The sequence below is a fragment of the Hippoglossus stenolepis genome, chromosome 2 (assembly GCF_022539355.2).
Source record: "Hippoglossus stenolepis isolate QCI-W04-F060 chromosome 2, HSTE1.2, whole genome shotgun sequence".
NCBI classification, from domain to species: Eukaryota; Metazoa; Chordata; class Actinopteri; order Pleuronectiformes; family Pleuronectidae; genus Hippoglossus; species Hippoglossus stenolepis.
This window is the reverse complement of record NC_061484.1, coordinates 21,473,374-21,617,552: the sequence shown is the minus strand read 5'-3', so window position 1 is coordinate 21,617,552 and position 144,179 is coordinate 21,473,374. Positions and strand designations below refer to the sequence as shown.

At 42.6% G+C, this 144,179-nt stretch overlaps 4 protein-coding genes and 1 long non-coding RNA gene across 10 annotated transcripts; 1 reads left to right on the top strand and 4 right to left on the bottom strand.

Moving 5' to 3' along the window:
* Positions 1-8,596: 8,596 nt before the first annotated feature.
* lsm6 (LSM6 homolog, U6 small nuclear RNA and mRNA degradation associated) lies at positions 8,597-11,591 on the bottom strand. 2 transcript variants are annotated; one of them, XM_035168773.2, is made up of 4 exons: positions 11,492-11,591; positions 10,981-11,087; positions 10,773-10,886; positions 8,597-8,787 (listed from the first exon to the last, which is right to left on the bottom strand). In XM_035168773.2, the coding sequence occupies exons 2-4, from the start codon at positions 11,072-11,074 to the stop codon at positions 8,753-8,755; spliced, it is 243 nt and encodes an 80-aa protein (XP_035024664.1). In that variant the 5' UTR covers positions 11,075-11,087; positions 11,492-11,591; the 3' UTR covers positions 8,597-8,752. The 2 variants fall into 2 exon arrangements, with proteins under 2 accessions (XP_035024664.1, XP_035024672.1); XM_035168781.2 differs by having other exon boundaries at positions 11,373-11,499.
* A 13,054-nt stretch (positions 11,592-24,645) lies between these two features.
* On the top strand, positions 24,646-91,513 carry znf827 (zinc finger protein 827). Of its 3 annotated transcripts, none has more exons than XM_047342237.1 (15): positions 24,646-25,121; positions 45,944-47,221; positions 49,647-49,819; positions 50,081-50,567; positions 57,838-58,116; positions 68,157-68,399; positions 72,073-72,127; positions 72,263-72,363; positions 77,125-77,262; positions 78,941-79,112; positions 80,141-80,307; positions 82,856-83,065; positions 83,761-83,938; positions 86,632-86,682; positions 87,039-87,181. In XM_047342237.1, the coding sequence occupies exons 1-14, from the start codon at positions 25,079-25,081 to the stop codon at positions 86,678-86,680; spliced, it is 3,573 nt and encodes a 1,190-aa protein (XP_047198193.1). In that variant the 5' UTR covers positions 24,646-25,078; the 3' UTR covers positions 86,681-86,682; positions 87,039-87,181. The 3 variants fall into 3 exon arrangements, with proteins under 3 accessions (XP_047198193.1, XP_047198191.1, XP_047198195.1); XM_047342235.1 differs by having other exon boundaries at positions 50,072-50,567; XM_047342239.1 differs by lacking the exons at positions 24,646-25,121; positions 86,632-86,682 and adding an exon at positions 40,527-41,206 and having other exon boundaries at positions 50,072-50,567; positions 87,039-91,513.
* On the bottom strand, positions 78,648-83,867 carry LOC118116862. The gene is made up of 3 exons (XR_004697699.2): positions 83,733-83,867; positions 82,834-83,056; positions 78,648-80,257 (listed from the first exon to the last, which is right to left on the bottom strand). It is a non-coding gene; the product is annotated as an uncharacterized LOC118116862 (long non-coding RNA).
* An 11,960-nt stretch (positions 91,514-103,473) lies between the features above and the next one.
* On the bottom strand, positions 103,474-111,762 carry mmaa (metabolism of cobalamin associated A). Of its 3 annotated transcripts, XM_035144753.2 has the most exons (8): positions 111,718-111,733; positions 111,326-111,398; positions 110,788-111,205; positions 110,204-110,326; positions 109,947-110,117; positions 108,603-108,688; positions 107,132-107,281; positions 103,474-105,128 (listed from the first exon to the last, which is right to left on the bottom strand). In XM_035144753.2, exons 3-8 carry the CDS (start codon positions 111,194-111,196, stop codon positions 104,832-104,834), a joined length of 1,236 nt encoding a protein of 411 aa, XP_035000644.1. In that variant the 5' UTR covers positions 111,197-111,205; positions 111,326-111,398; positions 111,718-111,733; the 3' UTR covers positions 103,474-104,831. The 3 variants fall into 3 exon arrangements, with proteins under 3 accessions (XP_035000644.1, XP_035000633.1, XP_035000654.1); XM_035144742.2 differs by lacking the exon at positions 111,326-111,398 and having other exon boundaries at positions 111,718-111,762; XM_035144763.2 differs by lacking the exons at positions 111,326-111,398; positions 111,718-111,733 and adding an exon at positions 111,534-111,696.
* Positions 111,763-113,144: 1,382 nt separating this feature from the next.
* Positions 113,145-130,014, bottom strand: smad1 (SMAD family member 1). Its single transcript, XM_035176165.2, has 7 exons — positions 129,949-130,014; positions 121,615-122,200; positions 118,756-119,019; positions 118,539-118,655; positions 115,791-116,012; positions 115,379-115,635; positions 113,145-114,730 (listed from the first exon to the last, which is right to left on the bottom strand). Exons 2-7 carry the CDS (start codon positions 122,012-122,014, stop codon positions 114,587-114,589), a joined length of 1,404 nt encoding a protein of 467 aa, XP_035032056.1. The 5' UTR covers positions 122,015-122,200; positions 129,949-130,014; the 3' UTR covers positions 113,145-114,586.
* Between the last annotated feature and the right edge of the window lie 14,165 nt (positions 130,015-144,179).

The window sequence follows — 144,179 nt, the reverse complement described above, 5'->3', positions numbered from 1 at the left end:
GGATGAATATTTTACCGTCTCTTTGCACAGAGAAATAAGGATACAAGACAAACTCATGTAGAGGAGCCACACAAATATATGCAAAAGTGTTTCTTCAATGGATGTACATCCAAATGTATTAAAATTCCCTTCTCCATTATCTGAAAATGCATATTTCTTAATTATTCATCGCGAGGCATTGAAGCACCCAGGTCTTTTAAATTTTTTATTTCTGCTCAGCTTCAAACAGTAGATCTTGTAAAGGGGACCCAGTTTTGGGGTGTGGGAATTGCTGCAGGGCGAAGCTGACAGGGTTTTTCAGTCTCGAGGCACCTCTCGCTTTTTCATTACAGCAAAGCAAAGGAACAAATCCAGGTCAATTAAAATAAGGAACAAGAGGGCTGAGTGGCTGGCTGAGAGTGGGATCAACCACCGATGTCTGCCACACGAGGGCGCAAGGGGCTAAGCTATATCTGCAAAAGACATGTCAGAGTCACACACTGCAGGGACTAGTGGTCTAGATAATTTGTAGATAACCAAAGCACAACTGCACACGTTTAATTTGAAGGTCATGCAAGCTTTTCCTGTTGACGATACAACATCAATATCGTCACAATACGATGACAAATAAATATGATGTAAGAATATCTCTCAAGTTGTAGTTTGTGGTCTTGTTAAAAGCAGTGACCCTTCACTTCACCTCGCTTCATTACACGTCTGTCAAATGCCTCCTACTCCACGTCTTCCTTTATATGAGGCTTCCTTATAAAAGTCTCTCCTCCATTTCTACAGGCGCCTTCTGCCAGAGGGTGTGTGTGTGTGTCTGCATGTGTGTGTGTGTGTGTGTGTTTGTGTGCCAGAGAGCATCTCCTCTCCACTTTCCATGACGGTCATTAAAAACTCTCACGTAAAAAGCATCGGTGGCGAACCTGCGGAGTGTCACATTGAATTTAATGGCTTCTTGTTGCTGCACTGTTCTGTGATGGAAATCATATCTTGATGTGAAAGGTGCTCTCCCTCGTCTGCCTCGTAATATGTTTGACGCAAATGTTCACGTACAGCCCCTCTCTCTCACACAGACACACACACACACAGACACACACACAATCAGAGGAGAGACTTAGCTCAGGCCCAAGACTGAAAGGCTGTAATTGTGTTTATGACAGAGCCCTGACTCTGATACTGGCCCTAGTCCAGTGTGTGTGTGTGTGTGTGTCTGTGTGTGTGTGTCTGTTTGTGATAGATTAGGTAGCTCACTCTGTGTTCCTGAGTGTTAGGTAAATGTGTGTGTGCGGTTGAGTCTGTAGCCTCCTTATGACCTCCCTGATGGCCAGAGATGGGCTCAAGTCATAACTCTTCTCTCTGGCTTTACCCTTGAGCAATATCACAGGCCCTCTAAGTGCAGTGAGTCAAACCACCGAGCCTCTCTCCATAACTGCGGACGCACAAACTGAAACAAACACACGCACACACACACACACTCAGTCAGACGCCCAGACTGTCTTCAACGCAACTTAGAGCAAAGAAGTTCCATTAGATCAAAATGCCAGTTTAGAGCCCCATGAGTATATGATTTTGTTTCCTCCTTCTTTTACCATTAATAGTTTTTGTTATAATACTATTGTACTCATCACAGTAATTGCTGAGATCAGGAAATGATGTACAATCAGTCTAGTAAAGATTTCAGTCAATCTCTAATAAAGTCGGTGGATAATTTGGAAGAGTTTAAGCTAAGCTGAAAATTAAGTGCACCCAAATTATCAGTAATAATTAATAATTCATCATTATACAGAAACACACACAATGTGTTGGATGTAACAGATGTTTTACTATTCAGCTCAGTCACTTTTATCCTCACCACCTGAAATAAGAGTCAAACTGACACAAACAAGATCCAAGTTATAACTCAGCAAAATGATTCTGTAAACCTGTGATGATTGGTGTGTCTCTGATTCCACCTGGCACTTTGCTGCATGACTCTCTCTCACCATTCACACTGGAATTCTGTCCCATCAATAAAGACCATAGTGCCCAAAAAGATATTTTAAAGAAAACCTAGAGGGATTTCCTTTTTTGTCCACTTGGGGGCAGAGGAAAGAAACTGTAAACACAGCACCGTTTATCTCTGACTGTTAAGTTAATGGAGCAAAGTTGAAGCAAACGGCCTCTTATTTACATGCAGCAGATCCAGAGCAAGTATATGGATCATTAGCTGCTAACTGTGTCAGTCGCTTGGTGTTGGGCAAAGTGTTAACCCCAAAAAGTCAAGTCTGAACTGAAACTCTCTGTAGAGCTGAGGAGAGCTTCACAATCGGAAGATGATTACTAATTATTACTGATATGACTAGAGTAGCACTCACACCTCCATCAACGCCCAACAGTCCCTTTAAGTTTCTGCACCCAATCTGATTTGTGTTTGCACATGGTTCAAAAGCTATTGACTATACCAATAAACATGTTGATTCTCCACTGAATCCACATTATCTCAGCTACAAACTGATAGTAGTTGCAGGTCTGTGCTTACAGGTATCTGTTACCGCACAGCAGCTGAAATACCTAACCTCCTATGAAACCAAACTTAAATCCACTAGATCCAGATTTCTATTTGGATCTCATAAATATCAGTCCCCTAAATATGCCTGTTTTGTTTCATCAACAACAAAAAAACACTCTATCTCATGTTATGATTTCTGTCCTGGTCCATGTGTCATCCTTCAACCAGCCTCTGTGGGAACCTGTTAAGTAGTTTTTGTGTAATCCTGCAGTCAAACCAACCAACAACCAACCAGCAAACAAATGGGCCTGGCTGAAAAGATAATCTCCTTGTCAGAGGTAAAAATATTGACGATATCAGCTTTAATCTTTTGTTTGCCTGTTAAAAACCTTTGAAAGGGGGTACTCATATTTCTCTTTGTGCTCACTCTTTACGAGTCATGTTACAGAACAAAGTTGGACCACTTCCTGAACAACTGCAGCCTAAAAGCCTCTGCACTGTAGCACTCGAGGGCAAAGGTTCATGTCTTGGCTGCTGACGGCCGTGCAAACATTTCCACTTCCTCTGCATCTCATCTAGTGACACACCAGCCGCCTGTGGCCGTTAGTCTGAGAGGAAACAACAACAAAAGGCTCTTGCAATACCATTATTACCATTTTGGGTGCTTGCCAGCAGCACGTGGGATTACCTTGCATGGCAGACAAATTGGCAATCGGAACGCCGGCGTAATGGAGGCTAATTGCCTGAGTGCAGGGCTAGTTTGTATTTCATGCAAATCTCATGTGCATAGTAGTGAGACTTGGCTGACAAATAGGACGAGCAATAGCCACTCTGAAGCACAAAGGCAACGGGGAAAGGCTCTTTGATGTCCTTCTCACTAAGTGTTACTCATAAGCACTGATGACCTCATTCATGTGCTCATCAATTGTTTGTCACAGGATTTTACTTGTGCGTTTCCCTGAAAAAAACAAATATTCTTCTCAGTAATCAAAGGTGGAAAGTTCAGATCAATTTATTTTGAAGTGAGGACAGTCGGACGTGACATTGTTCCCAAACATGTGCCACACTATTTGTAATAGCATGAGGTTTTTACGTCTATTGAAACACGTCCAGGACGAGTCTCAAGCAAACTGCGAATTCATTGCAAGACTTTTCTGTCTCTGAATACTGATTACTCAAATGACATTACTTTAAAAAATGTCCTTACAAAGCTGTATTAAGAGCTGCTTGTTGAGACATAGACATCTCAGTAAATAGGACTAATAAGTTACTATGAGATCCATGTGACTTGAAGGACAGCCCGGCTCTCAAATGCAAAGACTTGAGTTTATTTCCACTCGAGGTCAGTTTACTTGCTCCTCTGGAGGTTTTTACATGGATTCATTTCGTACACCGAGGAGGTTATGTTTTCACCCCTGTCTGTCAGTTTGTTTTTTCAGCAGTTTGTGGACCTTGATGAAAACAAGGCACATTTAGGGAACTGATATCTATGAGTGTGTGCATTTTTTTTGTAGATACAAATACATATTGGGATGTAATGGATTTAAATGTGGTTTAATAGGCTGGTAGGATTTCTCCAGCCACTGTATGTTAACAAACTGAGCTTTAAACCTGTAACTAGTTCCAATGTGTAGCTTAGAAACATAGTGTATAAGGCTTGTTTCAATTAAAGGGGATGTATGGATTCTGCTGCCATTCTAGTGTCACTTTCATTTATGAAAACAGTCTCACCTCAAGGTTAGTAGCTGTTAGTGCTTTGAATCATATCGCTTCTTGTTCTTCATCAAGTCAAAGTCTTTATTTTTTAAAAGTGAGTCTCAAACTCAAGTCTACTGCTCTGTTTTAGCTCATAAATATAATTTGTGTTATATATTACAACCTTTTCTAGCAGATGAAATATATGAAGCAAATTATCTTCAATATATTTTGACATTTTGGAAAACAGAAGCTGATTTGAAGATGCAACACTTTGTTAAGAAAGACAAGACGCTCTACTTTTGCTTTGACCAAAAGGAAAGGGATGATGTGCTTTGCATTCACGTCCATCCATCTTACTGTGGCAGAAGGGGGTCAGGTCAATAATACAATATGGTTACCGTGCAGTAAGATTTCAGGAGAACGTGTTTCTAAAATAGACCCTGCTGTTGTGTGACAGCTGGAGAGTCTTTGGGGTGTCAAGGTTCAAGGACTCACGTGGAGCATGTTACTGAACCATGCTAGAGTTCCTCCGCCTGGTGTCTGTGAGTCTGTCGCTGCTCAAAGTATCAGATCCTGTGCAACACACGCAAACACACACAGAAAATGCTCTGTGACTGCAACCGTGCAGCTCTCTGGCCTCTCTACCTAGTTGCGCTCCCCTAACCTTAGCATCTGCATCACGCTGCAATCCGGAGCCAAGATGAATCACGAAAAGCCCCTGTCCGTGCTGGGAATAGCTTCTTCCAGATAAGAGGGTCAGGGGTCACATTTCTGGCCAAGGTTGACTCTCCTCGAGGCTAAATAAAGAGCCTAGGGGTTGCACAGCGTCACGGACCAGCACAGGCCCTCACACTCAATTAGGATCAAAACAACCGTCAAACTTGAACTTGGATTTAGGTTACGGAAAGACGACAAAGTGGAGCAGGGAACCTTCTGGATCAAAATGTCAGCCATGCTCAGGAACACTCATTTCACCCCGATATATATTTTTAAGGGGACAGGCTATAACTGGGTGAATGGATTAATAGACAAACGAGGAGAGATTCGCTTCATTAATCAGTAGCAGCTGTCTTCGACATAAGCCCGCCATTGTTAAGCCGTTTCTGTGGTATTTGTTTATTCTGCGCTAACCTAACGGAACCTGTGACCCAGGCCGGTGGAATGCGAGAGCGTCGACGCAGTGTGGGAGGTCACGGTCGTCATTTACATCCTAAACACGTGACGGGCTGTCAGGCCGAGGTTCAAGCCGGTCAAGTTCACGCAGGACAGAGCGGATCCCGATACAGTGTGAGGAGGAAGGCCTCGCTTTACACGGGCAAAAGAAAAAACAACAAAACTGTTACTTAGAAGAAACAAGCACTTTGTTTAACTCTTAACCAAATGGTCATTTTTTAAGGATGTAGTTACCTCGGCCACGGAGGTTATGTTTTTTCACCCCTGTCCATTTTATTGTTGGTTTTGGGGGATGCAGTACGAGTCAGGGAAGAACTCATTAAGTTTTGGCGTGGATCTGGATCAAGGGGTCGGATCCAGGATTTTCTTTTTCACTTTCTTAAACACTTTTTTATTTTATTTTCCCAGGGAATAATTCATAGATCTGGATTTTTTTTTAAATCCAGCACACTTAGGGGACTGATAAGTGGGTGAAATTTGGTGCGGCTTGATTATGCACACGACTGAGTGCCATTCTAGATTGTGCTGCTTTAGTGATGCATTATACTGCAACATGCCTCACATGTCCGACCCTGTGTGTCGCGTCGATGATTCACTGATACCTCTGAACATGTACATGTGCTGCAACGAGAAGAAAAACCAACGAGGGAGGAAAAAATAAATAACTTGAATGTTCCCGATGTGTCGCGGACTCTTTGAACCCTGGTAAATACATTCATGTGAAAAGAGCCACGCTGAATAGATTTGCATGGAAGACAGAAATTTGTCCTCCAAATGAGAACATTGCACAGCCCAACACTGAAAAACACAGATTTTCAGGTTGTCCTTGTCATCTTTTGATCCCTTGTGAAAAGGCTAGACAGTCATGCTGCAGTGATCAGTCAGGGCCAAAGTCATACTCCCCTCCTCCTTCCCTCCCTCCTTCCCTCCCTTTCCTCCCGTGTCTCTACTGTAGTTTTGCCGCTCTGGCAGCTGGTGGTGCTGTAAGACTTGAGTCTCTCCCTTTTTCGCCTTTTCTCCCTCCATAACAAGGCTGTCACCTATTCTATCCTCCTTTGTCCTCTCCCCTCCATCACTCACCTCCATACGTCAACACCGAGCCACTGCAGCATCCTCCGCCAGCCCCTGAGCCCGTCTGGCTTTGACGGGGGTGAGTGGGGACCAGTGGCCTCCAGAGCCAGACAAGCGGAAAAAGGCTAAAACTATATGTGAAATGGACAGAAGTGGATTTTTCACATTAATGGAGCTCCTTACTTTAATGATCCAAAAGGGAAACAATGTGGCTCGGAACAGGGGGATGTGAGGCGAAGATCAATACTCACATGTTGACACGCACATGGACATGCAAAATGAGAACCATCAGTTCAGTGTTTTTGTAAAAAAAAAATCACATGGTTCAATACCACGATGTCTGCCACTAGGTCATTTGTGTGAATGGTATTAATTGGGTTCCCTGCGAGGCCACACAGCCGGCGGCTCGGTTATGATTCCAGTGGGTAAATATTTGCCTGTACTAACCCTCACTAGGTGCCATAATGATTCTTTGTGTGTTGCTCTGTGTACAATGCGTTTCTGTGTACACATCACTCAGTGGCCATGTCTGCCTGTGTGTGTGTGTGCGTGTCTGCGTTGCAGCTCAATCCCCCCCCCAACATTCCCTCTCTACAGCTGCAGCTCGGCAGAGTTTGATCAATAACGTGTCCTTCATTTTCAAGTCGGGCCTGACCTTGGCAGCCTTTTGTCTCTTTCCAGGGGCCAGAGTGCGCATGTACAGGTTGGAAAACAAGGCTCTAAAAAAAATCCACCCTTGGAAGGAAAAGAATTCCCCTCACTGCCTCCACACTACAGCATTCTCATTAAGAGCCTAATGAATCACATATTTATAGCGTTCTTATCTTAGCGTAATGAGGTGATGCCACTTTTGAACTCATTTGCTAAATTATCATAGGCCACGCCGAAATGGAATAAAGTTCCAATTCCTTGCATATGCAGCTGCGTTCAGTCTCGCAGGGTAAAAACGTCAAATGGAGATGGCCGAGCCCGGCTCAGGAACAAAGAGCATCTATGTGCAAGTCACAGATGACAAAAAAAAAGAAAAGGTAAGCTGTGTGATCTGAGATGTTCAAACGCACTAAAACACGGAGGAGTGCTGCACAGGGCAGTGGGAGTTCATGTGTTACATCCGTTTACGTGTTAATGCAGCCTGACAAAACCTGCAGGTGGCACCATTTATAGATTAGTCCTGCAGTCCCACTGCTTTTCTCATTCAGCAGTGGACATCTGAATGGCCTGCGAGTGAACAGTTTTCTTTGCAAAGGTACATATCTGAATGTGTCCACAATTGTAGCACTGTAGCAACAAGTTCTTTTGTATACACGGGTCGTATATCATGTTCAATGATTTATCTACTGGATACTGATTAAAGTTGGGATGCAGGTACATTACTGGATTGAAGCAAACGCCCATCATTACTAATCTGTCCAGTGGTGTCAGGGCGTTGTTGTAGGAATACTTACAGCAACATTACTCATCTTCAATTTGAAAACACGCTAAAAGCTAAGTAAAGATTAATAAGTGTTCATGTAGAAAGTTTTATGTTGAACTACAATTACACTCAGAATAGAGCATAACCCCGTCAAGGCTCCACCAGTCCCCTTATAAAACTACATTTAAATTGACTACATCCAGATTTATATTTGGATCATAAATCCTAAACACCAATTCAACATTTTTTCCATCAAGATCCATGAATTATTTTCTGAGAAACAGAAATGGTGAAAAATGTCTTTATCTTATAATGTTAAAGAAAAAATATTTCCGCCCACTGATCCGGATCCACACATTATTAATGAGATTATTATATGACTTGTAATGATGTGTACATTTGTGCAGGGGCTGTTCAGTCGTGGGTTTACTGCAGGCCACTTGTATCAAGATCAATTACAAAATGAGCACATTAGCACTAAAAAAATGACTATTAAGTTCTAATCCTTTTGAAGCCTCGTGGTAAAACAGTGGTAGATTTGGTCTTTGTCTGCTCCAGGGATAAACTATGAGGGATTTAGAGAAAGATGGATGGAGGAAAGAAAAGGACCTTTTCCCCTGCTACACTCCCACTGGCACTGGAGAAGCCTGATGGACGTTATTCTAGAATTAAATCACAAGATATTACAATATGAACTCATAATAGTCTTTAAAATTATGCTTGATGAAATGATATGTGTATATAATATTTGACAAATAAGACATAGATCAAAACTCAGGATTTATTAACTTCCACTTTTACAAAAACAAACATTCTTCAGGACTTCAGGCTTTACAGATCAAAAAATCATAAGAACTCCGGACACTCGTCCACTCATGCATCAAATACTGGGAAATAAAAATGAAGACACAAAATCGTCTTCACTACACTTTCCTCTTCTGGGTGCTGATGTACAGAACTGTGGAGAGAGGGAGAAAAGAGAAAGTTTAAAATTTGCAGTTTTATTGAACAACATAACATCTCAGAAGCCAATTTCCTGACATGTAATTCCGCGTTTTATTGTCATTTGATGAGATCATGCACCAAATGAAAAAGTCTGAGCTTTCTAGAGGCACAGAGTGATTTAATTTCAGTGACAAGTGGTTGAGAATATCAAGATCTAAAATTTAAATTGCAAAACCAGAAGGGAAAGTGGAAAAAAGCTGTAACATGTCAAAAACATTCAAACTACTTAGCCAAATTAACAACATCAATCGAATGTTGTCTGAACTAAATACAGTTGAATCCAGCCAAGAGTTTTAATTAGTTTTTATTATAAATAAATGAATTTATTGACTGAAAAGTCTGCTACAGCTGTGGATTCACATGGAAATGGTGGCTGGTTGTGAATGTTCTCTACAGCTGACGTTTGATGCTCGGTGCTGTTTGCAGTGACCCCACCCTCCACTTCCCATGGTTGACCACAGATTAATTATCTGTTGGAAACACTGACGCATTGGAGAAGATATCAATGTGCCAAAGGAAAGGAAAATTACATTTCTGTTTCTATAGATAAAATGTTGAATTTTTTGAACTAGTAAATTATTTTGGGATTATCTACAGAAGTATTAGACTGCAGACTTTACTAAGCTGCAGCTGGTTAGAGTTTTTCTTCTTATTTCAAATGTAATGCTAGGCTGCTGTTTATCACACTGAACACTCTGTTGACCAGTGTGACTCCCAGTCGAGGGGGATTCATACAATAGATCCAGTACATGGCTGTAGTCCGGATATCTGGACAGATGGATGAAGCTACAGACTTAAGTTAAAGACTAGTGCAATCATTCATAGTTCATTCATTCATAAGTAGCCAATGTTTAAAAAGGCACGAGAGCTTTCAATGTCTGTTGCTTTGAGTTTCCTCAAATTAAAAATATTCCAGCACATGGCTTGTGTCAGTGGATTTAGAGGAACAGTTCTTTTTTAAATTATTATTCAATGTACAAATGACAAAACAAGTTAAAGCACACACATCATAAAACCCCTTTAAATCATCAGGTCTTTCTGTGTCAGAACTATTTTGTTTATTTTCACCAGTCAATGTTTTTTGTGAACTGGATGTTTGATGTCAATGTAAAACACTTCCTGGGATATCTGTGCATAAAAATGTCCTCAAACAGAGAAGATATACAGTGTTTGGTTATCGATAACACGCTAAGTTAAATACATTCAAGAGTAGTACACTCGTTAAAAATCTTTTTAAATAAGTTTATTAATTGATAGAACCTCGACTGTGATTCTAACAATTTCACCTCAGCTGAAGTGTCAGGGGCCGAGTATTCTGCCTGCCAGCTCACGGTTATGTTTAACAGAGATATTTTAAAAATAATCGTACCCTCTGTAATGTTTGACATGGGAACTAGTAAGTACTTCTTTAAAAAGGGGAATTCACAGTAGTCAATCCTTTCAGATCAGATGGAAACATAACTTTCCAAATCTCTGAATCCTAAGACAATATTGTTTATGACGTGGATTCCACCCTTTTTTTCTTGTTGAGAACAAAATCCTACTTGTGTGTTTAATTTCCACTAAACCTCTATAGACCTCACATGGCAGGTTACTGCCCTCAATTACCTGATTCGTCTGAAACACATTTAAAGAAACATTTCATTATAGCAGAAACAGATTTGTTTTTTTTTGCTATTATCACTAATGACTAAGCTGCTCATATGAGGGAATATGTGAATAAGGTTCATGCCTGTTTGACACTTAGACAACACAAATCACTAAAGTCCTTATAAAATACTTTGAGATTTAAATATTAATGGCCAGACAGTAGTGTTTAACTGTGTGAGGACAAATGTGCATAGATGTCAAAGGAAGGAAAGTCATTATTTGCTGTTAAAGATGAACACCACTGTCACAAGTCTTGACAACAAAAACTTAAATATAAATAGAGCTTACCATTGTTTCCTCTTAGAAAAGCATCTCCATACTTGTTCTTGAGCTGCCCGTTGACATACTCCTCTGTCTGCTCGATGGCGATGTTCATGTAACCATCCAGACAGGCCAGCACACCTGCACGTGAAGGACAGACATGAATGTAAAAGGGTTTATATGAAGTGAACACAACATGAACAGTGTTGAGACTGAGACATGTCCGCTGCCTCACCTCTGTAATCCACCCCCGAGTTGAGCTTGACGACCACGGGTCTCCCGATGATCTGCTTCAGGAAGTCACTCGGGGTCTGTTTCCTCAGACTCATGTTGACGTTTGATCTGTGGGTTGACAAACAAAGGTTGATGCTTGCTGCTGCATTAGCAACACCAGCTAACTAACTAACCAGTGCTCGATAGCCTGCATTTGCTAAAACAAACTGTGTTTTATTAACGCTGAGCATCGAGTGTAGTAATGTTGATGTTTTACCAAACGCTATCATGGTAATAGATCATATTTAGCCCATGTGTAACGTTAGCCGCTAGCTAAAGACGTGTAGCTAACCCGCTAATTACCATCTATTTAATTGAAAATGCTAACGTGTAATGTTGTTAGAGAGCCCTCACACTTGTAGTAACTTTGTGCGTGTTTTCGTGGAATCGACGCGAACTTAAGTGAACACGTCGACGTGTGTTTTTATCAGAGTTGTTAGCGGTAGCATCGTGTTTAGCTTCGTCTCACTCACCCGGCGGACGTTATCCAAACGATTGTGTCTGCTGTGGGCCAATCAGAGGAGAGCACTGTACGGCAGCCGAGGAAGGACAAGGGTCTGAATAATACTGTGACATGACGTCAGAGGGAGAAGAGCAGACAGAGACAGTTGCACTGAAGGTTTGTTGAGGTTAAACATACTTTGATTAGTTTAAAACACATTCTCACTCTACATATTATAAACACAGGGTCTCTGTATTCATCTTTAAAGGTTTTTATAAAGTTGGGACTTATACAACAACCTAAAATTGAATATGAGAGGCTATGATTATATCAACTTGAATGTCTACTTCAAATGAACATTATTCATCTGGTGATTGTCTGTATTTTTCTGTCTGTCACCAGGTCTTTTGAAAAGGTAAGAAGATAATTCAAAGTCCTTTACATATACATAGATGACAAACGGTAAAAGCTACATAAGATCATACAAAACATTACTTGGTTATTAAGTTTATAAGGGATAACGTTAAAAATAACTAAATCCAGAATGAAAATATATATATAAAACAAGAAATAAAAGACTGTAAATAACGGTGCTGTGTTAGTAATTCGTTACTGTTTGATTTAATAGAAGACCATTTTAAAAAGCAAAGTCTGCAGCTCTCTTGGAGCTTCTTGCACATATGTGGAGCCTAAATGTTAAAAGAATTTATCCCACTACAAATCCTAATAGCTCATTCATCTATGTCATTGTTGTTCAAAAACTAAATGAAGAAAAATAGTCAGTGCACCACACGTTGTTCCCATGGGACAATAACACTCACTTAGATGTACATGGGCTTTGTAGTTTATTTTGAATCAACCCACACCCACTGTCCTGCTGCTTCAAAAACTCGCTACAGCATAAAATCTCTGCAGAGGCACTATTTACTCTCAATTACTATTTACTATAAAGTCTCGCTGTCTGAGAATGACATTTAACTTTTTTTGAGAGAGAAAAAAGCTTATACGTATAAATCTCATGGTTTTAAAGATTTACATAGTTAAAAAAAGGGACAAACAGGGTTCAGGCTTAAGGCCATAAACAAGCTTACTGCCTTGTCGTTATCAAAACAATTCCTGGAATGCACTGACTTTCACAGATCAACGTGTGTCACATAATCTCAGGGAGGATTTTGTCCCTGAGATTCTGTGCTATGCAGAGGTTTTACAGTCCAGCCTCCTTGGACCTGTGCGAACCTTCACAGTCGTGAACATAAGTCATGATGGAAGTTGGCTGCTATGCTGGACAGTAAACCTTTAGTCCAGCACCAGATCTCTGGGTCATGGTCTGATCTGCCAACAAGGAAGGAGAATAAGGTCTGGATCTTGATGCAGATTGTATAAATCCAGTAGAGCTGGAACTATAAGTCCATTCATCAATTAGTCAATTGGATGTTTTGATAAATAATTTCCCTGCTTTTTTTAAACAGAACTTCTAAATATTTGGTGATTCCGGTTTTCCAAATATGAGCCTTTGTCATATATCATAGTTAATTGGATATTTTGTGTTTTGGGACAGCTGGTTGGATAAAACAAGTGAATGAAAACATCACATCGGGTTGTGGGACTTATAACAAGCAATTAGACAAAATAAACTTAATTTAAGACAAAACAGTATCTTGTTCATAGACGGGGGAAAGGAAAGAAAGACATGAAGACAATATTGTATTTTGATTTCCCCAGATTTAATTGACAGTGACCTAATAATTCTTATATCTTGTATTCTAACTCTTACTACTCAAACATAAATTATATTATATATGAATTATAATGCTGCTATTGCAGTTTTCCACACACTTGTACTGTGTGTATCCCACCTGAAAATGAGTTTAGTGCCCTTATTAAACTTAAGTTGTATATTTTAGTCTCCCATGAAATGCACATCAGGGTATAATATTCTTAAAGGGGCATCGGCTCTTAAAATAATTTAGTTTCATGTTTAAAATCAGTCATAGTTTTTTCATGGGTCTTATTTTTTAGGAGTGTAACTAAAACTAAAGGTCCTAGAGGATTCAGATCTTTTCTTTATTTTATTCTGCTCCACCTCTGCTCTGTTGTGAAGGATAAGAGAAAGTCCACCATCTGACAAAACTCTGGTTGCTGGGTGCATGACCCAAACACTGCACAGCTTGGGAGGTACATGAAAAATGGTGTACGGGGGAAATCGGGATGAAATGGTGAGGTGAAAGATAGAAGAGGATCGGGGGAGGGAGAATGTGCCAGTACGTGTTAACAGAGACAGAGAGGTTGCGGGGAAGAGAGCGAGAGGGAGAGAGACGGCGAGAGAAAGAGGGATTGTGAGAGGTGGAATCATAAAGTACTTCTTGTGTGTCTAGACAGGTTGCTTGTTAGGAGGGCACGGCTAGCCCTGTGGAGGCTAGAGGTTAATTTAGTATCTGCTGCTGTGTTAAACTAAGGTCAGCACTACAAGTCCTTAAGTCATAAACAAGAGTGGTTAAGAGCCATGTATACACCTAGGCACCAGTTAATGAATATTCAATGAAGGTTTTTTTTCCCCCTTGTCCCCTGTTACCTTCGTTGTTGCTTGTTTTGAAAGAAATTTTGGAAATATAAAAATAATCCACAGTTTATTTCTGTGGTCTTCAAAAGTGACCTCTGCACACTTATGTTTCCTCGCCCTTTTTTTTTTATCATAGTCCACGGCCTCAGTCGTAACAGAAAGTGTCTTTTTGCTCTTCGAAATGGGGCACGCTAATTATGCAGCTCTGTCCCTGACTGCACCAAATGTAACCACTGATAATTTGATTACTTTATAAATAATAAAACTAATAATGTAATAACAATGTGATGATAAAGTTATAAAGTTTCCCCTTAAAATGAAATTTAAACTTACGACCAAGGTTATATCCTCACTGGCATTTGATGCAGATCTTTTATAATGTGGCTTGGTAGGAGGGCAGGCATTGAGAGAATATGTGTGTCAAACAAAAGTGCTTCCATGGTTTCCAAGGGAATAAGTATGTTTTGCTTGTAACCTGCAGAAAATCCACAGACGATAGATTACGATTCAGCTGGAATGGGGGTTAATTGTAAACATTGACACTGTGGCCTCAAATTATCAAGATCACATCCTATTTTACGACAGCCTCAGTGATGGCCACGCATTTTGCTGCCTTTACATTATGCGGAATTAAAGTGCAAAGGTGTGCATGTCACGTTCTCTGTAACAGGAACCACATACACCAACATCAGTATATTCTGCTTCCAGTCTCGCTCTTATCTTATTGACAGACATTTAAAACAATCATTTATTTTTTTTAACATTATGTGACAATGGACTGTAAAAATGTCACTCTTCATTTCATTTCCTTATTTCTGGTTATGTATATACTTGTATATCAGTTTATTTCCTCTGAACACCTCACTTTTTAAAAAGGTTTTTATTTATAACTAAGCAAATCGATGAGTCTGTGTGATGTGACTGACATTACTCTTATATTACTTTACTATATATAACTAAACAGAAGTTGAATTAAATAAGTGTTGTGGTTCTGCTTGTTTCCATAAGTGGCCAAAAAATGTCTTGCGGGTTTATTGTCTTTGGGTTATATCACTTTTCAAGTATTCAGTAATATTTTATAGTTTGTCTTATAACCAAATATATTTTAATAGCACTATTGTACATAGTGATAGGTTTTAGTAAATTGTACAAGCAATATTAATATTAACATTAACATACATTTTATTAGTAGTATCATTATAATAAGTAGTCATCCTTTATATTTTATGCACACACACTGCAATTATATTGTAATTATCAATATCAGCAATCAATTAAATTATTTGTAATTCCATTTCTCTTATTTCAGTCTGGCTCTTTGACACATTTAAAACAACAAAATAATCCAGACCGTCAACGTCTGGACAAACAGTGAGTGACTCTCTTTCCAAAATGTTCTGACCTTCCAGTACAAGAGTGGTCAGAAACAGTAGAGCTGTCAATTGAGAGACAAATCCTGTCTCCATCTTCTGACCCCTTAACCCCCAGGGGCGTGCTAGTGAAATAGACAGATTATGGTGACGAGAGATGCTATTGTTGGTGGGAAATGGGGAACTGGACCAAAAGAGGAAGGGGCTCAAGGTGAGAGGGAATAAGAAGGAGCGGGCGCATCCCTCTTGAATCCAAAAGCAATATGCAGGATGGGGGTGGAGGTGGGGGTCGGCGGTGCAGGATGAGGGGAGAGTCTAGACTGCATTGACCCTTCTGAAGCCAGGTTTTCTCTTCAGGTCAAGCTTGATATGGAGCAGATAATGGAAAAGCTTGGGGGAGTTTTCAAATAAAAAAAACAGATTGGTAGACAGAGTATCCCTGGTCTTGCTTCTATGTAATCCCTAACTGTATGGAGGTAATAGCTTGGAAGTGATGGGAAACCTTTCTCTCACCAAAAAGGGGCCAGGAGACCTCAGCTGCACGGCTTCATGCTTGGATCTGTGGCCTTTGTAGCAACAAGGGTTGTTTTAGATGGCTCACTTGTTCAAAGCTCTCGTGACTCTTTTCATCCCTGCCCTCTGCTCATGTCACTGTGCAGCAGATAAGGTGCTTTCCAAGACAGGTGGTGTGGTCTTCAAATCCACTCTATGTCCCATGTATGAGTTCTGAATTCCTTTGTCATAACCTGTAACTGCACATTAAAGAATGAAAATGTATAAGCTGTGGTGAATTACCCACACGGGGAGCGCAACAAGTGTCCCTGTGCTTTGGGTTCTGCTCCCTATTATTTCCGTGCCAATGACATCTTCCACTTAATGACTCAGTTGTGAGCGCTGACAGTTGACAGCGGTTGGCTGGCCTGGGGCCCCCATGCTGAGGGAAGGGGGTGGCGCGCGGCAGACGAGGTGGGATGTAATCACTCCCTGTAATTTGGAGGAAATCCACTGAGCTGCTCACAGTCAAGATGAAAGCCCCCCTCTTGTTCTGACTCTCCACAGCCACCGAGCTCCACTGCTCGCAAAAGCCTAAAAAAAAGAAAAAAAATTCTGCCTGGTTGGCGTCCCCCAGGGGTTAGTATTGGGACCATCTCAAATCAGCTACAGCCCTGGAGCCATGTTCTTTCCCCAAGGAGAGGCTCTGCCGACAGACAGACTGCCTGTCCTGTGCTGTGTGGCCCATGCACAGCCAGCCAGCGAGCACACAACTCTCCTGAGAACATCCTTAGTGGAAAGAGAGCTCACTGGAGCTTATGCTGAGGGCTCCGTCTGTCTGTCTGACACCCTCCCATGTCACCTTTTCCTTTTCCGCTTCCCTTTAATACCTCAATCTGAGGCAAGCAGAGGAAGCATTTTAAATCCAGTGTCCCTTTTCTCAAAATAAGGAAGACTACTTCCAATAAAAAATGTTTTACATTATGCCAAGCTCATGGCTTGTGTGGATAGATTTGTCCTTAGAAGCGCCCTGTCATTAGAATAATTATGTGCACAGTAACTAATAATTACACTTTGTTAACCTGAGCATACCTTTTTTGTCTAAATGTCAATTTCACAAGGAAATTTGGCTCAGGCCATGAGCAAATTACTCAGTTTTGTCACACAACACCATCGTACCAAGTTGTCAAAGAGACACTGTAGTGGTTTTGCTTGATAGATGGTGAATGGTGCTTATACAAGGAGCCACTCCAGTGCGCCCATAAATATGCATCGTGACATTTGGAACAAAGCCCCTCGTCCTCTCTTTCCTGATGAGCTCTGCCTGCATACTATAACATATTGCCATACTGTCACACCTTGTGTTTCATAGCCAATCTCTCTGTTCATCAACTTGGCAGATAACCTCTAGATGCTGACAGATGATATGGGGGGTGGCATTAGGCCTCTATTGTATGCAAAAGCAGGATGCAATTTTCCTTCAGTGATGCTCATACAAGTAATTAATATTAAGTCATTATTTTATGATGTATGGTTTTATGAGTGTTTTAAAAAGAAGGTTACACTTTGCATTTTAACAATCTGGGTTTTCACACAGTTTTAAGAAAAGTCAATCAGATTTCCCCTATTGTTTAACAACGGGTCAGGGTGAGGACATGTTCTCACTTTAACAGACCATAGTAAAGTAAGTGCAGAAGAATGCTCCCTGTTCTAACTGTAGCAACGAGAACATAGCTGGCCTCCTTCTCCAAACACCTCATTGCTTTAGAAAGGAATAAATATCCAAGACAGCCAGGAGCAGTTCCTTTCAAATCCCACACACACACGCATATCTCTCTCCCCCCTCTCTCTCCCCTCCACGTCTCACTCTCACTCTCTCTTTCTGTCATTTGACCAGCAGTGCTTCCTGCCACTGAGGACCTGTGACTCAACAGCCAGAATACAGCAGCGTTCTCTTGCCCACCCTCTTGAATATTCATAGAAATCAGAGGACCGAAGCTCAGACCCTTCCATCTTGTATCCGTCCACATTTATATAAAAAGTGCATGTGTGTGTCGAGGGGGGGGGGGTTGTAAGTGAGCACTAGATATCCAAACGGGTGCTGTGAGAGGGGGCGTGGGGGGCTGTTTTACACTAATTTCTTTATCCCTTTCACAGGAGTGCCATGTTACAAGAGAATTCCTGAGGCGAGCCAATGGCCCGATAAATCTGCCGGAGCCTCTCTCTCAATTTGTCTCCATGGAATGTCAGCTGGCAAGCGCCCAGACACTGAGAACCTCTTTTCACAATGCGCCAATCTAACAGACGAGATCCCATGTTGGAGCTACAGTACAAGGACTGGCATGGATAAATTGCCACGTGCCTTATCTAGGTCTCTTTATGTCTGACTGTCTGAGGTCTTGCTCCTCACACGGCCGCGAAGGCCACTTCCTCCCAGACCTGCCAGTTAACCTGAACGGCTGAGCGGGTGACATTGACAAAATGCAGGTGTCACCGAGGAGGAACCTGTGATATGACACAGACGCTGTGTCCACCCGTCTCACTCCACATGACCCACAGTGTGAACAGAAACTGTCCTGTTCTGGTGTCGTTCATCACTGCGCCGCGCAGCCTCCCAGAGAGTTCGGTCCAGGTGGTGGAAAGGCAGAGTGGGAGAACAGACCATGTTTGTGTGAAGATGCAACAACTATCTCTCTCTTTTTTTTTTCTCCCTTTCTCTCTCCCTCCCTCCCTCCCTCCCTCCCCCTTCTTCAAGCAGACTGCTGTAGCACTCTTTGTACTCTATTTAAAGGTTGTAGGTTAGAAAACAACAAGATTCCTTCCCACCTGTACCCCTAAATGAGTCATGAGCCATAAATGAATTTATCAGTTTATTTATGTACAGTGTTAGCAAGAAAACACAAACCTACAGATAAATAAGAGCGTGCAGTTGTTTTTCACCTATCGACATATCAAGTGTTAATTACTCATTTATAAATAATTTATCGTCTACCACAGTAATTAATTAATATTACTCAACGTCAGCTAACCGAACAATAGCACATTTAACCAGTGTATATGTTCATATTATATAATTCAGTAATGACCTATAAACATGCACACAGACACAGATAGAGCTGGTCCTCTAGTTACATTGCAGTACAATTAGATTATGACGTGGTATCACAATGTGGTAATCTGAGCATTTTAAAATATCTTTATTTTTCTAAAACAAAAACTCAAATCAAACGATGTAGGACAAAATTAAAACGCAAATAAATTCCACCCTTCCCTCCACAACGATTTCCACACAGCCAACCACACAAGCGTATTTAAGGGGTTCATGTTACTGCATGACAGTTGGCATGACTGTAAAAAAAAAAGGCATGTGCCAAGTGGAGCTGCCAGTTCTCAGCATGGCCGGTTTTAATATTTTAATGTGTTTCATTACAACAGTACGGGCCAGATAGCCTTTCTGACGTCCTGACAATTGTCTGCAAATGAACAAGATTACATGACAAGCCCTGAATGACAGAGATACCCGCTGCTGCCTACCCCAGCCACTTATCTGATGGTAGCCTAGCAACAGATCCCTGACCTGGCTTTGACCTCCACCCGATAAGGTCAACACCTGAAGGCTCTCCCATTGGAGGGCTGGCGGAGGGAGAGGTGGAGCTTGGGGATGTAGGGAGACAAAGGACTCACAGAGCAAGGGCAGCCTCCTCTGCATACAGTTCCCCCGCTGACAAAAAATGTTTGTACAAAAGCCTGCCAGACCTCTTCATGTGCATTCGTTATACCTGCGTGTGCGTGCGCCTCAGAGGCAAGCCAATCACATCAGACCGGTCAAAGAAAGACAGCATTTTGCCAGTGCAGGATCCCCTTAAAGGAATTCAGACAGCAGAGTCTTATTTTACACAGGGTCAAAAATCCTTTCCCCCCTCAACACGGAATCAATGCGTGGAAAAGCAGCTGCTGTAACTGCTCATAATGAAATCTATTGTGGTGACAAATAGAGGAGGTGCATTATGAAAGAGGTACTGCATGTGAAATTAATCGAGCAGAGCAGCCCACCCTGATAGACGTCCCCACTTCTCTGTCGTTTGTGTGCAAACACACATACAAAACCTCACTCGGTGTCGCAGCAGTGATATGGAAGTTAATCCAAATTGTGATAGTGGCGATATCCTATTAGACCATGGCAATAAAATCAAGCTGAGGCTGGTAGCACATTACAGATATCAGAACATGTTCAGCACGCTCCATTACAATATGAAGTGACATTAATCAGCAGGGGCCCTCTTACACACAGACACACACACACACACACACACACACACACACACACACACACACACACACTGAGGCATAAAACAAACATACAGACACACAGACAGACACACACAGGCTGAAAAGTGCAGCCCAAAAGCCAAACATATTCAAATGTTGAAGTGCTCTGTATAGATAGAATTTAAATGGTGGAAAAATGTAACTCTGGCCTTTTGCGAGTCAAACATATTGTAAAGAAAAAAAGATAGTCAAGCAGCCAAGGGCAGCGAGGTAGACAAATGAATAGCTGTCCATAACACTTATTGTAATTATTTTAGCTCACCCGCCTTCTGCAATAGAATTAGAGGCAGGTGATTGTGTTACTGTGGTGGCGCTCTGTGACATTGTGTGAAAAAAATTCTGTAGTTCAGTATGAAACCTGCTTGAAATGATAAAAGGGCACATTGTTTTTATTAGAGTGTTTGCAGAGGTAATGTCACCGATCGCTGCTTTTCAGTCTTTAGTCAGGTTTTAGTCAGACAGGGCTCAAGCTAAGTTTTACATTGTGCGTCTCTTTCAATCTGACGTGCAGCGTTGGCACTGCAGGGATGATCACTCAGCTTGTCAGGTTTGGCACTGCGAGCTAAAATAACTCTTGTCCCTGAGTCTCAGGACCTTCACTTCCCTCCAGGGCCTTTTGCAAGACCTCTGCCCCAGTTCACCCAGGGCAACCTAGGCTCCTCCTCTGTGTATGTGTGTGTGTGAGGCTTTGTGTGTGTTTGCACTGTCTCCTTACTGCGGGTAACTGTTGAAGGTCAGAGGGCAGGAAGTTGGCCACCTGCCTCTGTCACTAGTAAAAGTAGTCGAGCAGAGAGAGGAAGCAGAAGCAGGAGAGTAAGACATGTCGGACAGGAGGTATGAGTGAATACAGTAAGGCTGTGTTCATGCCTCTCTCTGACAGAATGTACAAGAGGGCCAGTCAAATCTTTAAACCAGTAAAAATCATTGTCATTTAACTCACATCCTCTAAACTCTCCTGCGCATGTTTTTTATTTAAGTTTGTGAAACTTAGTTGATCTGATCTGCAGACGTCATGTCTGGTTAAAGGAAATGACTTAAGGATTAAAGGAAATGACTGCTGTAAGCGTTCTGAGTTCCCTACGACCACCGCTGAATAACCTGGTGCAGGGATCTCTCCATTGGCGTTTGCTGTAGGCGACAACCCTTCTCGCTCCCTGCATAAATGTGCCAACCGGGGACGAGTGCATAGAAGGCCAGAGGGCAAAAGGGGAGTGAACCACCTGCTTCTGTCACACTGTCAGGATGAAGGCGGACGAGTGCAAACAGGGTGAAGTGTGTGTATGTCTAGGGATTGGGTTGGGGATATTGCATAGGAGTGGGGGGGGGGACAGGTGGCACGCCGGACAGCGCTGGCACAAGCCACCCCAGGATTTATCACTCAGCGACAGTCACGGCTGGGCAGAGGACAGATGTTTCTGTTTACCCCAGGGCAACATCTGACTGGCCGAGCCCAACGCTAGTCCAACCCGACTGTAGCCTGCACAGGACAGGGCCTGCGAGGATAGAGGAAGATGGAGAAAAAGAGACGGAGGAGGAAACTGGAGGATGTTCAGTTTGCCCCCAAGGCAGATAAGCAAGTTAGCTCATTTCTCTGCAGTCTGCTCCATTCTCCACTGAAGCACCTGAAACTCATTTAGCCCCCGCTAACAGTTGTGCCACTACGGGGAACCATTTTAATAAGTAGTAATAATGCCGACTGACAATATGAGCTGTTTTCCAAGCAGGGAAGCTGCACCAGTTATTGCGAAGTGAAACAAAACAATTCTAATTGATCTGAGTACGTTCTTGGCTTAGTTAAAAAAAGCACTTGCAGATGCACAGCAGTTATTGTGGCGTTATTCGTGGGCTATTCAGTGAAAGCCCTTCTGCATTAGTGTATGTTCCAGCTGGGAAATTTGAGAACTGTCACCGGTAATATAGCTGGAGCACTCATCCCTGGGGCAATGAGGAATGACCTTTAGGTTCGACCCTGAGTTAGGTCATGTCAGTGTTGCCATGGCGACTATCAGCAGACCTGTCCTGTTGCCAGCATTACCTCAGCTGCCTGGCATTGTCGGGGTCAGGGAACAGGCTGTGACCTCCCCGCGGTGATCAAACTCAACGGGGAACAAAAGCACCACCGAGAGAAACACCACTGGAGCTTATTTACTGTAAATGTTTCGTGAACGTCGTAGAAGTTTCTGATGATTTATGTCTGGATTAAGTTTGCCTGTTGAATTGAGTTTGATATTTTGCATGAAGTTTACTGTCACTAATTGCTGCTAATGTGGTGTAATAAGCAAAGAGTGGAAGATTTAGCGCTGACTAAATCGTCCAGCCTGACAAAAAAAACAATGAGGAGAATCTCAGCTGCACACTTGGGTTGTTAATTCAAAATGTGTAAGTACAACTATCTAACAAATCTGGAAACCCACAGAACAAATAAACTTATTTAGGATTTCATTAAGCTGTAACCAGACATGATGCATTAGTGAAAGTATAAAAGATTTGTTAGCACTGCATTGCATTTTATAGACATCATAACTGATATGAACCAGAAATATCTTTATTAAAATCACCTTTTTATGTTTCTTGTTTCTAGTTTTTCTGTCTCCGGGCACAGAATTACAAACATATATATGCTGGATATAACCTACTTTACTCTTATCTGTGCTCCTGTCAAAGCACCAGTCCATATGCAGGTGCAGGTGAGATACACAGCTGTCTACACATGAGCACACTCACACAAGTCTAGTAGACATTGCAATGTAAATCACCAGCCGACACTACCCTCTCCTCAACTGAAGGACCTAATGGGATGTCTTAATCATTTCATGCAGGAGATGCGATGATATATAACTCCTTTCTATTTGTGGAGCGTGTTTGTCCACTCTCCTCCTGATAGGCCCCATTTAATCATGTTGTTCTGTTTCCTAATTAGCAGAAATGCAAAGTGTCTTTGTCACCTGTGGACAGCCAAGAGCGCTAATTTGGGCTTTTCACTAATTGCCACGGTAACGAGCCTCCTGCGCCTCCGCTGGGGGTGGGTGGAAGGCATGGCAGGAGGAGGATGGAGGATGGAAGGATGGAGGGATGAAGACACAGCTCTCCTCACACACGGGCCGAGGTGTGAAAGAACGCGGCGGGCCAACAGAACGCAGCCTGGAGGAGTCCAACAGCAGGGAGTGGGGGACAGCCTGCGCTGTGAAAAAGCCCCAACACCCAGCTGAGAAGGAGGAGGATTCAGCTCCGGCCAGTTCTGCTCCTTCAACTTTGATGAGGAGATGACTACATTGGGTTGGATATAGTCTCTGGACACTTTTCTGACACTGACACCTGTTATTAGCCCCCACCTGACTAAAAATACTGGTTCCCACACATATTTTCTGCACCATTCTTTTAATAGACAAATAGGTATAACTCAGCAGGCAGTTTTTAAATTAGTGGCTTAACATGGATAAAGCCTGTGTGCTAGAAAGGAGGGGTGGGAGGAGATGGTGATGAATAAACCAAATGGAGACGTATAATAATGTATCAAACATATGTGATTCTCTTTTGTTGTTATTACTTGTGACTTCATTCAACTTTTGTATGGTTAATAAATCCTTATCAACTGGTATGTTGCAATAATTTAAGACTTTAAACCATCTATCTGTCTATCTATCTATCTATCTATCTATCTATCTCTTCATAAATATACAAAGGAATTGGATGTGCTATTATATTATTAAAACTAATATATGAATACTCCAATTCAAACTAAGTACTGATATTAAAATGAAGTAAAACAATTAATCTTATTCATCTTTCAACCTTGCATACAAACCTACCATCAATCCATCTATCTAATCAGAATCGGGTTTTATTGCCAAGCAGGTTTACACATACAAGGAATGCGCTGTGGTGTATTTGTGCAAGTATAAATATAACAAATGTAAAAATAGGAAACACAAATTAAACATAAAAAGATACTGTAAGCACCAGGGGTGGGATTGTGCAATATGTTGTAAGTAAATATGGGAGACTTGATTGTGCAAGGCATCTATCTATCTATCTATCTATCTATCTATCCATCCAGGTGAATATGTTGAATGTCTAACATTTCAGTACCAGTCAATAATAAATAATATTTTTTATTTTCCACCTTTTAATTTCCCCCACACTGCAGTTTTGGGATAATTAAACATTTTGAATGAAACCTAAACACAGGAGCTGAGCTGCTAAATACGTGATGTTTTTTGTGTTTATGGGCTAAATTCGCGTTGTGCATTCCTGTGCTTTGTGCGCGTGGTCACCGCTGAGACGTGCATCCCTCGCATAAATTACCCTCAGTGATGGGGAAGTTGAATTAAATCGCGTCGCTCGGCTCCATCAGTCCGGTCTCCGTGCGGAATTACACCCTCTTTACTAAATTCATTTTCTCTCCAGCAGAACACCCTGAAAGCTCGGGGGCACCTTGTCCGTGCGCTGCTCTCGGGGGCGAGCTCCTCGGTTGTGTGCGTGCACGCAATAGAGTGTGTGAGTGCGTGTGCGTGTGTGTGAGAAAGAGAGTGTGTGTGCGAATGTGTGCGTGTGAGTGAGCGCGCGTCAGAGAGTGTGTGTGTGTGTGTGCTCTGCTGTTGCTGCCCTTTGATCCCTGCATTAGTGTTAGTTAGGGGCTCGCAGACACACACTTGCACCGAGAGCAGCCATAGTCAAGACACGGCAACAACAACAGCGGCGCCTCCTCCGCCGCCCGTGTTCCCCCCCAACAATACACTTTAAACCGAGCAAAGCCAGGTGCACGACCGAGTCCCTGCCATCACTGGCGCCTCCGGTCTCAATGGGAAAAACCTTCTTTCTTCTTATCCCCACACAAGGACGAGAATGTGATTAAAAACGGGGGAAAATGCCAAGGAGGAAGCAGGAGCAACCCAAGCGCCTGCCTTCACGTAAGTCGCCCGCTCGTTCGGTGCCATTTTAACGGCTCCTCGCGTCTTTTGCGCAGTAGTTTAGGGTTAAAGAGGTGAAGCAGACAAAAGACTCGGCGGAGGTTATTTCTCCCCTTCTTTTTTTTTTTTTTAGGTCCGAAGCGAGGCAGCCATGTTGTTGGCGACGGGCAACGTTAGCTTGGGCAGTGCGGGGATAAACGATACGTGGCTTTATTAAAAAAAGGCCGAACCGGCGGAGGTCCGGTTCCGCTAAAAAAGGGGGAAAAAAGGTTGCGGTCAGTGGGCATATGTGTCGGTTGTGATGTGTGCGTGTGTGTGAGTGAGAGAGGGAGAACAGCGGTTGTCGGTTACGGGGGGTTCGCCTCCGCTAGGTCGCTTTTCGGTTAGAAAGGGGAGGATCTGGGAGTCTGGCCGCAATAAAACGAAGGGTCAGTCGGATCAGACGAGGCAGACTGCCCGTCACCCCCGGTGCTCCGAGTTAGCATCCAGCGCTACCTAGCTTAACTTCATTTCCTCCGTGTTTAACGTCCAACTTTCACCTCGCAGTTTTGTCCGCTGCCCCGGACCCGAATTGGTCCGCGCTCGTTTTTCGTCGTCGACTTTAAAAAAAGTGTGGAGATGGAAGTTGTTGTTTTTTATGCTGCCCTTCTCCCCTCGAAGCCCATGTATTTTTCTCCCTCTACCCCTCCCAGTCTGCACGCAGGCTGTGTGAGAGCCATGGCCGGTCACCTGAAGTTCAGGGTTTTTCCCCCCTTCCCTTTGCAGCCATTCATTGCAGACAGACTACGATCAATAACGCGGTTAGAAACGGGAAACGACACATGTGCGCCTCTTAAACACGGTGGTTCCTCCGCGGGAACCTGCTATAATGTGAATTTAGGCCGGAGGTCGCTGCACGTTTCCTTATTTTTGACCCTGCAGATCTTGGATGTTCGTATTTGTGCCTTTTATCAGTCCAGATCATGAAAAGCTGCAGTGACACACTGCCGCCGCTAGAGGATTGCCTCATTTGATAGTGGGCAATGACTTTGGTTATTAAAAGGATTTATCCAAGATTCACATGTTTCTTTTCTCGCTCTCGATCATCGCTGCTCTTAACATGCGTGAGCAAACATCTCAGTTACTCACTCTGCTATGCAAATGTAATGAATAATCAGGGTGATTCATCTTTTCAATCAACGGTGGCTTGATGCATTTATCTTGTGACACTTCTCCTCTCCGTTTCTTAAATGTCAGACCGTGCCAGCTGCTCAGTTATTTCAGAAGATGCTGCGACTTGTGTCTTTTTTTGCTCGGTCCACCGACGTCTAGTTTCATTCGGACGTCCGAGGGTTTTTAGGGGAATGGGTGAGCTCCGGGCACGTGTCACCAGTCTTTCAACATTTCTGACACAAATGTGCATCAGAGGAATTCCTGTAGCGCTGCAGAATATACACAAATGGCCTTTTTCACATTTTATATTTTTCCAGTTCTAATATTCTCTGATCAACTGATCAGGTGTTTGACCTAGGGTTGAACTTGGGAAATTGCAGCGGTTGGCTGGGAGGCATAGAGGTGGAGACTGGGTGACAGGAGGTGCAGTGAGTGACTGTATCTGTGTGTGTGTGTGTGTGTGTGAGAGAGAGAGAGAGAGAGACAGGGGCATGTTTGGACAGTGAGTCCTCACTGATATGCTGCATAAAGAATATGTAAGCCACATGGTTGGACTGCACAGAGCAGGGTCATGATAATATAACAGAGTATAACTCATTGCAGCCCTTTCACTTACACTCTACGTCTGTAGGACACTTGTACACGGAGTGTGTTTTCCTCATCATTTACCAAAATCTGTGTTAAATGGATTTAGTGTTGAGCGAAATCATGAAATTCTTGTATTTGCATTTTATGTCATTACTAGAAACAAGTTGCGTCCTCCTGAATTTCCTCTCTTTGTTAGTGAGGTTCAACCACTCTATTTGAGATACTCTTCAAAACTATTCCCAGCATCTTCTTTCTCTCGTGTAGAGTTAGATTGTAAATACAGTTCAGAGTACAATATTTCCTCTTTGATAAGTTGTCTACAATATGTCCAGTCAACCCAACCAGCAGTTTTTTTCTTTTTCTTTTTTGTGTAGCAGATATAAACATGTTTTAGCACCTACTTGCCTACCTAGGGAAATAACAATTGATTATCCATTACAACCTCCAACTGTACCCTGGAGATTAATTTCCACGACTAGGATTTTCTTTAAAAAACAAGCTCTGCATTATAATGGCTAAAATATTTAAGGGCACACTTGGATGATTTCCTTCCCATTATTATTATTATTATTATTAAAGTGGTGGACTAAAGAATTTTAAGATCTGACAATGAAAATGCACAAAGTTGTGTTTGCTAAGGCTTTCTGATTTTTGGATAACTTGTTTTTCAAAAGATCCACGGTTTAGGGGTGAAAGCTGTGTTTGGCATGGCATCATTATTATACAGTCGTGTAGTGTCTCACATGAAGTCCAATATTTTCCTTTCTTTTTGGACATGAAAATCAAAGTAAGCCTGTGTCAACCTTTCAATTAAGTCACTTCGTAAATGGTGTGCAACAAAAATACTCTTCACCCACGTATCTGAAATCATGCACTCTTGTGTAGGCACTGTACTGGAGCACTGCTGTGCCTGTGTTCCTGGGTTTAAATGAAAGCCTTTTCTGATTTAGGAGTTGTTTCCTCCTCAGTCAACAAACTGTCAAAAAAAAGTATGAATTTGTCAGAAGCTTTTTGCGCTTTGTTTTGGATCTTCCCACTCAAGAATGGAAGTGTCACCTCATGCCATTCTCTGTCAGTCTGTGTGTTTTCATTATTCAGCCAACAACACCCTGGTGGTGTGCCAGCCAACAAGCACAATATCGAGCTTCAAATCTCTTCATCTGTGGTGAAAAAGGCCAAGCTAATACACTGGCTTTAATACGGGAGGTGCTTTATCTTAGCACAGACCCAGATATATGGGTTGTGTAGTCCAGTGTGAACTGTCCTATTGTCTGTGGCACAGCTTGTGAGACGAGACTATTCTTTAAGTGTGTGTGCACGGCACGCACATGTGAAAGTGGACACGTAACCCTTTTGTGTGTGTGTTTACGTGTGTGTTTGTGTGTCTCTGGGTACATAAGGCGGCTATGGAGGTCACAGTACAGTATGGCGCCTTCACTTTGACAAGTAAACATGACCTTTGGTGCCACGATGAAAACTGCCATTCTTTATGACCTTGCAGTGAGTTATTGTTTGTGTAATTCAGCTTTCTTATTAAACACTATTAAAAGTTGGGGTTGGTTGAAGTACTTGTAAGTTCTAGTATTTGTATGTGACTTTGTATTTCAAAAATGACACTAGGTCAGGCTTGAATATTAAGTATATTTTTACCCAATTCTCAGCCAAAATGTACGTATTATAGATATCATTAGATCAAACAAGACCCCATAAAGTTTCTCTGCCAGGCATAATCTGTAAATCAATTCTTGTTAATGAAAGTGGATGAGTAACCTTACATTGAGTTTATGTTAAAAATAAAGACAGAGTGAGAGTCCATATCATAAAGAGCACAGACCATAAGTGTATTGGGAGGAGCACTTGTGTTCTGCTCCCTCCTCTTGTGGCATCATCTACATTTGAAATGGAGGGATCTGAAACATTTCTAGACAGAAATCTGCTCCTCTTCATCAGCCAATAGCTGACTGACTGGGTGGCTCGCTACCTTACTGTAATGGCGGGTCACTGGCTCTCTTCCACTTGCTATGATTATAATGACCTTGGTGGGGCTGGGGCTTGAAAACATTGGATGAAGGGGAAAGGAAAATGAGAGGAGGTTTCAATTTCGCTCTTGGCATTAAATTTGTGGGGAATTTCTGCCAAGAATCCCTCACCTCACCACCACGCCACGTCCCCCCTTCAAGTTGATGTGGCTTGGGTGCTCTGGCAGTGTCGGGCGAGTGGAGCTCAAGCGAATAATGATACACAGGCTTTAACTTAGAAATGAATTAAAGGGCAGGAGAAAGGTGGTGAATACCTCGCTTATAGTACACCGTCACGGAGAGCATGGATACCAGCTTCAAATGAACATTCATATTCAGTGGACAGACCGGACTCAGCCTTTTGTGTTTGACAGAAAAAAACTGAGACTGGTGTGAATAAACAGTGAGTTGGTCACAGAAGTAGCTATCCCTCGGGGTGTGGAAGAATACTTCCACACAAAAGTTAACTTTGTTAATACTTAATATGATTGGCAAGGCACACAGGCAGCATGGTGGTTTATTGTCATGGCAGTGATTTGTTTCTGGCCTTATACATTCACAAAGTAAATGAGGAGCGAAGAAGAGTCAGCTTGTTGTGGGTCTGTATGTTATCTAAGAATAACATGTTATGACAATAGGCGTAGGTCCAATATACAGAGATAAACAGCCATCTACGCTCACAGTCTCACCTACTGTCAATTTACAGTCTTCAATTAACCTAACCCCAGTTTTATTCTCTATCTTAACCTAACAGTCTTTGGATTTGAGGAGGTGCCAGCATACCCAACACAGGGAGAACATGCAAAGTCTAGACAGAAAGGCTGGGATTCAAACCAGCGGCCTTGATGCGATGACAGTGCTAACCACTGTATCATCCTGCCACCCATGTCAAATAAATATCTTCTCAAAATAACTTAATTCTAATGTCCATTGAATGAATTGATTTAAATTTGTGTACCTGTCTGTTCTACGCAGTATTTGAAATGCAAATGCATGAAATATGTAATTGACGAATACCAGTGCAGATGCTTTTATGTAAGAAAATGTCCCTATTTCACAATATCACATCCACCTTTGGCTAGTTTGGTCACATTTTTCAATTTGGACCTGTTGAACACAGCCACATCACTAGACACCTATTATTATGAAACTGTGGCTTGGTCAACACTCTATCCCGAATTTCACCGTCCATCCTGCAGTCCAGAGGCCTTCTAATTCCAAAGCATCCTCACAAGTCCATAAACTAACATCAGGAATATTTAACGTGGTAAATTCTCTTCACTGACAGTCTTGATGTTTCTTATTTGACAGATTTGCAATGTGAGATGCTTTCATAGGAAGTACAGTAGGTCGTTTTTGTCGGGTTAGTAATAGTACCTACTTGGCACATGCAAGACATTAATTCAAAAGTGCTAATTCCACAAGGGAAGTATTTTTATTGTGTTGATTGATGACTGTTAACTAAAGTATGCTTGTCAGTTTGGTAATTAGCTAGTTTAATCTTGAACACAAGGTTGCAGACCATCACTTATTATTAAAATCCCCTGTCTAGGTGCACTGTGAATTCATAGTAATTTAACCCTGGGCAACAAGTAGTGGATCAGACAAAACCTCTCTTACATTGTTGAACTCAAGTCAGTGAAAATGGTCTCATCAGATAGCTGTATCAAACCTACTAACTCGTCTGCGATTAACTGGTTTAAGTCTTTCTCCCTGTGGTGTTTAAGCCACCTCCTGCTGCACATTTGAGCATAGCCATAATAACAAATGTCAGCGTTTATTGGTACGAATATGGAACAATGATGAATTTTATTATTCTTTTTATTTACATTTGAGTGTTACTTCCCTGTTAAGGACCTTTTCATTTGATCCTGAATTGAAAAGTACTTTGTAAAGTATGTTTCAATATGATTTCTATAGATTTAACCACCTTCTGATGTTTAATGATGATTGAGATATTACTGGGGTGATAAATAGCTGTGTGTGATGGTTGCATATGAGTGTTTTATATCCATTCATGAATATAAAATTTAATGGATAATTGTGGGAGTGAGTGTAAAACTAGTACATATGCCCCTGTTTCTACAAGGATGTAGGTCCAGACCTTGGTGACCTCAACTGTGGGTTTTGGCCATGAATGAGCGGCACCTCATGTGAAGACTTAGGTTTTTGTTTTGTTTATGACTAATCTTGTCCAGCAATTCAACTTAATTACTCTTCCACATGCCTTCCAAAAATTCCACTTTGAAAGTAGAGGAGCCTTGATGTCAAGTAAAAAATGCATTTTATATGTTTTCTTATGTGCCTGCAAGAGACAAGTTTTGTGTCAGAAGTCTAAAGTAACTTACCCAACGTTTTTAAACCTTTAACTTTTTTTGTGGCAAAACAACAAAAATGTGACAAAGCGTCTTTGATGAAAGAATGTTATTCTTTAAGCTTAGACAACTTTAAATACAGTGTTTTGATTTTTATATGATACTATGGTGTATATAAGAATTATGAGCAGTGGGAGATGGACACTCACTTACCTAGGGCCAGGTAGATTCCAGGTGTAGTTTTACTACTTTTATTTAAAATACTCTGTTAAATGTATACTGTTTTAGGCAGGTATTTGTCTGTACCCAGTAATCATCTTTACTTTCCTCCAGCAGTTGCTATACAAGCAATAAATATCTAGCTACCAGTCATAGATTCCATCCTCACACTGCTGGCATGACCTGGGAGTTGAATCACTGATCCTCATATTAGTGGACAACCTGCTCTACCTCCTGTGCCACAGCCAACCTAATTCATCACAAGTACTTTCTGCAGAACATAAAAAAACTGTCTTTACAGTCTTTGATTTATTAGTTTTCCAGTGGGATCCTTTAAAAATACACTCTGATTCTCTACACTTCAGTTTAGATCAAATTGTGACTTAAAAAAACCTGAAAAGGTCACATTTTAAAATGTTAAGTCACAGAGGAAGACTTCTGATTCATTTTGTTCTGTGTCTGATTACAAATTGCTTAATTCAATATCAATATCTTCAGCTGAAATTCACTGCGAAACCGTGTTTTTTTCCTTTCTTTTAGATGTGTGTTTATCTAATGATTTCAAAGTGCCCTCCCTAAGCAGAGAATCCTCTGCAGCACAAAGTCAGCTAACAGCAGATACCTCCACCACAGTACAGTACCTGCCTGTCTGCCTGGTCTCAATCAGAACCCTCTCTGTGTGGAATGGAAGTGCCTCAGCCTTGGTAACGATTTTTCCCGTGTTGACAAGTCACAACATGGAGATCTACAGCTCGGAGAGCAGCCCTTTGGCTACACAGAGCCCTGCTTGCACTGAGTAATAGCAATCTCACAGGAGTAGCAGGCTTTCAGCTGGCAGCAGTTCATACGGAACAGCTCGCCGGTGCAGCTGGGAAAGACAGAGCAGAGTGGAGAGGGAGAGAGGAGCTGGTGGTGGTAGCAGTGGAGATGGAGGGAGGGAGGAAGTGGAGAGGAAGAGCTGTTAAGAGCTTTGGGCGGTTTCTCTGTTGTTGTACCATACAAGTGCATCCAGGCCCTGCAGGACAAGCCTTTAACAGGCATGAGGGATGGAGAGCATGAGAGGAGAGGAGGAGGAGGAGGCGGTGGCGGTGGAGGAGGTGGTGGTGGTCTGGGGAGCTGAAGCCGGCCAGTCGTGCCAGACGCCCGCTCTAAACAGGGATGTGATTTATTGCTGGACTCTATCTCACGTTTCACTCCTAGAAAGACACTAAAATTACATTGTAGAGAGATAAAGAACTTCCTCAATTGACTTAGAAGAAAGATGTTTGGCTGCGGGCTGTGAAGAAATTGGTGTGGTACATCTGTAACTGAAACTTGGAAGTTTTTTAGCATAAGGTGGCATCTAAATTTAATTTCTTTTGGCCATGGACTCTGCATTTTGACCATCCCTATAAACATCTTGTTTTAGGATGTTATACTGTAACATGAAACGCAGTAATTCAGACTAGGCCATCAGTGTAAGCATATTTAGCTAGAGGGCTTAAAATGGCTTCTGGCCAACACGTCGATCTTTGTCGCCCTCGCTGAATGCACTCTGCACAGCACAGTGCTATGAGATGACCTCACTTCCTATGTGGGTAGAGGAGGGCAGGAGGCCTCTTACACATGCTCACAGACTTCATCTCTCAAGCAAAGCCTTGCTCTAGTTAGCCTCAAAGCACTAGTCAGGCTAACCTCTCACTCCCTTTTGGTGCGGAAGTGTTTCCACATTGCACATTTAGGCGGTCAAGAGCAAGGGACCGGCTAATGTCTTTAACTAGCCAGGCCAACAGCTGTGTGTCTGCAGATTTCTGGGACGTCGGATCAGTTTTATAGGGAGATTAAAAGTAAAGAGAAGGAGGGGGGCTGTTACAGACAGAGGATAGTAGGACCATAAGGCAGTGACAGCTCTCTAGGGAAACAATATATCACCTCTAAAAGGCGAGTGGAAGTGTTTGGCTGCGGGACAAAAATCCGGAGAAGTTAAAATCATTGATGTGATGTCATCTCTGAGAAAGCCATTGTCAGTGAGGTGTGAGGTTATTTATGATTCTGATTGACTAATTCAGGAGGCCTCCCTATTTGTACAATGTGGTTGTAGCATTAAAAGAACAATATGACTCAGGTTTTCATCCTTTTAATGTTTACCAAGGGTAATTGGAAATGCGGTCACTTGATTTTGCCCTTGTGAGATTTGCTAATCACTGGATATTTTGTGTATGGATCCCTGTAGCTTATGTTACCTATAAGAACCACAACCATAAGTAGAAACGAATGAAGCTGGACAAATTAGCTCAGACTCAGCTGATTATTGCCTGCATGTTCCCACTCCCCGACAGTGTTTTGAATGGGGGCCATGTTGGTTCAGATTGCCATGTCATTAATCCCTCATACTCTATAGAGGAGTGGTCAGTGGCAGATGTATTTGCACTTCCTCCAGAAGGTTTTCTAGATTAGCACAAATCCTCCCAGAAAAAACGTTTAAAAACCTCATTTGGCACGCACAGCCAGACTTTGTGCTCATAGCTGGCCAAAGACAGACATCCCTCCCTCTACATCTCATTCTCTCTGACTCCCCTGATTTTTTTTTTTTTTTTCCATCCCCCACCTTTTGGTTCTCAGAGCTTTAGCCCCCATGTCGATTTGGACAGGGCAGTGTAATTGTTTGGAAACTCGGTTCTGTCATTTGCATGTTGCAAGCAGCCACTTTTCCAGTTTCAGTGGTTTGACCTTGTTATACCTGCCAGCCAGAAATGAGATCATCAGAAGAGTAGACGAGAAGCTGACATCTCTCCTCCACCTACCCATGGCTTTAAGTGATGGTTGTCATAGCAATCATTATGCCACAGAACAGACTCAGTGGGTGAGGGATGGCTTTGAATGCGGCAGCCTCAGGTCACAACCTGGTTATGACGGAACAAATAGACCTTTGAGGGTTGGTTGCAAACCACTGTATGCACAAAGTAAACAGTCACATACATCGCATATCTGGTTCATATAGATTTCAGGTTGAGATTGAAATTACTGAGGGAATGTCTCTTTTTAAATCTTGAAGAAAGCGAGGCAGGTATTGATATAGCAGAGAGGGAAAGAGCAGCATGGGGCGAACAATGCCTCTCCTTCCCATCAGCTGCCCTGGCCAGCATTTAACATGGAGATTGGAAACGGAATAAGCTCTCCCCCCATTCTCCCTGGACCTGCATGTAAATGAGGTTAGTGGTTAGCATTTCCTGCTGTGCCACAGCAATTCTTCTCCCTCTCTTGCTCCCTCTTTTTCCTTTTTTTTCAATAATGGCCTGAAAGTGCTCCCCCTTTCCTTGGGTAGAGACCGGGACCAATCCTGATTAGTGTCCCTGTCCTAAGTGACAGGCTAAAATCCAAGCAGGCACTGCCTTGGGCGCCTCTGCCAAACAGCCGTCAAACCAATACCACCATAAAAAAGGTAGCCCCCCCCACACACACACACACTCTCTCCATGCACCACCACCACCTCCTCTTCAATTCTCAAGATTCCCTCCCGCTTTCGTCTTCCTCGCGCCCCAGCTCATTCTCCCCTGCTGTCCTCTCCGAGTGTCTCGAACAGACACTGCCTCCATCGCTCGAACACACTGTCCCCTCACATACATGCATGCACATATAGAATTACCTCTCATTCTCTGCCCACCTCCCACTGGACCTTGCTTTGTGTCCCTGGGTGGACTGGCTGCTATAGAACCAAGTGCCGCTTTTGCCAGTAGGGTAATTTACAAACAATACATGGGCACTATACAGACACCCACCTTCCACCCTCCCACTCTCTCTCTCTCACTTCTCTTCCACAGCCACACAATCACCTCTGTGAGGAGCTTCTGTCTGCTAGAAAGCTACGCAGCAGGGTGATGGCCTGTTCTTTTTGCACTTGCTTCAAAGAATGTAGCCTGTCTTTTTGAGAATGTTAGTGCGACGTCCACGTCTCGGTTGAATGAGTTCACGTTGTCAGCTCGGGGAAAAAATTACCAGTGGCTTATGATTAGTAACTTTCAAAACCAAATGGTAATTAAGCTTTATTCAGGATATTTTTGCCTAATATTAAGCAAATTCTACAAAAAGGTACTTTTCTGTAACTTTTCCTTTTTTGACTACAAATGATGATTCAGGCTACAAATGATGATTCAGCTTATGTTACATATTATGTTGAGTAACATTTCAATTTTCAAACTTAAAGAAATTCTCAATTTTTAAGGTAACAGTCAGTTTCAGTTGGTTGCCTGGCAAAGACTTTATGCTCCTTTTACCCATTGTGTTAACTTTATAGTTACCTACCCTTGACTGACTTTTTATGCCACATTTTTACGATACAGTATTTAGATATTTGTTGTATTTGACCTGTGGCGTCCTCTATATAAGCTTTCTACTACTTGTTTAAATTCAGCCTCTTAAAAGCTGAGGGTTGTGAAAAGCCTCAGAAGCAGATAGAAACATGAAATAAAAACCAATTCAGAGCTTACACCTTTGACTTCTTATGTTAACATTTCCAGTTCGGTTGCATATTTTTGTTTGAGTTAAAAAAATAATGATAAAAAATATAGCATAGGTAGTGATTTACAAAAAAACCCAATTATCCTTTCAAGAAAAAAAGAAGGTGGCCACCCACACATGCCTATTATAAAACAGAATGGGCGAGGTCCTTATGGATATGACTAGCTCTTTTCACAGATTTGAAATTGGTCTGCAATGTCAAGTGACATTACGCTGGCAATCTGACCCATTTATCAATGAGCCTATGATTGATTTTTTTCTTTAACTGGATTTAACTAATTAACTGGACATTTACAAAAAACAATTATATTTTTCTCACATTACTCAGTTTCTCACATTCACTTCTTAAAGTGTTTGCTATTCGTGGATGTGCTGATAGATGCATCGTGTGCATCAGCTGCTGTATTTCGTAAGTCTACATTGTAAATCAGTTGTTCAAAAAACAATGTGAACATAAAGTATTACTTCAGTAATAATGTTAACATACCATCTCTACAGCATTCTCCTGACTACCCATCTGCTTTTTGCTAAAATGAAAGGATTGTGTTTTGGCTGGCTTCACACTGACTTGGCATCTGGCTTTTATCAACAATAATTGGAGACAATGTTTGTATTTACATTCAGCAATGAGTAACTGTTTTTAGATGGTAAAAAATGTGCCAGTCAATTTGTGGCATTGTTACAAAAAAATTGCCTCGTGACAATTTGTTCTGTTTTCCAATGAACACAGCACACCAAGTGCATTTTTAAATAAACGAAGAGCCTCGACTACGGCTCATCCAAAAAAACTTCAAAGAATTCACCTCTTGGAGTCCTCAGCAAAACACCCACCAAGTTTGAAGTCGATTTGTTAAACGGTTGTTGAGAAAATCAGAGAACATACAGAAAGACAGATAGTAGTTGTGCCTGTTCTAAATAGGCCTGTTTGTGCGTGGTATGGAGAAAAAAAAATTGCTGGGTTATTAAAATGGGTTTTTTAGTTCAAAACTCACAAAGCAACACTCTTTTGTTAACCCATCACCAAGTAATTATGTGATGTCACTGAAGATGGGGTTAGAGTCGAACACACTTCACAGTCGACACGGCCCTTCCTGGGGTTCTTAGAAATGCCACCACCAAATTTGAAGTCCATCAGAAGAGACGGAGAGAAAGAACATCAGATGGAGATTTCTCAATTTATAAATTCGATATTGTGTTGTATCTTCAGTTCACAAGCAATGGTACAATAAAGTAATTTAAGAGCGTAAAAAAGCCCGTATCACAGAACTTAAAAGGAGACTAAAGTAACGGAAATTAGGGTAGATAAAATCTAATGAAACTCATTGCATACCCATGTCACCAAATCTTTTGGCTGGTCAGCAATTTTAAATGCTGTGACGAGATTTATGCTGATGGAATAAAACCTCTTTCTAAAACCTTGCTTTTAAAGACCCCAACTTACTCATCTATCTGGGGTTATTTTCCTAAAACTCTTCAGTGTTTCACCTAGGATGGAGATTTAGCAGCGGCGTAATGCATGCAGGGGAAACACTGCTCTTTGAAAATGTCATCTTCAAATACATGTATGAGCATTGTGTAAAATTATCTCAGCCTGCACCTTTACCAACAGACCAATAAATGATGTCCAGTGAGTGGGAGACTTTCTTGCATTTGATCTTTTGACATTTCATTAAAAAAAAAAAAATCTTTGAATTTTAAAATGGTATAGCTATCGATTTTGTGGTATATGTAGTATGATGATTCATGGTTTCAGACTGGAATTTCAGTCAAATGATCTAGCAAGTTCTCTTATTTACTCAATGGAGGGCTCTGCACACAATTGCTTTCAGAGATAAGAGAAGGTGTTTACAACAGATCTTCTTTTCAAAGTGTCAAACGCTGATTGTTTACCAGCATTGTAAAGCAGATTTACAAAAACAAAAAAAACAAAGAAAAACAATTGACTCACCATTACGTAAAACACTGCAAGCAGTGAGTAAGTCTTTCATAATTAAATCTAACTTTTGGCAGATTGTGACAGCATATATTATTCAGTGGCCCAGGGCCAGTAAGCAGTTGACCCAGGCCAATTACTGTCCAAACCAGAGTGATAGGAAATACAAGTACGAGGGTTTTAGTATTTCTTATATTGTAATTTGCAAGTTCAGAGCTGGTCAGATATTAAGTGTCTCTGAGGTTGAAAGTCATTGCCTTCGTGTACGAGTGAGTGATAGCATGATGATTGTGGCCACTGTTGTAAACCAAAGAGCAACATCTATAGCAATATTGAATACACTGTGTCAATATGAAACCCAATATAAGAAATTTCAGGTATTGAATCACTGGATTAACCAAAAACTGGCATTCCTATATTATTTATGGATTAATATTTAGTTGATTGACTGATTACTGATGGCGAGTGACAGGTTTGATAACAGTTGGCTATGTTTGAGCTCATCATTATGAAGGTGATGTCCTTCATGTCACCAAACACAGCAGCTGCCCCAGTCACCGCTCTGATTGGCAGTCAGTGTTTGCATCTTCCATTCACAACTGAAATAAACTGCATAGACAGGACAAGAAAGAATTTCTGCACATTATTACACACATACTGATTGAGAACAGAAGACATGCAAGGTAAAAACACACTTCATCTATCAATTCTTACCTTATAGTTCACTTACCATAAATTCTCATACGATCAAAGATTGTGACGCCAAGGGTTGACAATCTGCCAACTCTTAATTGATACTGTAAATACAAAAAGACAGGCAGTCTCCATATTCATGGACTCTCCTATTTCCATCACATTTTACGGACACAATGACACCCCCACACACACACTCAAACTCATAGGCACAAAAAAGTGCTAGTCAGCATTTCTTTCATCTTACATTCATAACTGAGAGAAACTGCACAAACAGGACATAAATTAATTTAGGCATGCTCTAAGAGACTACCAAAGGTTAAAGCATGTACTTATTTGTAGCCCTTAGATCCGAGCACTGAAACAAAATTAAATTACAATTTTTTTTTATAAATCTGACCACAGGTGATCAGAATACATATTGAAGTCCTTTTTAAATTGGACAGATCATTGTCAATTCATAGTAGTTATAGTGAGTTTGTCTTTTGCACTTGGTTGGAATGTGGCAAAGTGGTGAAGTTGAGGATTGGTGGTAGCGGTTCTCTATTGCTACCTTTAAAGATCCCGTGTGTCTAATAAAGGATCAACCACTGGCAGAAAAACAATATCGTATTCATATAATATTAGATTATGTTTTCATCACTGTGTACTCACCTGACACTAAGAATTGTTGTTTCTGCTACCTTAGAAAGATTCCTTTTATATCTACATTAGTGCAGGTTATCCTCATGTAGCCCACCATGTGGCACCGCCATGTTTCTAGAGTAGTTCAGAATGGACAAACCCAAACACTGGCTCTAGAGAAGGCCTTTCATGTTTTTACATTACCTGAAGGCCATTCTATGATTGCCTACAAGCTTATAAAGGAATGGTGATGTATGAAAGGTCTGTATGATGGTGCATGAAAACACATTCTAGTGGACTTTTCATCATTCTGCTTGTGGCATTAGACCGATGCCACCGGGCTCTCCCAACAGCAGCCAGAGGCGAACCATTCACCTTTTAACCTCTTTTTATTTAAGTAACGGAGCAAACATAAATTCAAAACTCAACTTAAACTTTCCAGCAGTCTCTTCGCGGCTCAGCTCAGCTCCGTCCCTCAGCGTCTCTTTCTTCATGCGTCTCCCTCTTCACTGTGGCAGCCCTGTCACTGCTGTTTGAATCCAGTAAGAGTTAATTGGCCAACTAATCTTAGCTGTGCCAATCAACCCTCCCTGGTTCACCTGGAGGTGCTCCCTGAGCCTCCTCCCTCCCTGGTTCACCTGGAGGTGCTCCCTGAGCCTCCTCCCTCCCTGGTTCACCTGGAGGTGCTCCCTGAGCCTCCTCCACTCTGCTGTTCACTGGTTTTCTACTGTTCACTTCTGAAAAAGATAAATACCAAATACACAAACAGCCTTACTAGACTAGAAAGTGACCACTCTCTCCAAATGGACATTGTTGGACTGAGATGGTATTTGACAGTCTAATGTGAAACGGATGTTTGAAACAATCTGATCTAGGGACAGTGACAGAGAACATCGGCCAGTTGTTGCTCACCAGTCTGTGTCATTAGCGAGGAAATGCTGTTTAATTTCACACCTGAGCTGCAAATTATTCCTGGAATGATAATCTGAAACATTTAGTGTGATGATCTATGTGTATGTCTATGGATGAAAGTAGAGAAATGTAAAAGTTTAAAATGTTAATAGACATTATATTTTGTCTATTTTGAGCTGATGAGTTGCTCAGACAGTCTTTCCTGTAATGGTCTCACACCATATTCACGCATTTGCAGCATGATGTTGCCTACGCAGTACGCAGTTGAATTATCTGTTGAAAAATGTGGCAAAATCTCCAAATTAATCCCAACTGCAGGAACCACATTAACTGCACAGCTCACTGCGACTGAATTGAATTCATATACTGTTCTATTTGGCAACAGATATAACTTTTATGAAAACAAGTCTGTTGATTCAGTGACGTAAATTTGCATTTAAAATGAAGGATTATTATTTATTCACTTTGTATGTGTTTCTTCTACTTTATATGCCTCCATAACTGTATAACTCTGAAAATGCTGCATGCTTGCGGTTGAGATATCCTCGGCGTATTCCTGAGAATCAGCCGGCCCCAGGCAATTTTCACCGCTGTCCCAACTTTTACTCATTTTAAATACAGTATTATTTATAACACCCATGTTGAGCTGTCGCATACAGTGTGACCATACAGGCACAGAGTAAATTACTTTCAAATAATGGAATACCATAATACAAGCACATGCACTACATATTCAGAGACGTGAGTGGCACACTAACCTCAAGTCCAGGTTGATTTATGTCAGAGTAGGACAATAAAGTGACTGAAACTTCATTAAAATGTGTCAGTTTATGTAGTGAAGATGTAATAGACATACCTCGTCTCTCCCTCCTGTAGTTTAGGTCCATAGCTTTGATGACACATCTTAGGTTATGAGCGAGAATTTATTTATTTTTTAACATGAGATGCTAAAAATGGAAGAGAAAAATATACCAGGGGTAAAGTGCACTTCATCTGCAATGAGGAATTTCAGAGGTCTGGGGCTCTCAGTCGTCTCATTCTCTTCCAAGAACACTTCTCCTTCCTGTTTCACCTCTGGCATGCTGCCCAAAGTACCCACAAACCACGGAGGCCAAGGCCAAAAATACACAGATGGTAATTTGCACTACATTTCAATACGACTCAACCGCCATTATATATAGCCCTGCTGCCTGAACCCTGATCCCCACTGAGAGTATCGGCTCACCTCGGATTCCAACTAAAAGATGGGCTGTTTGTGTCTTTGTCACAGACTACAAGTTGGACAGGATAATAGAGATATCTAGAGTTGGAATACAGGGGTGGATTCGTAATGTTTCATTGTGTAAAATGAGCCTTCAATACATCAAGGATTTTTACTACCTCGGACCAACACATGGTTTCAACATATTTGATTTAATGATTTAGCTCACTCTTACATGAAAAAGAAAATAGATACCTAGAATAGTCAGTAATAGTATAGGCTTTTACAACCACTTTATAACTGAGTAAATACTATACAAGTATGCATATACTGTATATGGAAGTACTGATACTCAGAGTCCATCTTATCTGATGAACGCTTGAAATAACTGGGCTTATTTAATGGAAAGTGGTGTTTCTTCCCCGCATGTTACATGCTCCATTGTATGACATATTACCTCAGTGATCACATGTCTTGTCCATTACCTTGTTGGTTGTCGTGTTTCATCAACTTCCTAATGGAAATGTGATGGCTAAACTTTGGAGCTGTAATCATGTTGCTGCAGCAAAAAGAACAACAGCATTTAACAGATTGATGGCACATCATTTCATATGAAGGGGAGAAGTGTGTCTGCTGGCTCCCACACATCCAGCTGGATTTATTTAGAGCATCTGTCTTTTAATTATTTATTTATTTATGACATTTGTATGGGAGAAAGAGGGAACGACATGAAGGGAGACATGCTCAAGACGAAAAGAGAGCATGTTGGTGTGAAAGAGATCAAGCAAGTGCGAGATTATGGAAAAAGGAAGGGAGGCGACCCTGATCCAGTATGTCCCAATTAATGGAATTACCTTACTCCTCGGGAGGTTAGTCATTTGCAGAGACGTGAGCCCGCCAGTTCAGCGTCTCTCCCACCATATTGTCCAGCGAGTGCTAATAAGGCAGCCCTGACCGCCGGGCGTGCTCATTAGCATAGCCCGCGGCCGTGGCAACCTCCGCCAGGGCCCAGCCGGACACTTAATTACCGCCACGGTTCCTTCTTCACTACATCCATACTCACCGCCTTCCTTCCTATGTCCGCACCACAGCCCCACCCCCAAACACATACTGCCATCACTTACTCCCCAGCCGGAAAGGATGTAAGGCTAATTATTTTGGTGATGTAGATGTGATGGCTTTAGTCTTGGCATGTTCTGGCAATCTTTTATTTATGTTATCTCATTTTTTTTTATGGCTTTGTGGTCAGCAATCTTTGCGATTTTAGTGATTCCCTGACCCGCACTACCGCTCTCTGTTTCCTGCTCCCTCTCTTTCATTGCTATATTAGCTCATGGGCATGACTCTCCTTTTTGACATCGGCGCAGCATTGATGCACCCCCGGTCCAGCCTTAATCGGCTAATGGCTTCCTCTTCTTTCCTGCCGAGCCAAATCAACCCCTCCCTTCACCATCCCTCTATCTGTCCCTTGCTTCCTTCGCCCTGCCATCTCCTCTCCCCCTACCCTGTTCAGGCCTGGGGTCAGTGAGGCCAATTTTCATGCCTGGCTGTGTGTGTGTGTGTGTGTGTGTGTGTGTGTGTGTGTGTGTGTGTGTGTGTGTGTGTGTGTGTGTGTGTGTGTGTGTGTGTGTGTGTGTGTGTGTGTGTGTGTGTGTGTGTGTGTGTGTGTGTGTGTGTGTGTGTGTGTGTGTGTGTGTGTGTGAGAGAGAAAGAGAATTTGTTAGTCAGTAGCATCACACAAGTCATGTGGTGGGTGACCTCCTGACCTACCTTTACTTGCTCTTCTCTACTTTCTCTAACTCACACTATTCCCTTTACCAGCAATCATTCTGTGTGACAAGGTTAGTTGAAATATCACTGACTCCTGTAGTGAACTTGTATGTGCACACACACATACGCGCATGCATGCACCCCTCTCTGACCTAGAAAGGCTGTGTCCAAAATAATCCTGCCAAGTTCACAAATGGAGATTGTTGACAGCACTACATGGTGAAACAATGAACAAGTCCACTACCTGAAATCTCCCACTGTTTTTCGCTGTAGTTACAGGCTGTGAGCTGCCTGTCTATTTTTTGTGGCACGTTAACAAAACAAATAGATTTGCAAACACTGTAAGTTACAGGGGTGCTACATCAAAATATTTTCAGCCGGTCTGTTTACATGTCTGGTCAAGCTTAAGACAATGTTCTCTGGCATGTCTTGATGCCCTTTGGCCTCCTATCTATGCAGCCTCAGCCTACACTTTGACTTGTTATGGCTCCCTCTTTGTTTATAATTTGGTGGCACTATACATCTCTGTGGACCAGAGAGAAAATCCCCCGCCGCTGCACCACTGAATCACCCGTGTGTGAGTGATAACAGATCCAGACTGCTGAGCACCCTGCAGCTGTTTGTCTCAACATGCAAGTCATCCCCGCCATTACACCGCTAAATGGTTCCCTTTCAGTGGCAGACGCTTGCCGCCTCGGCCCGGATCTTCATGCCTCCATCACTCGGGGGTTGTGTGGGGGGGTTGCAGTTACTGTCGCTGAGCCAGCCACCGCACCGGAGGAAAAGCAGTTGAATGTGTGTCCGAAAAAAAATGCAGTGGGGGAGTACTTTAAATCACATTCTTGGCAGAGTATTTGCAGTATAAACATGTATGCACGTGCATATGTTTGTCCCCATGCGTGTAATGAGCATACAGCAGAAATCACAAGCACAGCTCTCAGACGAATCCCCCTTAGAGCTTGGGCCGGAGACCATGACCTTGGGAAATGTCATTCCGCCCACGGGGGTGGCTTGCCTGTGACACAAAAAGCCCTGATAGTGGAGTACAGCAGTCCACTGTACTGGTGTAGTGTAGCGTCCTGCTGCACCTAACCCTCAGGTTTAAGAGTGAACCTAGGAAGCAGGAGAATTCAGCCTCAAAGCCAAGACCTTGGGTCAGCAATCTAGTGTTTTCCCTCTAACCACATTACAGCCATTAATAGTTCTTGCTGCTTTTTGTATGTCACATGGAAATGGGTCAAGCCCTGCCCTGCATGACTCATTGGCGCTTTTTGCCTCTCCCTCTTTCATTCCTGTTAACCCTTCTCAGGTGGTAAAATGGCTGCAAGGAGCATGGAAATTGGGTTCACAATGTATGCATATTTTGACGTTTTCATCGCCTTTAGAAAATTATTGAAAATGAGAAGGGTAATGCATGCTGGGTATACTCATCTTGCTTTATGTGTCTATATAATATCTAGTAGACATGGATTAGACTGTTTTAAATGCCATAAGACCAATATTAGGACACAATCTGCTGCATTTTTTTTGGCATCTGACATTTTCTGTCAATGTTTGTTTAGTGTAAAATCTAAGATTTAAAAGTGTTTGTGTTGGGGATGAGAAGGTGTTGGGAAGTATGTGAACCTTGTTTGATATCTGTTGCTGCAGGAGAGTAGCGGTCATAGTGGGTTGTGATTGTGGTCACCTTTGTGGACTATGGTGAGCCACGTTGGCCAGATGTCAGCCAACTCTAATGATCCCAACAGGTTGCTGGGAAGGGTTGCCTGGCAACCGTTTTGACTTTTCCTGTAAACAGAGAGAAGACCCACTAGGCTTCTGTCAGGGTTGTGAGGGTGAAGACGTATGTTTGTGTGTGAGACATTTTAAATAATTCTTTCACAGCCTCATGTTTTTGCAACTGTGCGAGTGCTTAGTATTTTCAGAAGTCTCTGCCAGCTACTTTTTAACAGATGCTTTGTGAGGTTGTGTACAGTAACCCAAAGAGGAGAAAGGAAAAAAGTCAATTTTGACATTTTGTTTTGCCCAGGTTTAGTGCTTTTGACATGTTCTTATGGAGGTTTGTTAATATGTATCAGGAATATTCACTTTTCTTTGTTCGCCCTTGTCTGGCAAGCTGTAATGTTTTGCTTATGAATATTGATACATGAAGTGTATATTAATGACCCTCGGTGACCCTAACCCTATCCTTATTGGCTCCCCGGTGGTATCTGCAGGCTCATGAATATTAATCTAGTTCTGTAACCTCCATTACCCTAATCTTTGCTGTCTAGCCTCCCAGAAGGACCTGTTGTCATGGTAACCTCTTTACTAGACTCTTCCAGTCCAAGGGTGGGAAAAATATGGTTTAAAAAAGGACAGAAAATTCTAAATTACGCAAACATCCTGGATGAGCCTTGTGGAAAGCTGCCATTATATAAGAGAGAGGTTGAATTTGTGCTGGTTGTCGATTTAGTGGTCTCCTCGCATGAGTACTGAAGTGTGTATTTATACTTTAAATGGCTTTTGTATAACTTGGGTTGAGCAGGCAAATGTGCAATGAATGTTCAAAAAAGTAGCTCCAGTTAGGCTTCCACATGGAACAGATCACTAATTGCTCTGAAAGATCAGACAAGCAAGCATGGGAAATAATAAAAGTGAATTGTAAATAATAATTTTCAATGTTAAAAGCTGTTTACAGTTTGCCAGAGGCAATGACTGTGCCCTTTACTTAACTCTCTGTAATCAGTGTTTGATGTTTACAATTCTTATTCATAATATCTCAAGTTTTTGCTTAGCGAAAAGCTAATGCCTAGTCCAAATGCTCAAGGGGAACCATTGTGATATCTTTGTTTTAATACTTGCATATCTTTAATTTCTGTGCCTTTGTTCTAAATTGTATCTTTTCTTTCCTCTTCCAGATGTGGACAGCAATGATGAAGGAGGGCAAGATGGCAGTCCTGTGGAGGAGGAGGCCTGGTTTGGGAATGCTTCTGACACACGTTCAGAGTCGTCATCCTATGGAGACACCCAGGATGAGCTCCTCCCACCCAGGGGCTCTTCTCCTGATGAACGACCTGGAGTCAGCACTGGGTCTGGGGACCACGATACCTGCGGAGGCGAGAGCTCAGTGGGTTGTCCCACACCTGTCCATCGTGCCTCTTTGGAACTTCTTGGACTGGATGGAAGTGCGTTCTCGGCCCAGGACACGCTCTCCTCTGTGGTATCATCACTGTACGGTGAAGCAGCGTCTCGTGCCCTGGGAAAACCCCTCAGCAGTAACCTTCGTCGCCTCCTAGAGGCTGGGTCACTGAAACTTGACACTGGGGACCTCCTGGGTCGCTCATCCAGGGGAGGTGCTGGAGGGGAGTCTCCTCCAATTGGTCTAGCCCCACCATTGACCCTCTCCCCATCTTCCCACCATGCCCACCAGTTAAGTGCTCTTGCCCGAAAACTGGCCAATAACAATAACAACAGTGGCTCAGCCTCACCAGCCTCCTTGGCACCCTCAGTCACCAACATTAAGCAGGAGCCTCATGACCCCTTTAACTCTGTCACCCCTAGCAACGGCAGTGGCTTTGTATGGGCAGGTGTCGCAGATAAATGGCCGCCGGCCAGCTGCACCACACCGTGCAGCTCCAGCCTATCCCCGGACTCTGCTATCCAGAAGTTAAAAGCAGCCGCAAATGCTGTACTTCAAGACAAAAATGCCGTGGCCGCCTCGTCAACAACTTCCTCCTCCTCCTCCACCTCGGCCTCATCCGCAGTGCCAGCGCTCGGAGGGGGTGGTCGAGGAGACGATGTGGTGCGCTTTGATGCCTTTAACTCTCCGTTCAGCCCACAGTCAGCTAGCTCTACCCTCGCTGCACTTTCCAAGAAAGTCAGTGAGCGAAGCCAAGCCTCGTCGACGGCAAGTGCTGCTACTGACCACCAAGCCTCAGCAAGTTCCTTTCTCTCACTCGTGTCAATGACCTCCTCTGCTGCCTTGCTTAAAGAGGTGGCAGCCAGGGCAGCGGGAAACCTGCTGGCAGAGAAGAAGGAAGGTTCCCCTTTGGCGACATCTGGAGTCCTCCAAGAGGATGTGAAGCCCCTGCTGGACAAGAACCAGAAGGCCTCCACGCCATCTACACCTACTCAGAGCCTAGAGTTGCTGTTGCCTTCGACTCCAAAGGGCAGAGGAAAACCCAGCAGCCAAGCAGGTAATCTTAATGAACAATAAAGGAATAATATATATGCATATTTGCATACTATTATGTAACATTAATACACTAATCATAATAATACTCGGACTAGTACAGACAATTTGAGTCAAGCTCAGCTGATGTCCTCTATATTACATTTTTTTTCACCGATTAAAATGTTTCTTCTTGAGTGACGCACAGTTACAAAACACTTAAGCACAATAAATTGTTGCCTTGTGTTATACACTAAATCAGGCTGTAAGCTTGTGAAAAACAAAATGACCTTATGTTTGTATGTAAGAGAGAGATGATGACGTTTCAAGATCAATTCAGCTGCATTCATTGAAAGTTTCCATCCTCCTTGGTGTTGTCCTTTTCTTTTTAAAAATAATTGTACAAATTTACCCGAAGTTCAAGGAAACATATTTTTTATAATCATTATATATCTTTTTCATTTACCAAAGACATAATACCACCGATATCATGAAATATAATTCAATGCTGTTAATTCCAATACATTTTAACTAATCGTGCAATTGAAGCAACTCCAAATAGATGAGGTGTCTTTGCTGCCACAGTCTGGGAGAGCAGCAGGTTTACTTGTCACCAAAATGCTTTCACAGAGAGAACACTACCATGACATGTTTTCTCTAGTTTTGTAATAGTTTTGTTCTCACCTCACTGGCGCTGAAGTAGCGAGTAGTGTAACTTCAGCTTAACTGTCAGCCGAGCAGAGAGCCTAGCCGAAAGAAAACAGCCCTGGCTGGCCTTCTAGTCTGGGAAATGGTCTGTGGGCTCGACGGGGGGGTTCCGACTGAGACCTCACTGCCTTCCCATACCAGCTCGTTTGTGCTCGGATGTGCGTTCTGCCAAAAGGGGGCCGTCAGTGTGTGCTCGGCACAGTGGGGAGCCCTGGAGTCCATATCCATCTCGGCAGCCTCCTCCTGGCTTCAGCCCCCACTCACCATGGCCCTCTGCACCGATCAGCACAGCAGACTTAAGGCCAAACACATCATACTTTCCACTGACTGGATACAGATGTGTGCACACTCACACACACACACACGTTCTCTCTCTTTCTCTCTCCCTCTTATGCTCGCTCTCTCTCCATTACACACAAATGGTCATGCAGTATATTCTGTAAGTGTGTACGCAGATGCAGACATATAACCCAAACAAGGGCGCACACAAGTCTTGTACAGGGAGAGAGAAAGCTTCAAAGTGCAGGCTCTAACTAAGTAGCCTTTAGGGAGAACAGAATGTTTTCAGAGAGATGGATGGGCACTTTTGAGGGATTGTGTCGCAACCCTGCCAAATCTAAAATGGCTGGATCAAATTGACTTCAGACAGATGAGGTAGTTGATGTAATATTCTGTGATGTGCATGCTAAAAAGGGGGTCTGCTCTAACCCGTGAGCTGTCAAGGTCGGGCAGCGCTGTAAAAATGCAGGTAGTTGTTTGGTCGCCAGACTGAAAAATGTGACCTTGATTATTGACTGTCATGTCTTGTTTTATTGTTGTCCCTTGCCAATTCCACTATAAAACTGTGTTGCTCTGCTCTTTGCATATACAAGGAATGGCTTTGATTACATAGGAAACAGGCATTTTAAGTGCGAAGATAAAGGTTTCAAACACACATTTGCACTCCCCGGCTTTATTTCTGCTCCACATGCCTCGACTTAGTGTAAGCAGAAGTCATTTTTGCATTGTGATCTCTGCTGTGCTTGGAGAGGTTGGGCCGCAGATGGCAGTTTATTGTTGCAAATAGGCAGTCTCGAGGTTTTACACCTCAGGTCAATGAATGGCTGAGCACAGTAATTTCACCAAACACTGATTACCAGATGTTTTTCAAGGAACGGTGCTGGAATACTTATGAAGCCATCCTGACAGGCCCTTGTAGAATTTGTAATGCAATCATGCCTCTTTCTAATAAGACCAATTAAACAGTAATGGATGCCGGATATGAAGCCAACAACAATAATCGAGATACTAAAACATGCTTGAGTTTTTACTTCCATTGTTCTATTGCTTCCAGCTGGCATTTCCCCTGATAGTTTTCACCATTAGGTGTTGGGGAGTTGTCTCATCCACTTCTGTAAATACTAAAGTGATGTTTATTTCTTTTAGGTAAAGGAGGTATATTTCTGCAGCTTAATACATTTTACCATGCTCTGAAATCGCATCAAAGTCAATGCTTTTTATATAGCACATTTAAAACCACCACCATGTTCAACAGGCTTTAAATAAAAATGAATGTACATAAAACAAAGAGAATAAATAGAAAACACCGAAGCAATAAAACAAACATCATTAATAATTGAGAATTAAAATGTAGCACAATGACAAATGAAATCAAGGTCTCGAACTCAACTCAGAATTGAAAGCCACTGAAAAACCTTTGAGACTGTCTGTAAATAGTAACGTTGACCTGTGGTGCCTTCAAGGTTCTCCTGAGGATGGTGGCAAACCGTTCCAGTGTCCCGTGTGTGGCCTGGTCATCAAACGCAAGAGCTACTGGAAGAGACACATGGTCATCCACACAGGCTTAAAAAGCCACCAGTGTCCCCTGTGTCCCTTCCGCTGTGCTCGCAAAGACAATCTCAAGTCCCACATGAAGGTGAGATCATATTGATATTCTTCATTTATCACCATGCACCCCTTGTCATACCCACACACACCATCTTCAATCAGGGCTTATTATGACTCTTGAAATATAATTGCTAACATTAAAAGATATCCATGCTTTCGTTAAACTTTTAACATGTCCTCTCCACGGCATAATTAAACACTGGTGCATATTTGTTGTATAATCTCACTGATCGCACTGAGAGAGAAGAAGCGATTCTACACTTAAACCTGTTTTTTCCAGGTACATCAGCACCAGGATCGGGGTGAGACATTTCAGTGCGAACTTTGCCCCTTCACCTCCTCCCGTCACTTCAGCCTGAAGCTTCACATGCGCTGCCACCAGCACTTTCCCCGCACAGATGTCAAGGTGAAAGAGGAGCTCACCACCGACACGGAGGGCGAGGGCTCCCTGATGGGTGACAGCAGCTCGGCGGACCTGAGAGGGATGGAGGCATCCCCGCTGCACTCAGACTCTCAGCAGCAGACGTCCCCTCCGGCCGAGGTGTCCTCCAATCATGTCCACATCAAGGAGGAGCCACTGGAGAGAGACCTGTCCGTGCTCTCCCCCTTTAGCATCTGCAGGGAACGTCCCAGCAGTAGTGCCAACTCCCTGGACCTACCTGGAGTTGGGGTTGGAGTCGGGGTCAGATCCAGTCCCAGTGGTCCAACCACGGCCTCCCTCTTCAGCCCTGACATCTCTACCAAGACAGCAACTGACCTGCTTATGAAGCTATCAGGTTAGCATTCATTTTATAATACGTATTAGAATATTTATATTTAAATATTGTGAAATCCGATTCACTCTCAGTATTCAGCCTTTATTTTAATGATTGATTAATAATTATTTTTTAATTCTCATTAGTTTTTAATTATTTGTTAATCCTTTGGTTTATAGGATCAGCAAATAGCCCAAAAAAATTATGATTTGTGAAAAATTACTTATTTTTCTTACCACTAAGAAAGGCATGGATAAACCGCTTGCACAGACGCACTGATAGCTTGACTCTTCTAACCCATAATTGTTTTGTTTATTGTACCGTTTTCTCAACTTGACTTTGCAACTCCAGTCAGTGCAGTAGCGCTTTCATCATAAGTTTTTCACGTCTTCAAAACTTGTCTGTGAAGACATCTGTGCTGATCTGACGTTGTCTCGCCTTTGCCTTATGTTTTGTTTTGATTTTTTGTATCACTGTCACCAGAAATAACATTCGTAAGAAGTGTAAACAGTTTTATGTTTATCGTCTTGGGTCAAGGCTGAAGTTTGTCTCTATGAGGTGTTTTTAATGGTTTTTTAAAACAATTGGAGACTAAAATGTCTGGGAGTTGGCTCAAAACTGTAGTGAACAGACAGTTTAAGGTCCTGACAGTGGTTAATATATTAATATGTTTATACTTTTCATGGACATTAACATAAGAAAAAATGTATTGTTTAAACAGTGAATTGAATCAAAAGAAATTAAACAATATTTAGACTTTTTATATCTTTCTATTAAATCTAAAGCATGGAAGAACCCGATGTCTTGGTTACGACAATGCCCAGAGATTTTAAAACATGCACTTACAACAAGTTAATATGACTAAATGGATATGCTTTATTTATTTAGCCTGCAAGTATTCTTTAAAACAATAACATGGTATTTAGATGGATGGGTTTACAACAGCAGCATTGAAACTTTGCACAGACACGAAAGTTGCCCTTTATCAGTGTAACATATACAGTATATAAGAATATACTGTTCTTTTCTATTGTGTTGCTAGTGCCACCTACATAAGTACATACACAGCAGACAAAAGTTTTCGAACACCCTCATTTTTCATTTAAATTTAATCAGTTCAAGTGAACTGAATAACCTTGAATGGTACAAAGGTCAGAGTTAAACTGCCCAAGGTAAAAAAAAAAGTCAAGGTCAGCAAAAATGGAAAAATCATGTAAATTTCACACAAAAATAAAATGAAAGTTAATGCAAACAATTTCTGCATGTGCTTTAACTTTTGTCGTATATTTAAAAACCCTCTGTCTGTACAAAGGCAGTGAGGGAACAAATAGTTCACTACACCCTCTGATGCACTATACAGTACTGTTGGGCAGGACTTGTATTATATGTGCTGTCAGAATGATGAGCAAAAAGGCGAGAAACAATGAGGGACTGACTGGTTTGTCAGGAAGATACAGCAAGATAATAACCCTAAACATTAGAGAAGAACTAAATAGTATTCATCAGTTAAAGTGCACCAGATTCAGAAGCAGTGGGTCTGTGTTTGCACCAGCATGTGTGTGTGTGTGTGTGTCGCAGATAGCAAGGCTTTAATAATTTGAAATATTCCAGTAACATCCCCGAACAGAATCGACTAATTTATTGTCACCCGTCTTGTGACATGTCACTTTGTTGTTTGTGATTTTGGAATAAGCAACAAAGAGGAGACATTTTTAGCATAATAACAAATTCCAATCATACTATGAATGACTGAGAGGGCTTGGAATCTTCTGACCCTGAGTTCTTCTTCTGACTTATAAAAACTAAGGCTTCAGTGGCTTCATGCTTCCTAAACGTTGCTTTGCCAGTGGTCAACAGGGGATGATATTTTTTGGTATTCATCAGTTTAAGTGCACCTTAGGCTGAAACGGTGTATGAAAGCTTCCACCACCACGATTGACAGAGGCAGAATAGAAAATGCACATAAAAAAATCAACTCAAGTACCAATGAGCATTACCAAAGTCATGACCTAAAATGGAGCATTTACATAGTCACTATTGTTGTCAATAAATGCTCTGGTTTGAACTGTATATTTTATTTACTTACTTCAGGATACCTAATTAATATCAGATTTGTTGTCAAAGTACGGCTGTCTGCACCTCAATATGTGATGAGAAAAGTTGTCATATGACATGGATATTTTTTAGCTTTATAACATAATGATGCAGCATTTCTTTAACGAAAAACAAACATGACAAACATGCTGCTCCAAGGTTTTCTAGGTTCAAACTGTGTTTAGATGCATTCCACCATGTTGCAAAATATCAAAGTGTAAACCTGGAGAACGGCAAGATTGATGGAAAAAGGTTGACTGAGGTTCAGCGCCGGGGTCGAGGCTACGGCTGCCACTCTTCCACTTAATGCTGTGTAATTAGATTGAGATCTTGAGTGAGGATGGGAGGAAAAAACCCTGGGAACATTAGATTAATTAAAAATTTATGCATAATTCATAATTAAAAAGGAATTCATAATTTGAAATGATTAGCGCCCTCAGCGCCATCCTGTGACCCCGCCAGGATGCACAGGGATTGGGCCGGCTTAGTTAACTCCCCCTCGATCTTGCACGCCCCGGCGCCACATGGATGCCCCCTGGGTGCCAGTTGCACTTCACTCACAGACTGCAAAATCAAGACCGGGCAACTCCCAAAGGAGCCAAGATGGCTCCTCACAATGTCAGTCCAGTGTCAAGTGGCGGACATCTTAGTCAGGGCATCATTCAAGGACAATGAGGGAGGATATAAAAAGACAGGATGAGAGGATGTTGAACTTGAATGCACGATGATGGGTTTTAATGAATGCAGCTGCTTTGATCACAAAGTTTTCCCTTTGTTGGGTGGGGCGGAGTTAAAGACAGAGGGTTATGAAGCTGGTAAGAACTGGGCTCAGATCTTGGCGAGACTTACCCATGCCACAGAGCAGCCTGGGAGGGAGAGGTGAGGAAGTTCCTCCTGGGACCTCTAGACTCTATTTCTTTTGACCTCCCTGCCAACCCAGATTGAGTGTGTACACGAGCAGCTCATCCCTCCTGCTCTTACACTGCTGTCTCAGTGCCTCAATCCCACAAGGCCTATGAGGAGGAGAAGGAGAAGGGGGTTGTACAAAAAGCCAGGGAGGGAAAGATGAAAAAAAAAAACGATACAGATAATGTGACAGCAAGTGAGGGAGAGGGAAAAAGAGGTAAAGAGGGAGTTGCATGGAGATCCCCAGGCATAAAAAGCCACTGAACTCTTCCTGACCTCTGACATAATAAGCATATCATTTTTTGGGCTGCCCTGCTTTCCACTGTGTGTTATACTGATACCCTTTGATTTTTATCCTTGCACGCTGACACAACCGTTAGCTATCCAGTGTGATCCCCATTTTGATTCAGAGATGAAAGCCACCGAGGCACTTTGAAATGCACAGCCCCTACCCTGTGCCCAGTGGACCCTGAGTTAATAATGACAGTGGGCACTGCTCACCCTCCAAACGCCACCCCCCGCCCCCCCGCTGCGGTGACACAGGCACAACGAGCTTGACCCTGGCTGGGTGTGAATAATTGGCATGCAGGGGGTTGTGGGAGGTGTTGCATCTGTCATGATGCTTCTGCAGTTGTCTTATTTATCTTTGTCCTGGGAGAGTATCTTGCATGCCATGCTTTGATACAGTGAGATGAGGCACTGGTGGAATTTTAATACTGTACATGGAAAACCGGCTTTTAAGAGAACATGTGTATTTCCCTCCATTATCATGTCATTATCTGACTTACTGCTGTATTTGAAAACACCATAGTTTCAGCTATTGTATGTTCAAGTGTAGAGATACATTGCCTTTAGTTTCATCTCTAAGTTGACACTCAGTACTTTGGATGCTGATGCTTTAGTTTTGTCTCTTTTTGAACATCTAGATTGAATCTGTAATCTTATGTCCCTCGCTCTCCAGCTCTGCATGAGCAGACACAGGCAGGCCTTTTATGTGTGACCTCTGGTACATACATCCCCACTGCAGCCATCAGTATCATTGTCCAGTGTCTAGCACACTGTCAGCTATTGTTGGGTTCTCAACCTGCCCCACGTAGTCCTGTGCATTTTTTTTCTTCTCTGGGAGAAAACAGCAGCCAATTGTCAGAGGGTGAGCAGGCCAGCGTGACAGAGGTGGAAAGCTAATGAAGTTATTTGACGGCAGCCCTGGCCACGGAGTGAGAGGTGAGGCGGAGTGGACAAGCACCTGGCAGCGAGACGGATGAGGCGCGAGAGAGAAGCGCGGCGAAGGGGAGAGAAACGGGGGAAGAGAATGCTGATAGAAGTAGCGTTGGTGGCAGATGTCAGAAGGGTGTTATAACATGGAGACAAACTGATAGCATCGTCAACCCTGAGCTAGAAGCGGCTTTACAGTATCATGAACAAGGAGCTGACATTGGCCTGGGTACGGACTCAGCACAGGCAGGAAGCTCAGAGAAGTGAAGCCCAGTCACCCAGAGATGCCCATCTCCTCCTCAGATGTGTGTTCACTACACAAGATGAACTGCCAGAGACTGAATGCTCAGGATGCTGTTGTGATTGTAAAATTCTGGCCGAAAAAAGACGAAAGAATAAGCTTGGCAGTGTAGGCTGAACTTTCCCTCTTGATTCTGTGCTCTTGCTTTTTGTTATTGAGCCATCAGCGTGGAGAAATAAAAATAAAAAAAACGTGCCCATTGGATTAGCCTACTAAATAATTCATTGAGCTCTGTAACATAGATTCTGAGTGGAAATACGCTCTATTTATAGCGACAATCCAAAAGGTCAGGGAGTGTTGTGACTTTGTGTGCGAGTGCACGGCCCGGGGTTGTTTTTGTTCTCGTGAGGCTACAGAGAAGAAGAAGAAACTGAGAACCTGTGTGGAGTCCGTATGTATCAGTGGCGCAGCCCAGGGTCCGCGTATGATTTGAATGCAGCATGTGAACTGTTGTATGTGGCCACACAAAGTGAGGATTTGACCTAAGTCAGTAGATATGTGTGTGTCTGTGTGGGCAGTGTGTTTTTATGTGTGTTTGTAAGACGGTGACCAAGTGCGCTGTCCCTGTCTGATCCGACATGGCCCAACACGCTTCTAATTAGAGGACGTCCTTCCAGGTGCTGACCAGGTTATACTTAGCCTGCCCGCTGACATCTGACGGTGTGACATTTCCAGCTGGTGCCGTGTGCGACCCTGCGCCACTGCCCCTGAACTTGAAGGTCACTGCCCGCCCGCCCGCCCCCCTCCTCCTCGCCACCGCTCATCCGCTTCCTTCTCCCCCTCTTGAACTACAGCCCCGACCTGCCATGGAGTGGCACTGTGGCATCATGGCACCGCATGGGTGGTCAAAACACAAGCACCTGTCCCCTTTTCGTGCCCTGTATCCCCTGTCCCCGAGGCCTCTATCCCTCCGGCATAGATCATCATTAATCAGAGGGGCCAGAGTCGGCACAGATTGATGATGCGAGCAGGGGGTGGCAGGCCTGTGGCGGTTAGAGATGTTAGGTGAGACGTTGGGGTGAGGAGCCGAGTAGTTCTCTGCTGGGGCAAGAGGAGACTGGACAGCAGTCTGCCCAAGAGTGATAGCCTCTCATATCCATGCCCTGTGTGTCTGTGTGAGTGTGTAAGACAGAGTGTACATGCTAGAGGGTACAAATTTTTTGAAGTGTCAAGGGTTGCGTCAGAAGATGTGTATATGTGTGTGTTGGTGCCACAGTAAACTTATATTAGTTTAAATTCGTTTTTGAGCTATTATTTTTTTTATTAATGAACTAGTTATAACTGCACAGCTCTTAGAACCTCCTCGCCTGTGGTGTCTGTTGGAACATCAGCAAATGCAAATTTTCATATTTCAGATGATCAGCATGACCACTACCTTTTAAATGACATGGTAATATATTCTGATTTGAGGAAAAATAACCCAGAAGTGCAGATATTATTATTATTATTATATGGCAAATAGATTGTATTTATAGAGCACTTTTCCAGTCTTGTTGACCATTCAAAGTGCTTTACAGTCTCATTCTCATATTCACACACCATTCATACACACCAAGGACACTTCGGAATGCAGACTGAAGGAGCTGGGGATCGAACCACCGACCTTCTGGTTAGCGGACAACCCGCTCTACTTTCTGATGGGTGGCTTTGGAGGGGTTTTTTCAGTATCATATGTGATGTGAGCAGCAAGGTTCTGCTTCTTGATTCTCGTGTGGAACAGTCCAAATCACGTCACCACTGCAGATACAGTTGCATCTATATCTCACAAGGGATAACATTTGGGATTTTACACACACACATACACACAAAAACCCTTCTTCTCTATGTCCATTCTTCAAAAGAAGATAATAATCAAAATGGTCATAAAACCAGAATTTTTTAAATCTCTATTGTACCATTTACAATTTTTACATTTAAGCTATAGCCTGTGTAGACCATCATTTTAGCACAGGGTGTAGTGGAACGTGCTGAGAGACACAAAGACACGCGCTTGCCCTGCTGTTCTTTTCTTGGCGGCTATCGGAAGTTGCTCCATGTCTAATTATTAATTATTCATCTAAGGCGGATTAGATGTGGCCCAGTTTCTCTTGAAGATGGCTGTTGAGCAGGGGGATACATGTGACAGTTCACTCCCTAACCCAGGCTACACACTGTAGAGATGGCAGATAAGGCTTCAGGTAATTGCTAGTGCGTCCAAGAGAAGTGCCGGAATAATTTCACGTCCTTCTGTCTGAAAAGGATTTGGAAGATGTCAGAGGAAAGAAAGGAAGAATAAAGTGCAATGAAGGGAATGGGGAGAAACCCAGTGTGAAGGACAAAAATAAAAGAAGAGGACTCGGGAATTTGTCGCCCTAAAGAATCAGAGAGAAGGCCGTCAATAAGGCTGCAACCTGCGTTTGGCAACAGTGGCCACGGTTGCAGAGAAAGGCTATGAAACCCCACAGTGGCTTACTTTGTTCCATTTAATTAATTTTTTCATGTATCATGCGTAATGTTATTTTCACTGATATTATGCAGACTTATGGCATTAAAGTTTAGATGATAATGTTGTTTTTTCAGTTAGCACCATAATAAATTGATATATACTTACAAGTTGAAGGAACAGTAGTATTATAACACAGAGAAGCAATGAAAGTCATTGCTGACATAAACTTATTATACACCTTTCAGCTTAACCTTGTTTCAGTGATTTCCTTCTCCTGCCCTCCCTCCAATCTCTTCTCTTCAAATCATTCTTTCATTACATTTCTTTCTTTTACCTCTTTCTCACTGCAGCGGCCAACCAGAGGGAGACGCTCAAGTCTCCATTCCACCTGAAGGAAGAGCCCAAAGTAGAAGAAGCGCTGAGCCCCAGACCGTCCTCCCGGTCCAAGAGCCAGGTCCAGCCAAGCTTCCCTGCGTCTTTTTGCCAGGATGGATTGACGAGGGTTGCAACGGCCATAGAACGCCCAGGGCTGCTGAAACTAAGGGAAGGAAGCCCAATGGCTAAAAACAGCTTGCTGAGCCAGGATATCAACATCAAGGTGGCCTCTGAGCTGCTGATGAAGCTTTCAGGTAGGCTGCCTACTTATCTGTGGATTCATAGTATTTCTGCTATAAAGGGGAAATACAAATAAGCCTTGTAGGTCCCGACATATGTCTACATAATTCTTTAATTAATTTAAATCAAAGCCAAACAACAAATCATTGCTCTTGAAATTGTTTGTGTCATTTTCCTCTTAGTTCTGCAAACGTACTTGAATGTGTAAAAACTGTCAACATATACAGAAATATTTATTGTAAAGAGTGGGCCATGCATGCCCTGTTATTTGAAATGTGTTGGTTGGCTGTTATGAGTTTCAGATAGGCCAGTACTAGCTCAGGAGGTTGGCTGTAGGCCAAAGGTTATGTCACAGACTGCCATCAAACGGGTTCTGTTGTTTTCTACCATGGTACACCTAACCATGCTAGAATTGGGGGCTTCTCAAAGGTGAGCAAAGTGTACCTGTGTAGGAAAAAACAAATATGGTGGAATAGATTTTTCTCTCTGCTCCCTCTGCTCTAGAAGGTGGCTGCAAAGACTTTGTAACTCCTGTGATGATATTCAGGTCACTTGTCTTGACCCTTCATTTTCTCTCTACCCTTCTCTGCATCAAGTTATTTCAACTTTAGAGAACAAGGGTGTTTTTTTGTCATTGTTTTCTCTTAAGTTCCTTCACAAAACAAGATGGACAACTGGCAGATAAAATACTGTATCTGCTTGGTTTAGGAACGCATTCCCTCATTTTTCCTGCATGACGATTTTTGACCGTGTCTCAACCTGTGCGGACCACTCTGACATCATCTTGTGCATCATGGTTTAGTCTTGTGTTGCTCCTAGATTGAGCTCAACAAGAATGCTGGTAAAAGTCCCCAGGCTCTGACTCCAGCTTCATATTTAAATTCGTAGCACATTGAGCGTGCATTATGTAGATCGCAACTATTGCTTTACAATTACAAAACACTTTGTGTCATTGCTACATAAAGTTTAAAGCTACGGCGTATTTTAGCCTACAACCAAAACCACTATTGAGTGCCAGGTGTAGTTCAAGTGTGTTATGGACACACTGGTGTTTGTCCACTGTGGGCTGCTGAAGTGTATCTCTATCAAGAATGACATTTTCTGAAGTGTGCATCGCTATGCACAGAGCTGGATTTTATGAAAAAAGGTTTTCCTGGTATATCAATTAATATAAATACATGCATGCTGTTCACTTTTTTTCTGAATGAACAAATATTTTTAATATTTTGGGAACTTATGAAATAAATAGACTGATTTTAGTTTAGACAGTTACTACGCTAGAATTGTGCAGACATACATTTTACAATAAGACACTATGCATCTGCCGTATTTAAACCACAACGCAAGTGAGAGTCTGCTGGTGGCGCAGGGGGGGCGTTGCTCTATCCGCAGCTCTTCATCCTGTGCCAGTGTGTGTGTGTTTTGTGTGTGTGTGCCTCACAGACACCTCACACACCGTTTGCCATTGTTCTCTCTGGGTCGACTGGTGTTCAGAGTGACTCATGCTAGCTGTGAGCGCTGTGGTACTACACGTGTGCTGCTCCACTGCCTGCCCCCAGGTCACGTTTCCCTGTGTGCGTGCATGTGCTTTTGTGTGCGTGTCTGACGAAGACAAAACTGACATGATTACTACTTTAGAACAACACAAAAAAACAAGACATTGGCCTCTGTAGAAAAGAGGAATTGAGAGAATGATGTGGGCAGTGCATAATTCCTCTGCTGTACTACCTCTACCTATTTTCTTTGTTTCATCACTGTTATACTTCAGTCTTGCACTTTTTTTCCGCCATTTCCAATCCGTGCACTGACATTACCCTGCCAGTTCATTTGGTCCTCAAGCAGCATGGCCAGCATTTATCCCCTCCCATCACTTACACTAACTCTGCAAGGTTGACCTAGGTTAGGGAAAGATGCTGCAGCGTTCATCCATCCGCTGGCTCCCTCTGCCCCCTCACACAGTCCTTGGAGCGCAGTGCCGTCAATTGCCATGGCAACAACGGGGGCGGTAGATGGAGAGGGCTGTCTAGAGTGACAGCCTTGACAAGAGTCTGGACCCTCAAATGACCCTGGGGGGAAGGGAAGGAGAAAAAGATGGTGAGGAGGAAAGGAGGGAGAGCCAGGGAAAGGTCAGTGCCGTTACAGTCACGTGTGATTACGGTCATGAGGTTCAAGGGCATCTACACTGTAACCTCACTCCGTCTCTTGTTAAAGGTCGGACCCAGAATACAATAACCCAGGAAGGATGCTTAAATAGGGAAATCATACAGGAGTGCAGCCCATGCATTTTCTTTGTTAAAAACATCACTCTACTGTGTATTTCGTCATTCTTGCTTGTCGGTACAGCAAATGGACACAACCTAATTAAATTTCTGCTGCTCATCCTTCCCCGACCATGGCATTGGACAGTCGGAGCAAGTGGGGTTGTCATCATTACTGCCCATTGTGCTGTAACATGAGTTGCATCATCCCTTTAACTAGGTCACTTCTTCTTCTTTGCGTCTCCTGCTCTCTCTCCTCTCTTCCTTATCAAACATTGGTTGGTCGTGTTGAGTCGCCTTGCTAACGCTACCTCCCCCACATCTGTTTAAAACCAGGCTGCTGGTGTCTGGGGGCTAATTACGCCAGGCTAAATAGTCCCTGGCGCCAGCGGCTAACGTGTCCTAGCAGATGGGCACTGGTGTTGCAGGGCAAGGGGAACATGGCGTCACAGGAAGGGAGGGGGGAGGGGAGGTGCAGGGCCCTAGGTGGTGCCCTGGCAGACTGGCATCGTGTGGGTAACAGCCGCGCCACCCACTCACCATCCAACCACCCTCGCTATAGGTGTGAAATCACACTTCTTACTCGCTTAACTCGTTCCTCATTTCTAAGGGAACAGGCCTTCCATCTCTGAGGACATTTTACAGGCCCCCTCCCCTCTGCAGCGCTCATTGTAGATAATAAAAGTTGCATCAAACTATTTTGACCACTAAGGAGCAGAAATGACCTAAAACCAAACTGACAGCTACACATTTTTTAGCTCATGAGGATCTTTTTCTTTATCACAGAAAACAACAACCTACTTACACAGAAGCAGAGCAACATTTCTGACTGCCATTCAAATGTAGGCTTGATACTAGCTTATGCTTTATTCCTGGTATGGATTATCATTTCTAGTGATAGTGGTTCTTTATCATTTTATTAATATATTATGTATTATATGGTGTTAATATAACTGTTTTGTTTGTATCTGTGTGACAAAGCAAAATGTGATTATATTTTCCATTATAACTTAACTTCAAAATCCAACTAAAGGATTAATTGTTGTCCTAATTTTGCTATAATACTTCACATTGCTATAAAAACGCCTTCATTAAAACACAACAGATAAAGTGGCAGGATGTACAGAGACACTATGCTGCAGCTGGATTTCTTTTGGTTTGCATCTGTTAAGCCATGCACGATTTCCTCAAGCTAACCACAATGAATCATGGTTCATGGTGGCTCTGAGGTTTACTGGCTACAGGTAGATTAACAGTTTACACTGCCTACTGCCTTCAGGATTCAGTCAACAGAAGTGCAAGGATTTCCTTAAGTTCAAAACCAGTTTAGGATGACTGCTACAGCTTATTGACGTTGGTATTCTTCTTTAAAAAAATGTTGTTATACTTTTGTCCACTTATTGTATTAACATTATTAAGTATTATTACTGAATGTAATTGTCACGTCCCTATTGAATGGGGAAAGTGGTTTCAGACTTTTATAAAACCTACTCTATTCCCACAAAACCTTTTTATCCCAATGATGGCTCATTAAAAGCAACATTTTCCAACTAATTTCAAACAGCCAGTTATCACCAAACAACAGCATCCTGCCTTTTAATAGTTTTTGCTTACATGCTGTTTCTCTACTACTCCTGCTTTTGTACCATAACAGTAAGCAAAGTTGAAGGTAAAGAACCTTGTTTGGTGGTATAAATGGTTGTGTTCTACAGTATCTGTTATATTAATCTTTCTTTTAAAATGATCTTTGTAGCTTTCTTTGACTTCCATGAGATAATCCTTCCAACAACTAAATAAAGAAAGCCCTGAAATAATAGTTATAAATATATATAGCCTTTTCCCTTTAAGTTTGTAACAGAAGGTAATGTGCAATTGTCATGTTACATTCACTTAAAATGATTCACTATTTACCCAGAATGGCTTATCGCTGCATACTGTCCAAGCTGTTCATTATTCTAATTCACAACACTGGTATTACTGTACAGTCTTACTTTATGTTAAGCTCTACACAGCTCTGAGAGTGTCCTCACCGTGCCCCCTCAGTGTGACCGCTCGCTGACCTCTCTTACTCCCACCCTCCCTACCTCCATATTCTGTCTCACTGGCTCTTCATCACAGCCTATGGTTCTATTTACAGAAATGCAGAATTGATTCTGTTATCACCCTCTTACTATATATGTTTGTTTCCTGGGTGCCTTTTTCTTTTTATATATGAGGGATGGTTGACAGAATCACTTGCTGTCTTTTGTCCCTGACCTTATATGATAAAGTTTTTGTAGCCTTGGATCTGCCCTGGCTTGTGCCAAATGCTTTTTGTTTAGGACTGCTTTATAAGGGCCATATCTGGCTCCTTATGGGCTGTTTATCAAGCGCGTCACTCTGAAGTCGGATGTAGCTGCAGTTTGCAACCGTTGGAAGGCTGAACTACTGAGAGCGAGCTGGTCGAGGATCAATTGTAGCAGCAGCTGTCTGTGAAGTCTGCAGGCAAGGCTGCTGTGGCTCCCACATGACATGCAGTCTCCACACTGCAGCCTTTGAAGCGCCTGAACTCTTCACCCCTGTCTGAGCAGGTCGACTAGAGAGCAGGAGAATAGAGAGAGAGAGAGAGAGAAGATGGGGGCTGGGACAGAGAGATGTAGAATAACAGAGCAGTGAGAAGGGTAGACTAGGATAACAGGAGGTGGAGAGGTTGTCATTTAGGCTCTAGCCATTCCTCATCCTTCTGTCCTCCTCCAGCTCATCACTCTCATCCCGCTTTCTTCTTTCCTCTCTTACCCTCGGGTGTTCTTTTTCTGGCACTGTTTGACTTTTTTCCCCCCTCTCTTTACCCTTCCTCTTTGCCTCTCCCTCCGTCAGCCTCCCTCACTACCTGTCTGCCCAAGTTTTTGCTCCTGTGCGGTCGATGCCTCAAACCAGAGCAATATATTGACGTAGCACGCATTAAATTACTAATGGTATGTGGCTTTTTGTGTGTAGTAAAGTTGCAAATCTTTTCATTCCTACTGTATTTTCTCAGCGACACATCCACACAGATTCAAGTAGACACCTGAGGTCGTGAAGTTGATCACTAAAAACGAGACATTGCACGAAACCCAGTCAGTTTCGTTTTGACTCAAAACTTGAGTAGTGTTGCATCTGAAGTTATGTGTAGTGCATTTAGAGAAACTCTGCAAAAAGCTCACATCAGTAAATCTAGTAAAAGTGTGCAACATGGTGGCCATTACATACCTAATGGAGCTCAAAGGAGCTTTCGTTTAAAACTATTTGCCGTATTCGGTTAAGGGTCAAATTTGGTCAAAAGATTTAACCCACTTAATCCAAACAGATCTAACATTTGTTATTATTACTGACGCTCATGCTGTGCTACAGAAATGGGATCCACAAGCATTTGTTTAAGCGGAGACGTGAAGCTTAAGCAATAAAGCAAAACCCGACTAAAGCCATAAGTTCACAGTTTATTTACCACATTAGCGACGCCGACAGCCAGGAGAACAAAGATCTGTGCATGTGTATTTAATCGTCACACCTGCTCTTAAATTAACAGAAGCAAGTTGAAGCAATTCACCGCTGAAACCTTTGGGAAAATATGGAATAAGGCCCAGAGGAGTTTTACACTCAAAGTTTTAAAAATTGGATTTAAATAGAACAATACACCCCAGATGGTCAAAGGAGACTATTGTGGGCGTTGAAATTGTAAGTGACATTGGTAAGATATGTATTAGTTCTGCTAGTTACATTGGACAATGCTTTTCCTATTCTCAGACAAGAGAACAGGCAGCTGAACTCTGCTGAAGACTTGCAATCTGCTGCAAGATTAATACTTTACTAAATCTAGGCAACATTGTTAAAATGTAAAATAAAAAACCCTTCCTATAATGGTATGGTTGTCTCTCTGGTTTTCAATATTTCCCAAATATTATTGTGGAAATGGCTCCTATCCCTAACCCTGTTTTTTTTTTTTTTAACATAATATAAACCTCCATTTTTCATTTTTTAGTGGTACTATAGCATTCATCTAAAAACATGCATAACTTCATAGTCTGCAGTTTAACCTCTTCACTTTCATGAGAATCTTTGCTGGAGGAATTGGAGCAAGACTGACACTAAAGAAACACTGTGATATTTATTGAGAAAGGGCACAGGCTCTTTTGTACACACACAGACACACATTCCTCCTGACCTGATTCAGTGGCCTAATGGCAGCTGGTGCACCGTTGAAGAGGCTTCTGCACCAGAGGAAATGACAATGAATGTCGCACAGACCAGTGACTGTATATATAAATAGATGACGTATTTACACCTCCCCCCAATGTACAAAAGTTGAGCAAAGCATGAACTGTGGTTGCAGACAGGACAAGAACTTGTTATGTAAACCTAATAAGTATGTAAAAGATTGCAATGTGATTTGTTTTGCTGAAAGTAAATGTATTTATATGTCTCCTTACAATCATGAGCTAGATCTCATGGGCTGTCAGCAACTTAACCAAGTAGTTTTGTTGCCTTTAAAGAAGAAAACCATGAAAATAAGAAACTTATCATACGCATAACAGTTTGTTAATTGAGCATGTTCTCAGGTACTGTGTTCTCTCACTTTCCCCCGACATATCCCAGATACAGGCACTACCATTTTGCTTTAGGGACATAGTTTGGAGCCAGAATCTACAAAACAGTTATCAGGAGGTGCATTCAGGCTATCAAGGTCCTGCCAATACATCTGCCCATCCAATCGTTTGTCAGTCTCAGCTGTCGTCTCACTTGGTTTGTACAGCATCAAATAACTAATTAAAATCAAACCTCAAAATGACAGAAAATCAATTTCAGGAAAATGTATTTGCCGTAAACTTTAACTATGTCCTTTCCGCAAATATGGAGGGGGCATCCAGCTCCAGGGGGATGTTTTAGCCTCACTTTTGTGGCGCTTTTATGTCATCCATTTATTTATATATATATATACAGTCATTGACGTATACACACACACACTCTCTCACATGCAGACACACACAAGCTGGATTCAAACAGATTGAGCCTGCTTTTTATGCCTTCAGAACATAAGGTCATGGCCTCGAACAAAAAGCCATATCTAGTATCAGTGTGCGAGTAAGGCCATGTTTTCATTTATTGTTTTGTGACAAGTAGACTTTTGATCTGGCTCTCTGCGATGTGATACTTTTAATATGGAGCCGTGTGTTTACGATTAAATAGTTTCTCTCTGCCTCATGTGATCTCACCCTAATGGCTCTTTGGGACGTAAGCATCTATCCCTGCACTGCAAGCTCAAAGTACATAAAGTGTCCTCTGTAGTAAGTGCATGTGTTTTTGCGTGTGGCACTGTTTTTTTGCAGCTCAGCAGTCCACTCATCCTCTGTCTTCAGGGTGGTGATCCAGTGATCGAAGCTTGCGTGTCCCTTGGTTGACCCTTACAGCGCGGTGCCCCCTACCCCTCCGCCCTCCTCCCTCTCTCCTCCTCTCCTCTGCCCCTCCATCAGCCTCTTCTAGGTTACTCTTGGCCAACTCTGGCCACCTGATTAAGGGATTAGTGGGGCTGATGGTTGTCAGTGTCCCCACATGCTGGCTCCTACCAACAGACCAGCCACCTGCACCTAGGGGAGGAGAATGGGGGGGAGTTCACTCTTTAATGCATCCACATAAACATTATAGCACACTCATGCTGAAGTAGCTACTGCATGTTCACATGTGCACACGATGTACTTGAAGTTCTGTCTCGGTGTTTCACACTAGACTTCTTAGAGCAAAGGAGTGGAGAATGCGAGGGGAGGGGCGGCAGGGTTAGCGCAGGGTTACTGTCTTGTATCTCCCTCCCTCTCTCTCCCGCTTCTGCAGCTCTTTCAACCTCCCCCCTGTCCCTCCTACTGCCCCCGATGCCCTGCCAAATTCATATATCCCATAATCGTGCTGAGTCGCCATGTCAGCAGCACTGTATCAACTGCACTGCTTTGTCTTGCCCCCGCTTGTCACCACAGAGACACTACCTCCTGCCATCACTCCAGTCAAAGATCAGCTACCTTGGATATAGAGATGCTAAAGGATGTCCCAACCAAGTTTTTTTTTTTTCTTTCTACAATCTGATTTATTTATTTTTCCCACATCACAGCCTAAAGCACCCCCTTATTTAAATCTTCTAAATTTAGCCATTAGAGACCATTAGAGAACCAGTACCTGACAGCTCAGTCGTTCTCTGCATTAAGGAAATGTAGCCTGCGTCACAGTTTTTATTTTTTAATACTTTCCAGTATTTTTTCACGGTGGCCCTTAGTCTTGTGTATGATTTTCATATAGAGAGGAAAGTGTTTGATTCAGGAGATCAGCTCGGGACATTCCTTACAGATGCAATCTCCCTCTCAACTATTTTTAGCCTGCTCACCTTTTGAACCTTTATGCGAAGCAAGTCAACAGATGTTTTCAAGCCTTTTCAGACTGTTATTTATCAGTGCTGAAAAAACCCTACCTGGGATCCAACACTGGGCTACACATTCAACAACTCCACTTATCATAAACATAGATCGATGGCTGCTTAGTTAACATGTAAAGTGTTGTTGTTAGCATCATTTCTGTTTGCTTAAGTGACCTACATGAGCTGCTGGAGCCTTTCCCATGCGACTGTGTGACCTCCCGGTGCCCTCTTGCCCTAATAATCACACAGCTAGATGCTAACCGGCTCAGCTCGGCTTTAGAGGCACTCTCATGTGTTGGCTGTAATTTGGATTTCCCTTTTTTAGGTTTAATTCCATTCATACAACTTCTACACTGGATTTGATTTTAACATTTGAGTGATAGTTATTTGATTATCAAGAAAAAGATGATTTATTTACTCCCTCAATCTGCTGCACTTCTGTCTATCCTGAATGAGAAATCCAGATCAAGGCTGTAAGGATGGAATTTCGATCAAACGTCATCCTTTTACTTGCCAGGGGCCGTCTCCAGCGACACCAATTCCCCCTCTTGTTTTCTTGTACTGAAGTTAGCATGCTAAGCAACTAGCCTCGGCCAGCTTTGCCTCGTAATTCCACTTTGTAATAGTGAGTCAGACATGAGAGGATGAGGAAGTAGTGGTGCCAGGAGGGTGCATTTTAACCTCTTGTCTTAACCCTAACACAACGAAGGCTTAAGCTCTTGGCAAGTGACCATTATTACCACCGCTACCCGCTCCCGACTACGTAGAGAAAATAAAAACAAGAGTCAAGACTATTGTTTCTTCACTAGGCTGGAGATGGCTCTGATGAAGTTTGATGCTGAACTGCAAAAACTTATATTTTCTTTAAAGCCATTTACAGCAAATGTGTAATTTAGACTTTGACCTGTTTTAATAAAACTTGTCTTGTTCAGGATCTGCACATCTGGTCGGCAATTTGTAAAAAAAAACATCAAATTAAGTCTGCACTTGTTTTGCAGGTACAGTGCAGTCGTTTGTGTTCAAACCATCTTGCCGTCATGCTACATGAGTTTCTGAGATTAGATGAACTATAAGTTTACATTCAAAAGAATTAGCATGATTCTAGTGCCTGTATTTCATTTAGCAGAAAAAATGTAAATTTAGCAACTAATAAAAACAAAAGATTTCAATAATGTGCAATATAAACTGGTAAAACAAACAGTTTGGTGTAAATTAGTTGATTAAAGCATCAGTATAAATTGTAGTGCACACAAGCTGAAGTTGAAATAGTGAACACGGGGCTGTGCATTTGAAATGTTCACACTAACCTCTCATCTGTGTATTGGTTGAATTTCTGATCAGACTCTAACCTGCGATTATTCTCTTCTTCAATCACATTCTGCAGAAAACAACAAAGATTCCCAGTACCAGAAGTTGAAAGTAAAGGTGGAGCCCATGGAGGTGGACCCGCCCCCGGCAGAACATACCCCACCTGTCTCTCACCTGCTGGCCTTCAGCACTTTAGGGGCTTGTGAGAAGAGTGAGCCAATGAGTAGCCTCCCTGAGACGTTGGCCCGTCCCCAGAAAGATCTCTTCTCCCAGGACATATCGGTCAAAATGGCCTCAGAACTACTGTTCAAATTGTCAGGTATGTCCCTACAAGACGCATATCACTGTCGGGCACATACTGTTCTCTGAGCGAGCACACACACACACACACACACACACACACGCACACACACACACACACACACGCACATGCACAGCAACATGTCATCTCTTCCCCTACAGCACCGCAGTGTAAACCTTGGACAGGTTTTGATGCTCGACTATAAAACCTACATGTTTCCATTTCCGTCCTCTGGTGGCTCTGTAGTAAAGCCAAGGATATATAACATGTAATGACATCCTGCTTTTTACCTGTATGGCCCTGAAAGTGATACTGAGGCAGCAGACAGCTGTTTGTATTGCTAGATTAAGACAGAGCTTTGAGGAGTATCCATCGGGTCCCCCAGAGAAAATGCCCAGATATGTGTTTGTGTGTGTGAACAAGTGTGTGCGGGGTCGTGGGTTGTGACCCCAGCTCTGTCCAGCCTCTGATTGCTTTGCTTAAATGCAATATAGAGAAACAAGCTCATGTTAAATCTCTTTTTCCTCCTCTTGCTCCTGTACATATTCACAGATTCACACATTGACAGTCTTTCTTTCCCACACACTTACACACTCGCACAAGGCCCCTTGGGGAGTGGTGTCTGCACAAATGCCCCCCACTCCCCTCCACCTTCTCCTCCTTTCTCTCATTCTCTCTCCCTCTCTCTCTCTCCCTTGACTCGTTTTCAGACATGCCGGCTCAAGCACACTTGGCTGCACACGCTCTCCCCCTGCACTTCCCCTCCTTCCTCCCTTTACATTTCTCCCGTGCGGCATCTCCATGGCAACGTGGAAAGAGACCTCTGTCCTTGGCGAGCAGTGTGACGGAGTGGGGGTGTTCAGGGTAGGGGGGTGGTTTGCTGGGTTGTAGCGAGGGGGCAGAGGATAAGAAAGGTAGAGAGGGCACTGGGGTTACACAATATGCCCACCCAGGGAGGCCAGGGCATCGCCAGCCTGGCAACAGCGACAACTGCCCCCTTAGAACTGGTTCTGAATGTGAGGGGGGGGCTGGAACAGAGTGGGCTGCTGTCACACAATGAGCAATCAATATGAATTACCCAGAGCAGTAGGACCTCAGAGACACATCAGTGGCAAGGTCGCTCTGAACACTGAGATGGTTGCAGCTTTGAAATTCACTTCATTACATCGCCTTGAAACTCACACATAGCTTCATTCTCTGGCATTTTGTTTAGTACTCTTTATATCTGAATACTGAAATCCAATGGGCTGCACTAACATTAGCTGGCCAACTATTAGTAATAGTGGCTGATTTTACAGTTCTCACTTTACTAGCCACTTCGAAACCTCTTAAAATCAGTTTTATTAAAGAATCAACCACTGTGAGAAACCAGAGATGTCCGATATGTAACAGTCTGCTGTTTTTGACGAGCCTCAGCGAAACTGGAGCTCAGGTAACTTGCTTGGCGTTAGCACCTGCCATCACTGGCACACAGAGGTGGACTTCTCCCTTTCCCATTTACATACGTGTCATTACAGGCGCATGCAACACAAGCTCCATTTCCACACTTGCCTTGTGTGTTAATGGATAATGCAGCCTCGGCTTTATGTGTGGCTATGACCCTAAAACAGGTGTGATCTGAGGTGCCAGGAAGACAGGTGTGAACACTGCCCGTATCGTAAACCTCAAAAATATCAAAAATTTCTGGAAAACACAAGCAATCAACACTTTTGGCTTCAGTCCTTCTCTCTCACAGAAACACTGTTCCTGAAGTACCTCAAACACAATGTTTGCATTTTTATTCTACGTCACCAAATAGTATACACATGTCCGCATACTGGCTTGTTTGGTTTGAAATGGTACGACAGAACCGACACCATTGTTACTGTGGCTACAGCAGTGTTTACAGCTGATAAGGACGCCTCTGGGTGAAGGGGGTTGGGGTTTCCGACACTCGCTCTAAGCGGTTGACCAATCACAAAAGAGTGGGCCAAATGACCAATCAGAGCAAACCCAGCTTCTTGGAAGCTGTCCAAGATTTAAAATGGAGCGTTTCAGACAGTAGGTTAAAAAAAAAAAAAAGGAGGCGCAAAATAATGTGTATTTTGAACACTGCAGCATGTAAACCTATTCTAGTAGGACCCCAAATTATAATTATGAACCAGTAAATGGCCAAAATATGGGCACTTTAATGTTTATTTGCTTGATTTACTGCAGCATTTTATGGTGGAGGCTCCCCGGCTAACCTGAAATAAAGAGCGTCTCCACTAATGTTGGGAGAAATTATAACATTTTTATGAAATGTTGTTAAGCGTCAGGTTGGATGTGATTCACCTCAGCAAGTGACTGATCGATCACAGTATAATGTTCGCTTTAATGTGATTAATCTGAGCAGCATGTTGCAATGTCTAGAAAACCCGGCACATTTTTAACAAGTAGGAGAAAATAGCAATAAACAGTCCAGACAATTACAATCAGGCTGATGTGCAAGAAAAATACGCCAGGAAGTCAGTTTAATAATCACCATGCGTGGACACATGGTTTTTATTCATTCCTCTTAAAGGTTGGGTTGTTTCCGAAACACTTTTGTCTTTTTTGATGAAATCCTCTTCACGTACTGAAAGCCATTAATAAATAAAGTCATCTAAAAATAGGCGAAAAAAGCAGATGTGTGTGGCCCTTGCAGGACTGTAATAAAAATAAAATGTATTTTGGAAATGAGGGCTGTTGAAAGGGAGTGGGATGTATCGGTTGCATATTTTCAAAGTGTAGCCTGCATGTACTATCTTTTCCAGGATTACCAACCCTAGCTTTAAAGTAGTGACATGAAATACTTGCGTAGTGCAAAAACTTTGCATATGATTGTGCATTGATTGCTGGTCTGCTGGGTACACCTACCTATACAATCCAACCAAGTAAAATACCTTTTCAAGCTTATAAACTTCATCATATATGCTGATAAAGTTCTGCAGCATTTTTAGACACCACAGTCAGTGGTCATGCTGTGTTAGATTAGGTGTTTCTAATAGTTTTGTTTCCTCGCTGACATTCAAGAGCGTCACCAGCCACAGACACACGTGTGCCATCTGCGGAGTCTAATGCAGGGTCTTAAAAATGTTTTCGTATTTTGAAAGTGTTGTTGGGCGAACTTTTCAGCCCACAGGTCGGCAGACCCACTGGAGAGACTCCCACCACTCCAGATGGCCAGCGCACCCCTGCTGGCATAGCAAACCTGTGCTTTACTGGTCGAGCTAACTTAAAGAGATGCAGAAATCAGCCACATACATTGTCTTGGTATTCGTCTCAGATATTGACCTACATGTAGGAAGGTTTCTGGGAACTTACCGACTGACTATAAACTTCAATTGGCAGCTGCCCACGTCAAGATAACTGTTCTGTAACAGCACATTTAGGACGTATTATATATTCAGCACGAACATTTATTCTTGAGTTTGGAAATATTCATTTGACAAAAGAAATTTTCCATCTCTTAGCTTTTTCAGCTATCAACATCTTGGTCTTTAGCAGTGTACAGAAGCTTCGCAGTTGTCATGGAGATGGTTGAGTTGTTATCATGTGACTTGATAAATCATGAAAACTACATAATGACTTCATATGTTGGGTTTGCAAAACAATACAATGATTAATTGGTTATGATAAAGTGTAAATATCATTATTGTATAGCTGATGAGGCATTTTTTTCTTTTTTCAGAAAAAGTCAGCAAAGCCAACAACCACAGAGACAGTAACATGGTGGGAATAAACAGGTGAGTCAGTTGAACTGCATGTGTAATTTCTCTCTATCTTAATTTTGTATTGTCACTTTTAGAATCAGTAACTTTTTTTGTTTTTTCTAATAAACTACTGTATGTGTTTAATATGATCATGTCTCTGTGTTTCAGTCCATTCTTGGATGAGTGCTTCAGACAATCACCCTTTAACCTGCGCTCCAAGAGCTCTTCTCCCGCAGAGGCCAGCTCCTCGACCCGGGCAGTATTCCATGGTAAGACACATGTAAAACACTGATGTAAAAGAACACACACATGCAGGGCTGGGAACCAGGGTGGTAGCAGGGGTACACAAACAAGAGAGTACAAGGCAAGAGATGGAGGCGCCTTACTTTGCTCGTATCGTATCTTCTAGAGCTGCACTGAATCGTTGATAAATGGATTAGCTGGTCTACAGAAAATGTATTAACAATTGTTTTGACAAATGATTAAAAGCTTTGGTCATTTTCTTCAAGCTAACCAAATATGTAATTAAACATTTAATTTGAATGTGAACATTTTGCTTTTATTCTTTGATATACTGTTCATACGTATTACCAGGTTTATCTTTATCTTTATAGTGCCTTAAAAAAAACTATATTATTTGTTCTTTATAATATGCGATAAGGAAAAGAAAGTATATACGGACACGTCTTAAAATATTTGATGATTGGTGATTATTGAGAAAAAGAATCATCAGGCTAATCAATATGAAATTAGATGGCAGTTTCAGTGGATTTGCTTATGTTGTATTAATGTTCCAAAGTCTTCTGCAGCAACAAGGGAGTAATTAACTACCAACCATCCGCCCTGCTGCTTCAGTCATAGTACAGTGTCTTCAAAGACAAACATCCATGTTTTGTCTCACTGTGGCTCTGAGAAACAACTGATTATAATGCAGTGATGCTCATTATACACGTACACACGTGGGCATGCTTTAACAGACCCTTCCTCCCTGCACACTCACAACACGCTAACTCTCACCCACTCACACAGAAGCTTTGTAGCTGGGCGAACTACAAATAAAGACATCGTTGTAAACGGCCACAACTAACCACCCCCAACTTTACACGGTCTCACCCTCATCTCCGGTAAACCTTCCCCCCACCCGTTTCATATTAAGAGCTCCACCCGGCCTATCTGCACTCTCACGCATTTCCCCAACCTGAAGGCCTCTGCCCAGGGCATCCCCTGTCTCTCCCTCCTCCCCCCTTCGTGCCATTCCAGAACTTCCTCCATGTTCCTTTGGCAGGGAGAGATCCGGAGGTTAATTAGCTTGTGCCAGCTTTGCCTGTCCCTCTGCCAGTTAATGAAAATCTGATTGGCTTCTGGGTGTCAAGAGTGTCCTGAAAGTTAATTCGCCCAGCCCACCTCCTTTTTCCCGTGTGTGTTTAAGCTTCAGATCAAGCCTCTGCTTCTTTTTCTTTTACTGTTGTACAGTTTTATTCTTGTCTCTCCCTCACATGCGTCTATCCACACCTCCTCTTTTCCTAAGTGTGTCTCTGTTGTCTTGTTTTACCTTTTCCATGTCCCAAATGCTGGTAAACAGCATTTCTAGTTGCAACAGACTAAATTTATTTTTTATTGCACATGTAAAACAATGTGTAAAATGCCTTGAAAATGTCAAGACTAAATTGCTATGTTGATGTATGTATAATTATAGAAGAATCTTCCCTCTTTTAAATCTTGACTGAGTTTGTGCTGTCCTGCCAGTAGCTTAACTGGTGATGATCTTCTGCAGTGTCTGAAGTAATCTGGTCTTATTGTGGAAAACGGAGCATTTGCCCAACAACTACTATGTTGGGCTAATATTGAAAAGTGTGAGCACTTCCATTTAAGTGAGAGAGACAGAAAAAGCGAGTAAGAGCCTGTGACGAGAGGAGTTTTACCATCTTCTCCCTCCAGCCCGGGGTTTATATCTATTCTTCATTTCTTGTTTGTGTCCCTCTCTCTCCAGCTCTAATAACACTAATTAAACCATTACCCACTTCGAGGCCCACACCAAACCCTAATTGGCTTAATCATCAGTGTGTTTGCCAGGTCGTGGCCTCGAGTCCCAGCCATTTGGCTTCTTGTCACCTTTCGCGACCAAGCCGTCCCCCAGTCTCTCATATGTGAATCAGGGCAAGTTAATGCTTTTATGGCTTATTCTGAGAATCCAAGCCGTGTAAGGTCTCGGGTTCTCAGAATAAGCTGCGCACAGACAATGATTATGGAATAAACACAGTGTGAATGGCCGGTCATAGTCGGATAGGAGGCCACTGTCACGGCAGATGCCTGCTAATGCAGCAGGTCAGGAAGTTCACGACCCGCAGGTTGACCGAGGTCGGAGGAACTCAAGTTTGTTGACACGTCTCATGTTATGACACCTTTGCCACTTGGACGGAGCCACAAACATACACATTGCCTCTGCTGATTACTTATTTAGTTTACAGACACGTGCTGATGTACTCTGGCCTATTTGCATGCCTTTACCGTCACGCAAACACACATACATACACATGCCCTCACTAACCCCTGTTACAGTGGTGCGTCACAGCTCTGCTGCAGACAGGACTCACATGACAACTGATTAGGTTGCAGCAGAATGGTTAAAACTCGAGCTGCAACTCACGCTTATTTCCGGTATTAATTTATTTGCTGATTGATTTTTTTCTTTATTAATCAATTTGTTTCTTTGTGCATAAAACATCAGAAAACAGTACAAAGATACTCAGTTTACAATGATGCTTAACAGAGGCAGGAAATTCTTACATCAGAGAAGCTCCAGCCAGTAAATATTAAACATTTTGCTTGATAATCTATTTAAATGATGTAATAATAAAACAAACAAAATAGTCTGATTTATTTTCTCTCGACTGATTAAGCAACAGATTATTTCAGGGGAGTTAAAACTGATCTACCACAGTTGCCTCCACTCATTTAAAGTTTATCTGGTCCATTTCTTGTGTCTTGGAAACCAAAGTTCCTACAAAAACACTATGAAAATACCATATAATTATTAGTCTATCAAATGGAGTTTAAACGAGCTGAGTCTCCTGAAAGTTAAGTTCCTAAAAAATATAGTTTTGTCTGAGTCAATGTCTGAGTTCGGGATTTGTTTTGAGCTCTCAACTGTACTTTGTGGCTCCCGTTCGTATACTCTCTCCGTTTTCTCTGACACGAGTCTCGCGTAGGTGGGAAAAGAGGTTAGTGGTGTATTATGCCAGAATAATTTGAAAGAATAAACATTTTTCCATCTTCACATGATACAGTTTTTCATATAGCACAGCCCTAACTCACCTAAATGATAAAATAAGATACCTAATGTATAGGTAGTGCACATTCATCTACTAAAAAAATACTTAATATTGTTCATTATATAGTAGAAAAATTATTTAAAGTCATAGGTTTTTGTATTTTGTGCTTTAATCAAAATTAATGTGCTGAATTTTCCTTTGACTGTCCCAAAAATATTAAGATTTAATACAGCAGCAGAGTTCTTTCATCCGTTTTGAAGATTGAAAATAAAACCGTGTAGCTGACAGAGATTTTTCTCCCTTTTTTTAATGCCTTGCATCTACAAACGTTTTGGCCAGGGTCTGTGTAGCGTGTTCTCTGAACAATTTAGACAATAAGTGAAAATCCTGCCTCCATCTGAACAAGTTGTACAGCACAATGATAAATGTACAGCATTTTTTTTTTCTCGTGAATTACTCTACCTTGTATTCACATCCTGGGGTTTAATTCAAGGCAGAAACTTCGATTCTTCAGAGTCTATCAAAGCATTTGAAAATACTCTCACTCGCAGTCTTTCTTTGACTATAGGATGGTGAAGCAAAAGGAAGTGATATATACAATAAGAAGAGCTACAGCGGTGCACATATGCTGCAGGCTTTAGAGCAGGGGTGGAGAACTTCTGGCCTCCGAGCCACAAACGGCCCACAGGACAATTCATAAATACAAAAACAGCAACTCAGATGTACAAAAACTCTCATGGCTGAAATTTTTTTTCTCTCCCTGCAATGAAAGAAAATAGCGAAATAGTAAGACGAACATGTCCTTCGGCTGGATTATGCATGTCATGTCGCTTTATGGCGACGGTGAAGAAAAGTCGATGGAGAATCTCGTGTTTTGTAAGAGAAAGAAGCAAATTATTATCTTTTAGTTGAAGTAAAAGACAAGTCAATTTGTAAAGTTTGAGAGAGCCACTCACGTTGATGAAACAAATCTGGAGCTTCATTGCAGCTGAACTCCGGTGCCAAACAAGCAGCTTTTAGAAGACGACATTCTGACAGAGACAGTTTACATTCACACCAGTATTCAAATATTAATGTCATTATGTCCTTATGTAGATGTGAATACATCTTAATTGCATCGTATAGTTTCATTTTGCAACAACTGCTTGACGACATGTGCCCTGGGCTATGGCGTCATTTTATAAGAGACATAGTACAGTTCTATTAATTTTCTCATCTGAAACCAGAGACCTAATCTGTACATTTCCCACACTGTTGAATTACTCTTTTTTTAAAATTCCTTAAGGAAACACGAGTGAAGAAAACAAGAATTAAAGATTGTATCACTTGAGCTGTTTAACTGATGATTAATCTCATTAAAGATGGATGAAATGAGGGTGTTCCTGTGGCCCAGTGGTTAATACACAGACCATAAACTCTAATCACAGTTGGTTCAGACCTTTGTTACCTTTATTCTCTTCCTCTGTTCTCTGTCTACTTTTTAAAATGCCCCCAAAATACCTTTTTTTTAAAAATGTAATGAACTACTGTGAATTAACACATTAATGTCAGTCAGTACGTGAGAACATACCACAGCAGTGTGTTACGGTTTCAACATCAATACATATTGAACTTGGGTTACTTTATTTTATAGCAGCTTGACTTCACAGCCTTCCTTCCACCTGCAGATGCTTTTATGGATGTCTGTGTCAGCAGTGACTGATGAGTATGTATTTTTTGTGTGCGTGTGTGTGTGCTTGCGTGTGTGTGTGCTTCCAGATTCAGAAAAGGATGATGGGGAGCCAGGGAACGGGATCGCTCAGTGGAGACTAAATGAACAGCTCTTTCCCTGTCCGGTCTGTGGCAAGGTGTTTGGACGACAGCAGACTCTTTCTAGACATCTGTCTCTACACACAGGTACACACACACAGACACACATCATCATTAGCTTATATGCACACCGCTGCCGTGCGCTGGCCATACATTTGCATGTTTTTGTGAGGGCATAGATGTTGTGTGTGAGCATGTGCTCGCTGGTGCTGGCCACGATAAGTAAATAAGGTGGACTAGACTAGATTACCCTTACTTTAAAGAGATTACTGCCATGATTAGCCTCACTGGGAAAACTGCCCTTCTAATTACCCTGATAGAAGGATGTATCTCACACACACACACACACACACAAACATAACTTCTAACGCAGCTACAATTTGGTCCCTCTCAGACATGGGAGACTTCCTCAGGATGAAGCTTTACACTCTCCAGAGTCCTGATTATTACACCGGGTTTTCAAACTTATGTTGTCTTTGGTCCCAATTGATCCATTCTACCCCATTACCGTCTTCTGTAATCCCTCTCTCGTTCCTTATTAGGAAGAGAAATTAATGAATACCATTTTATCTGAAGCAAATTAATGATGGATTAGAAATTAATGCAGCCTAGTTGGTAGAAGCAGACCAAATCACTAAGTGCACAAATGGAGACTCGTGTTCAAAATGCCCCCACACAATTGGACATGCTCTCACATTTTGCGTGCACACACCACACGATACACACACACCATCTGAGCGTGTTGGCTGTGAACAGCTTGGCCACACCACAGAGAGCAGAAGCAGGGGCATATGTCAGTGTGATGGTCTTTTTGGTTTCCCCGGCGACATAAAGGTTGCCTGGCTCCATGTCCTTGGGGCAAATGGTGTGTGTGTGTGTGTGTGTGTGTGTGTGTGTGTGTGTGTGTGTGTGTGTGTGTGTGTGTGTGTGTGTGTGTGTGTGTGTGTGTGTGTGTGTGTGTGTGTGTGTGTGTGTGTGTGTGTGTGTGATGGGGAATTAAGAAGATGTGTTATTATGTTGATTTGTTTTGGGATAAAAATGGAAGATTGTGTTTGTGCATTTAAATTTCTTTTTAGTTTAGTGCTATTTACATTTTAAGCTCTTCAAAATGTGCCTGTTGGTGCGTGGCATCTTTACACAGCCGCCACTTCTCAGTCAACCTTTAAGTCAATATGATGAGCACTGTTTGAGAAAATTGAAGGAAAAACAGAGAGAGATTTCTACATCTATAGTTGGACTAGTCACCATTAAACCATTCAAAATGTACCTTTTGGTGTGTGGTGCTAAACAAATAGCACAAAGCAGCATTTTGTGATGCTACCCCATCGTCTGTGAAGTCCTTGTATGAGGGGTTAGGGTTGGTCTCTGCATCTCCATGGATCATTAGAAATAGAGCCACCATGTTTGAAGTCGATTGGATAAGCGCTTGTTGAGAAAATCGAAGGATAGACAGAAAGACAGCAAGTCACACAGAGATTTCTAAATTTATTTGTAGGATATTGCTCCGAAATCAGGTGAAATTATGTTCAAACACGTCTCGAATTATTACCATCTTGTGACTCTGAAAAGTTGATTTTGTCTTCCTCTTCCCGGGATCAGAGTTACAGCTGGGGTCAGGGGAAGGTGAGGCAGGGTTAGGCATTAAGTAATTAGGTTTAAGCTTGCTTTAAAGGCTTGGTGGCTGAGGGCAACTTAATGAAATATCATCTGAGGTAATGTTTACACTCACCCAGGGTCCTGTGTCTGTGTGTGTGTTGTGTTGCAGAAGAGAGGAAGTACAAGTGTCACCTGTGTCCTTACGCTGCCAAGTGCAGGGCTAACCTCAATCAGCACCTGACCATCCACTCTGTCAAGCTGGTCAACACGGACACTGAGCAGATCGTCAGCGCCGTTACAGCCGACTCTGCTGAGCGCAAGAACTGCCCCTACTACTACAGGTAGTAAGAACAGAACAAAACACCACTCTGACCTCTACACTGTCTCAAACCACGACTGGAGACGAGAATGGAGCCTGATCACAGCATTTTGGATCAATCTGTATCTGCTGTTTGATGTCCAATTAAATCCTGATATATTTTTTCATTTAATTTTTCCACAACTGCTCTGTTTTATTTGTCTATTTTCTATTGTTGTGAGCCAGTTATTTGGACATAAAAGACATTCTGGGAAATGTGCTTATTCGCCCAAAGCTGAATCAATATCCTACTCGTTATCTGTTTGTTCAATTTGAATCTACAGTCAGGAGACAGTTGGCTTATTATTATTATTATAAAAGTTAGAGAAACATTTAACCGTGCTCAGTTGTAAGGTTAAAAAAGTGGGGAAAAAACCTTCCTCTAAATGCAGCTATAAATCTCATTGATTAAACATTATCTCTTGTGAAAATTGATTGCATTGAAACTAAGTCTGAGTGATATGAAACTGCTAATTGGTTTCAATGATCTACCTCTGATTTGTAAAAATGTTTTCTAAAATGTGTCACTCAGGAGCAAAAATCAATCTTTAAACTCAAAATTAAGACACTTACTATGGTAATTAATTTTTAATTTTGATAAAGTCTTTGGCCATGTCACCCAGCTCTACAGGAAACTTCACAGTGATGTCTCCTTAGTGACTTCAAGATGTTTTTGTTGATTCATGTAGAATTTTGACCACACCCAGGTAAACTGTCCCACTTTGACAGCTTCTTGGCTGTAGCTTCATATACCATACACTATATATACTATTGTATAGAGAGAGTAGTACCAGGCCTCTAATCTACATCTTGACAAGAATGCAAATATATTTCCCCAAAATGTCTCCTCAGGAGAACTGTATTATTTCAGTTAACTATCAGTTTAAAAGATGTGAATCAGCTCTGAACCATTTTATAATTAATGCAAACATAATGTCGCACTAAAGCTGACTGGCCCCCGTCTCATTCTCACCATCCTCCTTCCTTTTTCCCTCTCTGTTTTCTGTCCAGCTGCCATGTGTGTGGTTTCCAGACGGAGCTGAACGCCCAGTTTGTCAGCCACATGTCGCTCCATGTGGACAAGGAGCAGTGGATGTTCTCACTCTGCTGCAGCGTCTGCGACTATGTCTGCATGGAAGAGAATGACATGAAGAGCCACATTAGTACTGGACATGCAGGTACACATTCTTCAATAATGATTGGCAGCCCCCTGGTTCTGAGTGACTGCATCAATAGTCAATCAATCCTGTCATTGAAAGGAAGATCCAGTTATTCTACATCCTATTTTTTCAGTGAATCAATGAGCTGCTTTGTCTGCAAAACATCCGAAAAATACCAGTCGCTATTTCTTCCAGCCCAAGGTGACATCTTCCTTATTAAATATCACAAAGAAAAGTATCATCCTCTTCACTACTGAGGAGCTGACACTAGACCATGGTAGGATTTATAATAACCTTAAATAATAAAATCAGTAAATCCACTTCTCATTTTATCTGTAGTGTAATGTTGCAGGGTTCTGAAACACATCCTTGATTCAAACCCCAGAAAAATGATTTCCTGTGAGTTAAATTACTCTCACATGATTGAGTAGGTGGTAGCTCACACATTGTGGCTCTTGTTCGCCGCTCAGAATAGAAATACAGTGCATTATTAGGACAGTGACACATTTTTCTGTTGTTTTAGCCCTGCACTCAATCATTGTGTAAATTTAAACAATGACGGAGGTTAAAAAGCTGGTTTTCAGCTTTAAGGGTTTGAAGTTACACTGCAGTTTTTATGATGATTTTACAGACTCAGGCCTTTGGTGGGAAAATGTAGGGCACAAAGGCCTTTGAGGGGAAATTAAAGGATTTGGAGATTAATTTATAATAATATATGTTCACTGTTCAAATACTTGATATGAAAGTATATCAGCAAGGATGCTGTGAAGTGGAGACACAACCATGTAAGAGTAATTTACACTTGATAAACACAGTTCAGTATCAGTTCAGAGGACACAGGGAAAGACGCACAGCAGAATTGGGTTTCACAAACAAGCCTCCTCCTCCACTCGACCTTCTCTGGACTTTTAAAGCTGCCGGTCTGAACCTCTGGTGGTCGATATGAGTGTTTTTGTCTAAACAGCTTTGTCTGGTTTATTGCTGACGTTTTGTTCTTTCGCTGTTCCTCACTGTATGTGTGCGCATGTTGGCTTCTTGTGTGGGTGGGTGGGATTGTCCGGCCCAGACAGCTGAGGGGTCTTTCAGAGGCCACAGTGGCCTTGTTTATCTGAGAAGGTTGGCCCTTATCGTGCCTGAGGGGGAGAAAAATCAATAGGCCTTGGGTCCTTTGGAGACAATCTGGGTTTACGATGCCACTGTGGCCATCTTTTAAGTCTCTCAGCCAGGCTTGGCATTTATCTCAGTCTTGCACAAGATGGACACCACCAGCAAACACACAAGAGCATCTCTCATAGTCACCTTCATTCTTTTTACAAACATGCATTTTATTTTCTGCATGCGAGGATTTTGATTTGTTAAAGTCCAGCCCTGTTTGTTAAAGAGTCTGACCTTAAGAGGGTCAGGTGGACACAGCACCATTTAGAGGTAACCCTGACAGACTGTAAAAGCCTGGTTATCTGGTCAAATGCGTGGACACGCCCCGGCGAGAGATGGCAGAGCTCAGCAGGTGTTACAGTTCAAGCGGACCCCCTGTGAAGTGCGGAGTCTGCACAGGGAAAGAGGGTTGGTTGGGTGCCCTTCTCAGTGGGGGGAGAAGGTGGTGAATTATGTGACAGTATTCCTTAATATCTGTCCCTGGATTCTCGGGAAGACGAGACTTTTGCTTCCTCCTTTTTCGTTCCTATATCGTGAATGCTGCCGTGCTGTCTCAGGTAAAAGACAAAATGGAATATTTTTTTCCGTTAAGGTATATTTCAAGGTCAAGGCCCACTGGTTCGTGTCTTTTTTTTTTCTGCTTTTGCTTACATTCTGTGGCATTAACCCTTTAGATATAGTAAGAAAAGGCAAGTAGATGCTAAATACTGCAGCAGTGGAGATAAAAGCTTCCTCAAGCTGTTTCAATACTGTATTCAGGCTGCAGCTAAGACTGTGCTACGAATGACCCTGGTATATTTAGATTTGATTGAAGCCAGTTAATCATGTCTTCTCCTACTGAACAATCCCTTGTATCCAAAATCATGAGCATAGCGTGCGTGCAGTCCTGTAGTTTTTAGACTCAGCCGTGTGTGTGTGTGTATTAAAAAGATAGGTCAACCATTTCAGGATCCGTGTAGCCTTTTCTCCCTCCTTTCACTCCCTCCTGAGTGAATGCCCTTTGTTGAGCTGTGCCCTGAGATGCTCCCGCCATCTTAGCTCCTTCGGCCATGACCCGCACTTCTCACCCCTCTTGCTCGCCCCCTCCCCATCTAATTCCCTCTCTTCCTAGTGAATTGCAGACTTAGAGAAGGGGGATCAATAAAAGCACACTGCATGTTGATTGGACTGGCAGCAGGGCCTCAGACAGAGCACATGACTGTCGAGGCTGCCTGCTTCTGTTCTGTTTGTGTGAATGTCAATGTGTGGTGCACATAACGATGAGGATCTTGAAACAGATTTCTGCAGGTGTTTCTAAAATATCTTTCTCCTGGGTTATTCTAAAGCCATGGAACTGATTCAGTTTTCCCATAACATTGTATTTCCATTATAATAAAAAAGGATTTCTACCTTTCTGTCCTTTTGTCTCCAGGTTTAAATTCAAGAAGTCCCCTCAGTGAGACCAAGAGCACTTCCTCGTCCCTCTCGGCCCTCAGCGATTCACTCAACAGTTCGGAAGGTGGAGACCTCGCCCACGGTAACGAAGAACTCAAGAGCCTGCTTGCCCCGCCCTCCTCCACCGGCAGCCAGTCCAGCTCCGGGAGCCACTCGGGATCAGGAACTGAGGACAAGTCTGACAAAGGCAAGAAACCATTTTTCATTTTATAATTTTAAAGCTCCACAAAATTTAGCCGTACTGGGTAATAATACAAAGATATGGTGTCAGGCGAAAACATAAATGTTCACTCACTACAACTCCCTACAAAATATACCAATTCATCCAGAAGAGCTGCAGAAAATTGTAAATGAACGTTACATGTTGAGTTCATTATCGTAATTGCGTGTTTTGAATAATTGTTTCTCGTTCCATTAAAGAGGCACTCCACCAATTTTTACTCAGGAAGACTAATGTACTTGTCAATAGGAGCAGGCTCGGTTTGATCACGTCTGACACCTGTTTTTCATTCTGACATATACAGTTTTGCTTCTGTTGCGTGTTAGAAACGTCATCAACGTGCCCACTCGGCGTTCTCCAAAGTTTTTATCAGGGGCCTGGCAGAATGAACTGTGGTTAACTCTGGAGCAACTCACACTCACATACTGGCACCCCAGAAAATTTCAGGAGATTATCCAGAGTTCAGTGCATGTCTGAAAGCGGCTTGATAAAATGGTCTCAGGGGTTATCTAGAGTCGGCCGGTAAGACTACAAATGTATAATAACAATCAGTCTTGCCGAGTCTTAAGTTTAAACAGACTCTGCTTCAGAAAATCACAAACCCTAAAAAAAACCTGACTCTGTCTTAACTCACCCTCTTATCCTCCTGCTGCTCTCTCCAGGCTTTGAGTGTGTCTTCTGCAACTTTGTGTGCAAGACGCGCAGCATGTACGAGCGGCACCTCCAGATCCACCTCATCACGCGGATGTTCGAGTGCGACGTGTGCCACAAGTTCCTGAAGACGCCCGAGCAGCTGCTGGAGCACAAGAAGTGCCACACCGTCCCCTCCGGAGGGCTCAAGTAAGGAAAGCAAGTACAGACAGAGGTTCCTAACTCCGCCCATCCCTCCCCCCCCTCCCTCACCCTTCACCCGTTCAACTCACTGCACTCAAAAACACACACGTACAGCAAGTGCACGTTCATAGAGCAGTGATAGAAGTATGCTATTCCAGAATATGTCAATTTGGCTTCATTTTGATAAAAGAGAAAAGTAATATGTAGGAGTTTCAGGCATTCTCTTAAATGCACCATTTAAATATAAAATAACTTGAAGGATTTATAAAAATAACCGGCTGATTTTATCATTGTTCTTTTTAATAAGAGCTTTATTTTTTGATGCTGGTAACCTAAGCTCATTAATAAGGTAGAAACACAGAAACATGGTCTATTTGAAGATTGTTCTCATTGTGTCCTGAATCAGTTAACCTCACTTTAATGTTCATTATCTGCAGCCAGCAAACGAAATGATACAAGCTGTAGTTGTGCTCGCAGTCTCTCTCTTGTCTCTTGGCAAGTGTAACTTATTAGACAGTAGTCTGTGGGCCTGCAGTGGCGGCTCTGAACATAAGGGAGAGTGGAAAGGAGATGGAAATTGGCTTCCCCTCAGGGTCTGTTGTTCCACTGCCCACAGCTAACAAGCATGCCAACGAAAAAATATCTGATGGAACCTGCATTTCAGAAAGACACTTTTTCCCCCCCAATACAGATCCTCTGTATTCTCTACTGTGTATTATGTAAAATGTGTTGGCACATGAAGAAAACAATCATTTGGAAGCGACTGCAGACAGTCTCTAAACTCAAATGTCAGATGATTTACATTTGTAACATCATAGACTGGACTCAGACACAAGTCGATCCAAATGTAAATGGAACAAAACTAATGCAGGCTTTTCAAGCCTCAGACATCTAATGCACAGAATCCATCTTTTGAAAAAGACTCAAAAGAGAAGCTTTTCAATACATTGTCCAAATGGACAGGATAAAGGCCTCTCCATATAGAACCAGAATGGCTCTCAGAGAGCAAAAATCTCAGCCAAGAACCAATAGTCCCTTTATGAAACAACATTTAAATTCACTAGATTTTCATCAAGACCCATGAATGATTCTCCAAGAAATCAACAAAAACAAACAAACGCAGACAAAACGATAACAAAAAGTCTTTATCGTCGCAGTTTCCTTAAATTTAAACAAGTCTCACGTTATCTCAGCAAGTTATTGGTGGCTGATGACTTCAAGATTCACTCTTCAGACCAAACACAAGACAGTAAAGTGCAGTAAAAATTATAGTAACAAGAAGTAAAGAAAGAAAAGATTAATACACACAACTGAATGAAATTACACACATTGAATAAGTAGATGAGACATTTTTTTTTATTTATTAAGATCCATGAGTTATTCCCTGGGAAACTCCATCTAGCAATTTTAAGAAAAGTGATAAACAGACACACATGCACCTGCATATTAACCACGGTGATGTTATTCTATAACTTAACACAGCCTTATTTTTCCAATACTGACTGTTTATTTATTTTTTTGCTCTAGTCCCCTCCCATGCTTCCCTCTCCATCTCCATTCCCCAGTCCCTCAGGAGCCTTTGTTGTACTGTGACACGTTTATGTCCCATTTCAGGCCTGTCAAGCGAACGTAAAGCCCATCTGTTGACCTCAACACCCACAACACACACCGATCATGTTCTTAGTCCAATAACAATAATGTATTCTCACACATTCAGGGTGGGGTTTGGGGATTTAAAAAAAAAAAACTTCTATACATGAACACATTTTCCCTAAAGGTTAAAGAAAGAAATCGCACATGTAGAGCATTTTGTAAGGATTCATTTCAAGTAACACCAACCATTTCCTTTTTTTGGTTTGAGTTCTCATAACTCCAATCCGTACATTTGCAGACCCATCGAGTGTCATTATGATTATCGCCTCATCTCGTCATGAACAAAGATCTGTGTTCCACATCTTTTTTCTGTGCGGTCATTAGTGGAGTTAGGATGTTTGTAACATGTGTGGAAACGGTAGCATTTCACTGAGCGTTAAACCAGGAATGCTGCAGCAAAGTTACACTGCTATTTAATACACTGATGCTGTAGATAACAGGGACACAAACACACAAGAAGCCCAGTCGTAGTCCCAAAGATATTCACACAGCGTCTATTAGTCATTAATTTGAGGACTCGCTTGTAGCTGTAGTGTGTGAGTGAATAAATAAATGTAAAGGAGGGTTTGTAACAGTTGTAAATGTCTCTTCTGTCTGCTGTGAATGTTTTTGAAGCCAGATTGATTTCTTTAAGGCAGCATTTTAAAAGGGAGATAAACAGGTTGTGGCTATTTTAGATTCTTTTCATTCTACAGAGGAGAATGAGAGAGTCCTTTTGATATTCCTTGTATTTAACTTTATTCAATGTCTCTGCTGTATTGTTTAAATCTGCACAGGCTGGTTTTACAGTCTCTTAATTTATGTAAACCACATGTATATTTACTGAAAACAGCAGGCAGGTTTAGCCAAATTGTAAAAGTTAATGGACGTTAACAGGAAATTGACTCAAATTTCCTGACCTCAAGTCCAGAACAAGATGTTTTGTCCCAGTCTGGCGTGTATACACTTGAGCAATGTGAAGTGTTTTTATATATGTAGGAGTGTGTAGAGAGGGAGAGAGGGCCTTGACCATTTCGAGGTTTTTCTGAGGTGATTCTGTTCTGCAGGGTTTGTGAAGCGCTTTGGGGCCCAGAGCAGATGAAAGGTGCTATTTAAATGTAAGTGCCACTCCATTCCTTCATTTCCCTTCATGTCCTTCTGCTCCGATCCTTTCTCCAGCCTGTCAACCCTCCTCCTCTCCCTCCCACACACACACATATATACACATACACCTGATCACCTCAATTCTGCCATCATTAAACTGCCACACATACCACCATGAGCAAACAGAACTGTACATGATACACACTTTTCCTTTATCTGTCCTCCTCCTTTTCATCACTTTGTGTTATTCAATTTCAAGTTGTGTTAGGTGGTTGTGAAACGTACACTTTGCCAACGACTGTCTTTTGCTTCTGTGTGTGTCGTGTCCTCCCTCCCTACCTCCCTGCTTCCCTTTCGTTGCATTACCCAGGTGCCCTTTCTGCATCTACTCCACCAATCGTCCAGCGGCCATGGAGTGCCACCTTAAGACGCACTGTAAGATGGAGTACCGCTGCCGCATCTGCCAGGGACTGTGGCCCGACCAGGCTTCATTGGAGGCCCACATGCGCGGGCACCGCCTGGGCAACCACTACAAGTGTGAGCAGTGTGGCTACTTGTCCAAGACGGCCAATAAGCTGATCGAGCATGTGCGTGTGCACACGGGCGAGCGGCCCTTCCACTGTGACCGCTGCTCCTATAGCTGCAAGCGCAAGGACAACCTCAACCTGCACAAGAAGCTGAAGCACGCGCCGCGCCAGACTTTCGGCTGCCAAGAGTGCCCTTTCACCACGACTCACCCTTTTGTCTTCAGCCGCCACCTCAAGAAACACCAGAGTGGAGGAGCGGGGGGACTGGACGAAGGCTTAGGAGGAGAGGAGGAGGAAGAAGATGAGGAGGCAGGAGAGGAGGAGCTGCCTTTCGAGGGAACATCGCCGGGGGGCTCATCGTTGCAGAAGAGTGGCGAGAAGTTCCTGTTCGGCGGAGGAGGAGGAAGCAGCGGAGGGAGTGGGAGTAACAGCCCCCTCATGGGTCTAACAGCGTCCCAGGCGCTCCAGTCCGTTGCCCTGTCATTCACACTGGGCAAATCCAAACACCTGGACGCCAAAGGTCCTCTGCACCGCTTGGTCAGCGCCAACGGCAACAACGCCACGAGAAACCCCGGCGGCTCAAGCAGCATCAGCCCCTCCCTCTTCCTCCCCTCCTCCCGCCACGTGTTCGAGCAGTACAGGAACTGCGACCGGGCGCACCTGATCCCCCTCACCACCCTGTTCACCCACAACAGCCGCTTCACATTCCACTCGCACCTCCACTCCAGATGGCGGCCCGCCACAACTCCTCTCCTCTTCTCCTCCAACTCGGCCTCCCCCTCCCGCTCTCCCCCCTCACCCACCTCCCACAAACACTCCTTCCTGGCCTACCTGGGACTGATGGAGAGGGCCAAGACTGTTTGACCTCGCCCACCTCCTCCTCTCCTCGCTCGTTCCCTCACTCCTCGGACGGTGGCGTGAATGACACTAGACCACTGCATCGGGAGCAACATCTTTTCCAATCAGACCAGCAGAATAAGCTGGACCAGACAAACTTATTAAAGAAAAGAGAAAAAAAACATTTATAAGAGAAAAAGGCTGTACATGCTAAAAATGCATTTATATCAAAAAGCTGCTTTTCTTATCAGTTCTATCAATTGAATTATTACTACTTCAGCTACTACTCTCTATTACCTTTTTGTTTTCTGTTTTTAAAAGTCTGAATGACCTGGACCCAGTTGCATTATCTAAGGAAACTAACATATCTCAGTTTTATAGATCTTTTTTCTTTAGTCGTTTGATGAGATAAAAAGACGAAAACAAAACTTGCAAGTGCTACATTTTAGTGCATTTTTGTCTATTGCTATTATGCATCGAAATAGCATGCCTGTTTCTGTGTTCCAACTAGCTTTGACGTCATTAGGAAGCTAAAGTCGAGATATCCTGAAGTGTTAGCGGTGCGACCGAACCAATGAAACGGCATGCTTTTCATTGGAAAAGGCACGTTTCCAAAGCAACGCCTCAAACCACGCACTTACCTTATTTATCAATCTTGTACATAGTTTTGTAGCCCCTCCCATCTTTTTGATTTCTGTTGGTCTTTTGTATAATGGTGAAACCATATTATGCATAGCTGCTGCCTGATATCACTTCTGTCTCAGAACAAATCTTATTTTCAAGGGTTACAAGCTCATTTAAATTTTTTTTTGTGTAAGCTAATAGAACAGAAAATAAGCTGTGATGATGTAAATATTCAAATCTGTAAATTGAATATATTCAAAATGACCCAACAACAGCGAGAAACATTTTTATTTCTAACAATTAGACTTAATATGAATGTTAAATCCCTCAGACGACGAATACGCCATAATATTCTTCTGAGACCAAGTGGATATCAGCGCAGGTTCATATGCAGAACTGTGTATCACGCACCTGTACTTAGAAGAGATATATGAGATAACTGTTTTGTGGTGGTGACCGGCCTGGGTCAGCGAGCTGCCCACAGCCAAGGTCACCACAGGCCGATTCAATGGTGCTTTTTGGAGCTTTTTGTAATTTTTTGTGTACAAAAAAATTGAAAAAAAATCTGTTCCAAAATGACTTGAATGAATGTATTTTTGTTTATGTACATGGAAAAAGAAGTGACGCAGAAGTGTGAGCAGGGACGTCTTCTGTGCCGGTCAAGGCGGGAAAGTCGGTGTGTTTGGTGGCCTTCTGTGTCCTTTTCTTTGGTTTTTTGTCATTTTTACATTTTTTTACTGAGCCTTTTACATCATAATAAAACGTTTTCTACTAACATCCATAGAGCACCTATCGGGATGAGAGAGAAAAGAAAACGCTCCTGTAGGTGCGACGCTGAAGCGAAGCCGTTCACACGTGCCGCATTAGATGGCTTCCGTTAGTCTGGCTGACACGGTACTGCTCGATACCCTCCCTCCCGTCGACCTTTTGAGTTTTTATTGCACTTACTGTAGCTACACTTCAAGCCAAAAGCACTTAAATCTTTTATTTTCATTTTTTTTTTTTTTTAAGTGCAAACTTAGATCTACCACGTCACTGTAATGTGAAGTAGACAGTCATCGCTGGAAATGACTCAATCAAAACATCCCTTAGTTTCACATGTAGACATTTCTCTGCCTCCGTACAGAGCCCCCTCCCTTTAAGTCAGCCGAGAAAAAAACATTTTAATCTGTAAATGACTTCTTGCTTCAGAGAATAAGGAATGGAGCATTTTACAGAGTCGCTTCCATCAACTAGGTCCAATTTATCTTGATTTAGGGATACATTTTATTCTATATTCTGAGTTTCAGCAGAAAGATGTCGTTTGCAAAGCTGGTTTTTCTCTTTTTCTCAGCTGACCCTGAGGAGGGAGGGGGGGGCTCCATAGCCTCCGTGAAAACCGGAGAAAGTAAATTAATACAAATTGCATGAATTAGACAGTGGAGGTTAAGCTCTCCCTGGGAACTCAAAAGTCCCAGGCTAAATTGTGATCGCCAATTTTGCACAGTGCTGCACTTTTTGATTATGAGAATATGTATTTATCCATTTAATGCTCAACAAGAAGAGTGTGTTTTGTGAGGTGGGGCAGCGTAGTACAAGCGTTTTATTTTTGGAAAAGCTTTACCTGTCATCAATCGTGCTTGTGTTCCAAGTTGTCTTCAAGCCAAAATCCCTTATTTGTAAAGGGATTGTTTCTTTTCTTTGTCATTTCCTTTTCTTTTGTCTATTTTGCTCATGTGTTTTGTTACAATGACTCAATGTTGCTTTTTTTTTTCTACTTAAATCTTGTCAGAAAAATGTTGATTGGACAGAAAACATGACTTGTCAAGACCAAAATGTACGTCGTGGCAGGATGTGATGTTAGGATTGAATCCGTCACGTCCTGCTCCGGAGCGATGTCCTCGATTGTCTCCCTTTTTACACTGTTTGATTGTTCCTTTTTGCTCGGTCAATGCCTGGCATGCTGTCTCTGGAGTGAAAGGAGCATCCCTCCAACACACACACACACACACACACACACACACACACACACACACACACACACACACACACACACACACACACACACACACACACACACACACACACACACTCTCTCTCTCCTTGTACTATCTATGTTATCTTTTATACTCTAGTGCCACTTGGTGGAAGGAAACCACCTGAGACTTCTGAGAATAAGTCAAACTAATTGTCAGGGTCCACGAGAAGAAAGAAGCTGAAGAGAAAAAACGAGAATGTGTCCACTCTTGACACCTTTTTAAAAATGTCTGCCTTTTAATATAATCATGAATGGCTGCACTTCTTTATGTCCCCCCGGGTTCGAGTGTAATGTTTCAAAAGGCAACACGGCTCTTATCCTTTTTAAATTAAAAAAATAACAGTATTCTTTTAAGCACTTATTCTGTTTATTTTGCCCGATCGTGTGCAGCACAGAGACTTTTTTTGTTTGCTTTCAAAGCTTGACTACCTTTTCGGCACTTCAGAGTATGCATGACATTGCCCTCGCTCTAGTTCTTCAGCACTTAATTGTGTTTAAAACTAACTCCCTCGGTTGCATTTAGTTAGCATCAGCCTGCACTGTCCTACAATCAGTTAGCTTTACGTTTGGCTGTGTTTTTATGATTAGAAAAGGCTCAACTCTCTTTTCTTTTGGCACTCGGTAAAGATGTGTATGTGCTGTATAAAGCTTTTTTTTATTACTCCATTGTTAAGGCTGTACAGGGTTGTGACGATAACTGGTAAATAGATCATTTGTACTTTTTTTTTTTTTCGGTTTTGTATTTGTTTGTTTTTTTATGTTTGGCATTATTTTATGTTCAACTTGCCAGATCTAAATGTAACAGGATTTGAAAGTAAAGCTTACATCAGATATCACGTCTGTTGTCTCCTTTCTCTTTGTTGTTTTGGTTCCAACAGTGTCACTGCTTCACTGTGTTAAAGATGTAAGTTTCATGATTGTAAGATGCTCAATGCCTCGTACAAAAATAACCCAATAAATCAACTAATTTGTTGATTAAATATTAGAAAATTGAAGAACACCACAAAATTCCAGCCGCTCAAGTATGAACATGTTTCTAAAAGAGCTTTTTTATATTATTTTATATTAGTTTAATGTCCTTTGGTTTTGGCCGACTGTCCGGACAAGCCTTTTGAAGTTTTTCTTACTATTTTTTGACATTTCACAGATTTAATTCTGTGTTGGGAAAACAGTTATAGCTCTAACGGAGAGAAACAGCCCAGATATCACACAATTAATTCTTAAGCAGTGTTTCCTAATATGATATTAAGAGATAAAATCATTAGTGTAGCACCAACTTAATTCTTGGAGAAGAGTAGTTGGATAAAACAATCTACTTAAGGTTCATTATTGGATACAATAAATTTTGTTTAATTTTGTTTCACACAGGAAGGTTTTTGATGTAACACGTAGTGAACAACAGTTTTATTGTGATAAAACACACTGAAAAGTCATTAAAGGGCTCAGAAGAAAGGAAAAATGTAAACCTCTGCAAATCAGTGAAAACTCCATCTGCTGAGAAAGGACATGACAGAGAAGACAACAATAAAACAAACCTAAATTCCTCCATAAACATCTCGTAAAAAACACAAAGGCAAAGGGAACGAAGAGTCAAAAACCAGTCGATAACGAGAGAAGACGTAAAAAATAATGGCAGAGAAAAGCTGTTTCAGACCAGACGTCGTTCAGCAGGGAGACGGTGACACGAGTTAAACAGAAGCACTGATCAGCTTTGAGGGACATGGCATTGTCTAATTCATAACGGTGGCGAGCCATCATAATAATAAGGAATAGGATCTGTCATGGTGTCTAGCTGGTGTTTTTATTAGACCGATGGGAGGTCTCTCTCGCTCTCCTCTCTGTGTTGTAGTAATGAAAGTTACAGCACGTTCTCGCCCAGCCAAAGGTTGGCTCTGCCTAATGAAAACAGATGAAGCAGAGATAAAGTGTTTGCTGACATTAAGGGACTCATTTATCACCGTTAGCCCCCGAGCTATAGAACACCTTGGTCTGGAGCTCTCCTTTAACAGGCCCTGCCTCACAGCACCCTGGTGGCACGCCGCAGCCTTCCAGCCACATCAGCGCCTCCATCTTTACCTCTCTTTCTATTTCACTCCTCGTTTTTTTTTTGCATTGTTCTCACGGGTTATTTTTCCGGTTTACATCGCCGCACACACGGCGTCTCATTTGCAGGGTTTGTGTGGGTTAGAGCAGGAAAATAAATAAAAAGGCAGTTTCAAAGGAGAACTTGCAGGACCTCCATCACCGCGCCCTCCGCGTTGACCCATGTGGGTTCAACAGCCATCCGAAGCCCAATCGCTCCTGTTGAGGGGCCGTGTGTGTTTTCATCTCGCTGCTCATCTCGCCTGTGTATTAATGAATCTTTTCGGCTGTGTTTAAAGCTGCTTAATTAAGTTCAAAGCAGCGCTCGGGGCACAGCGCGCCTGCTCAGCTGACCTCCCTACGAGTGGAAGTGTTGATTAGGAAGTGAGGAGACATGCAGGCACTGCAGGGGACGGCTATTGATTGAAAGGATAGAAAAAGCTCATTTGGATTTTGTGATTGGAATATCACACTGTACACGGGGGCTGTTTTTCTTCGTTAGCCGAGCAGAACAATAACAACTCGGCCGCTGCGCCGAGGGTTTGGTGATATTGTCGACTAAGTGAGGAATTTCTGTGATAAGACCAAACGCCGGAGTTTTCCCTCATCCCAATAATAGCCCTTCACCCTGGCCCGAGCTGTCTGCACAATGTCGACCTTTCGACACCACCTCACGAAAGTTGGCCGCTGTCGATCGATAGCGTGTTAGCTTTTTGTTTGTAGGTTCAGGCTGCCTTGGCTTTATTACAGCTGCTGAGAGTCATGGGGGAGTCGTGCACGGCTTTGTGAGAGAGGAGCTCCCTCTTGTTTGCCAAAAGTGTAATCCCGCCGTGACCCGCCGTGACCCTGCCCTGAGAGGAAAGCTGCTTAGACAGAAGTGCGTGTCTGTGGGAGCTCCCAGCTGCCTGGCCTCCCTCTCGCCGCCTCTCTGCTTCTCTCTGTGCTGCTCACTACATCCACCTCACTCTGGATCTCTTCCCTGTATCCCTCCATGTACATCTCTCCATCACACAGAGTCTCACCCTCACTCACTGCTCCTCTTTTATCATCTCCTGTTTACCTCCTCATTCTTCTCTGCCTTGTAATTTTTCCCCTTCACTCACTTCACTCAGCGTCAGTGCTTCCAAGACTCCTCCTCCTGCTCCTCCTCACCGCCCCTCCGCCCCTGCACCTTCGAGGTTTTGAGCCTGTGAAGGAGCCCAGCATTGGTTAAGTGGAGACAGATCTCCTATTTATTTGCTCCAACAGAGAAAATAAACACACAGAGTCCTGGCATAGACGGCCGTTCGGTACGGGCTGTGGAGAAAGACCACTGGTGCACAGGAAGGAGAAAATGAAGGAAGAAAATCACCTCTGGAATCGATTTGGCACGGGATGAGGCCTGGGCTAAAATGGAGAATTAGACTCCGCTGAGGCTGCTCGCTGATTTGTAAATCTTTTCATCTTCGGGAAAAAACTAAAAAAGGCACCAAAATGGATGGGTAACTATGAAATGTCATGTTTATTCAGTCCCCAAAAGTTGTAGAAGTCAGCAGAGGCCAAGCACGAGGCAGAAACAAAGACGTCACAGCTGAGGTGCGCCTCGGGGAACAGCAGTTCTACAGGCCCGTGTGGCGTGTCACTCGCCACTCCGAGTTGGGCTGGACACGCATGGCGGGACATGTATTTACATGCATGTTTGGTGCCCGGCCCGGGGGCATAGCATCGCTGCCTGCCCGCCCCCCCGCTGCGCCACTTCCCCGTTCTCTAGGGTGAGACATCACTCGGCGGGGGTCAGCAGCAATCTGATTCAGGAAGCACCGTGGGGGGTGTTTTTGGGGAAGGGAGGTGGGGGGGATTACCCACAAGTCTCTGGGCCCCGGCATATGCAGACTTAGGGCAGTCTGAATCAGCGGGGGGGACAGATCATACCCCCCTGCTGGCTGCACCCGCAAATATAAAGCCATAGCTTGGCCACTCCAAACTGGATGACAAACACATTATGGACGAGAGGGGGAGGGGGAGGGTAGCGGTTCAGAGGAAGAGCGGCTCGACTTAAGGACGGTGGTGTCTTTGAAATAGATCGGACACAAGCCAGCCAGTAAGACTCCCCTGTTACCATGGCTCTCGGTGACAGACACAGGTTACTTGGTTTCTATGGGTAACAGTCGGTCGCCTGTGACTCTGAACCTAAAGACATCGCCGAGCGTTTCTCAGCGTCTCACGCGTGAAATCTCTGGCATTCAGTCTGACGTGACAACACACAACAAGGATTTTTATGTGTTGGGATCTGCAGAGGTTTGAAGTGAAGAGATTTCCTCCAAGGTCAAGCCCAAACTAATCAGCCTCCTCATGCCCGTAGACGGAGTACTGAAGTAGAACAGTGACCCCCAGCCGACCCTGTGGATCTGCGGCAGGGAAAACTGACCTGGAAACCAATTATTAAACAGAATTATTCAAACGGAGCCACCATTTATTAATAAACATCTGAGGCACCCACAAAAAAAAAAAAAAGGAGCTTCACGGCACGAAATGTGAGAGAAGTTCCACAGCAACTGTCCCGACACCTTGAATCCTGCAGGATAATAAGCTCCTTTTACTCTGTATCCTAAAGATGATTTGTGCTGAGGGTTGATTACAACCTGGTTAGCTCCCCTAATTATCTCGTGCACTTGAGCTTTTAATGATTTCCATGATTCAATTATCCCTAACTGAATTCCTGTCTTCAATCAATTAAAGCCATAGCTGCACACTCATCCATCTTCCAATCAGGGGCATCAGGAATCCCTCCATCCATTCTCATTTGTCAAGAGAGTGGGTCAAACAAATTAACAGAGATCGCATCCATCCATGTCTTTCTCGTCTTTTTCTCCCAACCTTTTCCTGTTACTTTGGTTCCCTCTCCTCTTCCTGGTTTGTTTGCGACGGAGGTTCATCTTTGTACGGCGTGTCCTCGACAAAACAGGTTGTGGTTGAATATTTGTAACTTTTATTATAAATAGGAACGATGCAGGTCTCCTACCACCCTGACCTTTCATCTGCACAAACAACCGCTGTGCTTGTGATCACGACGCGCACTGCTGAGACCTCGTCTAAATACAGTATCGTCTTTTTTCTGGAACCCTTTTGTCCTTCTCGATGCCGGATGCTAAGGTGAGTGACGAGGATGGGGGGGGGGCTTCTCGTCATCGCTCAAGACGACACACACACACGAGCACTTAAAGACACCAACGCCCACTTATGTACACAAACACACACAGTTTGGCACCATCTGCTGGAACCTTCTCAGACACGTGAGAGAAATATTTGTAATAAAGTTGTAGCAGAGGATATTTGTAACAAAGTGAAGAATAAAAAATGACTCGCCCCCTGCCCGAAACAGGAGAACTGCAAATTGCTCCAGTGAGATCAACACACACACACACACACACACACACACACATTTCAAGGGTCCGTGGGAGCAGATTGGTTGTTTTTGACAGAAAACCAAAGGCATGTCTGACGGATGAAGGCAGCCTGTTCAGCCAGTTCACAGTCGAATTAGAGAAGGAAGCAGCAGCACAGAAATGGTTGCCAAGGTGCCCAGATAGTCATTTAACCCTCATTGGTTGAAAGGGAAGCCGAGGGCAGCGCAGCCTTTTCACATGCTGCTCTTTCCATCCCCATTATCTCCTCTGTCTCATCCCCGCTCACCACCAATACGGTTTCCTTGAAAGGGCTTCGCATTCTTTTAAATGTAAATACCAAACTGTGCTCTTTCTGCACAGGGTGGAGCTGGAGATTAGGTTCTAATGCTCCAACACCACCGTGGCTCTCTCTTCGGCAGAATCATTTAACGGCAGCGGCGACCGCAGAGCACAGCGTCAGGGCTGTTTTGGTCACATTGAACATTGGATTAGATCAAACACAGAGAAGAAGCCCACTAGGCTGCAGCAGCCTTGTGCGAGCGTCCCGCTGTGATGGACTCAAAATGGCGAAAACATGGCCGCAAACTTCAATCTCATCGCTCTTGAGCGGCGTTCATCGTGTTACGGGGGAAGCTTCAAATGTCCTCATTCAGAGGACGGCCTCCTCCGCTATATCCTTCCTCAAAGCCCTTGTATTTTTTTTTTCCTTTTGGACGGTGGTGAGCGTGCATTCCCTGGCACAATTTTCAATAGCGCTCCCCCTGGAGTAGCAGGGGAATGGCTATCACAACAATTACACTGACAGCTCTTTTCTAAAGTGCACTTGATTTATTTGATTTAGCGAAGATTAATGGCCCTCCCTCGTAGCAGGCCCGGCTGAGCTGTGCAGTGAAACATGGGCCCTGCATCCCTGCACGAGCGCAGGTGGATGCTGCTGCAGATAATGGGATTGCATGAAATATATGCACACATCCAAACATGCGTGTGTTTATATATAAACTCGCAAATCATCCCTGAGCATGTTTAATTTGACTGAAGCTGCAGCCTGTTTTTTTTGCTTGTTTTTCTTCCTAGTTACTCCTGAAGTGACAGATTCAATTGTCCCAGTCGTACATCAGCTTTACAGATGATTACAGCAGACGCAGGGAAATAGAGCACACACACACTGTTGTGAAATCCAAGGATTCCGATGTTAGAATCTCATCTAATCAAGCTGAAGTGTCGCTTTATGAAGTACAAGGAAATATAACTTTTAGATCTTACTCTTAATGTTTGAAAATGCTGAATTCCTGCCAAAATAAAAAACACATTTTTCTGTTCACTGCAGCCTTAAAATCAAATCAAATACTGATTAAAGGATGGAATTTAGGCAACATGTGCCTTGTATTTGCAAATTATAGGTTGTTGTGGGGATTTTTGAAGTAAAGTTTTTTAGATCCTAACTGATGAGAACTAAACAGCCTTTTATTGTTTTGTGGATATTTGTCAGTGCCTGTCTGTATCTTGTGTTTGTCTTTTGCCTTCAGGGTTAATCAAGTTGTATTGTGTATATATATATTTATCTACACACTATTATTTGTGGTCCTCTGACAGGTTAATTTACACAGGATCATGAATATATAAGCAATTGCTGTTTGTCCATTTACCAGATGATGTGTGTTAAACTGGGTTGTGGTTCCTTCTGTCTCATCAGTCGAATATTCAGCTAAGATTATTTTCAGTCCAAAGAATTGTTTAATAACAGATCTCATCAGAGCACTGGCAGACTCCTCGTATAAAACTAAAAGAGTTGCTTCAAAATAAAATGACAGTGCTTTGGTTCAAGTTCAAGTTTGTTTTACATTTGCACGTCTGTTTAAATTTCTTTTTATGCTTGTCCACACTATCAAATCAGTTCTTACATACTTGTGTTACAAAAACATACTCACAGACACAAGAACTACACATAGACACATATGTTCCTAAAACCGGCTGCTAGAGGGGGACACCTGCCCCTCCACTACGTGCCAGATAGTGCTATGTCTGGATGGCCGGCAGACCGTCGCCAGGCCAGCGGTCCGGTACGGTCCAGTGAGGTTGGCACTGACGTCTGCCCATCTGCCCGAGTTGACACGTTCGCTCCCACACCACTTGTCCGGGAGGACGAAATGTGCTGTGGTGTCCTGGCAAAGTTCCCCGAAATGTCAACCTGGCGTGACAAACCCATGCCGGCCCCTTGGCCCTCACAGGCCCGGTAATGTGGGGCATCGCCCTGGATCGGACGAGGAGCCAGGAACATGCCACGGTAACAAAAACTGCTGATCGACTACCGGGGCGCCACCATCTTGTCCAGAGTGGATAGAGCTTGTTCGGTCAGGTAGAGGACCACTGTTCTCATTACTGGCTCTGAACCTTACAAAACTTGGCTATTCATTCGTTGATAGAGGGCGGCTGGATAGGAAAGAGATATCACGAGCAGGAGATGCATGTGGGAAACACGCTTGGATCCTGGGCCGAAGCAATCCCATCCCATTAAAAAATTATGAATGAGAGAAACTAACTTCCTCTCCTCTCACGAGCCAAAAACAATGGACGCGGAAGAGAAATAACATGCGGAACATATTTTCTCTTGTGTGAGCAGATGGTCTTGGAGGTGCTGAGGGTCTGATGTTGGCTGACTCTGTCCTGCAGTCCCCTCAGGGCAGCAACTGTGAGTGGTCATTAACACAGGGAGCAGGCCATGCCAGGAGAGAGAGGGGACTAGCTGTAGTTAACAGCCACTATCCACTTAAATCCTGCTTCTCAGTGCTAAACAGGAACAGCTACAGCATTTCTCCCGGTTGCCAGAGCTGTAAAGGCAACACATCATGAAAGACCTCTGGAAAAAAAGACATTGTTTTGTGAGCACAAAGGAGCAGAATGGGGAAAGGTGTGGTTCTACTCCACTGCGCCTCATCACTCACTTTTTCTGAATCCGAGGTTATGGTGGGGGCTGCCTGGCACTTATCCATACACTGCAAATCATGGCATTTGTGTGTGCGCGCGCACGTGTGTGTGCACAGCGGAGCCGTGGACAGGTATGACAAGCTGACCTCCACATGTTACCATAGAGAGTGTGTGGCCCAGTGTTACCTGTCATAACTCGGGCTGCCTGGAGCCCCAGAGCACCAGCTTGACCAGGCCACTGGGCAGCAAGAAATAATAGAGACTGGCAACAGGGCAATGAGGGGTCACACGGAGGCGGAGGGGAGGGGGGGACAGGGACATGTGACAGGAGGACTGGTGGGAGGATGAAAGCAGGAGAGTGAGAAGAAGAGAGGAAAGAGAAATTGAGGAGAGCGGTGAGGATAATGATGTGGGAGCAAGTGGGTCAATCAAGGAGCAAAGAGAGGAAGATAAAAGAGAGCAAAGTGAGGAAGGTGGCTGCTGATCTCTCTGCATATTAAGCCTCTGAAGAGAGCTCGGAATTATGCGTAAAGGCAGCGGAGGAAGAGAAGAGGAAATCTGGCTCGTGTTTCCCCTCAGCATCTGTCAGAAAAACCTCAAACCAGAGAAATGACGCCTCAGTTTGCACAGCACACACCAACTCGCATCATCTCCCCTTTGTTTTGAAGTCGAGTTTATCCCGGCGAGTGGAACACTGGAGCGTTCTCGAGGTGCAGCCGCTCGCCTGCAGAGATGGAACAGCTGAATTCACTTAGGCGGGCTTGGCCAGCAATTAAAGTGCCGGATTAAGAGTGATTGCATTTTGTGTCCTGAGGAGGCGCTGCCTGCCATCTTGAGAGGTCTCATTAACATGGCTGCCGTGGGCTGTGGCGAGCAGTGCCACAGGCAGTTAAAAAATAATGGAGACATTATCAACCTTAATGTCTTGTACCTGGAGTGGAGAAGATTTTATAATCACTATTGTGATGGGCCACAGGCTGCCAGTTGTGCAAAAGGGAAAGGTTGGATGAAGATAACCCTTTTTCTGACCAGACCCCTGTGTGTTTTTTTGATCAGCCACTACACGTGGGGAGTCTGAGCAGCTGGATTTCATTAATTGAGTGCTGGCAGCGCTCGGCTCTGGCGGCAGGGGTGAGTCACACTGGTGGGATTGGTCTCTCTCTCCCTGATATCATCTTCCAACCATAACTACAAATAATTATTCACTCAAATCCATTACTGGAGGTCAATCAAGTTCCCCAATCAGTTCTAAAGTCCAATTACTGGCGCCAAGGCTCTATTCGCGCTTTTCTGCAGATGGAGGCCTGGCCCACAGGCTGCCCAGTAAATTACACATAGCAAACAGTGGTGTGTGCATGTGCGGGAGAGCGAGTCTCCTCAGGTGGGTAATAACGCAGAGGTACATACTGGTCTCCTGGGGCGCCCTGACCGTACCATCCAGCAGACTTCACCAGGTTAAATAGAATTAACCCATGCCATGAGACGCACGTCGAATACCAACCACGACTCATCACTCTACAGGCGAGAGAGCACGCAGCACGCACACTGCAGCCTGGTGATAACATCCATCTCCAGCAGTTGATATAATAAGACATGTCGCCATAAGGGTCTTCTATAGAGAGGCTGCACGGTGACCCATCAGAGCAGCGTAATGAGTGGGGGTGTTACATGCAGCATTCACACACAGACACACACTCAGGACTTTGCTGCCGCTCTCCAACCCCATTAGTGTGTGGCTCCTTGTATCGTTTTTTTCCAGGCGTCTTGAAAGTGAGCCGCAAGCCTGGAGAAACGCTTCTCACACACTCGTCTGTCACCACAGAGAGACAGCAGTGCAGCCAGCCGAGGAGGAGCGGCTGGGGGCAACAAGGCAGGCGCTGTGTGTGTGTGTGTGTGTGTGTGTGTGTGTGTGTGTGTGTGTGTGTGTGTGTGTGTGTGTGTGTGTGTGTGTGTGTGTGTGTGTGTGTGTGTGTGTGTGTGTGTGTGTGTGTGTGTGTGTGTGTACAAGATGTGTAAGAGGAGCAGGAGTCGTGTTCATGTATGTGAGTGTGTTGGTATGTGAGGAGCAGAGCAAACATGGCAGGGACAGGGTGGGGGGGGGGCTTTGTGGATCAGCAGCCCATGACCGGTTGTCACACTGCAACACATGCAGTACACACAAAGCCCCCTCAGCCGCCTGGTGGGAGGGCCCGTCTGACATTTCCCTCCGTGTGTCAGCCTTCCCTCACACTCTGATCTGACCAGAAGACAAACCCAACTCCAGCCCAGACAGAACGAGAAGCAGAGCACGGACGTCCGCCTGGGCCACGATACGTCGGTTTTGTTTACTGACTCTTTATAGCAGCTCCATTGTTCAGCGTTGACTTCTGAGGTTTTTGAAGGAGGGGGTGGGTGGCGGGGAAGCTGAGTTTCTTGGGACGGCAATTACATCAGCGTGAGGGCACCGGTTTCTCTTTGTCCTGAGCCAGGAAAGCATTCTGACTGCTGACACAAAGAAAGACTGTCAGAGTAAGCTCCTCCATTAAACATGAAATAAACCTCATCAAAGAGCCAGTCTCTGTCCTCTGCTTACATTCGACAGATCCAGCGAAATGCCAAACACATGTGGACGGGCTCTGTGTTTGGGCTAAAATGGCCGAACACGATCCAGCAGCATCTGAGTTAATCTTCCTTAGTGAAAACCGCATGGTGTTGTTTACACTGGAGACGACTGTGTGTATGTATATGCATGTGTGTATATGCGTGTCTGTGTGTGTGTGTGTGTGTGTGTGTATATATATGCATGTGTGTGTGTGTGGAGAGCGTCCAGAGCTGCAGAACTCACTGTTCCAGTCTGCAAAGCCCGGGCAGTTACAGTGTGTATGCGTTTGTGTCAGCATGATGGAGGAGAAGGGTGTTACTCAGACCTAATGAATCCATCTGCATTCAAGGGGCATTCTTCCTCTTGTTCGCAGGCGGGAGCAAACGAGCAGCGACCTGGGAGCCCGTCCAGCGGTTGGGGGGCTCAGGCTCAGTTTTTCCAAAGCAGACAGAGCGAGGATAAATGTGGATTAGTTTTAAATTCACATTCATCCCCCCCCCCCCTCGCTTGAAATATTGGCTATTTTTAAGAGGGTGAAAGCCGTAGAGTCACACACTCAACCCCCCCATCTTGTACCGTACTGTAGATTCACTCCTTTGTGCTTTTCAGCGACGACTGAGAATTGGGCGAGCGGGGTTTGGCACCGAGGGCGAGGAGCACTACAGTACAGCCTGTGCTCCAGGAGAGAGGCAGCCACTGATGTCCTCACCTCCAACTGACCTGGCACCCTGGGCAACCTCAATGAAGAATGGATGGAGGGCAGGAGGCGGGGGGCAGGGGGGGCGGTATGGAGGGGGAGACTGATTGGCACTGAGGGCCCAGTCATTAGGATAATGAAGCCAGGGCTGAGTGGAATTAGGGAGACCTCTAGTGGCTGAAGAAAGTAAGAGCAAAATGAAAAACGTGTATATTTTGAGTTTTAGACACTTACTACATTCAATCTTAACTTACTCTATATTCTGCAATTTATAAAATGGCACAACATTGTCTGCAGATACTGTTGATAACTTTTAACACATTAAATTGTTGTTTCGTATTTTTTCTGATATTCACTTTATTTTAATTCAGCAGACACTGAAGTTTTCCGAGATCTATTCTGTTCAGATGTTGTATGAATTAAACTTTTGGATTAAAGCAGCAACAAGTCAAACAGAAAACGCTCCTTTAATAATGTAATCTTCACTTCTTACATGTTGGCTTAAAACACAACCACCTTTTCAACTAGCGCTGAACCAACCTAAATTGTTTTGTGTATCCAAGATCAAATTGTGTTTACTTAGATTGGTTCTGTTTGACTGTTTATTATATCATTGTCTTTATTTTTTGTCTATGCACTTTTAAAGTAGATTAAGATAAACGCTTTACATCATCATTATTGTTATTATACGACTTCATAAGACTTCATTATAAAATAAATTTAAAGTTGACACAGTTTCGTTAAAAATTAAGTATCACACACTGGCTTGAATTATTTTATATTATTTTGTATTTTCTCTGCATATTGCAAAGGTGCTGACATAACGATGGAACATCAAACATTTAAAGTTAAGCTACGCTGACAAATCCAAACATTTTCAGTGTTGATGTGATTCATTTGATCAAAGAGTCCATCTACAATTTCCCCTGATGAATTCTTCAAAACACAAATCAAAGAAAATAGGAAATATTCACAGGTACCTGCTACACACATTTGACGACGTTGCTTTATTCATTTTTACATCCGCCAAGGAAGTTATCTATTCGTCTGCTCTTCAGCAGGATTATGCAAAAACTACCTTTTATAGATTTGCATGAATGTTGTGGAGGGGAGGAGCATGACCCAAGAAAGAGCTCATTAACTTTTATTGCAGATCAAGATAAGGAGGCAGATCTTCCATTGCAAGATAGAGTTTTTCAACATTTTCTGTGATTTCTCAGAAATTTCATGGATGAAAAGAAAATAAATCAGGCATGTCTATCTGAGTTTGGACAATTTGGAGCAAATCAAAATCAAAATCCAGATCTAGCTCGTTTAAAATTGGTTTTAGAAGAAATATATTTTTTACAGAGGTATTGATCCTGACATTAATAACTTGTTACGTTGAAGTTTGTGTGGAAAATACCTGTTAAATAGATGATACAAGTCAATGCTACTACCCAGGTCCATCACTTCAGCCTGATAAAGATCAGTGTGTCTGTATAAAACTAATAAAGGAGCTGAAGTGAAGTTATGAGTATGTGACTTCTCTGTTATCCTCTGGTGGAGTTGAGCAGTGCAGTGCTTTATGAGGGAAATTCTAAAATATGAAAGTGTGTCCTGCCTGAATTAGAAGTGAGCGAGCAGCAGATTCATTCAGGGAAACCAAGCACCGACATTCCTGCTCCAGAGCTCAGACAACGTGTTTGCACCTCGGACAAATCGCTGGAGTAATATTCGAAGAAGCGACATTATTCAGTCCCTTCTTTTTCATATCAAGAAAAAACACGTGGAGAAAGAAATCAGAGCTCAGGTTCAATCTTATTCACTTATGTAAGATTCACATCACTCTCTTTAATATATAATTCCACTCAAATACTCTCATCTTCATTATTAGAACCGTTTCCACAGCATTTCAACAAGAGACAGAAGTGATTGTACAAATCCCACTGTTCTGAACTGTGTCCTCTCATAAACACGTTTCTTTTAATAATAATCAATCTGTGGGCAAGTGTGTCAATTACTTATCACAGATCATTCTCTCACGACACATCTCCTCCCTCTAAAGACACTGTTCTTACAAGTGATCAGTATTGTGCATTGTTTTCCTCTACAATCCTCCATATGTTTGTACTTATTGAGTTCTTTATTTAACCTCTTCTTGAAGGTTGTAGTGTTCTTGTCCAAGAAGACAGTCGGAGTATCTTCTTTAAATTGTCTCTCACATATGCAATTTTTTATGTTTCTCTCCGATCCCCAAAAGTCTTGAAGCTGGAGGTGAGGCATGAAAAGTGTCTGCTCAGCCCGGCCTCTGCTGATTTGGATTAAGGCGAGCTGAAACCGAGTCTGTGGAACAGGTGACTTCTGCCTCAGGTATTTTACATTTAAAATGAAGTGTAAGAAGAGCAAACCACAGGGTCAAGGTCACATATCCTTATTCTGTCCTGGTGGTTTCTTTTTGGCACTGTGTGACCTTGATGAACCATGACGTCCATCCAGTCCCAGTGTTTACGATGAAGATGAAGAGGAGGAGAAGGCTTTCAGGAGCAGGTCAGCAGCCAGGCCTGGAGAGATGGCTCCTTTGGTGACCTCCCTCTCCAGGTGGGGCAGAGCCTCCCCGACACTGGGGTGATTTCGGAAATGGCAGAGGACGTTCTCCTGGATCAGACTCCACATCCAAACCTTCTGCTGGGCCTTCCTTCGGCCCTGCAGCTCACCGCCGGCTAACATGGTGTCCCTGTACGACTCTATCGTGGCCCACAGCTCCGGGATGCCCTCACCGGTGTAAGAGGAGGCGGGCACCACCTGAGGAGGGGGTTGGGGGAGGAAGGGTGTTGGATGCATGTGTGAATTTTAATCGTCTCCTTTTCCAACAACAAGGCTGTAATACTGACTCTTTGACTGCTCAGCCTGAGGAAGTCGCCAAAGACACAGCGACACGTCTTTCTATCCGTCTTGGATTTCAGCAACAACATGTCGCATAGAAACACGACTGTAAAAACAACTTACACAAGAAATACTACGCAAAACAATTGTGTGAGTGTTTTGGTTAAAAGTGTAAAATTTTGGACAAAAGTTCTGTTAAAAATGTATTTAAGTTTAAAAGTTATTGCTTTTAATGTTATAATAAAAAAAGCAGACACAGAAGTGATTGTGCCTCAGATTTGACAGGAACACAAAAAACAAGGACCCACTAAACGTCTTCTATAAAAATGTTAGAGAATATAAACAAAATGAGCCTGGAGGAGGAAAATCCAGACTTTAGTGTTAACGTCAGACAAACCTCACAGATTCTCTTCAGACTGTTTAAGTGTAATGACATTACATGAATCATCAGGAGATAATTTGACATCAACTGGCAATTTGAAAAGCTGAAAGTGACAGGCTGGTACATATCAGAGGCCTGTGATCAACAGCCAATTAGCAGTCTTCTAATTACATCATCAAGTTAATCATTTTACAAGAACTGGATCGGAGTCTGATGGAAGAACAGGAAATCAAATGTGAGACCAACAAAATGGTATGTTCACCATTTATCTTCTGTAATGGGTTGAATTAAAAAAATAAACCTACTGTTGTCCAGTCATGTACATAGTTCTGGTTTTATTTGTTGAGGATGTGTGTCGTGAGATTTCTGCTTCAACCCAGAACAGTTGAAGTGAACGGAATCGTGTTTGTGGTGCATTCGAATTTTATTGTTTTACAGAAACAACGTCCCTGTTTGTCAAAGATATAGTCCCCATAAAAACTGCTGACATAAAAAGATGTTCTGATAGTACAACAGTAAAAAAATATGCTTTTGGTAATCTGGAAAAAGAACCTAGTACTACACTTTCATAACATTGGGGGACTTCTAAGACAGAGGTCAAGCTCTAAAAGCATCGACTCCGACACTTTGCTAAACTCCCTACAGGCTCAAAACCAGTCGTCTCTACACTAAAACCAAAATTTGTGTAAAGTCTCGTCAACAAGTTGATTAATAAATCACTTTATAAAGCCAGAGCTACAAGTGTGTTAGAGTTACAGAGAAGATGACAAGAATAAAGGAGCAAATATAGTTGAGGAATAAGAAAAAGTCTTGATATCTGATTTGAATCGAAGTCACAGAAAACACGTTTCTTCCCCAGGTTTCAGACATTTTATGAATCTAATAATGAATTTAATGAATCAATCCATCTAGACTGTGTTCAACAAGTTATTGATAATATGAAATATTAGTTGCAGCCCTTACTGTTAGTAGTTTTGATAGATATTATCAAATAGGTTTTCATGCAGAGGGATATAGACACCAAAAGAAGAACTGCTGAAGATGAAAAACCAAAGAGATTAAATCAAGGGGAGGAAGGAAGGAAAGAGTAAATAGCGACAGAGGCTGTGAGAGCAGCATCTCAGGTGGGGGTGAGGAAGGGTGGGGGTGAGGAGTGAACAGCTTGCTCAGGGGGCAGATGCTGCATCGGGCTGGGAAAACAATAGGACGAGGCCGGGGCTGGTGGGTGGGCAGGTGAGCTGGGACACGCAGGGAGGAGGGAGACACTGCAGCCATGATGCTATGACATCATGACATCATCACCCCCCTCTCGGGTCAGCTGACCTCTCAGTGGGACGGCTTGTTGGGTTCACACGGCAGCTGTGGCTGCACAGTGGGTTCAGTGTTGAACACTTGCCAGTTATCTTTTTTTTAAGGCCTTATCATTCTGCTGTTGGCTTCCTCCCTCACTACACTGTCAGTTACACACAGAGACACACACACACACACAAACACACAGACAGACAGACAGACACACACAGCCATTCTCTTCCACACTAACCTTTGGGTTCCAGGATCTGGACTGCCTCCTGAGCAGCTTGAGAGCGCTGGTGTATTCAGTCTGGATCCTCCTGGCCGGCACCACCAGGTCTCCATCCGACTTCGTCACCACCACCAAGTCGGCCCTCTCGATGATTCCCCTCTTGATGCCCTGGAAAGAGATTTTGACCTCAGCGAGGGCAGTAATCATCTTATCAACAGTAAGAGGCGCAAGAGGCAGGACATGACGTATAAATTCTGCGGAAATCATGTGTTTTTGTTTACAGCTCACTGACACCGGCACTTATTGCAAACAGCTTTCGAATCTGTCTTTCCAATTTGAGATCTTCTTCGGCAACACCTTTTCTTCATCGTGAGATATTTGTATCTCAAGATGAAGATGAAGTTTTGTATCTGTCTTGTTTTAGAAACATCCTCACCACACTCGCTCTTTCGCATCTCGTGAATCTTCCACACATAATCCTGCTGTATTCTCACGTGGGCTCACTCGGACATTCTCCAGAGTATTTCGTAGGGGGCTGGCAGGAGAAACACGTAATGTCCGGAGCCTCTGACTCTGATTTGCATTCACACATACAGCCCCTCTTGTTTTCAGGAGATTATCCGGAGTTCAGTGCATGTCTGAAAGCATCTTTAATAAATAATAAATCTGATGTCGGGATACTTCACCCACGGAGGGATCTCTGCACAACGTAATGGATGGAGTTCTGTTTGTTTGTTTGTTTGTGTTATTGCTGCAAGGTTAGTAGAAGAAGCCAATAAGAAGTCATTGTGTTTCTCTCACTGATGTTTCCACTTGTTTAGCTCAGGTTTCTGTATCAAGCTTGAGAGTGAAGACTAGAGGAGATGTCATTATTTCACTGACACACGTCACACTGTACCTCAATGCAACTGAATGTCTGAGTCACATAGTTTTAATCTTCTGCAGGATATGTGAAATATTCGACTTACCATTTGCATAACATTGTTTTTAGATTCATGTTAGATATAATAACGCTAATTAAAACAAATGCCACACGAGGAGCTTAATGACCATAATCACCATAATATTAATCCTAATGGCTGAGGCTAATTGAGCAATTAGTTTATCTAATTAATAAATTGATTAGCATATAGTTGTTGTCAACATGCTTATCTTTACATTAAACATGGAAACAGTGACCAGTTTCTACTTAATAACTTAAATTTGAAAATGTATTAATGCAGCACAGTGATTAAAAATGTAGATTAGATCATCGATTTACATTAATATTCACACAATGATTCTTGTACTTATAATTAATCATATTTATCATTAATTTCAGTGAATCTGTGTTATAAGAATGAAGAGATAATCTATGACTAATGTTAGTCACATGATCAATGCCCAAACATACTGCAGACAAATAATAGCACGGAACAACCTTTAATGAAACTGTGACAAATGGTGTTACTTGTAAAACTTAAAAAACATGTGGATGTCGTTCACTGACCTGGAGTTCGTCGCCCCCTGCTGGTGGAATCAGCAGCACAAACATGTCGACCATGTCGGCCACTGCAAACTCGGACTGGCCCACACCTGGAAACACAGACAGGGAATTCTAACTGTCAGAGCAGATCAGCATCACAACAAAATGTAAAGCTGATATTGACAGAAAAATAACAGATCAACGACTGCACAGCAGGGTGTCATTTCAAAATCCAGGTCTGGTTTCCACACTCCACCGTGTATGAACAAGAGAAAAGTCAAACTAGATCAGCATTAAGTTTTTACTTCTTGTTAGAACTTGTTCAGAAAAGCTGTTGAATAACCATGAGCTCTTCCAGTCTTCACAGTGAATAACTTCTTGCCTCTGGGGAGGCAACAAAGGTGTCTGGTGACGAGGAGCCGGTGTCAGACCTCGACACTTAGTAACGACCAAACTGTCCCTGTGGCACCAAGATGGGAAACAAATTGAGAACTGAGAGCTGCAACAAATCCCAGACTTACATTAAATACTTAACTTCGCTCATAATTCCTGATTCCAAAACGTCTCACTATTGTATTCTGCACCTTATTGAAGGCGGTGGAGAAAACTCTTAACTCTGATAAGTTGATGAGGTTGTTTGTTAAACACACTGAATGTGGTTGCATCATGTTGCCACAGGAACTGAACCTTTCAGGCCCCAGTCGCACGTGACTTCAACCTCTGCTGTTCCAAACACAAGGGCACAGGTCTAAGTGCAGTGAGATCCAGTCACTGGTCCCGGGCCACGTTTCACCACATTCTTTAAGCACCACAATCTTTTAGTGAACACAAAGCGTCCTGGGCCACATTGGTAGAGCACCTACTCAACTGACTTCCTCCTTCCTGTTACAGTTTCATAGACAAAAATATTGTGACACTTATCAGTGTTTCCCATTTAATGTTTGCAGCCTGCCACAATATCAACATTGCCCGCAACATTTTTATTTAAGTGTTTTTTTTTTTACCATTTCAAACTTCAAATCCTTTAGCGCTGCACACATTGCATTGATTCTCTCTCTCTCTCTCGTCTTTGTAAACAGCAATGACGTACGTGTTTATTTGCATCTAAAGCTGTGACATCCGACAGCACTCATGATGCACAGTCATTTTAATAGCAGCTGTTGACTGATGCACTTAGAGTGGCGATCGGATCACCGATGACATCATCAATGGGCAGGAGGATCTACAAAAACGTTAATTTGGTGTTTTTGCATTATAATTAGGTCCCTGATTTTGACTGGAAGACTCAGATTGTTGTTGTTTGTAAGAGAAATAAAATGTTCAGCTTGACTCAACTTTGTGATAAACACGTAACACCCAGCGTCTTACCTACTGTCTCCACCAGGACGATGTCATATCCTGCGCCCTCACACAGAACGATGGCCTCGTTGGTTGTTCTGGTGACTCCACCCAGTGTTCCAGAGGTCGGTGACGGCCTGATGAAGGCGTTCATGTCTCTGGACAGTTCAGTCATACGAGTCTTGTCACCCATCAGAGAGCCTGCAACAAGAGGCACTGAGGCAACTTTTCTTCTGAATCATGTTCATGATGTGAGTGTGAGTGTGTGTGTGTGTGTGTGATGATACCTCCTGTAGTGCAGGAGGACGGGTCCACTGCCAGCACTGATACTTTATGTCCACGTTCTGTCAACATCTTCCCCACCACCTCGATGAAGGACGACTTCCCTGCTCCAGGAGGACCCGACAGACCTGAGACATCGGTATAGAGACAAATATGTTGTGGTCAAGACCAGTTTAAACAAAAAAATGAAAAGACAATGCTTTGTTTTCCTGATATGCTTGAAGAATATAAACCTAAAATGTCCCTTAGAAGAGTAAGAACTTATATTTATAACCACACAAGTTAAAGCTTAATAACCAGGCCAACTTCCTGATGATCTTAAATGCACCAAACTTGAGCCACTTTCAAGTAGATGTAAATTCTTTGTTTCATGTTATCCAGCAATGGCTCAACAAAGAGAAAAGGGAAAGTGTGCAGATGTGTCTCTCAATAGAAGAATGTTTTATTTTGATACATCTTGTTGTGGACTGACAGGACAGGATGTATGTCCCCTGACCAGCGTCTCATCAAAATGAACCAATGTCTCTTATTCTTGTCTTGACTTGACATCCTTGGCTGAGTGCAGAAAACCCGGCCTACACACACACACCTACTCTGAAGGCCACGGGCTTCCCTCCATTTCCAGCCTCCTGCTGCGTCCTGTAGGCCAGCACCCTCTGCAGCAGCACCTGCGCCAGCTCTCTCTTCCTGGGATGCCGCGTCTCCACTAGAGTGATGGACTCGGCCAGAGACGCCCGCTGTCCTCCGATCAGTCCCTCATATAGTTTGGTCAGCAGTCTCTGCTCGGGGCCGCTCAGGTCCTGTATGTGCTGGCTGAGGGCCGTGCTCGCACGCCTGCGGTGCTGGCCGCTGTGAACCGAGATGGGGCTGCGGGGACAGGGGAGGGAGGCTGTGAGGACCCTCTGGTGGAGGCAGCACGTCCTGGTGGAGGAGGTGGAGGAGGAGGAGAGGATGTGGCGGAGGAGGGAGAGACCAGACCGCTCCATTTTGTGGAACATGTGGGGGATCTAGGAGGAGGAACAGAGGGAGATCAGTTACATCAACTCATACTGACTATTCTAATCATTTAATAATGTTTTTAATCATTTTCTTAACTCTGTTATTATCTTGTTCCAATGTTGTCTCACGCTGTGTGTTGTGTTGCCTTCAATTCTTCATTTTTAACTCGTACAGCAGCTTGGAACTGTGTTTTCAAATGTGCTACATAAACAAAGGTTGTCATCATTATTTTTTAAGATAAGCTTTAATATCTTGAGCTCAGATAAACGACCAACAGTGAAGACAGAGTATGAAACCTGAACAGAAATGAATTAGACTCTTAAATCACCTTCTAACCTCAAATTAAAGTCTGAGCAGTTTCCACAACAAACGGTTATTTTCCACTAAGCGTCAGTTTGACGACACGTGAACGCAACATGGTCTCATAGTGAAAACATAAATACAGTTAGAGTCACAATATAAAAAGTTATAAAAGATTTAAACAACAAACAAACGACACAAAACACGAATTCACGCTGACCTCGAATCAGCTGCACCACAGCAGCGGGTGTTCCATTCATTCTCTTCCGGTTCCGCTGACGTGCGACACCGCCCCGACAAATAGTTCCGCTCCGTTTGAATCACAAATGTGTTTTAATGGCGTAAATCAAGGATAAATGTGTAAAATAAAAACTTGTGAGAAGTGAAAGTGTAAAAGAGATTTTATTAAAAGTATTAAGTGAATCAAACGAGAATCTAAAGGTGACAGTTGACAGGTTGAACCAGCAGAGGGCAGCAGAGATTCATCTGAAAACAGGCTGGTTCTTTGACCTGAGCCAAATATAATAATCAAGTTTAGTTAATAAAAACTATGGTTTATTATTCCTTCAGTGTTTATATTACTTGGCTTATTATATAATTAACTCTTCGACACTTTCTAAAACTTTATGGGGAAACATTTCAATCCCAGTATTTTAATATTCTCTAATTATCAAATATAAACTTGCAATAATAGAACTAAGGCTCATGATAATCTAAAAGGTTTTAGTTATTCAGAATATAATTTTTATGAGCCCTTAGACTAATACAGTACAGGTTCTAAAAAAAGTGGGCAAACCTGTAGAACAGCAGTTTAGTTTAAATAAATAGACAAATATCGGAATCAAAGAATTTGCATAGAATCTTCAACTTTCAAAATGTGTTTTATATTTAAAAAATATCCTTGATCTTAACATGATATATGTGTTTGGACTATTCTGTAAAACAAATGTGTGTAAGTCTTAAAAAATATATATTTATTAATTTTAATTAGTTTTTTATCCAATAAAGATGTGTTTCAAAGTGTAGACAATGATCAAGACATTTCACTTTGAGTTAGGTGATTGTTAACAGGTTAGATAATCCCACCCTACAACAGACTGGATATAAGGAGACACCCTGGATGAATCACAGGCCTCAGACTTGCAAGTCAGACTGACACTCATAGACTTTCACATTCTCCCCCTGACGTGTTCATCTGTGGAATTTGGGAGAAACATGCAAACTCTTGGGAGGCAGCAGCGCTAACCACCATGCAACCATACCACCCACATGTAGAGTCGAATGAAACTCCAGCAGGAAGAAAGACACACACACACACACACACACATCACACTTTCAGTCAGTGATTTCTAGGGAAGCTTCCTGGAGGATTGCTCTAAATGTTCCAGTCCTGTCACAATGTGTTGGGAAACACAGGATTTTATTAATTTCCATGTACAGTTGGTTTTCAGATGCACTTGTAATTGTTGTGCCTCCCTAATTTAAGGTCTTCTCCCATACACACACACACACACACACACACACACACACACAGTGGTTGATGTTTCCCCGACACTACTATGATGCATTTCCTAAGCATGTGTGGCCTGTGATATAAGAGACAGAAAGAAATGCCCCGACACAGTGTTCATACAAGAGACACGCATGTTGCAAATAAAGAAACAAATTTATTGATTCTTCCAGTAGAGACTTGATATTCATGGAATAAAACTGCTTTTCTGGGAGCTTTACTGAGCAAAAACATAAAGAGGAAAAACAAAACAAATCAAAACAAAAAAGTGCACACACAAAAATAACAGGAGACATGTTCAAAAATACAAAAAGAATGTTAAGAGTATAACAGTTGAATAGCAAAGAGGATTTGCTGAAAGCACAAAAGAATTGAATGGCAAAAATCTGCCATTTATTAAAAAAAAAAATGATATTGGGACATCAGTAACCGATAACCCTCCTCTCGGCCAACAATTAAAATTTGAATGCTCAACATTTCCCCATAACAGTCATTAAACAAGTTCTGCTCAGTCAATGTAATAAGAGAATGAAGCACGGCCACTGAAATATTTATGTCCTCAATGTGACTCCATTTTTGACACATCGTGAATTTGCTGCAGAGCGAACAGCAAAGGACAAACTAACCTCTGCCTCGTGTGATGTTCAGCTACCAGCCTTACATGTGTAACACTACACTAACCAAACTATGCTTTTGCAAAACCAGACTGCACAGCACATATTCTAATAGTGAATATATCTAAACACTATTCTTTTTTTTCCTTAGAATTCATTTGAAACACGAGTATAACACAAGATGAGCAACATTTAATCGTGAGCCATTTAGGTCTGAAATGCCCTTTTAGTGCCACGCCCACACTAAACCCCACCCTGAACTCTCAAACTCCCTTTAAATTTACTATTTTACATGGTTTGTGATACGGGATTTCATTTATTTTATGTGTGAAGACTTTGAGGAAACAGCATTCTTGTGTCTGGAGATGATTTAAATTTGTTTGTCATACTGCTCGTCCTCCAAGTCCCTGCAAACTTTGTACATGTTGTAAGTACTTTTCCCGTCATCCTCGTTGCAGTCAGACAGGAATTAGCCGCCAACTGCAAATTTCGGTGACCTGGAATGTCCCATAATTATTTAAACTACACACATGTATCTGTTTTTCGTTTTTTGCTGAAGGGAATATTTAGATGCAAACTAGTTATGATTCAGAATAATAGAACAATCAAAAAGAGACGTGTGGGAGCAAGAATCGGGGGGGGGGATACTTGCGCCATGATGAGTGTGATGGTCTAATTATTACAGTTGGTCACAAAGATCAAGTATCTTCCAGTTGCATCACGCTCACTTTACTCTCCCAGTCTGTAAATGTGCCCAATTCAGACGTCCTTCAAGTAGAGAACAAACCAACCCATTTACCAACCCGTCCAACTCGACAGGTCCCAGATCAGCCTGTGTTTTAGTCTCAACCTCTATCGCTTGTTGACTGAAAAACAAACCAGTCTGGGACCAGCTTGCCCCTTTTCTTGCTACTTAGACAAAAATGCTGGGGTGCAGACAGCCACAGGGCTGAGGACATTGGAGCCTAGGAGACGGAGGATATATCGTTGTGGGGGGAGCCCATCTGGGTTAGAACCTTGTCCAACCACTGCAGGGGACCGTGCAGGTGAATCTCAATCCAGCAGGGTGTGCTGGTCACGTCCTGCCGGTGGTACTCTGCTCCCCAGCCCTGGAACACATGGAAACACACGGTTTAGGATGAGGGGGGGGGGGGACACAACTCATTCTCATGTTTTAAATAAACTCCCATTTCAAATTATTTGGACTTTCAAGTGTGAATGTGGGGATTTTCACAAAAAAATAAAAGATCGGATGATTTTAAACAGTTTTTCCTCTCGTGCTGGTGACGCACAATCTTCCACTTGTAAAAAAACAACTAAGAAGTTGCATGTGTGCAAACATTCAAGTCGTTGAATATTTAGTTTTTATAATATACTGCTCACTACACTTAACTGTGTTATACATTTTTATTTAAAAAAAGGAATGAGGAGAAAACACATAGTTGTTGCTGATTTTATTTTACAGCAGGAGAGTAAAAGATTAATTCTTATTGTTTGCACCATGAATGTTACTTATAATAAAACTACTTAATGTATTGAATAAAATCTTCACCTTAGTTTATAAGTCAAATAAACTAGGACAAAAATTCCAGGATTCTTTTTTTGTTTAATAAAGAATTGACACCTGACAACAAGTTAATACTTTTGACTATAAAAATCTGCACAACTATAAATCTCAACTGATAATTAGCACTATATATTAAACTGAATATTGACATAAACATTTTGTACTTTCTCTCCTTGTCTGAGCCGCTTACCTTGACGAAGCTCATGCGAATGGTACACATCTTTGTGAGCTCATAAACGGCCTCGAAGCCGTGGTTGACGGACTGGGCCAGCAGCTCGGCAAACTCCTGGTTGTTGAAAATCTTCAGGCTGCAGCCGCTGGGAATCTTACACACAGTCGTGGGATGGAAGCCGTGGTGGAAATTACAGTTACGACTCTGGACGAAGATACTGCTGTCACTCAGACATTCTGCGTACACCTCCCCACCGACGTAATATAGATGGACACCTGAGAGGAAGCAGGAGAGGAGAATGCGTTGGTGTTGCTGTCATCTGCAAATTCAAAGTCTCCTAAACACCATTGTGGTCATTCTAGAAATCAATACACTAAAATGTTTGTCTCGTCGGAAATGTCTCGTCATTGATGGGGTTTGCATACTGCACCTTTGCCGATGTGCCGCCGGGTGTTCTCAATGGTGGAGTTGCGGTTGACGTTGGAGAGCAAGCCGAGACAGAAGCGGTTGCAGTTGTTGGAGGGATCTGTGAAGCCGTCGACGAGCACGCTGGTGGAGGAAGCCTGGAACGCCTCGCCGACACGATTGTTGAGCTCGTAGTAAACAATGGAGCACCAGTGCTTGGGTTCCTCGTAGGCCACGGGCTGCACATCTGCGCAGGAAACACATTAACAGGTCAAAACAATGAGCTGAGCACATTGTACATGCAGAGACACAAGCAGACACATTTAATGTGCTTTTAAGACTCCTCTGTGCAGACAAGCTGCCAGGATCCTCTGATCCCAGCAGGGGCTCGGCTGTAAATCTTACGCATTGTTATTTCTTCCAAATCGTCCCCTGTAGCCCGTAACAATAATTTGAATAAACGTATAGGACTCACTGGCTACACTTGTGTACATTTACGCTGACCAAAATCAATGCAGATGCATCCTAAAGCACGCAGACTGTCTGTGGTGTGCATGCCAGCTTTTATTGAGCAGGCTGACAGTCGATAGAACGGGCCTGGCCATGCTCTCTGTGCCTGGTATCTCGGGGTGAGCCAGTGCCAGCTGGCCTCACCCTCTCTGAGAGAGAAGGGGAATAAATCATGTTTATCTAAGCACATACTTCTCCCAAACTTCCTCTGTGGCTCGGTACTGGCGAGCAGGTGTGTTTTGTCTATCCTCTTCCCAGCACTGGACTGCGATAGAACTCCTCTGTACAGGATGCAGCTTGTGGAAAAGAACTTTAAAACTCCCCGTACTCCCACTTCCAGCAAACATTTCAACAGCTCTTCCCGCTACTGTTGTCACCATGTGCTGAAACTCTGGGCCTCCAGAGCATTATGATAAAAAGAAAGTACACTTTGTAGGTCAGGTGTGGAAAACAAAGGTTCAGACAAACGTCCGGCTTTCAATTTAACTTCCGCAATTAAACATTTTTAAGGTTTGTTATACTTCTATTTGCCTTTTGTCCATTGTTCTTTTTAGTTTTGTTTTTATGTGCTATAATATTGTGCTCGGTGACACTGCTACCACACGGCCTGACAACGCAAGGAACATGAGCCAGAACGATCAGAAATATTGTAAACAAGTCAACAACAAAGCCTGAGTATTTCAGTCAGAGGGTCAGGATCCAAACAAGAGGTCCCAAAATAATTACCACAGTATAAAATAAATGTAATACAAAATTGTTTTTCACACTTTTCCATTAAAATAGTGTATATTTACCTTTCCAGGCTTAAAAACAACATTTGATTTGCACTGCAATCACTTTGTAGATTCACAGACATTGGAATGCAGAACAAACGGAAAGTGGGAACCACTGAACTAAATCAAGGTAAAACCAAAGACTGTCTTAAAACATGACATGGACCACCTGACAGCTCCCAAGAAGTGAAGCCAAAGCGTCTTGATCGCCCCCTTGTGGCTAGTTGCCTCCTCCATGTTTGTGGATGGGACATGGACCAAACTAGTAAGTCAAAGTACACTTCAAATACATTTTTCTTTTGATGTAGTTCTTATCAAACTGATGTATGTCCAAGTTCATGTTTTTCACAGTGAGTTTGGTTTTAATTAGTTATTTGATGCTATGAAAAAGAGGTGAAACATCATGATTGACAGCTCGGACTGACTCGTGATTGGTTGAGTGTGAGACTTCGCTACAACAACTCCTTTCCCTGATCGCTACTGCGCAGATTCTGGCTCCAAACTATGTCTTCGGGACAAAATGGCAGCAATCTTTACATACAGTCTTTGAGTAAAAGCAAAAGTGAAGGCACTCGAAATTTCAGCAAGAGTCCCTCTTTGGAAAGGAAGATTGTCTCTGCCATGTACACTCAGTATGGTACGACAGAACAAAATACAAAATGTTGGTGTGTGATGGATGTTTACATTCCATGGTTCTACTTTTCCCATTTGCCTTTGTTTGTCTGACCTGGGGATTTATCTCGAACCTGTCTACTCTTGTCTTCCCCCATCACATTTTCCCAGGACTCAGCAATAAACTTAGGGAGTAGGTTCTTATTATTACCAAGAGAAATTAGGGCCAAAACTATAAAACAACAGAATTTTCCTTCGAATCAAAAGTCTGGATCCCATTACATGTGCATGGCATGGCCTATTACAAATTCATGAACGCAGTGCTCAGATGTGTCTGCCCAATGCAGTAAAGGTAAAACCACAAAGTCGTGATAGCGGCAATTATTGCACCACATTTCAGATCTGGAAGTTGGAGGTAATTAGTGACTCTTAATCGTTAACGAGTTTCAAGTCATTACCACCAGCAGAGGTGACATAAGCTCTGGCTTTTTATGGGTCTCATAAAACCGCTCTGAGGCCTGGCTTCATTGGCTGATTCTTTGAGCTTCCCCTGGGTTTGCACCCGCAGACAAAGCCTCGCTGTAAACTAAACAGATCCTTTTCCACACGCTGCTCAGGTCTGATCTGACAGAACGTGGCCCTAACAACCCCACTGAAGGTTTGCTCTCTTTTTTTGTATTTGGAGCTTGACCACATAAGAAAACATTTTACTTTAAAACAGCCAGACTTCCCAGAAATATTTGCACCTGCAGATCAAGGCAAGCAGGTGCAGACAGTTCTATGCTTGCGATGTGTGAACACAAGGATGGGTATGTGTGTGTTAGTGTGTGAGTGAGAGAGAGAGTCAGAGAGCGAGAGAGAGATAGTCCCATGGTTACCTGGCCGGTTGTTACTCTCTACGGGCAAGGGTGGAGCCAAGAGGTTGGTGTCCATAGGCTGGGGACAATCCTGAGTCATCTGCTCCTCTGGGGGCATGTAGGCCGGAGGCGGAGTCTCTGCATCGAGAAGAGGGCAGAGCAAAGTACAATTAGCTTCTGTTGTGCTTTACTACAGAGGACGAGGAAGATGAGTGGATAATCTTCTGCTGTATCTAACCTGGCATCTGGAACGGACTGCCGGGGTCGGTACTGGATGGTGATTGAGGGAAGGTGTTGCTGCTGCCGCTTCCCGGGGAGTTTGGGTAACTGTTTGCCGGCGATTGCGGGAAAGTCATCGTGTTGGCCTGAGTAAAGGACTCTGGGAAGGTGGCATTCTGGGGCATGTGCGGCTCATTCTGCTGTAGAGGATTGCGGAAGCGAGGCAGCATCGTATGCTTGGCGTTGAACTCGCTGTTCCTCGGTACCAACACAGGCGGCAGCACTGAGGAGAAGGGCAGACGTAAAAAAAGAATTTAGAAAAAGAAATATGAATTATGATTTCCAGTGTGTAGGAGGGTTACATTTAGAAATCCTTTAAAAATGTATCGACTCATAAGTAAACAAAACACCCATGTGACACGGAGGGCTTTTAAAGCTCTTCTAGTACCTAAATAAACCTGTAGGAGACTGATTAGTGTGGGTGATATACAGTTTATATACTGAATCTAAATTTGTCAGTCATCATGCTGTGTAAACCAGCTGTCTCTCTGACCACACAGGGTATGTGAGGTCACCGCAGGCAATGTTGTCCACTAACTGTTGAGCTGCTCTGACTGTGAAGTCCCGATCACCCGACTGAAACACATCTCAACAGTAGAGTTTACCCATGATCCTCAGCTTCCTGAACCAGAAGAGCAGCCGCTGTAACAAATACACCAAGAAGTCTTCATATTTGAAACGTCTCCTCACTTGATATTGGATATAAACGCTGTTTGAAATGACTTTTAAGTCTTTTCAACTGATTTACAGTTCAGCAATATTCTCAAACTTGCTGGGCCTGATTCTGACAATTAAAGCTGCGACTATCAGTCAGTTCCACACTTCTCGCAGGAGATCGTGCCCACTCACCAAAGTTACACAGAGCAACAACACACATTCAGGGTGAGAAGCTGGAAGGGAAGCAGTACAACTCTCCCTATTCCAAGTTAGTGGACCATCAAATTAATGTTGAAGCTGTAAAATGTTGTTTTAAAGAAAAATCTCCAATGTCTTAGTTGTATAAAGACCACTTAGATATTATCCCACTTTTTTCTGTGAATTACCATCTTTAGCTCTGCCTAAATTGATTATCAATCCGAGAAGTTAATATCCAAGTCTTCTGCTAAAACGACCCACTGAATAAACTAATCGTTTCAGAAATTGTGCACAATCAGACCCATGCAAAACCTTCACATAAAATTCAAGATTTTAGTTATTTGAATCCAACGTCATAAACAAATTTCTGACACTTTTTATGATCAGCAGATGTCCCTGCATTTTTTGTAAATGTCAGCTTCCGGCCTGTTAGTTGGAGCCAGCAGTATTTGGCCCAGACTCTCAGGTTTCTGCTCAGAAAAGACATTGTGAGGCGAGGAATTCATCACTTAGGTTAAGTATCCTGGCTGATGTGAGGTCTATTCAGGTGCAGTACAAACCACAGAGATACGCTCCACTTGTTTCTATAAATACCTGCGCAGATAAATAAAGCTGGTGCAGAAATGTTAGACGGGGCCCCGCGCTCGCTGTCAGTGTGGCTGCAGGTAGACCATGTGTGCCGCAATGGACCCGTGCATCAACGAAGCAGTTTATTGCAACGGTTATATGTGGAGCAGGCGGACAGCTGTGGTGTTTGGTGATGGGAGATTGACAGGATGTGTGTGTGTGTGTGTGTGTGTGTGTGTGTGTGTGTGTGTGTGTGTGTGTGTGTGTGTGTGTGTGTGTGTGTGTGTGTGTGTGTGTGTGTGTGTGTGTGTGTGTGTGTGTGTGTGTGTGTGTGTGTGTGTGTGTGTGTGTGTGTGTGTGTGTGTGTGCGTCGGCGGGTGGCATTAAGAAAGAAAGGGAAGGGGAGGAGGGGGAGTGTGGACAGACAGGTGCTCTTGGGTTGAATCACCTTAGCCCCCCCCCCCGTCTTCCACCCGCTGCTAAAACAAAAAGTGTGCGAGGCAGGCAACGACTTTTTCCTCCCATTGTGTGTGGGTGGCCAGCTTCCTGTTCCAGCCATCCTGAGAGAAACGGTGCATGCAGCCACGTGTGAATGTGTGTGCGTGTGTCCTTGTTCTAGTAACATGGTGCAAGTATGGGAGTGTGTGTGCCTGTGTGTGTGTGTACATGTGTGCCTAAAAGTAAAAAAAGGGGGGGGTTCAAAACAAAGCCCTCATTCTGCCCCAGATGGAATTTCCTGCTTCACACACACAGATGAACGAACACACACACACACACATACACACACGTTCCTTTACACACTTCACATCACGCTGCACACAGCAGTTTCTATCTTGTCAGCTCATCCTCACTTTCTTCCAAATAGTTTGACCCACCATCTTTGCATTAAAGGCTGTGCAATGAAATAAAGCGAAAGGGTCAGTATCTTTTTCTGATTCTCTCCTTGAGGGTTTCTTCAGAATTGATTTCTCTTGGTTATTTGTTTTATTAGAATTTATAATGGACTTTTGTGTGTTGCCTTTCATTTGCTGCCTCGTTTTTAAGAAAATCTGGATTTCTTTTAATTCAGTTTAATTTGAAATGGTTTGAGTTTCCATGAATGAAATGATCCTTGAACTCCTGCAACTCTCCTGATACTGAATCTGATACCTCAATCATCTGGTACACATTTGTGATTTAATACTCTCTTTTTTACCTCATTTAAAATGAGAATATCTGAATTTGTAGTTATTTTCATGAAGGGTAACATGAGGTCATCCATAAACTATTATCATACTAACATTGTCATAGAATCTGTATTTAAGATGTATCAGTTCTGTCATAGCTGATCTGCTTAATGTCATTATCAGCACTGACACAGGTTCAACCCTTCTTTTTTCAGTCATGTAGAACTCACCTGGACTGTCCACTCGTTTGTAGTGGTAGGGGTTGATGCACACATCTTTCTGTTTGGAGCCAAATGGGTACTCGCAGCACTCCAGGGCCTTCAGCTCATGGTGGGACTGCAAGTCGGGCCAGCGCCACACCCGACAGTAGATGACATGCGGCAGACCTTTCCTGTGGGACACCTGCAGCCGTCCATCCAGGGAGCGGGGGATTGTCACACAGTTACTGGGCTGACCTGGGCTGCTGAGGGCCCTCTCCAGCTCCTCCATGGCTCCCTTCTTCTTTTTCAGTTTCTTGACCAGAGCTTCCACCGCCTTTTCTGCCCATTTCTCTTCCTCGTCTCCCTGCTTCCAACCCAGCAGCTGTTTGACCGCTGGGCCAGTGAAGGAGAAGAGCGAGGTGACGTTCATGATGGACAAGCCGCCCTCCTCCTCCCTCCCTTCAGTCCAAAAGGAGGTGTGAGCAGTGAAGGGGGACAGTCCAGTCTCAGAAGACAAGGGACGATATATTACTTTAATTGAGTCTTTTTTTTTTGTGCAGTTTCAGATAATCCTCAACTTCCAAGGCGTAGGTCAGATCCTCTTCAGAGCGACTTTCTGTAAAAAAAAAAAAAGGAGAGGTAAGTTAACATCTATGAGCAAACATCTCCTTTCGAAACTCTGCAGACCAACTCAACTGGCTGCATCCTTTCTCTCACAAAGTTCCTGCAGCTGTGGCGAACACCGACCCCTTCTCCTTTTACCTCACCGGCTCTGATGTCTCACCAGAAAAACCTCTGATGAGGCGGCGATGTCGGTTATAGCTGTTACGGCCATGTCACTCATTGGCTTCTGGGAAAATGGCAGAGGAGTCACAACAGACGCCCTCCTGTGAACATCAGTCCCGACCAGACATTCTGCAGATAGCTTCCTGTCCGTATGGCTTGTCACATTACCACCACTCAATAGGTCATTTACAGCAAAGAGGTTTCACATCCAGTCTGCAGCCGACATAACTTAGGAGACCTGCAGGTTTAACGCCTGATTCACTCTCTGGAGAGTTCAAATACATAAATGGAAGCTCAAATCAACCAGCAGCTGAAGAAATTCTACATCGCTGCTGCTGCTATTTTCATTATCTATTAATCTCCTGCTTACTTTCTCAAATAATGAAGTCAGAAAAGAGAGAGTCCAAAATAACATCGTCAGATTCTTGAAGATAATATACAAGCACTATACAAATAAAATTGAATTGAATTGAAAAAATGTCAGCCATCATTTTAGAAATAAAACTGTTTATTTAGACAACAACCAATCCAAAGATATTAAAGCAGCAAATTATTGCATTTGAGATACAAATCTTTGATATTTCTGCTTAAAAATGAAAAACGTAATTCTTGCAATTTTTCAATAGATACACTTCAATGCTGTGATATAAAACTTGTTATACAATGATTAAGGAAATAAATTCTTAAAGTTTGACTTGATATGCCGACTGTAAGTCAAAGCTTACATGAGATAAGAAAAGGTCTTTCAGATTTCAGAGTTAGGAGACGATCAGTGAGCAAATGTTCCCTGAAGCTTCAACATCACCAACCAACAAACACTGGTAATGAGCAGGAATCTGGCAGAAAGTGTGGGACGATAAAAAGGAAGTGCACATTGAGCCCAGGATAAATGTGCCCATTCACTTGGGTCCCACAGGAGCAATTCAGTAGCCAGGAGCGGCACAGAGTCGAGCTTTTAAACAGGAACTCTTCCAGTTCCAACATCTTTTCAAGTTTTTTTTTTCTTAATTCAATTAGGGAGACAAAACAAAGTTATGGTTGAGGTTTGGCTGCACATAAATGTCCAGATGTAGTCCCAGAATCGAATAAACAGCTTGTCAGAGATCCACCACCTTTTATCCGTAATGACTCACGGGTGAGGATGCATCACTCTCTGACAGTAAAGCCCGCAGTATATTGGATTTCCAATGAGCAGGAACAAATACATCATTAAGACTGCTCTGCAGTTATTCTTGGCCCTTTCAGATTACGGGATGAACGGCAATTTCTATCTTTGTCAGCGACTGTATCTGTCGAGCGCATCATACTGACAAACAGGGAAGTTTGATGAGCACAGGTGCTGCGTACAAAGAGCGCGTGGACACTTACAACTGTTCAACCACACTGACTGGAAAGCTGCAAGTTACAACTATACTTAGCTTAGACACTCGAATCATACTGGCTCATCAGAAGAGAGGCTGATCTACTGTAACTGAACTACTATATGAGGGAGGGCTCAGGTGACATATGAGTGGACCAGGGTGTGTCTATGGATGTTTTCAGACATGACCTCTGGGTAAAATCTGGAGAATTAGCTACGGAGTTTACCCGTAGTTTGCCTTTTACACATGCACAACACGGAGGGAGGTTTACTGCACACACACACACACACGTTCACAACAGCATCCAATCCTCAGCGTTATTCAGGAGAGAGGTGGAGCAGCTGGGTGCAGCAGACAGAGGCAGGAAGTGACGTATTAACTCTGCTGCCGAGATCACATGATCATGTTTACAGCACCCTGACATACAAATACAAAGAAACTGCAGAGTCCAGTGCATGTCTGAAAGCAGCTTGTGTGTGTGTGTGTGTGTGTGTGTGTGTGTGTGTGTGTGTGTGTGTGTGTGTGTGTGTGTGTGTGTGTGTGTGTGTGTGTGTGTGTGTGTGTGTGTGTGTGTGTGTGTGTGTGTGTGTTGTGTGTGTGTGTTTGTGTTCTTGAAATTAAGTGGAAGCATAATACATATAAACACAGGAACCAAGCTATGTAACTTATTCATATCAGTCATCTCCAGCGACATCACTTCCTCTTGCTGAGCTTAACAGTTTCTCAACAGGTGTGGGGTGAGTCAGAAAATGATTAATTTCATTGTGGAGGAGAATGGGTCAGAAATGTTCAGTCATTGAAGTGTCTGAACATCTGTAATGTTTCTTGAAACTTCATTCAAACTCATCCTTTATTAAGGATGGTTATAAAGGCAACACTTATCTTCATCACCATCTCTCACGACATCATAGCAAACGCAAAGTTAGCTTTTAGCTCGTTGCATGATGTGATGACTTCCCGCACTGTGTGTTTATATTTTTAATAAAACCCAATTGGTTCAATTTCCAAACTGAAAGTGTCTGCTTTGTGCAGCAGCAAAGCAAAGTCACATCGGATCAGCGACAAGGTGGAGGATTTGGTGTCGAAAGCAAAAGCTCCTAGTCAGAAATATTTCAGAATTTACCCCAATGATAAAAGTGAACCTGATAAAATTACTGACTAACGAGACAAACTGCAAACTATGTCTGACGAAGGTGGCAGCATCTGGAAGTAACACTTTTAATCTACACACACACACACACACGCACACACTATTAGAGTTAGGCTGCCAACATTCAAGTCTAATGTCAAACATCTAGTGAGTAAAAACACAGTGCAGATATTGGGCCGACACATCTTTCCATGCAAGATGCCCAGTGTAAACAGTAACACCAGTCTCGTCAGGACTTTATTACCCAGTGAGAACATTTCCACACAGTGGCGTCGCTATAAACCGATGCAAAAGTGACTCAACACATCTTCACACAAAGCAAAACATGTACTTCAGAGCTGAATGCGGAGCATCACAACAAAACACCACATTTGTTCCAGGGTCACCACCCACGCACTGAGGGAGTCGTTCTGATCCACTCTCCGCCACAGAGCGGCTTTGATGGCCTCTCACTGACAGTCAGCACTATCAGCACGAGTTCAGGCCTCGCCGCACAAAGACGCTTTAATCCGTTTCAGATGTAAGATTCCAGAAAGTTCGGTTCACAGTGCTCTCCTGTCGTTCAGCTGCAGCTGGAGACCATATTACTTGGATACTGACAGTCAGTGCTATCCGACTGGTGTCCTGACCACATGCTTATTTAAAGGGTCTGATATGGCTTTGTGCCGCGTCTTTGGACAATGCTAGTTTAGAGTTGAGGCAGTCAAAATATAAAGGCGTCATTGTGCCTCCCTGTTCGTATACCTATGTATAGAATGGGATGTTTGCCAGACATGAACTGGTTTTGGGTACCAGCTTTCTAAACGATTCCCATGGACGTTGTTTTGATGCTTGTCGGTCAAAAGTAATGCTGAATAGATTCAATCAAACAAAAGCTCATACAAAAAGCTCATCATTAAACATTCTGACTCACACTTTTACACTCTCACATTTATCTCACTTCGGATTTCCTTTGGTATATTGAGTTATAGTTAGCTGATTTTCTAAATATAAAAAAAAATCATGCATGCACTGAATTGAAAGTTATTTCTGTGAACTGACTTTCAACTGCACCTGTGCTGATCAATTCCTGTTGCCATATTTTTTTGTGCTATTATTTATGACTGAAGGTATTTTTTGGCACTTGATTTTGAAATCCTCATCCTTAATCCCATAAACAAAGCTTTGATTTGCAGATGTGAATCCCTCAGAAATGAAAGATTTGGTTAGTGACGTAGACTCCTCTTAAAAATGGATGATTATTTTCACAGTACATACGAAATAATTCTTCCCAGAGCCCAAGGTGAGCAACTGTTTGCTTTGTTGGCCTTTTCAAATGTCTTATTTTATAAAAATATAATAATTAACTTTATTTATATTGCACTTTATTTAACAATGTTACAAAGAGCAAAGAGTCATATTACGCAAAGAAAACCAAAAACAACACTAGTGAGGAGCTGGAAATGAAAATGTCTGGGGAATTTTGCAGGAAAAATATGACTCCACCAAAAGAGCATTAAGATATAATGATATATATCTTAGAACAAATCCCAGAATCAGACACTGCAAGATTCTATCTATTTATCACCACAAAAAAGTTTCCAATTGTCTGATCAATAAATCGATTCAGCTCCAAGTCAATTATCCAAATTATTGTTTCATTTTCTGTAGATTTTGTACAAATTCCTTTCGCTAATTATAAGATGTTGTAGATACAATCAACATGTTTGGGGTTTTTTTGGAGGGGATTGAATATCTGTACTGTATGTAATCCTCAATTGTTGTGTCTAATCACCTGTGTCTAACCCGGTCAGTGACACAGATGCCTGCACACACACCATCATTTACACAAGAGCTCCATAAAACCAACTGACATTCCCTACAGCTGAGTCCGAGCTACGGTCTCTATTGCGTTAGCGGTGGCTTGTTATGGCCATCCGTTCGCCCATCAGGCAGAGACTGGGGCTAATGGTAGCACAGAGTGGGATCATGCGACACTGACAGGCGGAGGCTTTGGCCCACCTGGTGCGAGCTGTTAGCCACTACACTAGCCCCATGGATCATTTTGCACCGCTCCAGTGTCTGTTAATCAATTTAGGTCTGGGCTGTGTAGGATGAGGAGGCAGTAATGATGCTCTCTGGACCCTCCCTGGGGACGGGGCATTATAAAGAAGCTACATTATTTATCAGCAGGGTCCTGGATCGGGCCTCCATTAGCCTCCGCTCAATGGAGTCACCGGCTATAAACAGAGGAGTGCAGGAAGAGAGGGAGAGTGATAGATAAAGAGAGAAAGAGAGGGAAAGAAAGGGGGCATGGTGCAGAGAGAGAGAGAGAGAGAGAGAGAGAGAGAGAGAGAGAGAGAAAGGGGGGGAAGAGAGTGACGGCAAAGCCCGAGATCTAAGACAGGGAGAGTGTTTTGGAGAGAGACTCATATATCTGCTCTCTTCACCGAGCACTTCTGGAGTAAGTGCCTTCAAGGGTCATTACTGAGTGAATAGTGACACTACAAGGATGCAATGTGTGCTTTTTCACAAATACAAATCATGACAAGGCCTCGTTGAAGCATCCAGACACAAGCAGCTACTGTACAGGAAACTGTACCCGTTAAAATAAATCTGACTAACGAGGGATAAGTAAGAGTTAAAAGGTCTGAAATATTTTTTCAGCCCCTTAGTTTGACAAATTTGGCAAAAATTGGTTGAGCTACAGGTCAAAACTGTCAGCAATTTATCAAGTACTGTAATACTGTACTGTACTTTGAGCACCGGAATACTGTGATGAGTATGTTTCTCTTCATTCAGACATTTTATGTAGGAAATGGTTCAGACAAATTATCGACAGATCAGTGGGATTTATCTGTGGGATTCTTTAAATTTCGTAATTAAAGAATTGTGGAGTAAAACATGTAAAGAGTGAGACATTTTACAGATGAACTAAATGACCAACTTGCAGTATCATGTCTCTGCCAACCAATGGTATTAAGTGTCTTTATGGCAAAATGGAACTTATCACTATTTTGCCCTTTCTTGAGGTGTTGAGAAATGGTCAGAAAAGTGAGGATTATGATATCACATAAAGTTGACCTTTGCCTTTTGTCTGAGCAAAGCTTGAAATAACCACAGTTAGACATGAGGTGTTGCTACTATTAGTGACTACACATGACACTGACCTTAAAGTCACTGCAGTCCCTCATCTTCACAAACACATACACAGCTCTGGCCTGGTAAAAATGGCATTGTAACATAAGTGGGTGAAAACTCAGTATGGTCAGTATGGTAAAGACTTGGAGTGGGGTGGGGGGGGAGGCTGAAGTGGGATCAGATTCTTCATGCACCAGTCACACTAGTCCACACATGACTGTAGACATAACTAGCAAACACATGGGGTCTCAAGCAGCTATCTCAACCATGCTCGGCACTCAGTGTTGGGTTAGTGTTGTGTTAGGGTGGACACCTCACCCCGACACATGGCCGGCTGTGTTGTCGTGACGGCACAGACACACAGGAGGACATTGTTCACTACTGTTGTGACTGACTCTAAGGACATAGGAATGCTGCTAACCTATATTTACACCTTGTAGTCGAGTGGTTTTTTTTGCCTGATGAGGGATAGATAGATAGATAGATAGATAGATAGATAGATAGATAGATAGATAGATAGATAGATAGATAGATAGATAGATAGATAGATAGATAGATAGATGAAACAAATACAATTGTTATGCTATGTTTTGTATGTTTAAAGAAAAGGATATCTGCATTTCCATTTATTTAAAAGCCTTCACCCCTGATTTCAATCCTATGAAAACACAATTTGTTTCATTTTTCCAAACCAGGTTTAAAGCTGCATACCTTGAGAAAACGCAGGACGATAAAACAATTGGAAGTAAATCACGGACAAGGACAAATTCCTGTCCTTTGGGTAATCTGATATGTCATCTTCAATAACGTCAGGAGATCGAGCCTTAGCTGCTGTTTGTCTCTCTCTCTCTCTCTCTCTCTCTCTCTCTCTTACCCTGCCTCTTTCTAGCCCCTCACACATAAACACTTACACACAGGCAGACACACACATTCATAAACACATTGACATAACTAAAAACACACATGGGACACATGTCGTCTGAAGCGCTGCCAGTCTGCAGCCGCCAGAAGAAGAAGTGAGGACGACATGGAGATATGAAAGCATGGCATGTGTGGGGGCTAATGGGGTATTATACTACACATACTCCTCGTTATTCAGTAAGTTCATTTAGTGGCATGAAATAATAAATCATTTAAAAGTGTATGTTACAAACAGCCCACCAATCCATCTATATCCTGAAGCTAAAACCTAAAACCATGTGTTTACCACTATTACTATCTTATACACTGAAGAAATGAAAGGATTAGTCGATTAATTGATTAATCACTGACAGATTTGATGACTTCTTTCAGCATTTAAGTCATTTTCAAGCAAGAATGCATCAAACACACAGTTTCTTGCTTCTGAAACCTGAGGATTTGCTGCTTTTTATCATTGCCAATTCTATATTCTTTGATTTTAGACACTTGCACGTACAAATCAAGCAACATGAAGACATCATGTTGAGCCACAGGAGGTTGTGATGTGCTATTTTCACAATTGATCAGCATTGAATCGTCAATAAACACAGATTAAATCACTCTACAACCCTGTAGCTTCTCACTGTGGCTTTAAAAACAGCAGAATAATGTGTATTTCCTGCAAAAAAAAACTCAACATAGCTTGTATTTGAATGAGGTTTAGGCTGATTCCAGCACAGTTGCTGCAGTTTCTTCTACATTTACAGTAAGCTAGCATGCGTTATTGTAAAAGGCAGCTCTGCATTTAAAGCTCTGTTGTTTCTGCAAGTTGGTTTCACATCTTGTGGAGAAATGTGTTTGACACGTTACAGCCACAGTTTGACATCGTGAGGAAAGAAGGAGAGAAAGAAAAAAGTTTGAAGCTGTGGAGGTTGATCAACGTTTTCGGGGGATCTACTTTTCTGTTCGAAACGCTTATCACCCGGCGGAATCACACACGGCGAAACTTTACATTTAGCACATTTAAAAGACAGAAGTTTAACGTACCTTTTTCTTTCTTTCTTTCTTTCTTTCTTTCTTTCTTCTTTCTTTCTTTCTTTCACTGCAGCTCTCTCCCTCCCTCCTTCTCTCTCTCTCTCTCTCTCTCTGAACCCGTCCTCCTCTATCCTCTCCCTCCCTCTCTCTCTCTCTTTCTCTCTCTCTCTCTCTCTGTCTCTCGCTCCCTGGCGTCAGTGAGTCGCGGAGCCGCCTCACCCTACGCCCGAGCGCCAGTATCACGCCGCGGGGGACGCGGCCAGCCCTCCCCCGACAATAACAAGACCTACTTTTCACACATGCAGCATCTTCCTCGCCCGGCCTGTGCAAGTGGTTTATATAAGTGAGGGGACGATGCCAGCTCTTTATTCTCATCTCGTTAGTTTAGAAAGAGTGTTTTTCTCTTGTCTTAATTTGTTGCTGCAAACTTGGTCATTGAAGTGGGGGTGAAAATGGGCTCGTTTGAGAGAGAGAGAGAGAGAGGGGGGAGAGAGAGAGAGAGACAGAAATTCACCTCAGAGGCTCCCACACAACACCAAGGCAAAATATGAAATAATAGTTTAATAAGATAATATGAGACAAAATAAGACAAGAAGAGAAGATACACATGAGATATCAGTAGAGTTTTCTATTCTGTTTTTAAACTGACACTCATCTAGTACGTCATCAAATACAACAAAAATCACCTGTAGTAAAACAAGATAATATTCGATAAGTTAAGACACAATAAGATAAGATAAGATATCAGTTGTTTTTCCTAATCTAATTTTTAAACCTCTTCAAATTCAACAAAACTAAATCACCCTTTAGGCCAAATTAAGATAGAAAGATTATGATAAGATAAGATAAGATAAAACAATTCTTTTATTGATTTACTGAGGAAATTTTGAAAATACACACTCAGTAAAGGTAATAAATAAGTAAAACAAATGCAACATAAATACAATTATCTAAAAAAATAAAAAATATGAGCAATGTAAACTAAATATGTACAGTAACAGAGTTGCACATATATGGAAATGAAATTGAAATTGAATGAATACAAAGTGATTATTGCTCAGTAAACTAGTTGCTGTGATCTGGTATATGTGACCAAAAATGTACATAATTTGCTTATTGTTGTCAGATCAGTGGCAAAGAAACAACCTAAATATTTATATAAAGGGTCAATCTTTCTTGTAATGGATCCAACAGCTGATACTGGCTATATCTCAGTTTTAATAACCTGATTTTAATCTCCTTCAGACCAAGGACCTCTTCAGATACAATAAAATCACCTTAAATGGTGACGGAGCATAAATTACTAGTAAACAGTCCTATCTATAAACTACAAATCGGCCCTTGTAGAGAAATGAATTTATTCTTCCTCTCTCTGTTCTCACTAAATGTGTCATCTCTTCCTTTTCGAACCTGCAAGCCAGTAGCTCTTGCAGTAAATTAAACTGATGGAGGTTTTATCAGAAGTGAAGGCCTGAACTGCCGCCTCTCAGTTCCCCCTCCGCTTTGATTGTAACACGATAAGCATGATTATTTATGTTATGTCAGGAGAACAAACATTTGCAAGAACAAGGTATAAGTACGGGGACTGATGCAGCTCTTTCATCTGGTGGATGTTTAATTTTTGCAATGTCAAGAGTGCAACTTCCAACAGGTCTTCAGATCATCTCATTAATATTGCATGAAAGCGCATGGAAATAGCAGTGAGGCGGTGCAGCGGCAGCAGAGGACATGAAGTGTCGTTTCCTTAGAAGTGAGTTGAATCAGTCCATGTTGGAAGAGTTCAGAACAGTTTGTGATATCTGATCAGAGCAGGAATGAAGAGGTGGATTCCCTGTCACGGAAACAGTGATCACAGAGCATTGAGTCAAAGTCAAACTGATTTCAATAAAAGATACTCCAGAAAAAAAGCCATAGAAGCATGGCTGCAACTAATGATCATTTTCTTTATAAGTAGTCAGCCTATTATTTTCTTAATCTATCAATCAACCAATCAATTATTTGGCAAAAAAATATGAAAAATGTCTGTTTTAACCCCACAATCTACAATCCACAAGCCACTGGGACGAGTTTAGACTATTATCAGTGTTATTTTTCTGATCAACATTCCAAAACCTAAAGATGTTTACTGCACTATCATGCAAGACGGAGAAAAACACCATATCCTCACATTTCAGAGGACATAAAAGCATTTTTTCCACATGCTTGAAAAAGAGATAGAAAATTGTTTTATTTTGCTAAATCAAAATAGTTGCCACATAATCGCCTGTCGAAGCATCAAATACCATTAAGTTACAGACACTAAAAAACATTTTTATATTACATGCATTATTGTTATTATTATATTTATTATTATTATTGTTATTATTATTATTATTATTAGTAGTAGTAGTAGTAGTAGTAGAAGTAGTAGTAGTAGTAGTAGTAGTAGTAGTAGTAATAGTAGTAGTAGTAGAAGTGTTCATTACCTCAGCCATACTCTAATTACTTAACATAATCAAAGAAATATAATATAATTATTTCTCCGAAATATTCTTACATATTTAACAATAAGATTTTTCAGTGTTTAAGTTCGTCAGTCAAGTTCAGGGTCGCCGCGGTGCAGGGGGACTAGATTATCTTGCGGACCGGCGGAGGGAAACCGTTCAGAGCGGAGGAGGCTCCCGGCGCAGGTGACGTCACGCCGCTGGCGACAGAATGTCTGAGCAAAGCGGGAGCGCGCTGCACGTGAATAAATCTGACAAAACAGAGCGAGGAGGAGAGAGAGAGAGAGCGAGAGAGGGGGGAGAGATAGCGAGAGAGAGAGAGAGAGAGAGAGAGAGAGAGAGAGAGAGAGAGAGAGGGAGCAAGAGAGAGAGAGAGAGAGAGAGAGAGGGTGAAGATGATGATGATGATGATCAACATTTTTTAGTTGTAAGGATCCCCCCTTCTCTGACACACACACACACACACACACACACACACACACACACACACACACACACACACATGCACACAATAGGCAGCTGCACATTCATTAGACCACAAACATTTACAGTACAACAGTATTGCTGTGGAGCTCCTCAGGCTTTATGGCATCATATCTAATTATAACAGTGAAATCAGCAAATCAATCAATCAATCAATCAATATTCACATTAACATTATCGTTTTTTTAAATGGATTTTTGATCACCAGCTGAGCAGGAAGTAGACAACTGCCCAGCGGCCCTGGACAAAAGTCCCAGGTTTGCTCCAAATATATTGAGTCTGTATAATTTGATCAAAAATGAAAATGAGAGTGAAATAAAAAGGGAATGTAAAACACTAACTATGAAGGATGATGTAGCCGCGGCCTCGAAGATGAATTGAATTCTGGTGGGTTTATAAGCCCAATAAATGGAATGAGAATATAAAATATCAGTTACAATTTTTTGTGTCTTGCAATGTAAAGTGTAACAATAGCAGTTGTATTTTTCTGCTCAGACAGAATCAGAAGTTTATTTTATTTCCCGTCCTTAGATCAGTTTTGTTCTGTTATAGTAAGAACTGAATGTGGATGCACTCAGATGACAACCCCCCATTGTGGAGCCATCACACAGCAAGACACCGACCGCTGATGGGGAAGAGAAAAGGCCGACGGAGGGGTCAGTTCCTTCCCAACACTCACTTTCAGTATATCAGTATTACACAGTTACTTCACGAGAAAGAGATAAGTGCTGAAGGAGGTGAGTGTGAATCAAAAGCCATAAAAAGAGATGAGGAGAGATGTAATGGATATTGCTGTTTCGGTATTTCAGTATAAAATAAAGCTAAAAACATAACATGGATGTGTGAGACTTTAGCTTTTATTCAACTTATCCAAACAGCGGGGCGTCCAGGTGCAGTGTGGTTCTCCTGCAGTTTGCACACATGATGCTGAGCCCTTTGGATCTGGCACTGCCCCCGACCTTGGCTGGACCCTCCATCGCAAGCAACACACAGTGTTCTTTGGTTTCAAAGATGGCAGGAGGTCTTAAACGACCACTGCACTACAGTAACACCTAGATTCTAGGTGTTCTAGGAGTTTTGTGTTCTCCTTCTAGGTCCTAGAAGGAGAACACAAAACTCTGTTAAGACTAACACCCTATATCTCACCTTGGATCTGCACATTTATCCTCATCCACCCATCAGTAGTTTTTCAGTAATCCTGCAGGCAAACAAACGAGAAGATAATGATCCTGGATCCCCCCCACCTAATTTGGTTCTGCAGCAAAATGTAATGGGTTCTTCCCTGACCCATACCGCATCCTTCCACCTGGTTTTGCGTTAATTTGTCCAGTAGTTTTTGCATAGTCCCGCTAACTAACAGACAGACAAACGACAAAAACATAGGTAATAACAAAGGTAAACTTAGGAAAGTGGAGGTAATACAGTACAAACAAATATAATGCTGAACAAATAGTTTGACATTTTGGAAAATTCACTAGCTCAGCTTAGTTCAACATACAAACTGAAAACGGGGGGGGGGGTTGCTGGACTGGCTCAGTCCACAGAGACGCTGGCACAGTGAGCGGAGTTCGCTACGTTTGGGCCGAGCCTGACACCGGCCACACCGAGCACACAGATACAGGTATGAGAGAGTATTAGAGTCAGATATGAGGGTTAGGGTTAACGCTGAGCCAGAGCCATTCAGAAACCTTGGCGCGTTGCCTGTCTCTAACCAGATTGTGGCAGAGCGGACTCGTGGGTTAGGATTGATTACAACATTAGCACCGTGAGACTTCCATGAATTAGCACGGGGTTGAAATACTCGACGATGACTGACACGCGTGTTTAGGCGACACTCCTTCCCGCATGCAGTTCGCCTTTGCCATGCGAGGGCTCTTGGCAGGACCGTCAAGTTCTTTGCAGCAATGTGAGGCGCGGCGGCAGTGCACCATGGCGGCTCACATTTCAAACGGGCGGCTCTTTTGGCACGGCTTTCAGCAAGTCCTTCTAGAAATAATGTCAGGGTGGTAATATTTGAATACTGTCTCCAGGGGCTTGTTGGTTTACCTCGTCTACCTCCATCGCACAGAGACAGAGGATGTACCAATCAGAGGATGCCGCTACGGAAGCTCCTAACAGCGCACTGCTTTCTCGTTTTATACGTCAATGTACATGCAGTGACGGCAAATTCACAAGTTACTCTGCAGACATAAGCCTTATCTGACTCTTTTGATTGATTGCCCCCCCTTCACAAACACAACTCTGATCCCCCCACAGCAAAGAGTGTCTGCCTGGCTCCCCCCCCCCTCCCATGGTTTAGTGAGTAGAGGGTCTTCCAGTGTTGGAGAGGGGACTTGTCTCACGGCAGCTGTCACAGTCACTTGTTGGATGAGACATTTAACCCTGGATGGCACAGCTGTCAGTCAAAGCATGTGGGTCTGCGACACGTTGAACTTCAACCAACTGCGGCCGCTCGTCTCTGAGCGGACACATGGCGGTGCACCTGTATCTCAGCCACCTGTTCCTCTGTATACAGGTGGACAGTTAAAGGCTTTGTTATATATTCACTAAATGGCTGTGTTTGTACCCTAAATGCTAAATGGACGGTATTCTTACAGCACTTTACTGGCTTTGTAGTACATCTTATATTTAAACAGCGCTCCTATATGCTGCACTTTATCTATCACATCTTATTCACACACTGTCAGCACAGCCATCATGGGGCAATTTAGGGTTCAGTGTCTTGCCCAAGGACACTTCGGCATGCAGACAACTAGCTCTACCTCCTGAGTTACAGCCGCATACTTTGTTTGAAGGTACCACCTGCGTTTCTGTGAATTCCCGCTCATTTCACAAAGACGTGTAAGTCAAGTGAAGTTTGAGACAGAATTGCCCGAGAGTATTCTGCCTCGCCTCGCAAAGGATTGGCCTCCGCTCCCCTTTGATTGATGATTCTGTGCTTGACATGTTGCACGTTTGAAGATTCCTCTGAGCTCAGCTGCTGAGCAATGGCTCACTGGTACCTGATAAGCGAACGGTTGCATATTTTTGCGGTTCACTGTGTAGGGTTTAGTGGCATCTATGAAAGTGCAACCAACTGAATACTCTTCGCCTAACACTCCCTGTCCAAGCATGCAGGGGAATCTACAGAGGCCTTGGGGTAATGTAAAAATGCAAAAGGCCCTCTCAAGAGTCTTTGATTTGTCTGTTCTGCGCTACTGTAGAAACATGGTGGTGCAACGTGAGGGAATCTATAGAAGTGGACCCACTCGTAATGTAGACATCAAAGGGTTAAGAGGAAGTAAAAACTCAAAGATTCTTAAGAAGACAAATGAAAACTATGAGACCTATGTTGTATTTTTACTGATGGATCCCCAGGTTTACCTTCATAAAAAAATAAAAAAGGTAAAATGGCAGCATTTATATAGCACTTTTATCCAAAGCACTTAAAGACTTAAGAATGAATATACTTAAATTACAAAAGTACGTATGCTCATCCCCCAACTTGCACCTATAGCCAACAGAACAACCACAAAGCCATTTAAGAGTAGATTTAACCCAGAGGACGAGAGACCAGTTTTCATTTTGACCTAATTCCTCCACCTGGAGCCACTGAGATGTCACGACAACATTTCTAAGAATTACCAGGCCGATGCTTCATGTTCATGTAGGACCTCTGAGTTCAGTGTTTGAGGCTGATCATCAAAAAAGGTTCTCATCATTATTTCTGAATGTTGAGTTGATTGCATTTGATGCGATGATTTCATTTTAACTACTCGGCAAACTACCATGCACAGATTCTGAATGCATGAGTAATACGTTTCTTAGGCTGCGAGTCTTTTTTCTTTCCTGGAAGAGATGCAGCGCTATCTTATATTATCTCAAAGGAACGCAGTGTTCAAGGACAGAAAGTAGAAACTGCTGGATTTAGCCAACATGTGAGTGTATGTGTGTGTGTGTGTGTGTGTGTGTGTGTGTGTGTGTGTGTGTGTGTGTGTGTGTGTGTGTGAGGGGTATAAATACACTGTAACACAGACGATTGAATGCTACAGACAGGATTAGACTCAGTTGTGGTGTTGAATATTGTGGCTTCTTTCTTCCTATTGTTCAATACAATTTAAGTCTAAATAAATCAACGTGCTATATCTGTCTGGACCACAACAGCCCTATAAACGTAAATGTCCGTTGCTGACTGACTGACTGAGACACACCATTGGTCCCCATGGCCGAGTGTTGGAGTTTGCCCATTGGCTGTTACATTTTCAAAATTAATTGACGCAAAAAATACATATTACGTCATCGGGGGTGTTTGCAGGCAGTGTAACCATCTTAGTGTCCTTGTAGCTGATTAATAGGATGTTTAAATTATAACAATAAAAAAAAAAACACATATCAACACATATAACAAGTTTTTTTGGAACCTGCCAGCTCCCCTCAAAAATAAATGTCCGGAGAATATCAGAATGAGCAAGTCAGCAAGAAAATGTGAGTGAGAATGTGTGATGATGAGATTTCTAACACAGAGCAGATGCAAAACCAGAATAATACGAATATCTCGGTATGAGAAAGAAAAGCCATACACATGGAAGATGTCAACGAAGATGTCAACTTAGAAAAAGACAAAGAGATTCAAGAGCTTGCTCCTCCTGCTTTCTTCACATGTGAAAGGCAAACCTCCAAAAAAACGTCCAGACCCAGGGGTTCATGCATGCGTCCTCAATTGACTGCACACGGCTCAGCCACATACAAGGTTCTGACCTAATCTTACTCCTTTACTCATTGAAATCATCGCACAAAAAATACCACAACATGTTTTCAGGGTCTTTGTGGCATTTGAAGAGTTTTAGGAATGTGTTGCTTTGTGTCTGTGAATCTCTGTGATTCCCCCTGAACTTTCTACTGCATCGTCATGACGTCAAACTGCAAGGTCAAGAATGAACCCTATGACAATCTTACAGGGGTTTCGTTTTATAGCGTGCAGATGCGGGATATTGAGGGATATAACGCAAAGTAGTAGTAGTAGTAATATTTCAAGTAGTGCATTGAGCATGTTGGTACCAAAACATTTCCATGCTGTCGGAAACAAACTATTTAAAATGTTTCAATCAACTAAGGAGCCTAAATGAATGCACTAAATTACAAAAGGATACACAAACCTTTCACTTGTCTCATTGTTTCTGAACTCTTAAATCACAAATATCTCCCCTCATATCACACAATGCCCGTCTCTCTGGTGTAATGTCTTGCATCAGATCAAACCTGCATCCTGCTAACCAGATCATCAAGCAGATGTTCCCTCTGCACACCCGGGCTGAGGTCATACCTCAGGAGAGGGGTGGGGTGGTGGGGGGTGGTGGGGGGGGTTGGCTGAGGCATTGTAAGTGATAGCCATCATGACATCACCTCTTCCTGGTTTGGCCTCCAGAGACAGATCTGCAGGGGCGAAAAATAGACGGCTCCTCAAACAAAGCCGATGACTGATTGTTAGCGGGGAAATAAAAGAAATTATTACGCCAGCGGTGAAATGTTAAGGACAGTCGAGGTCAAATGTCAGAGAGTAAAAAGAGAAGAGCTGTGAATGGACGACGATACATGAAAGCCTGAGTGATACAACAAAGAAAACGTTCCTCTCTCTGTCTATTCCAAGTAAAGCTTTATTTATCTTTATCTCTTCTTCAGCCACACCAGTGTCGTGGCTTGAGGGATGCTAATGTTGGTCTGAGGTTGGTCCACTTTGGTCCAGTGTGAAATCTCTCTCTGTGGACGACCATAAAACCTTGCACTGACGTTCATGGGCCCCAAAGGATGAATCCTAATGATCCCTTGCCTTTTTCTCTTGCACCATGATGAGGTTGACATTTGAGTGAAATGCCTCAACAGTTACGATTGGATTACCATTAAATTTAGTATAAATACCCATGTCCCCCCTCAGGATTGACTTTAACTTTGTATACCTGCAATATTCCTGCAAAACTAACGACAATCTAGCTTCCCGGTCTTGTGCCAAGATACTGAACCCCCGAATTGCCCCTCGTAGAAAAAGGGCTGCCCATAGATGCACTGTATGAATGTGTGTGTGAATGGGTGAATGGCAACAACCTGTACTGTAAAGTCATTAAGAAAAGCTTGATATGAATACAGACCTTTTATCATTTTACCACGATTAAAGCTTGAAAAAATTCAATGTTCACATCTGCACCTTCAACTTGAAAGATTTATCCTTTAAAGCGTCTGTATTCTTCAGGACTGTCTCATAGAACTGCATGTGTTGCTGTAGAATCTTGTTTTGTGTAAACTGAGTGTTGTTCGACTGTGTTTTGATTGGAGTCTTTTGATTGCATTTTTTACACGAAAATGTTTTTTGGACAGCAACCAGACACTAAGTCTGACACGATAGCAAATGAATGTTGCCACCATGTGAAAAAACGTGGCTGTAAAATATATTTTGTGAGCTGGTGCTTACTTGAAACTGAGAACAGAAGCGAGTCACAAAGCAGAACATGAAGTAAAGCACACACACGATCGACCTGGGAATTCCCTCCCCACATGCACCTGGGGACAGAAACCGTACCCAGACACTTTGATGATGTCACCAATCATTAATTGATCCCTGCGGTTACAGCAGTCATGTGACAAGGTCAGACGTGTGTGTGTGTGTGTGTGTGTGTGTGTGTGTGTGTGTGTGTGTGTGTGTGTGTGTGTGTGTGTGTGTGTGTGTGTGTGTGTGTGTGTGTCTGTGTGAGGTTTAATAGGGACTTGAACAGAATCAGACTTTTACAGAACATCTGCTGCCTTCGAGACAATGTCACCTCTCAACCATTTCGCTCATGTCTGAGTTGCTTTCTCCATCTCCTGACTCCTCCTCTCCTCCGTCCTCAGTTTAAAGACTTGGCCCCTGGGGGGCATCACCCATCGATTCTTCACTCCTGCTCTGTCCAGTCAGCTGACACACCTTCGTCAATACTTTGAGGATTTGTGTATTAGAAATTGTTCAACTTGTAAGAATAATAAACAGATTTTCTGTATTTGTAATTGATATAGTCACAAAGTCCTTTGAATGAATAGATAAATATATGGGGCATTATCTTTAACCTACATACATAAATACAACAAGACTGAATTGAAAAAGTTTCTCAATCATTTTTAATTTAGTTTTTTTTTGTTGAGTGTAAGTGACCCTGTAGATAAATTAACATTTCTTAGATAATTTTTTTTGTGGTTATTGTGCAATAACCAAACAAGTTGGGAAAATAAGAACAACAACCAAGCGACGTTAGACAAACTGACATGAAGACAAACAAAAAAATTGAGAAATAAACAAATACATTAATAAAGAAGGCAACAAATCCAAACAAGGATTACAATGAGTTTGCTCATAGTAAAAGAGGTGGAATGGTAAAGGTAATGTGGTGTGTGTGTGTGTACTGAGGGTAGTTTTTTGTGTGTATTTTGGAGGGGGATACCAGATGTATATTTTATAACATTGTACTAATATATACACACAGTATCAAAACAATCGCATGAACCAGAGATACATTTAATACACTAAATGATAATATACCAATAAGTGTTTGAACAATGAAATAGTCACGATTTAAATTCACTTGACATATTTATTAAATGAAACTCATTCGTTACCATTATTCATTTGTGTCTTTCACAAACCAAACAATGATCATGTGAACAGATGGAACTGATCCCTGCGACACAAGAGGATGTAAAAGTAGATTCTGAGCATCACCTAGTGATCAAGTCTGGTCATTACAATATTTTGTCTTCAGGCTACAAGCTTCTCAGGATCACATGAATCAAGTAGCTTTAATGGTACATGAAGGAATTTACCCAAATATTCAACATGGTCTGATGGAAGTATCAAATATACAATTCTGTCAGCTCCACCCTCCCCCAGGTCTGAATCATCTCCTCACCCTCAACCAACTTCCTGTTCCTCTGAGGGTGTAAAGGGTTATTCTGCACTTTTTTGTTCCCTCTTCTGCTTCCTATACAAAAAGTTTTGGGGGCCTAAAATGTTGACTTTACGTATTTCAATTACATATTAAAGATCCATGTAAATTATTACATATGTTCAATGTAATGGTCATTTTTAATGAAATGTTTTCTATCATGTTGAATGTGACCCTAGTGTGAATAAATCAAATCACTTGAGAGTGATTTGATTAAATAAATTGTGTGTTTGATTAAGTTTAACTTTATTTAATCAAATCACTCTCAGGTTATTTGATTAATTCACACTAACTCAACATGTACATGTGTACTTGGCATAAAGTACCTAAATCTTCAGTGTGTAGAATAAAGTGACATCTAGTGGTGAAGTTGCGTGTTGCAGCTGAATACCCCTCACCTCCCCCTTCCCTTCCAAACATTAGAGATAACCTGTGGTAACCTTCAGTTGTCATAAAAACTCAAAAGCTAGTTTGTCCAGTTTGGGCTCCTGTAGAAAACACAACGTAGAGAGGACCTGCTCCCAATGTAAATATAAAGTATTTAAATATAAAAGGCTCATTCTAGGGAAAAGAAAACAACAATTCATAAACTTTAGATGAAACTCACTAATGACAACATCACTATTTTATTTTATATTCATTTTCTGCCAATAGATCCATTTCACCTAAATCATACACACTGGACCTTTAAACTGGGTTTGTTCTGATTTTCCAGAAGACGCAGGAAGAACTTGTTTATATAAAACATATTAGAATATTTAACACCAATGAACTAAAGGTACAGTAAAGTCAGTGGTGAGGGTGCATATATGCATCAGAGAGGTGTTGGATGCATGAACACACACACACACACACACACACACACACACACACACACACACACACACACACACACACACACACACACACACACACACACGTGCTGCGGAGCCGTAAGAGGGTTCTGGCCAGAAAAGGTCATTTCTTATAGGATGGGAGCACCAGGTCCAGGTGCTTCCAAACAAGGTCATCAACAAGACGCCGCCCTCTACATACCTGCTGCATGATGGGAAGAAAACATAAAAGTGAGCTTCTTACAAACAGAACACATAAAGATGCAGGAAGGGACATGTCACACAGGGTTTACTATAAAAACAAACTGCATTTTGGATCCTTTAAACTCTCCACTTTTCACATAATCCCATTCCCAAAAACAATTCTGGTTACTCAAAATGCATTTGGTAAGATTAGAAGTAGTTTCCTGCAGTTCAAACCTTTGGATCTTTGTATGCACATGTGCTGGTTGTCCATTAGATGTCAGTGTTGCACTGCGGACAGCTCCCATGCTCCAAGAGGCCGTGTCAAAGGCTCCTTGTGGAGTCTCTTGGCAGCACCTGAGTCGAAGCTAAACATCGGTTCATTTGGATGGAAAATCAGACTCTTGCTTCACGAAACATTCCACATCAAACTATTTAAACTTTCCCGTCAAAATAGACAAAATTCATTTTTTTTCAAGAACCTTTTTCAACTGAAACATTTTTGCCAGTAATTCACGGAGCTAACGTGGATGACAGTGTTGATCTCTGTGGAGCCAAAATAGACAGAGTAAAGCCTAAAGTAAAACAATATCTTCACCGATGGTTCATAATGTCTCCGCGATGGGACACACTGCCAGCGGTGGTTGCAGTGCGGTCAGGTTGAGGTGAGGTTTTGGGGTTGTCGGTTCCTCCTCAAGTTTAGCTTAAGTGGAAACTGAGGTTCGGTTTGGCCCGGCTCGTATGGCTTTCAGAAATGCAGCAGGAAATGGGGAAGATTCATTGAGCAACACTTTGTTTCCTTTGCTTTGTCACAAGATCAACAGCGCTGCAATTAACACAGCATCAAAATAAGTCTTCGTCAAAATCCTGTAAACACATAAATCACGGTGTGCTCCGCTCCTGTTCCTGTCACAACTGTTACATTTGACTTCAGATCAAGTGCAATGAAACATGCAAACTGAGCGCCCGCTGCGGTAATAAAACAATTTCCACCCACTGAAGTTTTTAGAAGAACACACAGTTTTTATTTCTCAATTCCACTCTGAGAATTTAGAGTGTGTCCCTACAGGGGACAGGGTGTGGTGGCGGCGCGGCAGAGTGATGGGAAGGTATTACACAGCGTGACTACAGTCGCTCTCTGTGTCGAAGTCTATGTTCCCCCGACGACTGCCCTTGTGAGATCACCGGCCACTGACAGGGAATTGGCCGCAGTCCGCTCTCACTGAGTGATTCCCCTGCGGGACGACCTGCCAAGTGACGAGCCTGCCAGCAACCCTCTCATACATTCCTCAACATGGTCACCGCTGCCAGCTCGGCCAGTCTGGGTAGATGCCACCCAGTGCTTCCTTCGCTGCCCCAGACACCTGAACTAGCACAGGAGTGGAGGAGAAAGAGAGAGAAATAGCTGGACGGGTGCACGGTGGGAGTGAGATCTCTGTTGGGCAGCCGGCAAACAGCCACTGCAGCTGTTGTGGCCTTTTCCACAACGATTCCACTGTTCCAGCTTCCAGAGGAGCGATAATTAAAACTGTGCCCACCTCTCCTCCAGCCAGAACTTTCCTTAAACACTCACATATATGCACACATGCATCTATACGTATCTATATGCATCCCAGCCTTCCCACCGCAGCAGCTGATTTGAATTCATTTACTGTTGCTTGCTTGTTGTTTGTTGCATCTACTGATTGTTTGGGGGCAGCAGAACAGGCTGTAAACACAACAATGACATATAATCATCCTCTGAAGTTGATATAAGACACAATTGGAAGACAATGGCTCACATTAGAATTCATTTGAAGTCTTGTATGTGGCCGCCTTTCTTGTGTGACTCCAATATTCACACTCTTTAGCTCGAAGGTAAATATGTAGCTTAGCCACTCTATGCTAAATGCTCCACTGTATTCACCACCTGTAGTCGCTAACTTTGATCAGGTTTTGTATGGAGCTTTCATCAGAGCTTTCCTCAGCTGCCTGTGTCTGATGTCAAAGCCGTGAGAGCAGTAATCTCCTCAAAGCAAAACACACCTGCAGGCGATAGAACCAAAACAATGAGCTGAAGGAAGCTAAAATGATCTGTAGGGTCGTAAGGAAAAGTTGTGGGTTCATCACATGACGACACATCTCCACCTCCTCTTACGATCCAGAAACGAAGCAAAAGTTTTCAGGATACGAACACTTGGGGAACTGAAGCTGCAGCAGCGAGGTCCCATCTAGACACGCACCCGACCAATCACAAGTCAGTCTCAGCTGTCAATCATGACCTTTCACATAATTGTTTATAGTTCTCATCAGTGTAATGAAAGCTACAATGATAGAAA

What these genes read in the sequence shown, in the direction of transcription:
- lsm6 (XM_035168773.2), bottom strand. Translation starts at nt 11,074, where the DNA reads ATGAGTCTGAGGAAACAGACCCCGAGTGACTTCCTGAAGCAGATCATC. An exon ending in CTCGGGGGTGGATTACAGAG is followed by an intron (nt 10,887 to 10,980) that starts GTGAGGCAGCGG and finishes CTTCACGTGCAG; the next exon opens with GTGTGCTGGCCTGTCTGGAT. An exon ending in TTTTCTAAGAGGAAACAATG is followed by an intron (nt 8,788 to 10,772) that starts GTAAGCTCTATT and finishes CTCTCTCCACAG; the next exon opens with TTCTGTACATCAGCACCCAG.
- znf827 (XM_047342239.1), top strand. Translation starts at nt 41,017, where the DNA reads ATGCTAAAAATGGAAGAGAAAAATATACCAGGGGTAAAGTGCACTTCA. An exon ending in GACCCGGGCAGTATTCCATG is followed by an intron (nt 72,364 to 77,124) that starts GTAAGACACATG and finishes GTGTGCTTCCAG; the next exon opens with ATTCAGAAAAGGATGATGGG. An exon ending in GTCCCCTCCGGAGGGCTCAA is followed by an intron (nt 83,939 to 87,038) that starts GTAAGGAAAGCA and finishes TGCATTACCCAG; the next exon opens with GTGCCCTTTCTGCATCTACT.
- mmaa (XM_035144742.2), bottom strand. Translation starts at nt 111,196, where the DNA reads ATGTTCCACAAAATGGAGCGGTCTGGTCTCTCCCTCCTCCGCCACATC. An exon ending in GTCCTCCTGCACTACAGGAG is followed by an intron (nt 110,118 to 110,203) that starts GTATCATCACAC and finishes CTCTTGTTGCAG; the next exon opens with GCTCTCTGATGGGTGACAAG. An exon ending in CAGGGGGCGACGAACTCCAG is followed by an intron (nt 107,282 to 108,602) that starts GTCAGTGAACGA and finishes ATCTCTTTCCAG; the next exon opens with GGCATCAAGAGGGGAATCAT.
- smad1 (XM_035176165.2), bottom strand. Translation starts at nt 122,014, where the DNA reads ATGAACGTCACCTCGCTCTTCTCCTTCACTGGCCCAGCGGTCAAACAG. An exon ending in CAAACGAGTGGACAGTCCAG is followed by an intron (nt 119,020 to 121,614) that starts GTGAGTTCTACA and finishes CCTTCTCCTCAG; the next exon opens with TGCTGCCGCCTGTGTTGGTA. An exon ending in CCGGCGGCACATCGGCAAAG is followed by an intron (nt 115,636 to 115,790) that starts GTGCAGTATGCA and finishes GCTTCCTCTCAG; the next exon opens with GTGTCCATCTATATTACGTC.